At 43.2% G+C, this 142,139-nt stretch overlaps 5 protein-coding genes and 1 pseudogene across 8 annotated transcripts; 3 read left to right on the top strand and 3 right to left on the bottom strand.

Annotated features, from left to right (window-relative positions):
• Window positions 1-9,380: 9,380 nt before the first annotated feature.
• TMEM86A (transmembrane protein 86A) lies at window positions 9,381-35,825 on the bottom strand. The gene is made up of 3 exons (XM_082283789.1): window positions 35,715-35,825; window positions 19,733-19,997; window positions 9,381-15,629 (listed from the first exon to the last, which is right to left on the bottom strand). Exons 1-3 carry the CDS (start codon window positions 35,733-35,735, stop codon window positions 15,202-15,204), a joined length of 714 nt encoding a protein of 237 aa, XP_082139915.1. The 5' UTR covers window positions 35,736-35,825; the 3' UTR covers window positions 9,381-15,201.
• Window positions 35,826-65,834: 30,009 nt separating this feature from the next.
• Window positions 65,835-81,164, top strand: SPTY2D1 (SPT2 chromatin protein domain containing 1). The gene is made up of 6 exons (XM_082283316.1): window positions 65,835-65,968; window positions 74,690-74,804; window positions 76,239-77,834; window positions 78,604-78,760; window positions 78,891-78,968; window positions 80,202-81,164. Exons 1-6 carry the CDS (start codon window positions 65,909-65,911, stop codon window positions 80,296-80,298), a joined length of 2,103 nt encoding a protein of 700 aa, XP_082139442.1. The 5' UTR covers window positions 65,835-65,908; the 3' UTR covers window positions 80,299-81,164.
• Window positions 81,165-88,708: 7,544 nt separating this feature from the next.
• UEVLD (UEV and lactate/malate dehyrogenase domains) lies at window positions 88,709-101,941 on the top strand. The gene is made up of 12 exons (XM_082282722.1): window positions 88,709-88,798; window positions 90,970-91,054; window positions 91,690-91,752; window positions 92,487-92,650; window positions 93,502-93,637; window positions 94,068-94,189; window positions 94,804-94,909; window positions 96,646-96,816; window positions 97,595-97,768; window positions 98,054-98,138; window positions 98,757-98,880; window positions 100,196-101,941. The coding sequence occupies exons 1-12, from the start codon at window positions 88,757-88,759 to the stop codon at window positions 100,358-100,360; spliced, it is 1,437 nt and encodes a 478-aa protein (XP_082138848.1). The 5' UTR covers window positions 88,709-88,756; the 3' UTR covers window positions 100,361-101,941.
• Window positions 101,942-102,192: 251 nt separating this feature from the next.
• TSG101 (tumor susceptibility 101) lies at window positions 102,193-120,944 on the top strand. 2 transcript variants are annotated; one of them, XM_082282724.1, is made up of 10 exons: window positions 102,193-102,292; window positions 105,697-105,781; window positions 107,640-107,705; window positions 108,290-108,453; window positions 109,799-109,925; window positions 112,105-112,171; window positions 113,791-113,882; window positions 118,617-118,819; window positions 119,770-120,009; window positions 120,622-120,944. In XM_082282724.1, the coding sequence occupies exons 1-10, from the start codon at window positions 102,251-102,253 to the stop codon at window positions 120,709-120,711; spliced, it is 1,176 nt and encodes a 391-aa protein (XP_082138850.1). In that variant the 5' UTR covers window positions 102,193-102,250; the 3' UTR covers window positions 120,712-120,944. The 2 variants fall into 2 exon arrangements, with proteins under 2 accessions (XP_082138850.1, XP_082138849.1); XM_082282723.1 differs by having other exon boundaries at window positions 113,788-113,882.
• A 453-nt stretch (window positions 120,945-121,397) lies between these two features.
• LOC309573641 (L-lactate dehydrogenase A chain) lies at window positions 121,398-128,234 on the bottom strand. 2 transcript variants are annotated; one of them, XM_082282736.1, is made up of 8 exons: window positions 128,195-128,234; window positions 126,581-126,712; window positions 125,736-125,853; window positions 124,850-125,023; window positions 123,888-124,061; window positions 122,947-123,064; window positions 122,397-122,520; window positions 121,398-122,217 (listed from the first exon to the last, which is right to left on the bottom strand). In XM_082282736.1, exons 2-8 carry the CDS (start codon window positions 126,704-126,706, stop codon window positions 122,053-122,055), a joined length of 999 nt encoding a protein of 332 aa, XP_082138862.1. In that variant the 5' UTR covers window positions 126,707-126,712; window positions 128,195-128,234; the 3' UTR covers window positions 121,398-122,052. The 2 variants fall into 2 exon arrangements, with proteins under 2 accessions (XP_082138862.1, XP_082138861.1); XM_082282735.1 differs by having other exon boundaries at window positions 126,581-126,715; window positions 128,195-128,227.
• Window positions 128,235-139,919: 11,685 nt separating this feature from the next.
• Window positions 139,920-141,434, bottom strand: LOC309574091 (myotubularin-related protein 9-like; annotated as a pseudogene). The gene has a single exon. The product of its transcript is annotated as a myotubularin-related protein 9-like (transcript).
• Between the last annotated feature and the right edge of the window lie 705 nt (window positions 141,435-142,139).

Raw genomic sequence — 142,139 nt, 5'->3', positions numbered from 1 at the left:
TGGTGAAATACACCTGCAGGGTTTTAGAGCCTGGAGTCATCCTTTGGCCTTTATCACAAGCTGTCACTTTGGTTTCAAAGTTGACTATTGGAGAAAACTCATGCAGAACTTCAGGTTCACAAAGTCCTGCATAACTGCTCACTGTTTTTATGGCAAGCCTTTTTATAGGCCTCCCTGTGGTGGTAGAGGCCTATGTGGGACTTCTGTGCACACAAGTTTCAGCTGCACAACCCAGCCCTTCACACGGGGAGCATCAGTGCTCAACAAACCATAAAACATTGGGGAAGCTCTGTGATTCACCATGAGAAGCAGAATTTTTCAAGCATGCAACTACAGTTCATGTAAGGTGAAGATAAATCATTCTTCATTAAACCTTGAGTGACCTAGGGTTGTAAAGACAATGCTTGAGGTCCCAACACTGTCCTGTCTGAGGTACAATTTATATTGACATGGATGTTGAGCTCATTTCTGTAGATACTAACAGCAATTTATGTGCTTTCCTTTTTTTTAAGCCTGGACTACTACATGAGCTCAGGCTCCACATGACCTTGCAGAATGAGCCCTGCTGTAAGAAGGTACTTCTCAGTTTAAATTGTATAAGTTGATCTGTATCACACCAGCTGTTTTCCCTCAGCTTTCAAGATGATCAAACTAATGAACTGTAGCATGGGGTTATGTGGAATCTCCCAGGCCATGACAGATGTGTGCACTTTGCTGGGGACAAAGCCTGCCATTGCCTTTGCAGCTTGAAGAAATCTCCAGGACTGGTGTCCTTGAAACATTTTTCTCACGGGCTGATCACGCTCAAGTAGCTCCTGTAGCCACAGACATCCCTATTGTGCTCAAAGATGGGGTTTGTTTCTGACGCTGCCCAAGGCAGGAAGCAGAACTTTATAGTTGCAGTTGTTTTGGCCAGTGCTCACCACCAGTGGTGTGGCAAAAAGAGGGAGGACAAGAACTATTCCCAGTCCTGATCCACAGCCCCGAGTGATTTGTTTCTGACCTGTACCACAATATCCTCAAGAAGGGTTGTAGAGACATCGTTTACAACATCCACCTGCAAGCTGCAGGTACAGCATAGAGAAAACTTGAGCACCTCCATCACCTTGGGGTACTGACAGGAGGCTCTCTTCTGATGATGGAAATTAGACACAACTTCTACATCAATACTAGGGTGAGGAAGGCTGGGGTTTTTTTCTTAAAAATGAAACAAAACAAAAAGAACAAAAAGTTGCCAATGATACAACCCTTTATCCAAAAAACACCCCAGGAGCAATCCAAAATGTTTCCACTCAAGAGGAGAAAGACTCCCTGGTCAGAAAGGACTTTCCTACTTCTTGTCATTGTGTTTCCCAACTCCCTCCTTCATGTTAGCTAAGCCAAGCCTGGAAGCAGCATGGCTCAGAGTCAAGGAATAAGGATGGTACTGCTGGGGCTTTGTTTACTCTGTCCAATATGGAGGGAAAGGGTGAAGCAGTTATTGCTCCAGACACTCCCAGTGCTACCTTGTTTTTCATGCCATAATTTGAGCAGGAAAATCCCCATAACAGTACTGATACAACAGTGTCTGTCCCCTCAGCAGTCTGGTGACACCATTCCCATTGCCAGTGGGTCTGTGCCAGCCAAGTGGAGGCAGGCTGGCTTGGCTCCTTAGAGAAACTCCTATTACTGTAATGGTCTGCTGAGGTTACAGACCTATGTACTTGTCATCCTTTCAGAGAATGCTTTTCAAAACTAACAGCCTTGTTTTTTCATCAGACGGTAATTACACAGTACAAATTGGCCCTCGGGTTGCTCAGGGTAGAAGAAATCAAGGAAAGAAGTACTTTCCTAGATACACAGTGATTTTGGAAGTGAAACATTTTTGCCCTAGAAAAGGACAGAGGGAGGGAGCCAAACAGAATAAACTAGTACTTAAATGGGTTCATTAATTCTTAGCTTTCCCTGACCACCCAGTAATCTGCAGCTGGCTGAAGGAGTCCCAGACACCATGACCCTAAACCACAGCTCAGATGCAGAAGACAACTAGGAGACTTATTATGGTGTCCTACAATGTGATGTCAGTACTGACATGTGGTTCACAGGCACAGAGAAGGTCTACAGCAATAAATACACTGTCACAGGCCTGCTCCCAGGGAGGAAATACTTCTTCTGAGTCATTGTCTGCAATGACAGTGGAGACACTCACCCTCTGGATTCTCAGGAGCAATGGAACATCTCCGGACACAGAGGTAAGCACAAGACTCAGGGTTGAGCTCAGGCTCCCTGTGTGGCCTTGGGTATGTCACTAATCTGCTTTGCACCTCAGGTGCCCACGTGGGGATTAGATACAAGAATGCCTCCTGTTCTATCCTGTCCATTTGTTGGCAATCTCTTCAGGACCAGGCTTCCTTTAACTACATGTGTATGTATCCCATTATATAGCAGTTTATGCAGATGCTGTTTAAATCAAAATTCAGGACATCCGTGTGCACAAAGTTGATATTATCATGTCTTCACATAACAGAAGATTGGTGTTACAAGTCATTTGTCTTGTAGCACATTTCCAGTCTAACTGGGATTTGTTCCCTAAATGAGAAGCAAAGAAATCTGTGACACATAGGAGACTGTGTGACAGTCTTTCTGGACCAGAAGTCCCTGAAAGCACATTAAATTAAACATTTAGAGGTCATCCTGTCAGGTAAATGTCACCTTCCTTGTGCAGTTGCTTCCTACACATGCCTAATCATAACATGGATGTCTAATCACCAGTGCTCCCAAACATAACTGAACATGGGTCATCAAGTCAAAATGCTAAGTGATCCTTCTGCCCAGTCTGGGGAATTGCAGAATGCAGTGATTCTAAATGGTGGGATCAAAGACACATTTTTGGCTTGGCCTATGCCTGGTGTAGTAATAGAAAAGAAATTATATATTAATACATATTGCTAGATTAGGCATGTATTTCTTCAGAAGCCTTTCCACGTGCTGCTATGAGTCTTCTAAGCCCATTAAGAGTAATGGGCTACACATTAAATGGACAGAATGAGTGGTACACTAAAAGGAGTAATGAGATGTCACATGGTGTATTGGTATTTACCAAACAGCCTTTCCTGATTGATTAGACCATAGGTATGTTACTTTGGCTATGTGTGCAGCTGAGAAAGAGCACTTCCAGTTATGTGGCTGTAGTGGTGTTCTGGTGTGGAAGTGCTCTAGGCCTGGATTTTACAGAGTCTGAACTGGCTTCCCTAACTTCTGTGCATGTAGGCAAGCATAGGAGAGTAGTAAATGGAGGAAAGTTAGGTTGGCTGTGCCTTGCACTATGTTCCCTGAACATTCCTTTGATAACAGCCTACCTGTCTTCAGGCAGGACCAGCAAGACACAGATGTGAACTGATTTCTTGTCCTCCATTATAAATGGCAAGCCACAGGGTTTATTTGCATAAACCTGAGAGATGGTAGAAAAACTCTGAAGAAGAATGAGGAGATAAGCTCTTATCTAAGAATGAAGTTTCATGAATGAATTTTGCCACACAGTGCTACATTTAGAATCCAGGGGATTTACCTGATGGGATCCCATGCCAATGCAACAAGCAGTATTAAATACTTGAAGAAATATGTTTAAATACAGGCTGAAAATGGAAGATTTGCAGTGGACACTGGAAATTAAATTGTACACGCAGTTCTCCTTGATTTCCCCCTAGCATTTTGTGGACTATTAATGCCTCAGAGCAACAGCAGCAGAGCAATATCCCTTCCTCTACAAGATCACCTGCTTTGGTTTATAATTGGGTGTAATTTAATCATGCGTTTCTAAAGTGCTTCGGGAGCCAAATATCCGAAAGCAATTTACAGTTTAGTGGCATTAGTGAGAGAAGGCATTGATACATCCCTGTGGAGCAAAAGTCTGACACCTTAGTTACAGACCAAGAAACAGAGAAATTAATTGCTTGCTTACAGTTGCATAGCAGATTAATGGGAGAATGAGATTTCCAGTTCCTTCCCCTCTTGCTTTTCAGTTTGCATTTGTTTGCATGTTGAGATATGTATGCTGGTCAGATGCCAAGAGAAATGTGGTGTATTGCTCATTTTTCCTACTCCCTGGGTTTTCCCTGATGGGAAGTAAGGTCCAGGTCATGAGATGTCATACCCAAGCTCTTTAAGATTTGTACTCATGCATGAGAAGACTCTCTGTGTTGGTGATGCTGGCTCTGTGTTTGCATGTTTGTGTGTGCAATGGGAAGCAGCCCATAGCGACTGTCCTCAGCTGCATTTTGACTTCAAGATGGAGTGTCCCAGGAAGGACTGTGCTTCCTACTTCATGGCCCCACTGAGGAACCACAGCATGTCTTAGCAATGGTGCCCTGAGCTGGGCTTTCATCAGCAACCCCCACCACCAGTGACCACAGTACAGGGGCACTGTTAGCATCACATCCAAGCCTAAGTCGTGGCCTCAACAAGAAGCACCTGCCTGCTTATGACCTCTACTACTTGCAGCTGCAAGCTGATCATCTGTGGTAGGTCAGATGTGCAGCCACTGGGATTTGTTGGGGGTGATTCACTCTAGGCTGAGTAACCACGGGTTTCATGTCTGAGTGTAGTTCACACCCTGCTATTTTCCAGGGCAAGCGCATTTGCTGGGACTGGCACTGTGGATCACACTCCTCTGGGCCGGTCTGGCTCTCACCCTTGTCCACAGAGGAGAAGATTGCTCAGTGTGTAGGGGCTGGAGCTGCAAGGGCCACTTTGTAAGAGCTTACCTTCATATCCAAAAAACCAGCCTGCATCTGTCTTCCTTCAAAGTCACTGAGATTTATCTTCAGTTGCTTTAAAGTAGTCTTGCATCCCTTAAAAATGGCTTATTTTGGCCAGCAGGCCTCATGAGTTCCCTAAATGGCTCAGAAGCAAACATGGCCATTTCTTAGTCCCTAACCAGGCTTGCTCTGCATCCATGGCATACTTAGCACTTCCAAGCAGTCCATGGGTGCACTCTGAAAATAACCTTGTGGGGTTTTTTTTTGTACAGACACTGCACTGGGTACATCTGTTCTCTTCTTTTGTAAAATAGAAGGGTTTTGCCAGCATTGTATGACAGCTAGTAAGGTTTCCAAGACAAAAAAAGCAAGAAAATCAGACATTTCATCTCTCCCTTCCCTGTTTTGTTAAACCAAATGAAGCTTTAAATCAGGTTGTAGCACAGAGCTTGGTTCCAGCTGGCTCGAATTGGTGGTGTGAGCATGGACACTTCCAGGTGCATAGGGTGAGGTTTTACTAACACTTTTTAGAGACAGGCCCTGATGCCTCAGGCTTGTTAGTGTCCTCTTAAAGACGACAAGAGAGAGAGGCTGCCAGGCACAGCTTGAAATGAAACTGATACAGCACCAATAATGAGGGACTATATCTGGAAAGATCTTTCAGGGTTATTTTTGTCTGAGTTCATTACTTCTGGACAGCCTGCTGACAACTGCTGAGCACACAAACACATCCCACCCAGGGTTTGGTTCTCTCTGCTAAGGTGGAAGTAGCTCACAGGGGGTCAGCAGAGGGAAAGTATGCACACACTGGGTTTCCTGCTCTGACTTTCAAACTGCTCTGTCTTTGTGTGTACAATCCATACACTTCTTCACTGAAGTCAGCAACTGCCCACCCAAAAGACTGAAAGCAATTCTTTACCATTTTTCTAATAATTCATCTCGTTACCATGTGCCCCACTTCCCATGCACTGATACACTCCTCCCTGAAGCCACAGCTGGAATGCAGCTTCCTTGTCCCTAAAATCAGTGGGAGCCTTTTCTTTTCGCCAGCCAGGCTGACACAAGGAATTCTGCCAGCACTGCTCACCCAGTTCAGGGAAGGCAGACAGGCCTAAGGGGGGCACAGGAACAGCTTTCCATCCCCTTCAGGATCTGATTGCTGGATAGCCCTTACCTTCTGCCTTCCCACACAGAGCTTGTTGAGGTGAGCGCAGTTACAGCAGGAACACACCTCTTCAAAGGTACTCAAAGTGGCCTGTTTACAGCAGACCTGGCTGAAGAATGAGGCTTGCAAAAGCACTGTATGGGTGAGGTGCTGATTTATACCCAGATTCCTCAGTGGGAGCCTATGTCTGAGGGCTCCTGGGGCTCCTCCCTGTCTTGACCCAAGCAGTTTCTGGGTAAGGTCTCTCTGCTGTCTGCTGTTTGCAGCTGAGTGAGGTGGGAAAGCAGGAGTCAGAATAAGAGACTGTAAAACTGACTTTAGTAGATAAGGTATTCATGTCAAATAGATATTAACTGCAGGTTTATTTTTATTATTTTAGGAATCCTATTCTTGATAATTTTAGTTCTGGAAGAGGGGTAGTTACTGCCTGGAGTGAGGCACTGTAGGCTGGAGGGCACCATGCCTCATGTGAAAACAAGCACTCTTGTTAGGCCAGGAGCCCCTCAGACGAGGACTTAAAAGATTTTCTTTAGGGACAATTTTCAGAGACTTTCAGTGGTCTTTACCTGGTGACAGGCTGTCCTAGGGGAAAGGAGTAAGGACGGATCTAAGGGCTTAGCAAATCTGCTGATTGGAATAGCTGTGCAGCAGTAGCTGATTTCTGTGATGATTCCCCAAGAACTAAACCTCTGTCTCAATTCCTCTTAATATATTGCAGTGGGTTTACCCCAGCTGGACATCTGGTGCAGACCAAAGCCATTTTATCACTACTCTCCATAGCTGGACAGGAGAGGGAAAATTTAACCAAAGGCTTATAAAGCAAGGTAAGGACAGGGAGATCACTCACCAAGTCACAGGCAAAACACACTCAACTTTGGGAATTTAATTTATTACCAATCAAATCAGAGTAGGGTAAGGAGAAGTAAATTCCCAAATTTTAAAACATCTTTCCCCTACTTCTCCCTTCTTCCTGGGCTTAACTTTACTCCAGAATTCTTTACCTCCTTTGCCCACTGGTGCAGGTGGATGGGGAATGGGGGCTGTGGTCAGTTCATCACACTTTCTCTTTGCCCCTCCTTCCTCTGCTCTCACATGCTCTCAACTCCTCTCTTAGGTTGCAATTGCTGTTGCAGTTTTTTTCCCCTTTAAAAAGTGTTGACACAGAAGCACTTGGACCTGTTGGTTCTGTTAGACACAGGGGAAGCTTCCAGCAGCTTCTCAAAGAAGCCACCCCTGCAGTCCCCCCCCGGCCACCACAGCCGTGCCATGCAAACCCAATACTTACATGCTCTTCTATTTCTCTTCTTTAATTGCATTCCTGCTTAGCCATGTATTTCAGTTTTAGCCCTTTTGTTAATATTTGCAAAAACAAATAAGACATTTCACCAGCTCAGTGAAACACAGCAGCAGCTTTGCTGCTGTTGTAGCTCAGAGGGGGTGAATGTAATTTTCTTTAGGCTGGGAGTGGGCAGGTTTCAGAGAACACAAAGACTATTAGACCCAAAGCGAATTATTCAGAATAGTGCTGAAGTGAACAAGGGGAAATGGGAGTGAAAATGAGAACTCCCTAAATCTTAACTGTCACTTCCTACAAAAACTGCGACCAGACAACCTTTTCCTTTATACAGTAGAAAGCCTTATAGAGCTTTAAAAGCTTTAAAATTTTTATAAAGCTTTTTATCCATAACTTTGTGAGACTTGCACTGAAAACATAGGGTTGACTACACTAATTATGGCTCTTAGTCCTCTTCTTTTCCTTAAGAAAAAGATGGACACAAGGACAGGAAGTTTGCAGAAGTTGAAACACAAGATATAATTAGTGGAACTAGCTGTGCCTGGTCTGGCATGCAGAAGAGCATTGTTGTGGCTGTGTAGTTTGTCTTCATGTGACTCAAAATGCAGCTGCCCTTGGCTTCTGTGAAGGTCAGTTAGACCAGGTGGTAGAGTGGGGCTTCTGCTCAGCAGGGGCACTTCCAGTGTTTCCATCTTCCTTCCCTCTAAATGATTTTTTACAGTAGGGTGTTACAGGTGATATTTCTAATATCCTCTGCTAATGTATCTTAATGGCAATAACAGCAGCCAAAGACTGCAGACAATCCTGCTTCCAAGCTCAAGAAGAGACTTGGATTCTGCCTCCTTGTGTCCAGATAGCCCAGCAAGAGCTCTGAGATATTTTAGGCTTCCTTATGTCAGATTGTATATAAACACAAAGTAAGTCATAAATCTGAAATACTTAAATCCTCACAATACCAAGAAAAGTAAATACAGCTTTGCAAATGAGGGAGTCACTTTGTGAAAGAGCGGGCCACAGGAAGTGCAGGAATTTCACTGCTGGTGGCCAAGCCTAGATAAGGGATTACAGAGTATCTGAAACACTTAACAGGCTGACAAGTAGATCAATACAAATATACATGCATTGGTGCTGGGTCTTTTAATGTAGACTGAAATCTTCCCGGAGCTAGTTGTGGAATAAAAATACAGCAGTGGCCAGCCACTCAGACACATTCACTTTGAGAATATTGTGTCACTTTTGTTCCATCTGGAGCTAGGAAGGAGGTATGAGGAAACAGGATGCTCCTCCCAGCAGGCCTCTAAGTTTTTAAAAGGAATTGTAAAAGACCAAATAAAAGGAAGAGGAGAGAATCACCCGCTTTTGCCTCCTGTTAACCCCTTTAGGCTGCCTTGAAAATAATTTGGTTGTATTTCTGCCTGGTACTGATTAATTCTCACATCAGGAACCACTTCAGAAGGGGAGTATGAAGGAATTTCCATTAAGCCTGCAAGCAGATCCATTTAACTGACTGGGAGCACTTACACACACTGTGTTTCTATGCTATAAATCCTTAAAACCTGTTCCACTGGTGACAGATGGCCTGGTTCAGGATTAATAAAACAAAATATCTGTGCCACTGCATCAAACAGCTGAAGAAGCTGGCATTGGATCCCCAACCAGAGAAAAATGTGCAGACTACTCTACTTCTTTCCTCCTGGAAATTTTTCCTGGGGTGAGGGGGGAGAGAGAGATTTGGCCATTTGTCTGGGACTTCCTGGCAGTGAGCAGTCTTCCTGGAGCAGTCCTGTGCAGCAAGCTGCCTTCTCCCTGGAAGTGTGGACAAATGGCCATTGTATGTGGGACTGGCTTGGAGCAGCAAGGGGCAAGCTTGCTCCAGAGACTGACATCCCAGGGCACCCGGGAGCTGGTGTAACACCAGCCAGGTGTCTGGTTGGTTTGTGTTGGATGTGCTCTGTGGGGTGCATGTGGGTGTTTTTCAGGGTTCCCCAGGTAGGAATGCTGTGGCTGACTGTGACAATCAGGCTGTGTGGGCACTGAGCACTTCCAGCATAAATCATGCTGGAGAGTGTAACAGTGGCACAAAGCTGCCCACCACAGAGAGGCCTCATATTCCGTGCTGAAGCAGTCAAAGAAACAGAAAATGAGCAAGGAGACATTGTATTTGCACAGTAAAAATGCCCAGTAAATTAATATTTTTAATTGCTGTTACACATAGAAGAAATGAGAAAAAAAAAATACATTCCGAACAAAGAATTAAAATAGTAAAATCGGCATAAAAATGTGTTAAGAAAAGATCCCAGATCAACTGGCTGTACTGTATGTGGTGACCTTTACAATCACAGTAAAGAAAGTAAGTGCTAGAGACTTTCAGACATGGCAAAGTGCTTGACTCCCCAGAGGAGAGCAGCTGCTTCAGTCACATCTTTCAGTGCACTCTGCCTGGAATGTGTGGGAGAGGGGCTGGAGCAAGAGACTCACATGGGTCCAAGACATAGAGATTAGCGTTCAGGACAGACCAGCCACTCTGCATTCTCAGGCAGGCAGAACTGCCACTTACCCAGTGGCATTTGCTTTTTCCTTCCTTGTTTTTTTGTGGTTTTGGGGTTAGGTTCTTGTTTTTGTTGTTGCTTTCTGATTTTTGAGTTTTATTTAACAAAGCTTCAGGTTCTGCTGGCCTGACCCTGCTAGCACCATAGGCTTGGAGCAAGCCTCCCCAGCTGAATTAGGAGCAAGGCTTGGTCCAGCAGGAACCTGCACTAGCAGGGTCTAGATAAATATGTTTGTAGTGATTCAGCACCATCGCCCAACGGGCTGGTTTTGGTTTCTTGCTTTTCTTCGCTCAGGAAAAGGTGTCTTTTATTTCCTGATGCCCTGTCTTTTGACTGATCCAAATTGGCCCAGTCGTGCTCCCACTGAAGTCTTGGTGGCTCAACCCCTGCATCCTGTGCTTCAGCCTCTCTTTTGAGCCATCACACTACTTCAGTAGCTCACCTGACAGCAGCATAGTGTCACCACAGAAACAATACAAGCCACAGAAGTTTTGGCATTCCTGCCAACTGGCCACCTTTTTTTCATTTGTAGTCTGTCTCGAGTTGTACATTTTTATTCTTTACACTAAGAGCAAAAATAAAATAATATTAAGAAAATTTTCTCCAAACTAAGAAAATGAAAACCCATCAAATATTTTAAAGAAACCATAAAAATTTGCATTGTGTTTGCTTCTGAGTTCATATTAAGATTTTACTGCAGCTGCTTCAAAATTATGGTCCATTTCACATGTACACAGCTCACATTCCTTGGTGTGTAATTCCTTACCTTCATTTGTGTTTGTACAGCAGCTAGTGCTACAAGAACTAGGTAGTTTCTAGCTGTGGTCCAGATTTAGATCAGTGAACAGTGGCATTTTTATCCTAGTTGAGAACATGGTGATGATTGAGTGCTATATTTCTGGATCAACTTTTGTTCTGGGCTGTAGGATTGGTGGTACAAGCACTTCCTTTGCTACAAAACCCACTGTTTCCTTAATTCGGGTGAAAAGAAAGGAATTCAAGAAGGATGTGCCAACCTTATTGATTCTATCAAGGCTTTCCCTCTCTGCTGATTTTAAAGCCAGTAAAACTTACAGAGAAATTACACATCCCTTTGAAAGTTGTCTCACGAAACCCATCTGACCTTCTGCAGACTGAAGGATGAACAGAATGACTTCATTTTCTGTTCCAGTTTTTTCAACAGCCACTGCAGACTGTGAGGTACTCTGTTTTGCCTGGATTATATTTACTCTTGCTAACAGTCAGGGACAAGACCAGACTGCAAAATTTGGATGCAAGGTTCACATCTAAGAATTTGGTCAAGGCTTTTAGAAGACCTAAAAACCATTTGCGAAACTGAAATTAGAGAGTTCTGATTTTTAAGCTAAACCTTCCTTAGAGTTCAAGTGTAGCTGAGCCCATCCTGTTAACCAGCATGAATAAATATTTTGCATTTTCTTTCTATCTGATGCAAATTTAAAGGGCAGTCACATATTCCACGCTTTAAGAGAAGTCCTGCAGATCCCTAAAAGCAATTTTAACATTAAAGTTGGATAATACTTAGGATTTACATAGCATTTTACATCTTCAAAATGCTGCATGAGCATCAATCCTCACAATATCCTTGTGAGGCAGGTAAGGGCTAATATATCCATTTTAAAATGGGGTGAGGGCCTGGTCCCCTGCTGTGATAAGTTGGCATAGCACTGGCCCTCATACACCAGATATGGACCTGGACCCAGAAAATTTAAGTGACTTACCAAAGGCCACAAAAGGAGTGAGTACGGATAAAAGGCAGGAGAATTACCCAGGAGGATTTCTGTCATGAGAAGTCAGCAACTTCCCATCCTCTTCCAAGAACATAGTTATGATGCCTCTGCTTAAAAGACCCCCTGTCTGTATCCAGAAACCAAGCAAAGAGGCACCTGCCCACTGAGCTCTACAGTTGCTGTTTGCTTTGATCTGCTTCTTCCAGATCAGCTCCCAGAAATACCACAATAACAAGCTGAAAATACAGGTGTTAGTGTCAAACTACGGGACTGGAAAACTTTCAAGAGCCACTATAAACCCTGCAAAGTTCCTCCTGGGAATTTTATAAACTTGTGTAAAAATATATAAATTACCTCCACTGAATACAATATGAAACCCTCAGCAATCTACTCAAAAGCCATGTTAGAGTAATTCTTAAACCAATCAGTCTTACAGTTGCTTCACTATGGAGGAGTAAGAAGCCAGGTATTCAGCACAAACAGAGTAAGAGTAAAGCTGTGAAAATCCCCTGGCTTTGTTCTTCTTGACCTGCCATTTCTTCATGAGCATCACCCTGTGACTCAGCCCAGAAGCATTACTAGCATTTAAAAGTAAGCTGCAATTAGCACTGCTTCTTTGACTTCCCTGGGAATTCTGTGCAAGGAGGATCTGCCTAGGGAAAGAGGCTGAAGTAAACGTGCTGCATCTTTTATAAGTCCAAATAAAGAGCCAAAGGATCTCCAAGTGGGTGATAACTACAGAAAGTAACCAGACCACGTGTGTAAGCTCAAGTGACCACAGACAGGGATTGCAGAAGGATGTGTGGATATAGCAGTGTGGAAAAGAAAGCCTCTGGGCTTAGCAACAAAAGGAGCTGCCTGCTGGGGCCAGGAACACTACACCACCTGGGAGGCTTCGTTCCCTCTGTAATGTTGCTGAGCCAAAGACTGGGGGCTTCTTAAGGACTGTACTCCTGAAAAGGAGAAGAATTGATCAAACCTCCCAGTTTTACAGTGCAAAGACGCAACAGGAAGGTCCACAAAGGCAGTGCCACTGACAGCAACACCATTTGTTACATATGAACACCACTCCTTGTTTGCTCTATTTCATAGTGAAGATTACCCTTGCTGGGGTTGAGGGAACGGTTTTAATCCCAAGAAAAATTATTTGACAGACTGCCAGCAACTGCTTAGTGCTTCTCGGGATTTAGGCATCTCAAAATTGTGTCAGATCACTGTCCACAGCAGCTGGTCTCTTCCCAGCAGGAAAGAGCCTCCAGGAAAATGGTCTCGTTCAAGTAATATGAATTAGAAAGAGGAATGCAGAGCCAGAGGGAGATTTTGAAGATTAAGAGCCTTTGCTGGCAAACCTCCAAGCCAGTCAGGACCCTCTTCATATGCTGAGGGCTCTGCCTCATTCCCAGGAAGGCTGAAGCTGTTGCAGCACCTTGGATGGAGCAGAGATGGAGCCAGTGTGACTGGCCAGTAAGTCCCAGCCAGGTCACTCCAGGTGACCTGTTACAGGATCGCAAGGGAACAACAGCCCATTTGGGCGCACAAGTTTCTGCTGTCCCAGCCAGAGACCTCTGCCACCAGAAACTGCACCTCTGGTGGCCAGTGGAGAGGAGCGGCCTCCTAATAACACATCAAGACTCTATTCTGCAAGTATCCAGTGCCTGATGGTAGAGCAGGACAGAAAGCAAGCCAAGAAGAAAAAGCAGACAAAAAAGCAACTCAGCTATTTTCAGGAAGTTGAAGACTACTCGTTTCTAGAGAGAAAACAAAGAGAATCAAAACTCAAGACTGTTAAATAAAGCTTACTTTATCACACAAGCATTTCCCTCAAAGCAAAGGGAAGCTCAGGATGTGGGGGGTTCCTCTGAAGAACTGCCAGCTAAGGACTGAGTGTGCAGGACTGACCCATGCCAAGGAGCTGTGACTCAAAGACTTCAGTGTGCCGTTTGCTCACGTGCGGGGAGGATGGTGGGGTTCACCCCAAATGCTTGGAGTTCCTCTTAGCTGGGTTAGTCTGTTGCAGGAGGAGATTTGCAAACAGCTGAGCTGAGTAACAGCAGGTGACATCTGCAAAGAGCTACACTGCAGGGTTCAATCTGTGGCCACGAGATAAGCAATGCTGATGAATGAAGATGGTTTATGGCTCTAAATTCCCTTAGCTGTTTACTCCAGGCAGGCCCCGATGTGCCAGTGAATGAATACTGACAGTATTACATAACAGCATTAAAGGCAAGGGATTACACGGGGCTGTGCTACCTACAGTGCTTTCCCTCTCCATAATGCAGCTGACCTTTCTGATCCCTGTCTGAAAAGCAGCAGATGCCTCCACGGGGTCAGGGGGGTTAACCTCGATTTCTGTAATACTGGCTGCATTTGCACTGATGGAGAACTCATGGGGAGGCAATGCCTGTTCCCTGCCAGGCACTCCAGGTGAGGCTGGAGAGGAGCAGGAGACCCACTCAGCACCTCTCAACACAAGGGAAAAGCTACCAGGGTTCTATGTGAGTCCATGTGAGTTTGAGAAGGAAGTGGCAGGCGTTTTGAACACAAAGGACAGTGCTTTTCAGGAAGCTCTGCTGAAAAGGGGCTTTCTAAAAAAGAAGTGGTGAAAGGAGGATCGTCTACCACAGCTGGCAAAACAAGGCAAACTACATCCAAAATCAGGGCCTTGATCACAGGAAATGCTCACACAAAGATCTGAGATACTGCAGGCAGCAGTACTAAAAAGTACTAGTGAAAGTGCTACTAAAACTTAATGGGTACATGGAATATTACTTGTTAGGACATTGGGGAAAAAAGGCATAAAGATTAGATGCCTGTCTGCCACACTAAGGATAATTAGGGCATACATTAAGACAATGAGTAAGTTCTGCTGTAAAAATCAAAGTTCCTCGTGTGCCCATTACATCTCACTGGTGGCTGCAGACACCGTGTAACTGTGTGCATGTGGCGAGGGGGAACACGCTGGCCTGGCTACCACGATGTCCCTGAAATCCCACCAAACTCCTGCTCTCAACAGTTCTGCCACCTGCAGCAATGCTGACTTGCACCTAGAGACCTGCCCTGGAGCAGTGATCACTGCAGTCAAAGCACACAGCACTGCCAGCACACCTCTTGCTCTGTACCCTCAGCTTGGGGTTCTACTTTCATGCTGGTTCTGCTGGGTACTGCCCCACACACTGTCATTGACTCCAGAGCTCAGCTCCCAGCTGGATATGCTGGTTTTACTCTCCCTCCATAGCTCCAGTTTGCATACTAAGTTTGTAATGCACAAAAAGAGACAAACATCGGTTAAATTAATTTTTACCTATGACTTTAGCAGAGATCTGTGCCTGTCTGCCTACACTCAAGAGCAAGCCTTTTAGCACCATGCATGGCCAAACCTCCTTTCCACCAGCCCTCCTCTTCCCAGATATTCGGCATCAATTTCAAGACTAACACGTAAAATGCAGTAGTACAGCACTTCCAAGGAGGAAAATTTGAATGAGTAACTACTGCAGGGGCAGTCTAAGCTTTCTGATGTGGACTCCATACTGAAGTAAGCTGTATTCAGAGAAAGCCATTGAAAAAAAAAGTAATTCCCAAAGGTAATGCTTCAAAGAAGCAAAATCAACATCACCAGTGTGCCTAGAGAAATGGAGATCTCTCTCAGGGGTGAATGCAGCTACAGCACCTGAGATATAACCCATGTGTTCACAGCCTATTGGCACTCTGCCTAGCTCCTCTTCCTGAAGTCCTCTTCATCTCTGGTCTCCACAGCCGACAGCGCGATCAGCATTTGGGCTGCGTAGTACGTGGCCATGATGATGAAGCGCGAGTAGGGCACGGGGAAGCAGAACTCGTTGAGCGCGATGGTGAGGTCGGACACCATGAAGAGCATGGCGCCGACGCAGGCCGACAGCTTGGTCCACGTCCACAGGTCGTTGCACAGCTGCACGCCCGCCATCGCCCGCCAGCCCATGAAGCCGATCAGGGCGATGTAGACGGCCACCAGGTAGGTGAACGGGCCCGAGAGGTAGGAGTACAGGAAAGCATAGCAGGAGCTGGAAACGACGCCCATCAGCAAGCCGGCTTTGAGGTCCAAAGGCTTCATGCCAAAGGCTGAAGAGTACAGGATGTGTGTGATGGCGAACATCAGCAGACCTGGAGAGAGGCAGTGACACAGAAAGTGTGACCTTTCAACAGTGACTGGCGGTCAGTAGCAGAAGAAAATATTCCTTGCAGTGTTACCCCGTTAACACTACCAGTGAGAAGCACACTGACCACTCAGGACCATTTTATTACGAAAATCTGTAAGTGGAGATAGCACCAAGCCCCCATCATAAATAAAAGCCCCAGCACAACAGCCAGGTACAGCTCTGCTGTGATAAAAGCCTTTCTGCTGAGAGGCCGGGTGAACTAAACTGCTGCAGAAGGAATTGAGCTTGTTTTTCAGGTAGTTCCTCTTCCCCTGCTTTGGGCAGAAGGTTGGGAGCAAGGCAAACCAAAAATCACCCCCTCTAACTATCCATAGTGTTTTGCTCATAGGTCATGAGTGGAACAGGAAGACTGGAATCAGAGCAGTGTAGGAACAAAACATGACAAAAGACACTAATGCCTCCAAACCCAGACACAAAGCCTGCCCGTATTTAGCCACAAACCCAAAGGCACTCAAGGACTAAATCTGGCTTCTACTCCATCTCTGCCCATAGCTGGGAGAAACCTAAGCTGGAAAGAAGCAGCTGGCATACTTCAGAGACCGCACCAATGTGATCTGCCAACAATTTTATGGCTATTTGCAAGATTCAGATGAACCTTACCAGGAATCAAACAGGGAAAATAAAATGCCGGCTTCCCTTTGAAGTGCAACACCCCTGAGAAATGCCAGATGTGGGTGTTGGAAGGTGCTGCCCATATATTATGCACTTGCCACTAATCCATTTGACAAAAATATGTCCCAATGTGTTGGTACAGCTGCTGCCTCCAAACTGTCATGACAACTGTAGATAATGGGCCACAAACAGAGCTCAGCTCCTTGGGTCTTCTGGTTCCCAGACCCACACATGGTGCAGCTGCAGGCTCTCCAGCTTTATCCTGTCAGGGTTATTAGAGGAGCTGGAAGTTTTCATGCAGCTCAAAAGCATGAAATGGAGAAAAGGATCTGGGAAGCTGAGTCCTTCAGCAGTACATTTGCTCACTTTTAACACATGATGCACTGGTGTAAAGGGCAGTCACAAAAACCTGCAGCTGGAAGACGTTGCTTCATCCAACTGCTCTTGTGTTGAGGCAGCTCAAGGAAGTGGAAGTGTCTCCCTGCCTTTGGGGAGGACCAGACCAGACACCCACTGAGAGCTCAGCCATGGTGGGATGCAAAGGAAATCCACAGGAGGGAGGGGGCTGGTGGGGATCTGTTTTGCAGGGTGAGGCTGGAGAAAATGGACAGCGTGAAGGGGAAAGAAGAGAAGCACAAAAGAGGGCAACGAGAAGCTGATGTTTCACAGAGCTATTGCACTTCATGGGCACAGCACTGAAGAAACTGAGATGGGATTTAGGACAAGAGCTTTTTATAGGGTTATAGTGCGAGAAAGGTTAGAGCCCAAGGGAGGTGGTAAGGATAGGAAAGGTATGACGCCCTAGCACTAAGGAATGTTTTTTCCTTCAATGGCATTATATGGAGCATTCTGCAACAGGGAACTGAAGAATGTGTTATCCTTCATGCAGGTATCTGGCAGCAAGGAGGAGGAGGAGGAGAGGACAGGATGCAGCAGGCAAACAAAACCTGTTTGGAGGAGTTTCATGGTATGTGGTGAAGCTGGTCACAAAAAAGGGAGTCAGCTCCCAGGTTTACTCATTCAACACCCACAAATCAAGACAGGAACTGGGAAACCTGTGATGGCTGCACGGGGAAGGGGGTGTGTTTCTCTTGCATTTCTCAGACTTTAGCTTGGTCCTCTCAACCACATCACGGAGATCAGCCCTTCTCTCTGTCCACTTTTCTTCCCCTGGGTTTCCTCAGGCTGGCAATAAGGCCTTTTTGCTAGTCCCTGCCTTCTTCACCAAATGCATAAATTGTTTCTAAGTGCCTGCTATCAAAGGAGGTGGATATTAACACTGTAAAGTATCTTCTACATGCAGTAAGACACTAGTCAGGAAATAGCATGTTACTAATGGACTGGAACAGCAAAAATGAAAAAAAGTCAAGTGTGCCAGGAGTAGGTTCCCAGGCTCTCGCTTCCCTATAAAGTAATGAACAAACGTCCTTTTATAAACTCATTGTCTCAAAAGCTTTTCAAATGAGCCCAGTTTCCAACCCTTTTCAGTCCAAAAACTGCAGAAATTGAACAGAATGTACATTTTTATCCAGTATTTCCTCTTCTCTCCTGAAACTTCAAATTCTCACAACTGACAACGTCAAAAATATTGTCAGTTGTCAGCAACAGCAACCTGATGAGTTTTAAATAGGAGAAAATACATTTTGCAGGCAAGGTGATGGATGAAGTGGAGCAGTGCACTTTATCTGCTTATATCTGAAATACAAATTTTAACACTTCCCTACAGAAGGCAGTAGCTCAGTGGGCTGATTTTTTCAAAATGCTCCAACAGAGCTTCTCTTCTCCTTAGGAAGAAAAAATGTGTCTAAACCCACAAAGCAAAACTTCTCAGTTGTGAGGTTAGGGTTGAAAATCTGACTCATTTGCAGATTAAAACACATCAAACAGATGCTGAATTGCTGTGACTGGTTAACCTTCCTCTAGCACTAAACTGGAGATGGAACTTGGAGATATATCAGCTACACGGGAATGGAGAAGCGCAGAACAGTCCATATATGAAAATGGTCATGGGGAGATCTGGGCCTTGAATGTTTTCCAAGCCATAGCTTAAGGAGCAACTCCAGGAGGCAAAACCAGTTGGTCTGAGGCAACTGAGCCAGGTACTCCTGTTGGGAGGAGGCCCATCAGTGGGAATGTGAGCACTCAGCACAAAAGGGATGGCACCTTGAGAAAGCTGGCGCTCCTCAGCAACATGGCTGAGGTTCAGCCAGATAGGTCCAATCCTCAGTGTCTAATCCAAACCCCAGCAAAATCAGTAAACATTTTTACATAAACTTTTAATGGGATGGGGATAAGCCTTTAGGAAGAATTAAAACCACATTCAGAGCATTTGGCCTTTCATATCTGGCACTGCACACACTTCCTTCTCATAAAGAAAGAGCTTGTGGGAATCCCAGAATAAAACTAAATACTAACCTCATGAGAGAGGGGAAAAAATAAGCCTTTGACTTTCAGAGCTGACAACAGCACAAGTCAGAAAAAGTCCCTCGTCTCATCACATTTTCCAGTGGGACAGTCACAGCAGTCAGTTCATGGTGGGTGTTATGTGAGATCCCTGTGCTGGTTAAATTAACTTTAGGAACCCCACCAGTCAGTTCAGTGAAGGACTCAACTGCTGCTGATTTCTTGTGACAGTCCAAGGCCAGGGAGAGCATTGCTGCAGGCAGGTTCAACGTGGCTTTAAATGATTAATCTGAATCATTATGTTCCAGTCTGCAAACTAGCAAAATAAACCAAGCTCGTTTTGCTCTGAGAGATGTGGATCTTTCTGTAGAGAAGACAGACCACTGTGGTAAGGTTTGTCCTTGACTGACCATCATTTAAATGTTTTGCAAAACAGACATGTCTTGTACAACAGGCTGCATAATTCACACTGATGAACATGCAAGTAGGACAAGATTTCTTCTGCTTTGGTTTCTGTCATCCACTTAATGCCTCCCTCAGGCTATAGGCTTGTCTATCAAAACATAAATGTCCTCTCCACCTGTTCTCCACTGAGGACCTTTGCACAAGGTGTCCCATTCCCAATCCTTACAGCAAAGGGCTGACAGATCTCCCTGCAGAGAGATAGGAGGTAAATACTTCCTGTAGCTTCATGGGAGCAGACAAGTGACATGAGCATTTCCTTCTCTTCCCCAGGGATTCTGCCATGCCACCTTCTCAACTCCAGCCAGCCCAGATGCTGTGACACATGCCAGGAAACCAAACCTGACCCAATTACCTCTCTAACCTCAAGAGAAGCTCAAGAGAAAGACTCATCCATTATGTGATTCCTCTAACCACGATGGATTTTAGTCAAGGGGTGAGTGCTTCCCAGCGCCCGGGGCTTAAGCTGTACATGAATAAACAAAACATGTGGCCCAGCAACTCATTACTAAATAAAGAGGGTAACAGCTGGGCTCCATGGCATCCCCTTAGGACTGACACTGTACTCACCATGAATGAAGTAGCCTTGCTCCTGCCAGATGAGAAAGGCGTCTCCTACTGCCGAGAATATGAGTCCCGCTAGGATGCGGCTGGCACTCCGGTGTGACACTAAGAAGTTAATTCCATGAGCCAGAAGGAAAACCCACAGGCAAAAGATGGGCAGACATTTAATGAGGGCACTGAACCAGGAGGGGCTGGAAGTTGGCAGCCAGAGGACAAAATAGACACAAGTGGCTTTAAAGAAGGGGACCAGTTTGGGGCCTTCGCTCTTCACCTAAAGAAAACAAACATTGAAAAAAGATAAATTAATAGGATCATCAGAAGCATCAGTGGAATAAACTTCATAACAGAACTGTCTCCTTCCTTTTGAAAGTTGCTCTTCCATATACTGTCAGCTGGCAATGTTCCTACCCCAAGAAATGCTGGTTGAACTTGACCATGATCCTCTGCCTAGACCTTTGTGACTCTCTCTGCTAAAAACACTTCTTGGTTGGCAGGATGGGCTTTAGATGGTGGATTTGGAAGAAGTTTTAGATACCTTTTCTCTTTATTTGTTCCACTGAAAATATTTAGGCCATCAGTCAAACTGCTCCGGTGCTCCGTGTCACCTATCATGTGTTTAGACTAACCCTTTTTATACACCTTTCCTGGAGCTGTGGAAATACTGCATGCCCAGATATATCCCAGCAGCAAACAAGCCAGCAAAGGCACAAATCTTCTCTCCCATTTTCACAAATCCACCTGCTTAGCCGGCTGCAGATCACCCTGAGGATACAACCTCTCTCCTAACCCATTCTTTCTCCTGCCCTGTAGCCTCATGCCTGGGGCTTGCTGTTGGCATCACGAGCTTCAAAACCCAACACATCAACCTCCCAGGTGAGGATGTAACTTCCTCGGCTGACTAATACCAACATCGACCACATGTAGCTTTGTTCTATCATTACACTAATAATACAGTACCCATATTGCAGGAAATGTTTTGACTCAGGGCTCTACTGTGTAAATACAGACACAAAAAAGCAGCACAAGCACTTGGCTACTCATAACAAAGCCACGAAGCAGGGGCAGGGCACAGAGCTACAGACTCCACAAGCTGGGTCTGCTCTTGACAAACACTGAGCTGAGACTACTCTGCACAGTGATACGTATTGTGTTCACTTGCCCGCCTCACATTTCTGCATTTCAGTGCAGGTGGGGAAAATGCCACGTGAGAAACAAAGCTATGATTTTATTTGCTCCCTGGAGAAGAGCTGAGGGCCAAAACAAGGAGCAAAGGAAAAGATTGTAACTGTTTCCATGCCTGCCTGAGCTGTGTCCTGGAGTCTTACAGGCGGCCTGTTTCCTCTTGCACCTAAGGCAGTGCAACCCCCAGAGCTCCCCTGCAAGCAGGGGTTCACTCTCAGTCCTCTCATTTCTTTGGTCAAGCAAGATTTATTTGCTTCATATCACAATGACTTCCTACTACTCATGGCCAGAGCCCACAGAGGCCTCCTGCCTCCGTGGAGGAGGACACGGGAAAATTTATTGGCATCCAAAGTGATTTCACACTGTGAAGTCCAAACTGGTCTTTTGGGTTTTTTTCCCAAATAACTTGATCCTTTTTTTGCTTCCTGCATCATGGGACATTGCCATGACCAGAGTCCATCTTCCTTTGATGCAGGGTGCCTTGATGCAGATACCTAGAACAGGTGGAGATTGCACAGGAAACATTCCATGCTTACAGTGCTCAGGTGATAATCTCATAAAAATTCCAGAGCTTTTACGGGCACAAGCACACAGAGTCAGGTGGAGTTGGAAGACAGAGGCAGAGGCAGTGGAGGGCATCTTCACATGCAGTATTTACAAAGGGAATGCAATCTCTGAAGCAGTGAGGCTATATAATAAAGGGCATCCCAAGAAGACAGTGCCTTCAAAATTTTTCTCACATCTGATGGAAATTTCCCCAGCATATCAGCAGTTTCTTGGCAGTAAGGTATTTCATCATACATTATTCATAGGCTATTGCCAACACAATTTTTAAACACTCCATTAAACAACCAGGCTACACAATTCCCTAACAAAAGGACATCAGCAAGCCGTTAACTTTCTTGTATTACATGGGGAGCTGTCATGAGTCCTCTACTTAGGCTGTCTAAATTAATCACCATTTACTACTCCTTGTCTGCGTTCCTTGGGAAAATTCTGGCAGCAAATAACAAATGAACTTGAAATAAAAGTCATAGAAGCACATCTAGTCTCACAGTACTGGGGTTGCCTGCGAACTATCAAGTATTGTAGGGGAGAGAGTGTGTAGAAGCATACAGGAGGGTATTTGGGTTAATAAACATGGGAAGCTTTATTTAATACCTCATATTAACAGAAAAACATCTGCTAGGAGCACTTACCATTACCATCACAGCTTGCCCTCCCCTGTGTGCACACATGATGAGGCTTGGTTTTAATGGTTTTAATTACACTTGTCATTTCCCCAGGAACCTTGCCTTACTGAAGCTAAGGTACACACTTGTGCAGAATTATTATATTTGCTTGGTAAGCTTAAAATTACCTTTTCTCACTATCTGAATGTGAATTTTGCAAGCCCAGAAGCTTTATTTTAGAATAATGGTTTGTATTATTTCCATCCTAATGAAAATTGAGGAATTTTTCATGCATAAGAATTATAGAACCCTCGTGTAAGAATGACCTCATACTTCTATAAGGGCTACAGGTCTCTAATCATTGACACTTTATTTCTTTACACTTTTTTCTCCAAGTATACTTCACATGAGTTATTCCCAGCCATGCCCTTGCCCATCATTGAATGCTGCAGCTCACTGGAGCCTCTTCTATGGCTCTGACCAAGATGAGAGCCTCATGAGTGGCACTGGAAATACTTTGGAAAAATCCTCCAAGAAAAACTGAGGCAACCAGAGGGTGAGGCTGGAGATTGTCCTCCGTTTGGTCATGTGGCTGAGGCTTGGAAAGAGGTGATGTGGCAATTTGCCACCTGAAGGACAAGTCAAGACTGGTATTGGAAAACCATGTACCAACATGACTGGAAGCTGTGGCTTGAGGAAAGCCAAGCATATAATCCATGACGGGATTGGCCTGTACCACAGGGAAGGGAACATTATTTCTTGGCTGCGTGGATAAATTGGATTAAACCACCCATTTCCTTTGTCCCTGTGTCTCAGAGTTAGAATGTGAGATGGGGCTGGAAAAGGAAGCACTTGATGGAGGTGACAAGATCCTTTTTGCTGATGTGTGTGATTGTCATGGCTTTAGGCTGGGTTTCGCCATTTTGTCACAAATTCTATTGCATTTTTCTTCCCAATTCTTTTCTCCTGCCACTGCTAATTTACTCTGTGCTGAAATGCAGTACAGAAAGTATCTTGAGTGCAATAACAAGGCAGTATTTCCAAGTTTTGAATTTCTAAACTGAGCAAAATTCAGGGCTTTTTCTTAACTGCTATGACTACTAAGTTACTTAGAGTCTTTTAAAGTTAGTTTAAACTGCTGTAAAGCCACTATCTCTGTATTTGTAGAATTACAGTAGAAGTATTATTTATTAAATTATCTGTATCTAACCAAATCCAATTAAACCCTCCAAGACTTGGGCAGACTAGGAGGAAGTTGTGTCTTGGCTCTCACCAAGATGCCAGATGATCTCCAGAGGACCCTTCCAATCTCAACCATTCTGTGATTCTGTGATCTTCAAACAGAACATGGTACTGGCACATGGAGCTCTCTGGAGGCTCAGGGCTTGGATATCCACCTTCCTAGGTGTTCGTAGGTTTACAGCACCCCTTCTTGTTTTGTCTGTACTCATTCTGCTCCAGTTTGAAATACTGCTGTATACAGCCTGCGCTGACTGCTGCAGGTACATAACCAAGCCAAAAATTTACACCTGGCTCCTCTACTCCAGAATAAGCCCCATCCACTGAGACATTTATAAGACAGTGCCCTGATTTTCTTTAACATTTTGGAGACAATTGTCTGTATCTATGTCACAAGTGGGAAAGCAAATCCAGCTGCCACAGGGAGGGAGACATCTTCCTCCTGAGGCACAGAAGAACATCAGAAGCTTGTTGCATTAAAATGCTTAAGTTGGACAGAGTTCACTGTTCCTAAGCCTTGCACTGATCCCAGGAAACAATGTGGAATATCAACTAATGCTCTTCTCTCTGCAAAGTCCCCTAAATCAGCCTGCACAGAAGATGAGTATACAGACACCAGCTGTGTGCCAACCTGCTGTGGGGATATGGCTCACACCCACTGGGCTGCAAAATGCTGCTTTCCAGAAAAAGTGCTGTAAAAATAATACCCCAGCTACTCCACTGAGCAACACTCGAGCACAACTGTGTGTGCTGGCCAAAAAAAGCTGGGCTGTTGTCCTCCACCCAGCCCTCCCATCAGCCTTGCACCATTTTGTGTCTGAGCTGCTCCTCCTGGCTTTTGGCATCCAGCATCATGGATCCTGCCTTGGTTCTACCCTACTGTGACAACAGCTCTCACCCCCAGCTGTGTGCCAATAAATATTTATTTGGCTTTGTTGCCATGTTTGCTGCCACTGCAATCCCATGGCCCCTGTTCCTCAATGACCAGAATACGTGGCTCCCTGCAAGCTCCTCCAGCTCTGCTCTCCTGCAGGAGCAAACATGCCCCAGGGGGACAACCGATTGCCTATTGCCATTTGTCAAGGAAGGTACTGGCTTGTACATGTCCCATGTTGCTCCTCAATAAAATACTGAAAATAAGTGCTTGTTATGAAGGGTGGCGAAGAGTTACTGAACCAGCCAGTCAACCTGCCTGAAATACTGTGTTAGTGCAATGTATCTTTGCAATTAATAAGAGGGTTTATGTTCGTGCTGGAGATGCCAAGGGCCAAGCATCCAAGGCAGATGGCTCCTGAACAGGCTCCACATGCTGCAGGAAATTCAGGGTGATAGATGAACCCTCCTCCCCATAAGTGGAGACAAGATTATAGAGGCTACATCTAAAATGGATTTGTAAAACAGCAAATAAATCACCCAGAAGATGGTACATGATTTGCCTTTGGGAGAATTTGTGTGCTGATAATCCTGTCTTCATCGTGCTTATGCCATGCAATGAGTTTTGCCAGGTCTTTATTGCAGCTTCTGGCACTCCCCAGCACAACTCAAGGCCTCTGTTTCTCCCACAGGGGTAATGCAGTGAAACTCAGCTCATGCTCAACTGTTCAGTCAGACCTGTTTGCAAGGGGTCAAAAAATCATGGTTTTGTCTGACAGGAGCCTCTGTTGTTCAGCACAAGCCAAAATAACAGGACTCTGTCTGAATACTTCCAGCCTGCAAAAGGACCATTCTCTCCTCCCAGCTCAGACACATGAGTGTCCAAGGCAGCTCTTCCACCCCCAGGGTTTCTTCAACTCCTGCAAAATAGGGCTGATTTGTTGGCTTTTGTCATTCCTCCCTCTACTCCAGCAGCCTGGGTACTCTCTTCCCCACCTCAGTTAAGCAAAATAAGGTCCAGCTGTACTTCCAAGCTTTGCTCCACAACAGACTAACACAGGGTTGAGAGCTAGAAATACCTGACTTCTTTTTCTTAAGACCAAGCAATGGCTATTTGCCAGAAAAATACAATTAAAAAACTGGCACAGGCCCTCACAGTTCTTGGATTGTGAACTCAGCTATATTGCTGCACAAATTCTTGGCACCAGAAAAGTCACCCTTTGGTGGAAGCACAGAGGAGCAGGCAGTGGGTGAGGATCAATCAAATTGGCATCTAACAAGGGCCCCTGTGCACAGCCCTGGGCTGCTCCAGACACAGCTGCATGCAGGAACAAGAACCACAACAAAACTTATTTTCACCACCAAGCCAAAATGCTACCCAACTAGCATTTACATTAACACTCAACCTAATCTCCAGTTTAACAATGGAGGGGATGAAAAGCTGTCAGCACCGAGGTTAAAACCTTCCAGACGAGCGACTTCCCCCCACATGCAGACAGAAGCACGAGTTTCCCTGCAGATGCCTGGCAGCAGGGCAGTGTTTGCCTGTGCCAGCCTCTCCCAGGTGGAATGGCAGCTTGACTCCCCGCAGCGAGGCAGCACGCCCGGGCACCGCGGGGCACGGCACGGCCACCCAGCTGAGCATCAAAAATGGGGTGGTTTGTGCCAGGAGAGCCGGGGAGCACATGAACGAGGCTCCTCGTGCTGTGACAGCGCCGGCAACACGAGATTGCAGACACCACTCTTGCAGTGTAAGTACAACAACAGCCCCGTCTTGTCTTCAGGTGCTTAAGGCAGAAGAATGCAAAACACGCTGGGTGCTGAGCAGTCACACTGACCACACTCACAGGGCAGCTGATGAGGCCAGGCTGGCTCAGCAGCCGCTGTGACCTGGGAGCTCTCGGACATTGCAGCTCTCTGCTGCTACACCCGTAAGATAAAAAACATGCATCTGCAGACACCCTGTATGTAAAAAGTCACAAATGGGAAACTGGGGTCTCGCCCTCAAAAGACTCCTTGCAGGAGGCTTTAGAAATGTAGGGAACAGTCCCCTCGGGAGCCTGAAGTAGATTCAGGCGGTTCTGGAGCCAAGGAAATCACCCCACTGCACCAGGGCACAGCTTGTGCCACGTATTGCAAGAGAAGCCCACTCCTACTTCTTGCCTTTTAAACCGTGACATTGCGCAAAGCTCTCTTGAGACACTGGACCACGGTGTTCCCTCCAGCAGTTAAGGAAGTTACAGTATCCATAAAGTTATCTCCTGTACGGAATAGAAGACAAAATCCTGTTAGCTCAGCTAATGAGCTACGCAACAGTGTCTCTGGGACCTTCCTGCACTACCCAGGACCTACTGCTATCAGGCCAGGCAAAGATACCAGATACTGCTACACCCACCAATACTTTACAAACTCACTGGGGTACCTGCCCTTGGCTTTCTGGGACCGCAGGGAAGCCTTCAAGGTGGTGAAGCCTTTCTTTAGCTGATGTTAACTCACAAAAAATTGCAGACAAATACATTTCACCCTGAACTCAAGACTCAGCTTGGAAGTACATATTTTTGCTGGGGTTTGGTTTTGGGGGGTGGTTTTTCTTTTTTCCATTACCAGTCATCTGTCCTGTCTACCAAACTGGCACACGACCACAAGCAGGGCTATTTTAAAAACCTCTTCTTGACCTGCAGTACTAATGACTGACTCCGCATCTGTAGCAATCCTATAGCTGTCAGCAGTTTCAGAGAGTATGGTCAATAACATGCCACTGCCAAGGACTAACAATATTCAACTAGTCAAGAGTTCAAAAGTCTCTTCAGGCCTGCAGGGGCTGTCAGAGACTAGTGCTTTCAGGGTAGCTCAATGGCTCTCAGAAATGAAAGCAAAAATATAGTATTTGCCTGCCAGCATCTTATCTCAGAGCAAAGACTGCTTTTCTCTCCTGAGATTCCAGATCTTCCCTTTTGTATAGCAGAAAGCAAGCCTCTCCAAACATTTCCTTTGCTGTAACACTCACAAAAGAACCTCTTGCAAATGCTTAAAAACCTGAACCACAATGGGTCTGTCTTTTCATTTTGTCAGAGCTGCAGTGCTGCCACAGCAAGGGCACACACCCTTCCTCAGTGAGGTCAGGTGGAGCCACATCCCTACTGCTACCCTGGACATCAGGAGCAGGCTGCGAAGCCACAGGGAATTTCAGAAGCCAGTCAGCCAGCACCCTGAAATGCACAGTTGGTACCTCTCCTAGGCAATTCCTCTCAGGATGGGAAGGGGCAATTATTTAGCCTGTCACACTAGAATCCAGATAAAAAAATTCTACAGCTTACAGAAAAGTCTGCACAACTTATCCTGGGGAGGGCTTCCAGACCACAAGCACACATTCTCAGGAGACTCATCGTTATTTATATCACACTTTTCTGTGAAAGGAGTGCAGACTTCTGTTGCCCAGGAAGAAGCAGTGTTAGGTGAGCCCAACATGCGAGCTGCAAGGCACAGAGCCAGAGCAAAAAGCAGCACCCCCGTACAATGCCCATTGCTACAGACAAGTGCCACCCACTGACATCTGCCCCAGAGCTGTGTGGCAAAACTGGAGCCTCTCTCCAGTCTCTGGTGCAGCCCCAAAATAAAATACCCCAGGGAGTGCTGTCAGTTCTTTCCTTGCCAGCACCAAGGGCAGGCTGAATCTCCAGGTAATAGCAGAGAGGGATCTGCATAGAGAGTGCTTTGTTCCCAGGGCTGAAGTCCATCTTTTGCCTGCATCTCCCATCTCCAGCCCTATTTGCACCCCACAACCCACTGCAACATTTATGTACTTGTTGGAGGGCCCCAGCCACTGTCATTTCGCTGTGGCAGGGGGGATGCATGGAAGAATGTCTACCCAGGGAAAATGGGCACTCGGCAAAGCTCTACCCTGCCCCATGCTGCTTTGCCACCAGAGATTGGTATTTGTGAGGGAAGGGAGGCCCCTCCATCCAGAACCAACCTCTTCAGCAGAGAAATGTCCTTTTACCTACAATCTGTGGGGAATAATGTGGGTCTAAATGAAGGGCATTGCAGGAGCTGGTGCTGCCACAGTCCTTTGCAGGAACAGCTAAAGAGCCATTAGTGTAGCCCAGAAGGCAGGTGGCACACGACAGGCTGTACCAGCCCTGTCAGCCATTGCCAAAGACATGCCAAGGGTGAAACCACGTCAGGCATTCAAAAGGCACTTTTGCAGCTCACCTTTCTGGCTCACACAACAGACTGCTGCACACCTGCCAGAGGTGAGGCTTTTGCAAAAAGAACAGGAAGGAAGAGCTGAAACAGGAGGGGAAGGCAGCTGCCAGTGGCTGGGAAAGCTGGTGGCTCTGCACAAGAGACTTTCACTGTGTGAATCCTCACAAGGGGCTGCAATAATACCAGCAAAAGCAAGTGGGGCTGTGCTGGGAAGCCCAGGAGGGACTGCTCAACTTGTCTTATGCCTATCAGGAAACTGAATGAAAAGCTCTACTCTACCTGTGTATCATGTCCTGCAGCTTGAAAGCTTGTGAAATACTGATATTAACGAAAATCAGAAGGGAAAAATAGCAATGCATCCCAATAAAGATGTGTATTTAGAGAGGTGCTGCTCTGGTACCTTACAAAAGAGCAGCAGTCCTCCTCATGTTATCATGGGATTGATATGCTTATGAGACAGGAAGGTGTTAAGGTCAAAGGATGACAGCAGAGCCACAGATTTTATTTCCAATATCTATTCTTGTGTCAAGATTCTGTGACCTGGATAAGTCAGTATCACACACAACTTACCTAAAGACAAATTGGATCTTCCCAGCCAGTCTCAACAGATGTGGAATGGGCAGGAGCAAACACTAACCCGCACAAACACTAACCCGTGCACTCCCAGGACTCACACTGAGACACCAAGGCTTTCACTTGCAAAACCCCTGCTGTAATCAGGCTGCATAAACAAATGCAGACCACACTCACATATGAGTGTGCAGCTGCTTACCAGGGTTATGCCCTTTATATTGAGGGTGCAAATCCAGAGGTGCAACCAAGTGATGTGGAAACTTCATAAATATCAATTAAGTGATAACCTTGTCATCACACTCCTTTTATATCAGGGTTGTAGGGAAAAGCCACGAAACTTGCTAAGTTCCTCCTGCAAAGGAGCACAGGTCAGCACTAATTATCCATGCCCTAAAAAAACCAAAAGACACAAGCAAATAAGGATACAGTAGCCAAGCCATGGCCTCAGCCCAGTTCTGCTGGAGCCATGGGAGGCACGTAAATCTGAGGATCTGTCTGGTGTGCGTAGAGTGTCCTGAAAAATGAGCAGCTGGCTTAATGTCAAACTTCTCTCAATCTCAAGCAATGATTCAATCAGAGGCTACTTGCAACCAGCAGAAATGCACTCATTTTGATACATAACAGGAAATTTAATGCCTGATGCCAAATGATGCCATATCTGCCTCCAAAATTGGTATCTGGTGAGAAGCAAGACATGAAACTTTACCATTCATTCAAATTTAACAAAAGCCTCAAGGACAATTTGGTAACACAGGTTGTCTCATCTTCCCTCAGTTTTGGCAAGAACGTCTTGCAGTAATCTACAGGAATTAGTGTTTGGGAGAAGACTAGCCTGCTGGTAGAAACACGGCATTTCCATAGGATCACAGCAAGGTGAATCAAAAGAACCACCATCCTCACTAACAGGCAGATTTGCAATACAAGAGTCAGCCTTGCAACACTGACTAAACACAAGAAGAGATGCAAGTTGCATTTATCCAGAGCGAAACTGGATCTGTGCAACTCTTGAGTCACAGGCTGCGGTGTCAGCCCCTGGGCTCTGCTGGTGTCTAAAATCCTTCCCACCCCAGCACACTTGAAATCTTCAGGAAAGCTCTTGCCCAGCCCATCTACTGCCTTTCAGCTCTGGTGGTGTGTAAATTCCTAGACACAGTTTTCTGTGCCGTGTCACCTGGATACTTGTTCACATCCAGCATTACATGGAGTGATGCTCTGGACTGACACATTTGTCACACAGAAACCTGTCATTAGCTGAAATGCTATTTAGATTATGGCAGTATAAGAAATGGATATAGGAAGGGCACAAGCAGGCTAGAAGAAGGAATAACCATCACCCTAATTTTGTGTATGTTGCAGTAAGCAAAATCTACATCTCTGTTGTAATGACAAATCTGCTGGGCTTTGTGTGACATGAAGGACAGTAGAAAAATTAAGTGTTGATATAATAACCACTTAGGCCTCCAGGAGGGGAGTTATGTAACTAATAATCTTTTTGCTGTTCAAGAGTTTCCATATGCTAGCAGAAGATGGGTTCCTGATGCCATCTTTTTCTAAGAGTCTAATTCCACTGGAGTTATTATTTCCTCAGCACTATGAAGTTACCCACAGAGAAGATAACTTTGGCTGTTCTGCCGCACGCAGTGTATTTGGATAGAGATACTTGGACAGGAAAAGAGAACGGAAGAAATGCATCTCTGTCCTTTCAGAGGAGTTATGTGTAAGTACAGACTTCTGAGCTGGACCCACAGTCTTAACGCACAAAGCACGCTTTGAACAACAGGCGCGTGTGCCTTGAGTGATATACTTGGGTTAATGAAGCCTTTAATCCACAGCAGTGCCTGCAGCAGTGATCAGCACTGCCTGCTTAATGCTCCCTCCCTGGCACTGGGAAGAGCGTGAGAGAAGCCCGCACTCTCCAGGCTCCACTAGCCCACCCTCCCCTAGCAACAGCTACAGCAAAGAATGTCAATGTCACAGCAAGAATGCACAAGTTCAGTCTGAGAAAATAAATCGTGGCATGTAACACTATGCCTGGGCTTTAGCTGGCATAAATAAGCACAGCTTTTTGCTCAGTAGGACCAAAGTTTTTAGACTTCTCCCAAAAGGTGGGACTGACATAAATGTTACTAAGATCCAGCTAAGCTTTCCTAAGGTGATGATTCCCTCCCTTTCTTCAGTGAGCTCACATGTTTGGAAATATTTTCTATCACTCATTTACATTGGCTTGTTTTTTACAGTAGTGCCGTACTTCCATAATTGTCTATGCAGTATATAAATCTGCATGTCTACAAGCCTCCTGCATAATAAAATCCCAGTTTATGATGCATTTAAGTAATGGGGGAAATTTCAATGAAAGCAACAACGTTGCATATAAACAGAGAACAAGTTAAATTAACCATAAGAGTTACTTCTAACTTAGGTGGTTGCTAACATTTCATTCATTAATGCACAAACAATACATCCTCTCTTGAAGAAGCAAAGGCTGAAATAGTTCCAATGTGATCTGGCTTTCTTGTTTTCAGCAGAAGTTTGAGGATTATGGAGCACCCTTTCTAATAATAAATGTTTAAAACTATGCTTAGACCTACTACTGCTACAATTGCCCATAGTGCAGTCTCTAAGCAACATGATGTACATCAGCTTTCCATACCATCTGGATCAGTGTGGTTTGAACCCTGTTCAGAAACACAAATGATACCCACCCAGTTCTCCAACCCTATTCCATATTTCTTGCTGGTGAGTATCTTTCCAGACCACACCTTTCAGGTATTTTGCCCAGTTTTTGCAAGTCACCTTTATACTCTGTCCCAGTGACGTCCTGCATCTACCCCGAGGGCTGACAAAGGCTGCTCTCAGGAGGGTGCTGCTGCTTCCCACTCAGAAGGGACAGGGTCAAGGGTTCCACTTCCTTCATGCAGTCAAAACATCGTATCCTTTCCCAACCCAGCTATCTCTGTTTAAAGATGCAAATACACCAGAGAAGGAAAGGGAAGGGATAGGGGTTGTTAAGATATGGATTCTGGGCAATAATCTGTCCCAAAGAGTGTTTCACCTGTCTCCCCCATATAGGGCTGTGCTAGGTCAAGTACAAGTCGGGTGCAGAGGGAATGTTGTAGGGATGAGAGCCCCTAGTTCATCTTGCTCTAAAAGACACACCAATAACATCTATAACTGCCCCCCCAGGAGACCTACCCTCAGCCAATTAATATCTGTATTTCCCATGCCCTGTTTTCCTCAAAGTGGAGCCCTACACTAAGTTTAGCCCTAACTTTAGGGACAAAATAGGGTCCCTTTGAGCAGGGAGCGTTACGTAAACGTCAGAATGACTGCATGTCTCCAGGCTCATCTCCCACACACTTGTGGCTCCTGCAATCATGGTACCTGCTGGGCAGAAAGGTCCTTAGGGCAAGAGCTATCTCCAACAAGCTCACACTAAAAACTGCTTAGACAACAGTGTTGGGTGTGGGGGGAGCTGGACAAAAATCACTAACAAGTGCTCTTTTATTACAGTGGGAGCAGTGATGACTGAACAAAAATGGAATTAAACCTCACATATCCATGAAGCAAATGTGCTGTTTATCAATACTGTGCTCCAACTGCAGGCTCTCAGCCCACATGGCTTTATGCAGAAAAAACAGCTCTTAATGAGAGCAGTATCAAGAAGAACAATTTTAAAACAGGATGCTCCTGCTTGCCTCGCAGAGTAAGCAGTGAAAGCTTCCCTCCAAGGTGACTTCCAACCGGAGTGAGCATCGCTCACCAGATGCAACAGGATGGCAGACAAATGCATCTTCCCTGCCACAGCCCAGCGCCATGCAAGTCTAGACTAACATCAGCAGGACTCCAGGGCTTTATCCCAGCTGAGGACCTGGCACAATACGTTAAAAGGTATTTTGGCACCAGGCTTTTTTATTTGTAGGCACGGTCCCCGCTCAGCACGTATGAATTGTGCAGCATCAGAGACCACAGCTTGACAAGCTCTGCACAATGCCGTGGTCTCGCCGTGTGCACCAGGCAGACATTCCAAGCCCTCCAGGCAATGATGCACACCTGGCAGCCGGCACAAACAAGCAGTCATAGGTGTGATCTCTCCCACGTTCCTCTCCATGGACCGTGCCTCCTTGCGTGGTTCCCTCCAGCTATCAGTTGTACAGCAGATTTGGAGCTCAGGGGTTTTTACTCTTGTTACAAGAGTGTCCTAAGGAAGGAAAGAGGGGGAGATGCAGGAGAGCAGGCTGTGTGTAAGCAGCCAGGGCTACCTGCTGCAGTACTGTACAAAGGCCATCGCTTTGAGAACAGGAAGAAAAATCCTGTCACTCTCAGACATGCTCTTCTGGTGTTCTCCCCATTGAGGCTGATGCTGCAGTGTGCTCGGAGAGGACATACACTACAGACAAATCAATTCCTCTGGCTAATTTGATTATGCCTCAGGTGCTGCCCCTCCAGAGAGTCTTCCCATCATGTCATGGCAGCAATATCCATGCTGGCTCCAAAGACCTGGACTATCTATGCAGCAAAGGCAGGGCAGCACAGAGATAAGGGCTGGGCCCCAGGGTGAGCACCCGGCTGTGGCCAGACCGATGGCCACTGCCCTTCCCTTCAGCAAGGACTTGCTGGAGGGAGCCCACCAGCTGTAGAGCCACCCTGCTCCTCACCCCCATCTGTGCAAGGGCCACACCACGCTCACAAGCAGCAAAGGTTGCCACACAACACCGATTCCAGCCACCGTTCCCAGGCCATGGGACAGCCGGCGTGGAGCAGCACGGTGCCCTCCTTCAGAGGAACAGCGACATGACAGCCACTGACAGAGATGTGTGAAAAAATGCTCCTCAGAACACTGAAGGCTTCCAGATCTTTTTTTGTGAGCTGTGTGCAGGATCATTCACCCTCCCCTCTCACCTCCACAGCAGCGGCAAACAGCTGCAGCTCTGATCATAGCTCCCAGTCTCCTTGTCCCTCCAGCTCCCCACAGCTTCCCACCTGCATTAGTTGCCTTCAGTGAAGTAAATTGTTCACATGTCAGGGATGCAGGCAGAGCAGAAATGTGCTTTGTTACGTGTCAAAAGGGCAAGTGAGTAAAGAAGAGGTTTTTTCATTTTCCTTCCCAAGTTACCTTCCTAAAGCCTTCCGGTCTGAACTCTGTACACCCTTCCCAACACGTACTCATGCTTTAGTAATTTGCCTCAAAGCTTGGTTGAAATAACACTCTGCAAGACCACCTTGATGCACTATCTCAACAGCCAAGCACTGCCTCCTGCAAGCTGTGAAACAAATCCTGTCGATTTTTGAGTCATTCCAGTACTGTCCCAACATGAGATTTTACTTCCAAGATACACATACACAATTCACTATAGCCAAAAGCATTACTGAAGGACAAACTTAGCTTATGGCACAGAAGCACAAAGATACCAAACCTTTTAAACTATTTTGGAAAAGCATCAAAAAAAATGTTTGGCACTACAGTGTTATAATTTCCAAGCTACTTCCCTCTGTCTCTAGAGATAAAAGTCATCCCCAGGCCGCTGATGAACTTACCAGGTACATGTTAATAACTGGGGGAAAATTGATCCGAACTATCAGACAACACAGCCTGCCGTGCAGAACTGGCAAAGCAATTCAAAAGTTTTGAATGCCGGCTTTGTGAGTTATAATCAGGACAAGATTTCCACCTGCCAGAGAGTATGCAATTGCCTGGCCCTTAACCAAAGTATTTCAAAACAAGATGAGAATGGATCAACAGGGAACCAGGATACCAGCAGTAGGTGTTCAGTGCTGCAGCGAAGCACCAGGAAACTTTCCCACCAACAGTTATCCTTACAGCATGTGTTAGGCTGCTGGGGTATTCCAACAAATCGCTCACTTTCTAGAAAGGGGAAGTGCAAAGCAGCATATCTAACAGTGCAGCTTCTCTGCTGTTCTGGCAGTTCTTTCAGCATTGAAACAGCCCCTGTTCACCTGCAGGGGCAGTTCCTTGTATTACTGGCACAAGCCACAGCTCCTTCAGTTACCAGCTTGGTTCCATCAATCCAAGAGTTCTGCTGTACACATCACCTACTGACAGGAAAACAGTGAGTTGCTACCTTATTGCTGGTTATGTTAATTAAGCATCGTGACTCCCCATGAGACAGGCAGGTGACATCAATCCCAATTTCATGTCCTTACGTGGTGGAAGTGCCAGACTGACTTGCAGACAAGACGAGGTCTCAGCGAGAGGTCACCCAACCTATGGAAAGGTCTGCCCCATACGGGGATCAACACATGCCTCAACCCAAACCAGGACCTGGACAGCAAAGCCACCTCCGGATGGCGAGGCAGAGGTGCCCGGAGGGCAAGGGAAGCCGCGGGGACAGGAGGATGCTGCCGCGGCGCAAGCCCAGGGCAGCTGGGGCAGCGCCGCTCTGAGCAGATGCAGTGCACGTAGAACAGATGTACTGTGGATGTTTTTGAAAACACACATGACAAGAGGAGGACGCAGCGGAGAACCGCCCGGGCAGGCGCACCGCTGGAGCAACAGCTGCCGAGGGAGGCCGGGGTGAGCATCGCGAGGGGCGGGGGTACCCGCCAGCGGTCGCGCTCCCGACGGCGGCAGGAGAGGAGCGCCCGCCGCACTCGGGGACAGCACCGCGGAACAGCGCCCGGGCACCGGCCGGGAGGGCTCCGGCCGGGAGCGGGGACACCGACCGAGTGCCCGTGGGAGGGGGCGCGGGCCCCGCCGCCCCGCCCGCCGCGCGGCCCGCACTCACCACGGTGACGGGGGACACCATGTCGGCGGCGGGGCGCGCTGCTGCTGCTGTCGCCGCTGTGGCCGTCGCCGCTGTGGCCGCTGCCCAGCCCGCTGCCCTGCCTGCCTGCCGGGGCGCTTTTTTAGGCAGAGCTGACGTCACTGGAGCGGGGCCCCCGCGGCGAATGCGCTGCGGGGAGAGGGAGGGGGCGGCCCCGGGCCCGCCCCGGGCGGGCGGTGGGGAGCGGAGCGGGCGGTCCCGGCGGTCCCGGCGGTCCCGGGCCCGCTGTCGGGAGGATGCGCCCCTCGCTCGGCCCCGGCCCCGGCGGCGTCAGCGGCGCCTCCGCCTCCTGGCCGAGCGCCCTTCGCAGCCGGCAGCGGCCGGGCCGGGCCGCGTCCCCTCCCCGGGGGCGGCCGCAGCGGGGCCGTGCCGAGCCCTGGGAGCTCCGGGGCCGCTCCGCGCCAGCGCTGCCCGAAGGCACCGGCGGCCCCTTCAGCAGCGCGGGTTCCCCCGCGGCCGAGGGGCGCTAGGGCCGGTCCAGCGCCCGCCGCCGGGGGCTCCCGCCCCGCAGCGCCTCGCGGGCGCGGAGCCCCGGGCCGGGCACACGGGGCGGGACCGCGTCCTTCGCTCCCGCGCTTCACCGGTACCAGGCGCTGCGCCAGAGGCAGCGCAGCCCCTCGCTCTCTCCCAGGCCCCGCCCGTCTCGGCTCCCCGCTCCGCATACCTGGTCGCCTGCCTCTGGCCGCACGCCCCAGTCCCGGCCTCTGTCTTCCCTTCCAGTGGCTTCACGCCTGCCGCTCCTGCTCCTGCCCTTCCTTTCACGTCCCTATTTCTGTTACAGTCCTCTGCGGCCTTCCACTCTTTCTCCTCCACCTTCACTCTCCACCACTCCATGATTCCATATATTTTGCTTTTCAGGGCCTTCTCTCATTTCACAATTGTCCCCTTAACGCTTTCCATCATCTCCATTCTAAGACCACAGGTCCTTAGCAAACCCTCTCCAGGGCTGGCTGTATTTTCCAGCCCTGTTCCTGCTGCCAGTGGCTGGTAACGGCCCCTGTGCCCTCCCAGGACTGGGTCCCTCCCACCTTACATCCCCATCCCCAGCCTTCTGCCAAGGTCGTTCAGAGGCTGCAAAAATGTTGGTGTTGGCACAAAGACAAGGCAAGGAACATTTAATGTGGGATACGAGAGAGTGGGGTGCATCAGTTCAGACTTACTAAAGTGACCCTGGGACTACCTTCAGTTTGTTTTTACTTGAGGATTAATATTTAAGGATGCAGGAAGCCACTTTACATGTAATACGATCTTGCTCACAGGTTTCACTTCATGACAAAACAAACAGGTACTTAAATAGTAGATGATTAAGTAATTTGCTATTTGCAGCCTGAGCAAAAGTCACATTCAGTATTTATCACATTGAGGGAACACCTTCTTCTATAAAGTAAAAAAAAAAATCAGTGCAGTTCTTTTGCAGTCTTTGTGCAATAGATTGGTGTTTCTGAGGACAAAATGCATATGAACAGCAGTCCTGAGGTCCCACACAGGCAGCACGCTTCCTGTCAGTAGAGATGTGTAAATAGAAAGGGCAGCGTTTGGCCCACCACCATCTGATGGCACCAAGATGGATGCTGCAGCCTCTGCATCACTTACCAACCCAAGAGGGATTTCTGCCCAAAAAAAAGACCCTGCAACTCTGCACTATCAGATCAGAGAGGCATTGCAGTGAAATCTGTGGCAGGTAAACCTCAATCAAATGAAAGCAAATTGTTCTCTGTAAAGCAAAGGTCTGGGTGGCCACAGCCAATGGATTGAGTGCTGATCTTACAATTTCAGTTAAAATAGTTCATAGGGCAGTAACAATTTCAGTAAGCAAGAGGAGGGTAAGCTTTCCCATTTTGGGGGAAGCTAGGCGAACTAGAGGGGAAGAAATTTCTAACCTTTTCATGATAAAGACTTTGTCCTTCTGAAATCAAGGTCCCTAGCAGAAGCAGCACGAGCACAGAGGTATTTTGATGTTCAGTGATGCAGTTCATTTGCTACTATACAGGATTTCCAGAAGGACCAATGAACTCACAGAACTTGGGCTCCTAATTGCTTTTGGAAATCCTTCTGGGACCTTGATTGTGTCTTGGCTTTTCAATATCTAAAAAAAAAAAATCTGCTCTGTGGTCCCTAGCCAAACTGTTCATCTGCTTATCCTGGCCTGTCTGTGATGATCCAGGGCTGTGCAGTGGGCAGAGGCATGTTTGCATTTGGTATTGTCTCTTCTGCTCCCAAGTGTGAGAGGATATTGGGAAGAATGCAGCTTTAGATAAATGCTTTTTATTTCTAATGCAGTTTCTGTCTCTAATGGCTGCCAGCTGAAGCTTTGCCTGGTCTCACATGTAAGGTATTTCTCTGTGTCATTGACACAAACATTCAAAATACATTAACAGCTCAGGGTGGGTTTTCGTGCGATGTTATTATCTCAGAGAAGCCTGTCAGAAATGAAGGGGAAACTGTGTGCATGTCCTGACTTCCCCACCTCAAACAGGCACTGGGAAACTCAGTCTCATTAGTTTTGCTTGGGAAGGGGTTGGCCTTATGGGATTTCCAGACAGTTCCTTCCACAAAAAATAGAGACTCAGAAGCTTAAATGGCAAATAGGGTACTTGTATGTAATAAAGAGATGGCTCATATGACAAAGATTTTACAAACTGGATATAAGCTGAAAATTTGTTGTTGTTTATTTAAAATTAATTTCATGTGACGTGCAAGATTATTCATGGACTATGTCCATATTTCTACTACAGAAATAAGTGCTACATCAATGGTAAGTAGTTCCATGTAAGTGAGAGACACCTCGGAGTATAAATTAGGAATTTGGATAGAACAGAAATGGTTTGCATATCATTTTACATTTTGTCTAAATAACAGAAATATTTTACATGTAGTCTAAGTTAGGAGTACCTTTGAATAGAAACTAGGAATTTGGATATTGCAGAAAGATTTTACAATCTGTTTAAATGCAGGCTCTGATAGAAAAGATCCCAGCTCAAATCCATTTCTGCTGTAGAAACACCTAGCATCAGATGAGGAAAGGAGAAGGGATACAGGATTGATGCCATCGTAACACAGTCAAATTTGTCTTGGTCTGTGCATGCCATGCTTTTGGTGAGGTTTTTCTATTGATAGTGTTGCTGTCTCCTGTCCTGACTAGTGCAGGCAAGAGGGATCTCATGTGGCTCATCACAACATTTTCTTCTGTATCAACTTCAGGAATTGAACAAAAAATAGAAACCAGTTCTAATTTGGGGTGTGTGTGGTATTTTTAACTCACTGTCAGTAGGCAAACAGAGAGCAGTAATTACATGAGCATAAATTTATGGGGGTTGGGTATAGCAACACAAAGCATTAAGTATTTCTGTGCATGTTTGTGCTTGAAAATACTTCTGCTGGGCCATGTTTGTGGTGTGCAGGGGGAGAAAAGACAGCAATAGAAGTGTGTTTATTATGCAGGGAGGTTGTCATACCTCCAGCAATGGCTGGAAAAGCTGCAAAATGTTTCTCACATTCAGGTGCCTCTGGAATGAGGGCTCGCATCTTCTCTCCCTCTAAGGGAATGGGCTCTGTCAGTGGGTCATGGAGACATGTGCTTTGTTTTGCACTTTCAGATTTACTATTAATACAAAAGTGACTGGGAATTAAACTACTGAAGAACCAGAAACAAGTGTACTATTAAGGGCTGGAGAAGTTTTATTTGAATTCATCTCTGTGAGATGCTCCTGAGCCAGTTTCTTGCTGGCTGCTCTAAACACAGCATCCCAGTTCCCAGGGCAGCAGTGTCCATGTCAGCTGCTGCAGGATACATCCAGTGTGGCTTTCTATTTTGTCATATCAAACTTGTCTGGACCTGTTTGTGGTTTGTGTACTAGTCACTGCACAAGTTCCTGATGCTTTTCATGTCGAGTAACATGGTGCTTTCTTCTTCACGTGAGGAGATACTGGGCTGTTTTCTTTCTGTACAGATTTATTTCCTGGTCTCTAAAGAAATGCAGAAAGTGCCTTTGCTTCCCTCGTGATGGCAATTCCCATACTGACAATAAAGTATTAAATTTAGACAGCAGAATTAACATCTCAGTGAAATAAAGGGGGGACACTGCAAATTCATGTCTCCTGAGAGCACTTTTTCAGGCTATTTACTGAACCAGAAAGGCAACATATCTATTTATAGGCTTTGTATTTGAAAGTTTTCTTCTCGGGCTTAAAACCACTTTGCTGTTTGGGCTTAATAAATGCTCTCTGTGTGTGTCCATGCTTATGGAAAAGTTAGTATTTCTAGGGATGAGTATGTGTATAGCTAAGAAGGATCCAGAGTGCAGGTCCATTATGAGAGTTCGCTTGTTTGTGACTGGTTTATATCCTAGTCACCATCAAAACAAGTACATTATAATCTTATAAAAAAACGTTAATAGAGAAGGAAAAACAGTCTCCATTTTTAAAAAAATATTATATTCTACAACATGGAAGTAAATCACAAAATCTAAAATGTTTACAGTTTATCATAGAGCCATAGAATGATTTGGGTCGGGAGGGACCTTTAAAGATCATCTAATCCAAAGCCCCTGCCATGGGCAGGGAACTTCCCACTATATGAGGTTGCTCAAAGGCCCATCCTTCCTGACTTCAAACACTTCCCATCTTGGGGCATCCACAACTTCTCTGGACCTGTTCAAAACCATTCTATTCAAGAAAAAAAAAATCTTCTGTATATTCAATTTAAGTCCACTCTGTTTCAGTTTAAAACCACTGCCCTTTCTCTTATCACTATAGGCCTCAGTAAAAAGTCTTTCTCCAGATTTCTTATGAACTAAGGGGCAGCAGTAATGTCTCCCTAGAGCCTTCTCTTCTGCAGGCTGAAAAAACCCAACTTTCTCAGCTTTTTTCACAGGAGAGGTGTTCAAGACTGTGAATTCCACCAGGGCAGGATCGCTGCAGTCTGATCTATCACCAGTTTTGTCATCTCTAATTAGCTGATCCCTGTTGATAAGCAACAGGACTGGTGATGATTCTCCTCTGGTCAAACTGTTTGTCACCTGGATTAAGAAATCATCCTCAACACCCTCCAAGAGTCTGCTGGATTGCTTACAGCTTACTGTGCTGCTTTTCCAAGAGATACCAAGGAGTGCCCCAGCAGGATCAGAGCATGGGAGCACAGTATTTCCTGGGGTCAAAGTAAAAATCTTCATCAACAGCTTCCCTTGCGCTGGTGCCCTGCAGGAAGACCAAACATGAGGTTTCCTTTGTTGGCTTGCCCCTAAATTTTACTTATAAGCTCTCAACCTCTTGATCACTGGTTTTTAAAGATAGTTCTGTGTGTTTGATCTATTTTTTCACATGTCGGGCAAACACCCTGCACTCTGTCCTTGCCTGTGCCTTTTGGACAGTCTGTAGGCATTGACTGCAGAGTTCTGATGTGGTTACAGTTTCTGTTTCTTACTCAGGTACCGGGTTAGAAACTCACCCAAAAGAGCTCTGATTTATCTGGTGACCAATCCCCTTGTGATTTAGTGATATCTACAAGCAGGAGGTAGTAATAGCTGAAGTATTAAAACATGCAGGAAAAGAGGTAAAGACTTGTCCTGGGAATCATCATCAGATGATTTGTAGGAAAAAGCATGATGCAATTAAATTATTAGGTTACAAAACAGAATGTAGGCAGGGCAAATGCTTTCATGCCTGTTTTCATTAAAGCAATCAACTCATGGTGGGGGAGAAGGTTTAAGGAAGAAGAGGGAGAGGATCCCAACTCGGGCCAAAGCTGCTTGCTGGTGGCTGGAGGATGAGACCAACTTGTGGTGGCACTTTAGGTTTTGGTAGGTTTATTTCCATCATGAATGCATGGTGTCACATGGGATGAAGGCCAGCCAGAAGCTGGGAGGGGAACAAGGAATTGGCCTGGAAAAGGTGGATGGTGGTCATTAGAGCCATAGTAACCTGATGCTGTTCATGTCATGTTTTCAAAAGTGACTGGTGGCTTTCAGAGACCATGGTCTAGGTACCCTAAGTATCTAATTTTCAGAGAGCATTTTCAGAAGTTCTTCTCTGTTCCAGGATGCTTTCCAGTGGCCCACCATAAATGGCAGTCTCCAAAGTCACTCATCCCTTCCAAGTCTTGTCTGTGGGCAACAGGCATTTTCTGGATTACTCTAAAATCAGTCTGAGTCACTAATGAGTTCAGATAAAGTTTTTTACCACTGTGTTTATTTAAAGCCAATTGCTGTTACATTTCCCAGAGGAAAACACTGCCAGCACCATCAGCAAGCAATACATTGATTTTAAATCAGCAAGACTGCCATTGATCTTAGCAGCTATTTATTGCACATGTTCCCAGCAGCCACTTTCTAATGGAATTTTAACAATTTAGTGGGGTCAATTGAAGGTCTTGAGGAAGCAAGGGAAAAATTTGTCTCCTGCAGGAAGTACCTTCCTAAAACAGTACCTTCACTCGCAATCACAAGTCAGACTGGCGCGCTTCTCAAGTTTTGGTGAATCCTGATGATTAATTTTCAAGACATACACAGTTCTTATTTTATTCAGCTTGCCCTGCCAATATAGACACAGTTTCACCTCTGTCTGATGAATTTCCTGAGCTGCTGGTTGCTGGAAGCTGGGAAATACAAAGCAAATATGTCTGGCCTCTTTGCCTCTTCTGGGGCTGCACTGGCAGTCTTAGGATAGACAAACCCTTAGCTTGGTGCAGTACATCTACCCTTACACTGAAAATACTGGCATAAGAGCTGGTCCAAACATGCCTCTCTTTTTTCTTTTCTATGGAACTTGGTCTTTTTCATCTGAATTAAGGTCTTGCACCAGGACAATTTATTGTTTGGGTATGCCATTTCCAATGGTTTAACAGGAAGCCAAACATCTTCTCTCTCAAAAACTACGTTAGTTGCCATTTCCACTCTGTTTTCTTGCGTGTGATCTCAGCTCCAAAAGTGTCGCATGGATACACAGGCAAAAATAGGAGGAGTAGGAAGGGAACAATGATTGTTAAATGTTTAAGAAAAATTATAGTTTATCATAAAACTGAAAGGGATAATAGTGCTTGGTTTGGGGTGGGAGGAGGTGGCTGGTGCATGCTTTGAGTCAGGCTGGTGCCCTGCCTTCAGTGCCAGGGTTCTGTTCTGGAATTGCCACATGCACAGTGGCTCCTGCCGGGGCTGTTACATCCCTGTGTCACTCGGGCAGGCGTCCTCACCCCGCCTGGCAGGCTGGCTCTGCACTCTGCATGGCACACAGGCCACAGACACCCTCACTGAAGCCCACGGTCCCAGCTATTCCTGAGGAAAGACGTTAAGTTCAGACCTCCTGAAAGGCTTCCTGAGATCTGTACAAATAGCACAACCACACTTTTCTCTGCCTCCTACACATGCATGATGCACGTTACCTAAAAGCCACAGGTAACACAAGCACTTGGCAGGTGCCTGTAACTTTACCTGAGACTTAACTTGTAAGAGTGCTGTGGTTGTATTTCTTTGCATACCACAGACTGCAATATAATCCAGCAGATAACGAAGGATGAGGGCCACAGAGCACTGTGAGGAAGTGGTGGTGTCCGTCACCTCCACCACCTGGCACTGAGCCTAGCAGCGAGGATGTTCTCTCTGTAACACTTCTTGCGTGTTGTGGTGAGGACCAGGACAACAATATGGTTGTGAGAGAGTTCCTAGGCCCTTTTGGGAAGTCTGGATTATAGCATGGGTGGAAGTATCCCATAAGACAGATAGCAAAAGGGAAGGTGAGAGGCAGCATGTTCCAATAAAGAAGCATTAAACAGGACCTGAGCTTTCAGCTGGGCTCCTCTGCTGACTTGATGGATGATCATGAGCACATTTCATGGTTTCTGCACCATTCTGCACCATTCACAATGGTTGAAAGCTGTCTTCAAATCTGGCTTTTCCCATTAGAGGAAAGGGCTAAACACAACCAAAGCATATTCCTTTTTTGGACAAACATCATTTCACCTATGATTAAGCCCTAGTGCTCAGGAGTAGCACAGCCCACAGGCAGCTAAAAGTGTGGCTGGTGGGCAGGAAGGTGTTTGAAGCAGAGCCCTGCTGTGAGCACAGCAGGGGCTAGGGAAGGCTGCTCCAGAGCTGGCCGCACTACTGAATTTCTGGCTAATACCCAGCCAGGGCTTTTTGGACCTTCACAATGGTGCCACAGTTCCCTGTCACTATGGCAACTTGTTTTTGAAAAGGCACTAGTTTTAAAAAGAAAATTGAAACCAAAACTTGTGCTCTGTCTTCATTCCTGGCTCTGGGGTTCCCCTGGGAACAGGCAAAGGCTCCTGGAGGCTGGCCTGCCTCCTCAAAACCAAAACTCAGGTTCCTCTTCCTGAGAGAGCCACAGCTGAATCAGCGACTGGTTTTTCCTCAGATACAGGCAGGAATCCCAAGAGCTGTTGAGTCAGCAGGAAAGACCCCCAGAATAGCTTGAGAGGAACCAAAACCAGTGTCAAAGTAACACAGAGTGGTCTGTCCCTCCTGCATTCTGTGGCCCACTGGAGACAGCCACAGGCTGTGCCATAAAATTGTGTATGGCTCAGACAGGTTCTCCTGAGAGCATTAAATACTTAAGAGACATTCTTTGAATTGCTGTGTTCTCTACAGTCTTGCCAAAGCTTAGATACAGGAGCCCAGGAGACAGCACTGGAACCTAAAAGTCCTTTGCAGAGGCTCAATGAGGACAGACACTTGTCTCCTTGCTGTTCCTGCTTCTTTCCTTGATTTCATAATTGTGCCCATGTAAGTCTCTGTGGAGCTCTGCTATGCTAAACAGAAAACCTTTGGGGCTGGAGAGGTCCAGGAGCAGGGCAATGAGTAGCTTGAGGTAGAGAAATGAGGGAGGGAAGTTTTTGAGTGAACTTTGGCACTGAAGAAAATCCTCACTTTACATTTCTGGGATGAGTTCTGGAAGTCCTATGTAAGACATACCCACTTGTGGCCCATATGGACACCTAATTAGCAGGTGCCAGGGTCCAGGATATGAATCAGAGTAATTAATTTCTGCATACAATTGGCAGAAGGAAGTGAAGAGTCCCCCAGGGAAGACCCAGAAAGCCAAGTAATTATGAAGAACTGGAAAGACAAGGCACTGTGTTTCGTTCTTTCTGAAATTTCAGCACCCAAACCCCACTCCCTTTTCATGTCCTGAAACAAAATGTTCATGTTTAAGACAAGGAAATGGAGGAGCAGAATGTTACAAACTCATCCAGATCTGACTCAGTAAAACCAGTAGAAGTAAGCAGCTGGGCTTGATTTTTCCAACAAACTTACTGCTGGTCCATTATCCTGTGGCCATGCTGGGTTCCTTAGACCTCTCAAGCCTTTCCACCATCCCTTCCAACTTGATGTGTCAGCCCACAGCTCTGCTAAGAACCTGCAAGAAGCCCAGGGAGAACTGTGAGTGAGTCCCCATGGGAAGGTGCCACTGCAGTGGGGAGGCGCCTGCTCATGTGCAGAGTTACAGTGCAGACCCTACTCTGGAGCACAGGGATGATCCCCAGCCCAAATGTCAGAGGCTGCCCCTTGTCCAAGACCAACACACTGTCTCCATGGCAGGCAGGAATCTGTATGACACAGTCAGGGGCTGCTGGAAAGGACAAAATCAGTGGTGGAAAGGACTTTCTGAGCCCCAGGTGCCCTTGGATGAAGGCATGAGGCAGCAGCTACCAGCCCACGTAAGGAAGCTTTTGCACACCCCTTCCACTTGCGGTGATTTTTGTTCTGTTTTGCTTTCTCTCCCCTCGGGTTTTCTCTCCTCCTGGGCTGTCAGGCTCTGTGAACTTTGCCAGCAGTGCAGTTCAGCACTGCTGGTCACACCATGGCCCAGCCTGGGAACTCCTGCTCCCAACGTGGTGACTCCGGTCTCCTCCTGCCAGAACCGCATGGTGGCTGTTTTCAGCAGGTGAGTGCAGACAGACACACACCCATCCAGCCATTTGGGGTGACACTCGTTGCTCATTCTGATGAGAAGGATGTTCAGAAAGGAGAAGTGAGGCAGGATCCATGTTTGGTTCCTTTCAGACACTGCCAGTATGCCAACACACCAGGAAAGGAGAGACTGGAGAGGTGCTTAGGAAATTTATTAGCATTGCCCCCTTACCTGTAATAGCATTTTTTTCAGTCTTTGAATGTTCTGGGTGCTGCAGTACAAAGCTTGGGAAGAGCTCCTGGTCAGCCACGCTGCCCCTCTGCTTCACCTGTTTTCAGCTGCCAATCTGGAAGACATAGCCTTGAATTCGGGCCAGCATTTCTTTACCATAAATGCCTGTGATAGCAGCCTCAAAGACAAGGATTTTCCCGACAGACTCAGTGGGCTTTTTAACATGTCACTGTGCTACCAAGCCATTAGACTTCAAAGCGCTGTAGAGTTTGTGGTCCCCACATCTGCACAAGGGCTGCAAATAGAGGGCATGAGCGTCCTGATGGGAAGGGGAGATGCTGGTGCTGGCACCTGCCCTTTCCATCTGCACCAGGGCTTTAGCACAGGTGCCAAGAGCAGAGAGTGAAGGCAAGAAGAGGTTTTAGGTTGAGCAGCAGGGTGGTAGCACCAGGCTAGCACCAGGCTTGCTGGACTGCATCCCAACACACCTCACACTCCCACAACAGCAGGCAGAGAAATGTTTGCCCCATAAAGGTCATGTTTGCCCCATAAAGGCTCTGTTCTAGGAACTTGGGGATGTGAGGTAATTCAACCATTAATTTTGTTCTGTCAAGTATGGAAATATTTTAAACTCATTTGGGATTTTTTCCAGCTCCTCTAGAGCTATCCCTTAAAAATGTCCAAGCTTCAAACATTTGTCTGTGGGCAAAATACAGAGGAATGTTAGGAACAAGATCAGAAGTAGACAAAGCTGACATTAAGTGCTGTCTTTGAAAAACAATTTCAGGCCCTGAGAAACATAAAAATCTGGTTACTGGTGGTTCCCTTCTTGGCCTGACTGTCTCTGACTGCCTTACCAGAGGATTGCTTTCTAGCAAGCACTTTTCATTTTAGGAAACAATACAACAGTAGTACCTCACACAATCTGTGTGATCTCCATCATCCTTTTGCTTGTCCTGTGTCTCACCTTCTGCAAAACTGAGGTGCCTACACTGGGATTTTTATTTAGACAATTGAAGATTTTTAGTGAAAGAAGGAAAAATATTTCACAAAGGAAAATCTGGATGTTGCCTACAAATTTCTGTCCCTATTACTAATCAGCTGTAGGAGGCAAGTAATTTAAAAATCCTTATTTGGACAATTGAGAGTTAGGCAGCATTTGGGAACTGAAGTCTAAGACGATTATTCAGAAAAGCAAGTTAGACTGCATTCCAAAGTCACTCTTATTGATCAAGTAAGTAATGTATCCTTGCAGTTATCATCTTCTGTATTCTTGCGGAACACCAAGCTGAGCTGGCTGTCTCCTAATCTTTCTTCCATGGAGCAAAAACAAATGCAAACAGAAGATAATGAAGATCAGTCTGCCCTTTAGGAGAAGTCCAAAGTGCTTCTCTGTGCTATTATCAATACTGTCATATCAGATAAATAGTTTGAAATTTTTCCTGTTTGGCACAGAGGAAGCTCTGTTTGTCACCAAAGTTCATGTAGTCTCTGAGAGAGAGTCAGCAAGTGGCCAGAGCATAATGCACAATAAATCCAGCATAAGTAACTGAATCTGCATTTAGATCAATGGGTGAATTACAAATGTTTGAGAAACTTAAAGAAGAGATTTGAGACATCTTAATTTCTAAAAATAGGGTTTGGGGGGGGTTTAAGCTTTTAGTTTTTAAAGCTTCTGGATGGTTAATGTTATTTTTTTTTTATGAGGTGGAAACAGTCAGAAGACGACAATGTAGTTTTGCTGAGGTCAGCTCAGATGTCTGTCTAGAACTGCTGACTTCAGGGTCTGCTGCTGAGTGCCTGTTTTTCACCTCATGATAACTCATGTGTGTTCATGATGCTGCTGTGAAAAAAATACAACTCTTTTAGCAGTTAAACTAACTCTGTAGTTAATTCTTGTAACGTGAGAGTGTGGTATATTTTCCAGCAGGGACAGTACACTAGCACTCATGTTTTAAGTAATTAGTGGGAACAAGGATTCGCTCCAACTTGAGCTGGAATTTTTTATGTTTTTACTACCCCTGGTCACAGGTGGCTACTTTCAAGCAGGATCTGTAAACTGGGCAGCAAAAGTCCCTTCAGCTCAAGCCATTCCTCCAAGGCTGGGTATTGCAGTGCATCTGATAATGCTGAAAAGTGGAATGGCAAAAGGATTAGGAAACTTTGAGTTCTGTGAGACATGCACATGATCTCTTCCAGTGTCTTCTTATCAAGGAGACACTAGAAAGACTCATTCATGCTGTCTGTGACAGAGTCCATAATTACTGCTGTGCAAGCAAAGGGCATCAGGGTTGATGGAAACACCCAAGAGTCTGCCCTTCTTTTCGGATTCATATTCTGCCTCCTGTGTCCTGTATCAGGCAGACAGGATTCGAGAATATTGCACCTGCGCAGGTACATGTGCTGTTGTGCCTCAGCAGAACGAGAGGCCTAACTGGGAGCAGGGAGGAGAACAGACATTAAACTTGCAGCTAACATTACCTGGATTTAAGCCTCAGTTCTGCCACAAACCTGTTTGTCTCTCTCCATCTGTCTTTTGCTGGGTGCTTGAGTGAGGCACAGGGCAACCTGTGCTGTGCTTGGCATTTCTAAGTACTGCTGTAATAAATGTAGTGTAGACTTCTAATTCCCAGTGTTGTGCCTAGGAGAGTTTGCATTTCTGCATAAATACCTGATGGAGCAAGCTGAAACAGCAATAGAAACACAGATTAAAACAGGTGTTCTGCATTTCAAGTCATTGACCTGTGCCTATTAAAGCATTTACAGGAGGTCTTATCTGCAGCCTGTTCAGGTTAATGACAGTCTGTGCATTCACCTCCATGGGCTTCAGATCAAGCCCAATGAAATTAATTACAGAAACAATTGGCAGGAAAGAAATAGTGAAAAGAAAAGAGTAGTATTGGAGGATGCAAAAGAGAGTAGTGGTAACAATGTGTAATCACTCAGAACTGCTTAAAGGCTCTTCTAGGTAAATGATTAAGAGTGTTATGTAATTATTGTGAATATGCAGGATGACAGGAAAATAAGATTTCATATAGAAAATAGATTACATTGGACCACTACACACTGACTTCTGAGTAACTGCATATAATTGACTATATTATTGCTATAAATAGCAATAAACTGCCAAGAAAATTACCAGCCTGTTGATTAGAATAAGCAAAGATGTAACCACAGGCCAGCCTTGCTAAGGTACAGGCTACAGGCACCAATGTGACTGCTCTGGTCTAAGGCAGTGACCTCAGAAGATACAATATTTGGCAGCAATATCAGTCAGAGAAATTTTTCTCCCCTGGGGTTGCTCCGTTTCCCCCTTGCTCCTGCCTGCCCTCCTGCCAGCACAGACCTTGGTACAGCCTTTCCATGAATCGCACAGGGAAATGGAGCCTCTCAAACACTCACACGCAGAAACAAGCAAACACACTTTGCGGGGTTATTTTTTAACCCAAATCACCCCCAGATCTGGCTCGGAGAATTGGCTTTGGAGTGCTGGTGTTGACACTAGCACAAGGTGAGTAGTGACAGGATGAATGGGGCAAGCACAGGGCAGAGGCTGGTGGGCAGCCCTGAGGCACCAGCCAGCTGCATTTCAAGTCAGCTTCTCCTTTGCCAAACGATCCACAAAGCTCTCACGTGATCTAAAGATCACCAGGAATATCCATACTTGGGTTTCTGTTTGTTTGTTTGTTTTAGTGCAGTCAAATGGTGTTTTTACAGTAACCATTTGTTTTTTAAAAAATTTGTTTAACCTTGTAGAAAGTAATGGAGTGTTGATTACTCATTCACTGAAATTCAGGAGCCTGAATGTAAATTCTCCTCAGACTCCCATTCCTAGCAAGTCATTATTCCAATTAGGAGAGTGTTTAAGATATTTAAATAATCTCCCATTCAGCTACATGTATGAGAAAATGCATTCACTCAGTACAATAATGCAATTGTGCCTTTCATCTGAGATGGCAAAAGAGAGGGGTTGGAACCATTCTGAGAAACAGAAACTGAAAATCAAAGGCAGTCAGACTGGGCAGGAGAAAACATAAAATCAAACAGCAAACATGGGGAAAAGCCTCTCTGCATGCACAGACAGCAAAGAACAAAAGGAACAGAGCAACCTGTAAGATGAGATACTGCATTGCTTCACCAGCTACAGAAGTGTGTTGGTTTGGGTTGACTCTCTTTCAAGCTGGCCAAGAAAACAGAGCACAAGTGGACTGATGCTCTTCTGACTTTCACTGATGCAAATCACAAGCAACTATGCTCAAGCAACTAATTTCAGCACAGGTACACTGACATAACAAAGATTTAAGTGAAAAAAGAGTTCAAGCACAAAAGAAGAGGTGCAAAGCCTGGCAGTCAGCCCTAGCACTTTGTAACAGCCTTAACATTTTTGTGGGGCTGACCTAAAAAGCCTTGAAGTCCCAGCAACAACCCCTCACAGCACAGATGCTGGGATGTTTTACTGTACAGTCAAAGGATCAGCAGCAGATGAGGCCTGTGTTTAGCCACAGAGAACAAAAAGACATGTTTACAGTTGTTTATGTTTGTTTAGTCCATAAATATTGAGAGAGGATTCCTTTCTGGCTAGTCTGTGGATCCAATTAATTTGTTTTTCGGTTTCATATTTGTGACTGTAAGTTCAGAGGTGGCTTAGGGCTGCAATACACAGCAACCACAGCTGCTAAAAATAGACCACACAAATGTAAAACACACAGCAGCCTTTAACCACCACATTCCCCTGTACCTCAGCTCTTTGAAGCCCCTGTACTTCATCACACTCCTGGAGGCATGGAAGGCTATTGTTGTGAATTACCATGTCCAGAGCAACATAGGGAAGGAGACAAGATGAAGCATCTCCAAGAATCATCCGGAGCTGCTGGACACATGGCTGAACTCTGATCTCTCCCATAGGGATGTGTGGGGAAATATTTTCCCTCAGGAAAGCCAGGATTTCAGCCTTTTCAGTGTTGCATGGCATTGATTTCAATGCAAACAGTTATTAAAATAGCAGCCTCTAAAGTCAAGAGGGAAAAGAACAGAAAGGATGTGATGGGAATCAGAATGATGTGATTTCGATCGATTTTTTTTCTTGCAAAGTCACGAGCCTAGAAATAAATCCTGCAAAGCAAAGTAAAAATTCTCTCCTTTCCAAGAGTGGGGAAATAGCCATTTTTATCCCTAAAACTTTCTGACCATCAGGTATAAAACCGCATTGGAGAAGATCTATTAACTCCATGATGGTGGAAGTAACCTCACCTAAGCCCTTGAAGCCAGGGCTGTGTTGTACAGGGTTTGTCCCACCTTGCTGGGTCAGAGGAGCTCCAGGTGGGGTCTGCAAACCCTGAGCAGAGGTCACTGCCCTGGGGGCAGCTCAGGGAGCAGCCAGGATCTTTCCAGTTGGACTGGCTGTGGCAGGGACAGTGTTTTCCTGACTCCCTCCTTGCTCTCCTCTGGATAGCTGAGCTGAAGAGATGGCCTGGAAGAGGCAGGAGAGCAGCTACTGAGCAAGGGTGTTGGGACAAGAGGGACAGGACAGCTTTAAGAGGTGGGGTAAAGGCTGAAGGAGTGAAGGGCTAAAATAGTGGCAGTGGAGGTGTTTGATCTTGGACATGTGTCAAAGCAGATGCAGGAGAGACCAGAGCAAGGTCAATTAATGACCTGCTGCTTCAGGAGCTACTTTCTAATCCTGTAACTAGGAGCAGTTTCCTGACTGGCAGGTCTGGGAGATGCTATCCCACCTAGTAATGCAATTTATACTGTTCTGCTTGGCATATTCTCTTTCTCAGACCAGGAAAAGGAGAAGCTTTCATATGAAAAGCATGAAGGGTTTGGATTTGGCAAGAAAAGGCAACATTTACTGTTGATTTACTGGCCGGAAGGATGCCAGGCAGTAGGGAGGGGATGCAGCAGAGACCTCTGCCATTAATGGGCTTCTCTGAATTTTTTCAAGTGATGTTGAGCTAAAGTTACTTGTCCAAGAAGCTTCATCAGTAAAATCAATAGTGGTGCAGAAGGTAGCCTGTGTTTCCTCACTCTCTGACAGTCCCCATCTCCCTCATCACTGAGGGGAGGCAGAAGGTTTTGGCTACTGTAGGGGAGCCCAACAGTACAGCAGAGAAGGGCCAGGCTCTGCAGCTCCAGTTGTGAACAATGCAATATCTGTCATGATCCACCACAGCAGGGCTTTAAGGTTTTTAGCTGCCTATATTTAGGGTCTTAATTTTGTGCTTAGGGCCCCTAATTTTGTGCTTATGGCACAAATTTGGCATTTATGCAATACTCCAGGTGATCAGCTGAAGTCCTGTCTTCAGCACCTCTTTCCTGGCACTTTTCTCATCTCTCTCTTCATCCAGCTCTGACCTGGGTCTGCCAGTGCTCTGCTGATACCACAGGATCTCAGAGCAGCTGCTGACAGGTGGATGGAGATCCCTTACACGTGGGGAAATGTAGCCCTACCTAGAATTGATCTGTGTCTCATAATGTCCCAGTCCTCCTAGGCAGTCCTTCGTTCCCATCTGTGTGTCTCCAGTGACTGTCACCTAATCTGTTCCTGCTGTATCACTTCCTGCATGCAGGGGTATTGCAGGAGGTGTGTTTGGAAGACCACATTGTGTGATGTGTTTGTGCTCTGGATTGGTTTCATGGAACTGCAGTATATCCTGCAAGATGGTTTCCCAGCTGGTAAATCATATTTAAACAGTGAAAAACAAATATGCTTTCTTATTGCTCCAGTCTTTTTATATCTGGTTGCTTAGCATTGTTCATATCTTGTGTCCACTTTGCAGTGCTTCAGCACGATTGCCAAACAAACTGGCTAAAAATCAATTTAACAGAGATCAGAGGGAAAAAACCACCCAAACTCAAATGAGATACAGCAGCCACTGATGGGATACACAGACATATCAATTTGGCAGCCAGTCAAACTTCTTAGAGCCATCGGCTGTGATCATTAAATGTCAGAGTTGTGAATTTCCCCCAGGCATTATCAGCAAATGCTTGAACATGGCCCAGCTTGGTTGTAAGTGATTTTCTCCCTCAAGTTTCAGGTAAAAAGATGAATGAGAAGAGATGACAACAGCAAGTCCATAGCACAGTTTTAGTTCCAGAAACAAATTTCTCTGTAACAAAGCCAGGTCATAAAATTTTCCTTTTATTCCAAATAAAAATAAATATTTTCCCTAAGTACTTACAGGTATTCCTCAAGCCGAGTCTCCCACATGACACAGACTTGAATTCCAATACCAGTAGAACTAGTACCAAGTTTTTATTTGATAATGTTCATTTATACAGCAATGTAAGACCTCAAATCTTTTTCTCTACAAGCAAAAGTGATAGGGCTTCTAAGTGGATTTTGGTGAGGGTTTTTTGACATGGAAAATTCAAGAAGAAGCAAACCTTCTTTAACACTCAAGCTTGGAAAGAAAGAGGTTGTCACTGGAGTGTGTTTTCTTTAACATCACAGCAGCTCACAACTGCCAGGAGGTGACATAAAATTGAAGTCAGCTAGGGTGAGGTAGAGAAAACTGAATTCTTCTAGAAACCAGCAAAGAAAGACCAACAGCTCCCTTCCCCTGAGCAGTGCAGGAGAAGGCATGGCCAGACCCAGAGAGCTCCCCAGCCCTGTGAGGACCCTCTGCTCTGCACATCAGGAACTCTCATTGGTTTAGATTCAAAAAGCATAAATTAGAAGATCCAGTGGCTTGATCTTTTGTGGGAGCTTTGGGAAAACTTTGGGACAAGAGTTTATACCGAGCAGGCATCAGGAAGGTCATCTTTTTGCATCTGACAGGACCCTCTACAGTGACAGAATTTAAGTCAGGTGTTGTTCAGGTAACTGCAGAAGTCCGGGAGGTTTCCCACTACAAACTGGTTACCCAGTGTGGCCTAGGTTGTGAAACACACACCTGGCCAAGAGCTTTACCTCACTAAGGACCTTGGGATTTGACCTTTAATTCTGAACATGTTGACCGTATAAACAAGCCATCACAATTCGTCTGCACTACGCTCATCACTGAACGCATTCAAGAAAGGACCTGGGGGCGAGGAGCAGGGAGAGGCCATTCTGACAACACCCAGGCCTGGTGATTTCTCTGGGGGAAAGACCTTCTTATCCTACTACACAGGGGGATGGGGAGCTGCCCAGCTTTATGGCCCGGGCCCCAAGCACTCCGCAGGTCCCTCCGGAGGACAGCCTTTGCCTGGACTCTTCATGTACCTGAGCGTTTGGAAAAATGTCCAAGAGTCACTCGTTCCCCTGTTTAAGAAAGAGATAGTAGTGCTCCTGGCGTGCAGTGTCACTACTGCATTATGTAAGAACCGCCATCAGTGTTTGGATTAATGCTGCTGCCTGTATCATATTTCAAAACATGCCAGCAGCTCTGTGGCCTTTGCTCCCAGGCTCAGGTTGCGTGGATCCGAAGGGAGGCAGGGAGAGAGGGCACCTGCAGCCCGGCTGAGCCCTGCGCTAACAACCGCACTGGGAGCTGCTTTAAGAGTGAAAAGTCAATGTCAGACACCGCATTTCTCTAGCATTCGACCCAAAAGGGATCCGTTCCTTTGCCCCACTGCTCAAACACTTCAGGAGCACTTCGGTAGAAAGCTGCATTTATCCATTTGAGTGCTAAGTAGTATTTGCAATGTATAGGAGAGATTGTTACCTCAGCTGTTACTTACCAGGAAGGACGGTATGCATTCCCCACCTCTGGCATGCTAATTCTCAGGAAAGAGTTAAGATTGTGACTGCAGCTTCAAAATCTGCAGCTATTTGCACCTTGTTGTTGGGTCAGCAGTTTGCCTGATAAAGGAGACCTGACCTCCTCACCTGTAGAGGAAAGTCCAAAGATCTTCAGAAGGCTTTGGAGTTGTTTATCAAAAAGCAGAGGTCCAGAAACCCATATAGGGAGGCAGCCTGGGAATACAGGCCAAAATAGATGATGTAACATGGTGGAGGCTTCCAACTTCCAAGAGAGAGTACAAATATTGACTCATAACTTTGCAATGTCCCTCAGCCATTTGAAACCCCCCCCATCATCCCAAAGGATGTCTTCTTTCAGTGACATAAACTGGTTCTCGCTGAATCTACAATTCAGTGCCATAGTTACACTGCTTCCTGTAATCCCTTTGATGCTGAAGAGAATGACTTCTCTATTATCTTTACTTTTAAAACTTGGATTTCCTGTGTGGGGAAGTCCTCATGTTAAAAACAAGCAGAGAAAATGCTTTAAAGAAGGAGGTGAATGTGCTCAGATTGTGAAGCAGCTGATCTAAAGGCAGTGAGACCCTTAGGGAACCCTGGGCCACAATAGTTGACATTTCAGGCAGGAAATTATGGTTTATTTAACTAACTGAACTGAAAACTGCCAGGGAATTTATACAAGTGAAACAGAATTAGTAAGAGTATTTAGCTAAGACAGACATGAAGACTAAAACCCCTATGGTTGTGGGAGAGATTTTACATCTGGAAGTGGAAGTGGCCTCTGCTATTTGATTCATCTAAAAGATCAGGCAGGCAAGGGATGCCATGAGGGAGTTCCTGCTTGCTTATCAACACCGCTTGTTGCAGTGGCTGCTGCTTCTCCACACAGTTTCCCTTCCAGCCACAGATCTGCCTTTATGTTTCTGAGATAAAATAGCACAATCCTGCAACTAGGCTATTCTGCTCCTAAATACGCATGTTCTTGCAAATGCTTCAATAAAAATACTTTTGAGCATTTTTGCAAGTTTAAAAGGACCTTTTTGATCAATAATGCTGTTTCTTTTCAGAGGTTTTCTTCACTTTTAGCAATATGCAATAAACACTGTGATTTTTCACTTCCTGTGGCAGTGAATGATATCCAAGAGTTTGACTTTCCTAGAGGATCTGCCTACAGACACCAAGGTGACAGAACAAAACCCGTCTAAGTCAGACAACTTTAGTAAATCAACGGAAATTGAGAGAATGGCACAGCACAAAAGCATTCATTATTCATCAGGTGATACCCTGGGGAAAAAACCTGTGAGCAGTTTTTGGGTTTCGCAAACCAAATTCGACTTTGCCAGGGCCTGGCAAAGATCTCAAAGGTGAAGTGCTTGATCTATGATCTCCTCTGTCTTCGATCAGCAGAGATTCCCTATGGCCCAGGTTTCTCTCCTGCGTGTCCCTCTCCCTCCTCCCTCACGCCCTACTGTGGGCCAAGGAAGTGTTCCAGGCCTGGAATGTATTGTCCCAGCTGCACTTGAGCCCGTCTGACAGGGAAAATGGCAGGTAGGTGTCCTTCTGCAAAGCAGTGACCTTAACCTCCTTCTCCAGCCCGCTGGGAGAGCAGAGCTCAATGAACAAGTCTGACTGCACTGCTGAAAGCCGTGGCCTCAGGGGAACGAACTTGTTGGGTTTGTTTCCAGCTGGATGGTTCCCAGTCAGCTTTATTGCGCAATTCTACAAATCCTGATGCCAGCACAAATAAGCCAGAGATACAGGCTGAGCAGAGGTTTCTTCTCCCGGCAGCTGTGCTGGCTTAGGCCATCCACAAATGCTTGTAGGATGCCTGCTCCAAGAAAAGCTTGGCACAGCTATGTCGGATGTAAAACCCTCTGAGATGATTTTTCGGTCTCCTGCAATTCTGCACAAATCCTAGCATAGGCTTGCTCCTCCCTGTACTCCTCTGCCCAATTCCCGTGTGCTGCAGCTCTTTAAACATTCACAGAGCACTATGTGGAGTAGAGTGCTTCAAAGGGGAGTGAGTCTGCAACACCAAATCATCTCCTGCTGAGCATCGCCAAGTCATCGCAACCTTGGACAATCAATCAACTGGTTTTGCGTTATTTAAGTTGCCCTAAAGGCTACATTTCAAAATCTGAAATGTATGGATTGGAAAAGCTGACAACAATTCATTCTGCTCAAGCTGTTTAGAAGCACTGCACAGACCTTGCTTGAAAAGAGGGCTTTCAAGAGAGGGAATTTAACCAAATTCCACACTAGCTTGCTCCTCAGCTACAGTGAACAAAAAGTCTTCAGAATATTTAGAATCTGATTTAAGCTAACAAGTCAAGGAAATAGGTGTTAAGACTCAAACTCCTGCTTGATGCTCTATTCGTAATTCATCCAGTCATTAATGAGCCAGATTCTTGACTAGTATATATGGGCATAAATCACTAAAGCCATGCAAGAATGTTGATTTATGCTCGCTGCAAATCTGACCTTTCGTTCAGTGTTTCCTGGTAAGTTCCAATCCTCTTTGCACTGTTCATTTATTGGAATGGAATTAGATTTACCAAGGTAGGCTCTGACAAGATGGATTGCTTTTCCCTTGAATTTTTGTGCCAGGGATAAGATGGTGGTCTATTTCAATGTAGTACTGTTAATAAGATAGGTTTTTAGAAGGAAAGTCAGAAATTATAATATTATTCATTACAATGCCACATGTTTTTTATTTCTCAAAGTTATACCAAATTAGTACAATATGCTCCACAAATTACAACCTCCTTCTAGGAAATCTGAGATATATCTGCCGAATAGAGGTTAAATAAGTTTAGCTAACAAGAAATTTCATAAAAGCTTAAATATATTAAGCCAAATTATTTGCTGAGAGTGTATTGGAATGAAAATACCCTTATTTGCTTAACTGAACCTATTTTGCTCCCAGTGACCTTATGCTCCTTATTTCTAAGTCCACAACCCCTGCACTGAGACTCAGCACACTGCACAAAGCCAGACTTACCAGGAGATGAGAATCAGGAATCTATTTTATTGGTTTAAATATAACGCTCTCGATCTTTGACTATGCTAACTGCACGGTAAATACAGCTCAGGCCTGCAGAGAACCTTGCTGAGAAAACTGTGTGAGATTACGCTACTGTGAAGCGCTCGATATGGGGGCTACGCTCAAAACACAGAGCTCACGTAGGAGGCAGCAGCCTGTTTGCTACAGTCTGCCTCACACAGGTAGCGTCTTACACTGCTGCTTTCAGTCTGCACCAGCTTTTGATGACCTTCCCGATGACGACTGAAGCAGTTTGCATTGAATTGTTTACAACCCGAGCAGGTAAAGAGTCCTCCTCTGGCGTGGCATCACAGCCGTAGGGATTTGACACTGAAATATTAAATTGGTATGAATGGGGTGTGAATGGCGGTGTAGTGAAATCATCGGGAAACGCCATGAATGGGCAAAGGAATGGCATGTGGAGCTTCTGAAGGCAGCGGGGCCTGGAAAACCAAGTGCTGTCTCCTGGGTGGATTGTAGACCTGTGTTGGAGGCAGTTTTTTCCCAGTCCTGACTCCTACATCCATACTGGAGCTAGCATGTGTCCAGTCCAGCCATGACTCCCAGGGGAACCCTGGACTTAGGCTGCAGCTTTGTCCTCAGCCCCGTCTCCTGGGTGGACAAAGGACCTACGCTGCAGCTTTGTGTCAAGCTCGTCTCTGGTGCCCTCGTTCTCCTGCTACTCCTGAATGCCCCCTGGACCTGATTCATTAACTTTGTCTGGTTCGGGGCTATTGACTCTGTTATCAGTATCCAGGTCTGTGTGCCATGTTCAGGAGCTGGACCCGGTCACTGAAGGCACTGCCCGTGCTGGAACTCCCTTGGCTCCTGACTTGCACCACAGAGGCTGCACGGCCACAACCATCTCCATCCTCATACACAAGAAAGAAGGAGTGAAAACAGTCTGTGAGAGACAGTATGTGTGAAATCAGATTAAAATAAAATAAACTTCTCCTTCTATCTGGTTTTGCATTGAACACTGCTACATTTGCCAAATATAAGCAAAGAAAACACTCATGATAACACTGATTGCTAGGGAGGTGCAGGGTTAATCTTGGAGGGTATTTGGTGATCAGGGCATGAGTTTCTTCAAGGCACAGAGAGGATGAGATGAAGGGGTGCAATACGTAGAGGGGCACAGTTTCAAGAAACAGCTCATTTTAGGTTGCTTTCATCCGGCAGCTTTGTATAATTTTTTTATTTACATGTGTAATATAGTAGAGATCTGTAAAAACATTTAGGAGCCTAACTTTCAGAAATTACATAGCCCTTCTCCAAAAACAAAGTAGATTTTCAAATCAGGCTCTCAGCTGGGAAATAAATCCAAATAATTCTCTGTGCGTTTGGAAAAGAAGATATTTTGGCTTCCGAGCAATATGAGAAAATGTACAATCCATTTGATCTGCTTCGGATGCCACAACCATCTGCAACTGCATGTTGACACATTTCTCAGCTTCGCAGGCATGTATGATTATGAAGAGCTTCGAATAAAATAGACAAACCTTTGGGATGCTCTTTTTGTTGTTTACTTATCTCTCAGCAGCGTTCTGTGGGAAGCTCTCCTCCTGGAAGGCTGCGGGGGAGGGCTCTGCTGAGCCTTTCAGCGGTTCGGAAGTGCCTGAGAGGCAGCCAACGTGAGTAACCACGGCTGGCACCAGCAGAGGGTCACAGATGCTGCTCTGAACACGCCATTGTGCAGCATCCCCGCGCAGTGTGGGCTCCAGCTGCCGCTGTACCAGGGACGCGACCGCCACCTGCTGTCCCCAACCCAGCCCAGCCAGGGAGCGCCAGGAAGGGGCAGCAGCTCCCCCGCCCTCCCAACAGCGGCTCCCACGGGACGGGGCCTTCACTTCCCAGCTGCAACGGCGTCACTTCTAGCCTTGTTTTCAGTTCTTACCTCTGATTTATTCCTCCGCTCCCCAGCCGAGGGAACCAACTCCTGTTGCCGCTTATATGAGCTGGCGAGTGGATGAGCAGCCGGCGGTGACTCTGCACGACATCCTTCAGGGAATGCTGCCTGCCATGTGAGATGGGGACAGAGGGGGACACCTTGCCAAAGCAGCTGCGCAGCCAGCCTATATACACATCTCTGTATGGACATGTGGCACTCGCAGCTGCTCAGTAGTGCTGACGATGGCTTTCCGTGCTCTTGTAATACCCACTTCTCAGAGATTACATTCCAGTTGGTCTCTTAGCTGGGAGCTCGGATGAAATGCACGCAGGGGGGTTGGTTCAGGGTAGTTTCCAGGGCAGAGAGCTTGCCAGCACTGAATGATGGACCTGCTGGAAACGGCTTCTGAACGGAGGCAGTTGTCTCTCAGTACCTGTTTGCTCATCTGGGATGCTCTTCCCAATGTCTCATGTTTCTCCAGCAATCTAAAATCAGCCTAATCCTGTCACAGAGGAAAGCCCTTACTGCTCTGCAGGTTGTCTTACATGTGTTGTTTGCTTTCCTATTAACTCTATATCTGGGCATGTGACTGCTGTTCAATATTTAAATACTGTTTTTTCCACATTTACTGCAATGGTGATTTTTTTTCATTGACTTCTTTTTAGCATCTCTGGAAAGGAGGTTATTCTCATAAAACAGCATGGCTACATATTACAGAGGGGTTATTTTTGTCTATTTCCCATACACTTATCGTTTGGGATTTTTGGCAATAAGCCAAAAAGATAAAGATACTTTGGTTAACTTAAATACTGAATAGGCTAAACAGGTTTGGGGTTTTTTTTTCCATTCTTAACCTTCTTTCTTCTCTGACTGGGAGAATACTTGGCAAATACAGCTATTCCACCAGCTGATGTTATTCAGTATCATTATCCTCACTTTCTGCCAGACCTCCTTTTTTTTGTGTGGGGATTTTTTCAGGAAGATGTCAGTACTTTCATCGGTAGAGTTCTGATTTGATGGGTGGTCCACAGGGCCTGTTTCTTCACTCTCATGGTACAGTTTATCCTTGGGGCATGCTGAGTGTTCACAGGCAGGCACAGTGTAACACAGGTAACTGCTTGGTGGGGTGCAGCTGTGTTTGTTTGCACTTATGTCTGGACTAAAAAGTTTCATTGCCTTTGTTTAAAGCACAAAGCTGAAAATTGTCCTAAAAGAATCCAAGACAGCTACTTGAAATCACTTTTAATGACTAGGGAAGTTTGTTTCTTGACAGTTTGTTTCTGTCCCCAGTGCAGAGCAATGTAAAAGTGATATTTTGTGACTGTTCTGGATTTGTCATTTTAGATGACAACAATTTTCGATACATACAGAGGAATTCAAGTTCTCTCTTGCTTGCACTCCTGTGCTAGGAAGCTGTATCTGTTTTGTGACCTGCTGAGTCATTAAACAATGAGGTGCTGGAGTTAAACCTCTCCCTCCACTGACACATTTAAGTACCTAGAAAAGAAATTTATGTCACAGAGATTACTTTGCCTAGAATAAATTATGTCAAGCAGGCTCATTTCCAGCTCTTGGTTTTAGAAAGGCTCCTAACACTGTCTTACATGGCCATCCATCTCACAAGCAAGTCCAGAAAAACACAAATGGATGAGTACAGAACTGGCTGTAAACTGGACTGGAATATTTAACAAGAGCATGTTGTTAACTTGGTTGGACACAGCAAGCAGAATTCTGCAGGAGTATCATGAATCTGATATTTTCATTAAATAATTTGGATGGCAGAACAGACAACTTTCTTGGCAGCCCCACTGGCTGGGAGGGGCAGGAAGTGTTAGAGCACAGGGCTAGGATCTCAACACACTTGGCAAATTACAGTTGGGGGAAAGGAAGTAAAAAGGATGGGCTTTCACTCTCTGCAGAATTACCAACATCACAAATGCAGGTTGTGGAATTACTGGTCTGATAGCATCACTCTACAAACTCTCTTGGTGGTTAGCATGGATTACAAACCAAACAGGAATCAGCCATGCCAGTGCAAAAAGGGCAAATAGCACTGGGAGCTACATAAAAAGGAATATTGTTTGCCAGGCAAATGAAGCCATTCTTCTGTCATGCTTGGGGCTAGAAAACCTTCAGTTGGGGTATTGTATTCTGCTTGGGATAGAATACAGAATTAGAGGTTTTATGAAGAAGCATTGGAGGAATTGGAGTGGTTTATCCCAGAGAAAGGGGAGACCTAGTAGGAGAGCCCTAAATATGTGTGCTGTATGTCTGAAGGAGAGGACAGTAAAGTCTTCTCATCAGCTGAAAAGGCTCAGTCAGCAACAGAGATCTGGGTTAGATCTTAGGAACAGCTTTCTCAAGGTGTAGATGAAAAAAGAGTGAGAGAGTAATATAGGGAATGACAGCCTTGGTTTCTCAGTTTCAAATGCAGATTGAACAAGTGTCTGTCAGAAATTACCTAATGGAATTGATTCCACTTTTTGGGTGGGAGAAAGAAAGCAATTTCCATCCCTGTTTTTCTGGTATTCCTGTTTGGAGCCAAAGACCATAATTTAAACATCTAAGTTAGATGTCTAAGTTATACATTGTCAATACCAGCTAATTATCATCCCAAGGCTCTTCCTTTCCATTTCTGTTTAATAGATCATAAGGAAAAAAATCTTTGTGATTAATAATTCAAATTGGAAACAGCCATAAAGTAGGCTGGCACCATGTTATGCAAACTTGATTTGTGCAAATTCATGTTTTGCAGGTCCTAAACTTCTTTAGAGCATATATGGCAGCCCTGCTAGTGTCTGAACAGCTGATGATCTGGAGACCTGACTGCTGGACATCAGGATGATTCAGCCCAGTTAATAAAGACCATATTGGAACACCCATTTAACTCTACTGCAGAAAGGCTGCTGCATGAAAAGGGGAAAACACAAATATTACTCATTCACTCATTCAGAAAATGCTAAAACTCAGGCTCTGAACAGCCTTTGATATTTGACCTCTGCAGATGGCCTGTAATTAAGAGTCTAATCCTTTAAACACTTTAATACACTTCACTTCCAGTTAATAGGATTAGTCACATGCCTGAAGTGTGCATGGCTGGGGCCAAGCTATTGTTGAGCATAGCTGATTAAAAACTTGCAGACACTTTCTAATGGAATGTTGTCTTATATTGTCTAAGTCTTTTCTAAACAGTTCTAGTCCCAAATAGTATCCTAAAGTGAAGATATTTCATAAAAATAAAACTTAGCCAAGTTCTTGCTTAAAAATGTACACACAAAAAGAACAAATCCGTCTGAACTTTTTCAGCAGCACAAATTAGAGGTTTGAGAGGAGAGATGGGAGATTTGAGAGGTGTTGCATTGGTTTTCTGGAAGATGTAGGTTTAAATTCTCAGACTTCTACAATGCTTTCAAAGCTAGGGTAATGTTAAACACGCACAGAATCAGACAGATCAGAGAGTTCTATCCTGGTTTGTATTTTATAGGAACATTAATTTGGCTTAAAAGCACTAAGTTGTTTCCTCCCTCGCTGCTGACAGACTAGCTGGACTTGGGTGTCCTGGCAAGCCTAGTCTGGATCAGTTCCTCACACTGTAAATGCGTGCAGAGGTTGTGAAGAGTGAACACAATTTGGGAAGCGATTGAAGACACAGGGAGGACAGAGGTGCAGGCACACACAGCACGGAGGTTCCCATTTGTTGTTGCATGTCTGCCAGAAGAGGCCGGGCCACATCAAGGCACTGTGCTGACGTGTAACTTGTGCTCGATCCGGGTTTAAACACCACGGGGGCAGTCTGGGAATCCCGGCACGGCTCAGCGTCACTTGCCACTGCCCCATAAAATGCTCACAGCACACATTTACACAGTGCTATTATTTCTCCCACTGGAGAAATACAGAGGTAATTCCCCTCTGCTGAGGGACGTGATGTCACAGTATTGTCACTTACAGGAAAAGGCAACAACTGTGGTTAAGGGTTTCCAAAGGGTGACAAGCAACAGACAGCTGCAATGCCATTCCCTGGCCTGCTTGTAACGCCTCTTGTAGACGCAGCGAGAGATTTTTCCTCCACTCATCTTGAGGGTTGCAGTCAGCACAATGAAGACTGCTTTTAGCCCAGTATTCCTGCCAACTCTTAGCATGGACCAAAGCAAGCAAACACAAAAGTCAAAGAGCAACAATCACTGCTCTGTCAGAGCTGTCGTCATACAGGTACCTGAGTCACACTAAAAGCCTCTCAAGGAAGGGCACAGTGGAGATACCAGAAATTCAAGCTGGAGCAGGGAAATTCTGATGAAAGCACCGCAGCAGAGATGAGGTAGCAGATAAGACTGCAAAAAATGGCATCACAACCTTATAGACAGTAGCACAGAAGGAAACACAATGCCAAAAATGGGAAGAAAATTGATGAACCACTAACTGCCTGTGAAGAGAGACAACTATGAAGCCTTAAAATTAAGAAAGTCATAATACAAAGAGGGCAGGAACCAGAAGTGATCAGGTCTGAGTCAGAAGTAAAAAGTCAGTGAATGGAGATGAGAATAAAAAAGGGGAAAGGGAGAAGGGTTAAGTTCTTACAGGATAAGGGGTTAAATCAGGACTGTCCCAAGAAAAAGCAGTGGTAGGTCAGGAGGACTGTCCACCCTGCACAGTGATGCCATGCAGAGATACCAGAGCAAGCATTACAGGAACAACTTGAATCTCCTGTAGCTCAAGAGCTACAAAGGCCCTGCAAATTAACTGGTGCAGTGCTTGGCTCAGATAAATTCTCCTGTCTCTCCCCTCAGCTAAAGCCTCACTGGGCATCTTTACACCAGGTGGCAATGTGACTTATAACTATGCCCAGAAGGGAATACCAGATATCAAAAAAGCGAGGGCACTAGAGAGGAAAAGAGAAACTGGAAAAGGCAGGAAGGAACTGGAAGAACTGAAAGTGAAGAGTTGTCAAGTACTAGCAGTGTTAAAGAATTTATGCTAAAGGAGGATAAAATGAGGGGAGAAAACTTCAGAAAACCACAAAGCCCAGAGCTCCAGAGACACTGACCATGCGAAAGGCATGCCAAGGAGAGCACGACACTGCCCCAGCCTTGAGGCCTTCTTGGCTCCCTGATTAGCGCTCGCCTCAGCCCAATGCTGTTTCTTAGGCTCCACCTCGGGTTAGGGTTTCTATGTCCAGGTTTCTGTGAGAAGCAGTGTGGAATAGAGGAATTTTTGTCAGATGGATCTCAGATAACAGATCCAGGAAATGAGCTGGTAACCAATGCAAGGGAATAGTCTTCAGTCAGCTGGTGTTCTTGCACAATTTTGTTTGTCAGACTTAGAAAAATATTTGAACATACACACACAGAGAGCATTTTGTTTGGCCACTCTGCTGGTCAGCATTACTCCTGGGAGCCCTGTTTATCAGGAAGTATTCCTGCAGCTGGGAGCGCACTTCTGAAGTAACTGTGACACCCCTACAAGCCAAGCACCATATCTGAAGCCTTGATAAGCCAAGAAAGATTGCTGAGGAAACTTAATCCATATTGCTCCTTTGTTACAGGATTTCTGCCTGGCAGGGACGAGTTGGCAGCTGGGAATGCAGGAGGGATGGGGGCAGGTGTCAGGGTGCACTTGGAGCTACTGGCCATTGCCCCAAAAAGGCTTTTTCCCTTCAAAACCCCACAGTTCTCAGGGTCACTGAAAAATGAGGAGCTGCTATTGGAAAAAAGAAAAAAGTAGGAGTTTTTGCTGTTTTATTGACGTCCCTATGCCAAGGTCGGGGGTGATAATCACAGACTCATCTTTAAAGATTATCTAGTTCTGACCCCCCTGCCATGGGCAGGGACACCTTTCACTAGACCAGGTTGCTCGCAGCCCCATCCAACCCGGCCTTGACCACTCCAGGGATGGGGCATCCACAGCTTCTCTCGGCAAGCTGTTCCAGTGCCTCACCACCGTCCCAGTAAAGAATTTCTCCGTGGCACTACTCTCTATCAGTCTGACGCCGTCACCCCCGTCCCATCACTCCATGCCCTCGAAAACAGCCTCTCGCCAAGGCGTTTCAGGGGCGAACCCGAGGTGGGTGGAGGGACAATCCCCGGCATCGGCGCCAGCTGTGAGCGGGGGGCGGCGAGAAGGGCCGGGCCGGGCCGGGCCGGGCCGGGCAGGGCGGGGCGGGGGCTGCCCCGGTGGTCTCATAAGGCCGACCCCGCCGCAGCTCCAGGCCCTGCCGTTCCGCGGGGCTCCGAGAGGCATCTTGCCCGTTCCCTCCCCCTTCCCAGCCCCGTTTCCCGTGGAGAGGCTCCGCCACAAGGGAAGTGACGCCGGCGCCAGGCGAGGTTATATAAAGGGTAGGCGGCAGCGGGCGGAAGCGAGCGGGGCCGAGCGGGCGGCGGGCGGGGGACCGCGGGCGGTGCGAGCGGGGAGGCTGCCGCAGCCCCCCGTATTCCGGCCCGGCCATGGATTTCCGCAACATTCTTGTGATGGCCTCGGAGCAGCAGGGGCTGAACGCGGTGCCGGTGAGCTCGGGGGCGGCTGGGGCTGCCGGGGGGCGCGGAGCCGGGGCGCGGTGGCGGTCGGGCCCGGGGAGGGCCCCGCGGCCGTGGGAGCCCTGCCCGCCTCTGCCTCGGCCCCCGCCCGGGCAGCGGCCTCGGCCGGGCCTTTCGCCTCGCCAGCCGGGGCTGCTCGCTTCTGGGGGCTGGAGAAGCGTCTGTGTGTGGGGAGGGGGCGAGCGGGGCCCCTTCCGTCAACAAGTGCCGGCACCCCCGGGCTGGGAGCGGGCAGCCGCGGCTTGCGCCTCCCGGTCTGGAAGTGCCGAGATCCCGGGAGCAGAGCGGTGGTGCGGGGGAAGGCAGTGGCTAAAAGTCGGCTAAGTCCTTTTGTTTGCGCTGAAAACACAAGTCTGCCACGTCTCAAGTGCGGGTCGGAGACAAAGTGACAAGTTTTGCGTGAATGGTCTGCGTTGTCTGAGGTGTCTGTGTGCACCGCGAAGGAATAACGTGTACCGGCGCTGCGGCGAGGATTGGTGGAAGGCATTTGCAGTATTGTTCTGAAGTCTGTATCTCAGCAGTTTGTGGTTTAGTTCAAGCTATCAGTAACATGTGGATCCCATATGAAATAACCCACTGACTTGCCTGGATGAAGTCTGGCAGTAGGAAGGGCACGTGGCCTTTTCGTACATTAATATCCTGGGTTTGATTCCTTTGGGAGGACCCAAATTAAAAGTCATGCGTGCTTATTTGGATAAAAAATATTTTCTCTTTGGTAGCCAGCAGCTAGGGAGACACTTCTTCTATTTGTTCTTCAGTAGAGTGCTAGAGGTCTACTCCTACGATTACTTTGCTTAAACCCAGTGTAAATGAGGGGTAGTTGTTTTTTTAACAAAAATTGGGAAAACCAGAAGAAAACGACTTTCAATTGTACAGTGTCTTCATTTTGGTGGTGTAAGACCTAGTGAGTTTGTCAGTGTCTCTGTATCTATCATTAGTAAAACTTTGGTAATATTCACTAATAGCGTGACCAGTTGATAACATGTACCAACCATATGGGAGATGTGAAATTAATCAGATTCCATTGTGGGTTTAAAATCTTATAAAATATATTTTTTAATATTTAGGCACATTTAATTCGTTTCTGACTCTACATAGGAATCTGGTTTGTAACATAAATAATACAACAACAAATGTAGAAATACTTTAGGATATTTAAATGCCCATTTTGTCAGTCTTCACTATATCAGCTGTTCCACTAAGTTGTCACTGGGCTATTGTAATTCTTATTTTAGATGTTTAAAGCTTCTCTTTACAGTCTGTTTTCCCATGCAGCTTTACTGTGTGTGCCACTACTTTTTTTTTTGCAGGTAGTTTCAAATCATGATGATGCCATGTTCTCCATTGCAGATGTGGTGGTGGGGGGAGGGGATCCTACTTGTTGTGCAATGGATGAGGGTTTAGCTCCTCTTTTTTAGAAAAGGCAGCATTAGGATTTGCTAATTCCTGATTAACTCATGGAGTGAGAGTGCAGTTGAATCCATAGCTGAAACAGTTTGGTTTAGCACATTAGTGGTGCAGCTTTTAACTCTGAAGTTGGCCCCAGTCTCTGAGCAAAAGCAGAGCTGCACTTGGCACTTCTTGAGGTTATTTGCAGCTGCTGGACTTTAAAAGAGAGCCCATGGAGATTTTACTATCACTGGACATCTAAACAACTCCACTACGTTAAAGCTAATACAGTAAATGTGTTCATATAAGAAAAATAGAATTAATTTTAAATAGTTTTATTAAAAACACCATATAGACTAATTACACAATTTACTGGTATGTAAAATTACCAGGTTTTCAGAAATGTTAATTCTTGCATTAATGAGCATATCCCCTGAATTTCTCTCTGAGAAGTTTATTTTAAACTTCACAGTGCATTAAACTAAATACTCCATGCCCTTTGTAATGAAAAATAGTGGCATAAACAAGTAGTGTATATTCAAAGTGTATATAAATATACATACACACTATACAGGTAGTGTTTAGTCCAAAGTGGAAACTATATAAAAGCTTTAATAAATAAAGTGGTGTTGTATTGTAAAAGAGGGGCTTGGATAAAGCAGATATTACATCATGTCCCTGTCAAAATGAATCTGCTTGTTCATCTCCCTATGGAAATCCAGATTCAAAAGGAACGTTGCTGAAATCAGCCTTTTGGTGCCCTGTTAGTTGCATCAGGTTTTGTTTCTAAATAAAACAGTACATATATGAACTACTGTCTAAGCTGTTAATGATGTGCTGCTAATCATGTTCGTAGCAGTTGCTGAGTAGAGCCCCAGGTTTTATCATCTAATATTCCATAGGGGTTTCACTGTTGTATCTTGTTACCTGTGCTCATGTTAGCAGTTCATTAGATTTTCAGTGTGGTCTTGCTCTGACTAGACATGATAATAGTTATGAGATTTAATGTTGACTTTAGAAAGGTTTCAATTCATTCTGTCACTCTTTTTGGTAAAGTTGGTATACTCTGTTATGCCATGTGTTTCACATGACATGGTGAAGCACTTTCAGATATTTTTATTGTAGCTATTCTTTAAAATACGAAATTTTATTGCAGCTTAAAAAAAAAAAACCCTTGAGGACAGTTGGAACCAAGTCATTCTTGTATTTCACCATAATTTCTAATAAATTATTAATGACAATATAGACATCTCATATTGCTCCCAGTTCCTTTCAGCTGAGGGTGAAACTTCGATGTACGGAATTTACAGAAATCTGAGACAATTTAACCACAAAGAGGTGATGCAAAACTGAAAGAGCTTGTCATCCACGTCAGCACTTGCTGCGGTCTCACTTCAAGTTAGACTAATATGAGGCAGCCTCCAGTGAAGCTGACAGATCCAAATAGCCACGAGGAATTAAGTATTTGTGAAGTGAAACACTAACAGAATCCCAAGAGTTTGTTCAGAGGGCCTTGGGTTACAGAGCCTGCCCATCGAATTCTAATCTGCAAATTATCGAGCGTTTGCCCACAGGCAAGAGAAGCCCTGCATGTGAAATAATGGGAATGGCTGTGAAGTGCAGATTGCTGCTGTAGGACCAGACTCCCATTGACTGATGTGTGTGCATTTATTGTGTGCTCAAATGTGCCTCTGAACAGGGCCTAAAATGTTTTGGATTGCGTCAGCCTCCACAGGAGGAACTGCAAGATACACAATATGAAATGTTGGCAGGGACGAGGAGGACTTCTACTCTCAACTTGACTGACTTGATAGTAAAGTTCCAGACTGTCGAGGTTTAAATGCTGACTAGTAGAATTTTCAGCTTTTCTTATTCCTGGTCTCTTTTTTGCAAAAGCAGATGAAAATGGGGACCACAATATCACTTCAAAAAGGAAAGCATAAAGTATCTGTTCAGGGTTTTTTTCCTGTATGAAACAACATTTAATAGAAGAAATCTTTGCTTTTTTTACAGCCAGTGGTTCTGCTGGAGTGTTGTGGCAGCAGTTGCAAAATTGGAGGAAAATAATTTTTGCTTCTTTTAGGAATAAAATGTATGAACCCGTTGAATTGGTTTGGGGAGAGGAGAATGGTATGAGCTGATAGGCTTTACCAATAAGAGTATTTTAACTTTCTCTTGGTAGGGATTGTTAGAACCTGAAGGGAGGCAAATTTAAACATACTTTTTACTATTTACTTTGTCACAACCAGATATTGAAAGCAGCAGTTGAGAAGTCATCCTGTGTGTATTCTAAGACAGTCTCTCTGCAGAGTCAGCTGCTGGGAACTCGGTGGTGAATCTGTAGCAGAAGCTTTGGAAATACCAGCTCAGGATGAACAGCAGAGGCCCCTGGGCAGTGAACACAAATGGCCACTTCAAATGTGGAAAGCTGCCTTCTGAGGAACTGGCATTGTGAGAGGAGTGACACAAACAAGGGTGTATGTGGTGGATGAACCATTCCTGATGTTCCTAGAAAGTTACACACTGAAGAATATTTAGGGGGAAACAGGGACTTCCCATTGGAAGTTACATGTCTTGGCAAATGATAAGGAAGAACAGGGAAAGTGTTGTAACATCATACAGGGGTCACTACTTGGTAGTGAAAAACAGTAAATAAAAGAATCTGCAGCCTGTGAGAGCCTCTGCAAGTTGCCTGTAGTGGATAACACAGGTGGAATTGTCTTTGCATTGCATGTGCAAGCCCATTGCAGTAACTGAGCTGCCCAGGTGCTCTCCTTGAGAATCAGGCTTGGCAGAATTGATCTCTTGCATTGCCACTTGTGTAAATACTGACCATTGTTAAAGGCAATACTACTACTGTTACTTCTCTTTGGGGCTGGTATTTGGTCTAGGCACTTTTTGAGTGCCAAAAAGTTTACAATTATTTTATAAATTCTGTTTTACAGTCCAAGATTTGGTACTTGAGTGCTGACATCAAAGCAGCTACAACTCTATCAGGATCAAGTGCCGCATTTTGTAGGAAGTCAGTGACTTCAGAGCAAGTAGTCACTGTTTACAACTTGAATAGTGAAGTGTTCTGGGAACAGCTTGACCCGCTCTTTCCTAAAGGCTATATATTTCTATTCCTCTTTTGATTTAACCAACTTTGCAATAGTAATTAAAAGCCAGAGTAGTGCAGCTGGTACAGTGACATGTGCTGGCTTATTTTGCCTGGTTTACGTGCAATCTGATGCATATTCATTTGCACTGTATGTAAAACACTTTATTAGTATTTGTGGAAAGTGTATGGTTCAGTGCTTTTAAAAAGACTACACTTAAGCTATTGCTAAATGAATGTGAACAAAACTTATATTAGCAACAGTACAGAAAAAGGGTATTCATTTATGAATTGTTTTGCTGTGTTTTCAGCTGTTAGTCAATATTAAGAAATGCTACTGATGGGAAAATGTAACTTATTTTGTGTGATTTGTCATGTTAGGGCCAGTCAGAAAAGAGCTTGTCTGTCAAGCTGCTTTACAAACCTGCTCCTGGATGGGACACTGTTGGTCACAGTGCAGCAAAACAAAGCCTGAAAACTGCTTCCCCATCACTTTAATTCTTTATTAGGCTTCCTAACAGAATAGATCAATCTACATTTGTCCCTGCTGTTAAGCAGTTTTCAAAGGTGCTCCTTAGGCACAAAATCATTTAGGTTGGAAAAGATGCTTGAGTCCTACACAGTTTTTTAAACAGAATTTTCAAAACGATGGATACAGTTGAAATGGAATAATTAAATGAAGCTTTGCCAAATTAGGTTACCAATGTCAAAACATAATGTGTTTAACTTTGTAGGATAATTTACACAGACATCATTATACTAAGATGAGTATACTACAAAGTACTGCAAATAATTTCTAATGTACTAATTAGCTTCAACCTGTTTGACAAGATTTTGACTGATAATGTGTGGATTGCTTTGCTTCTCTGTCTGTTCCAGTTAAAATGGAGTAAGCCAGATTTCTTTGGGACACAGAGCCATGGGCCACATTTGAGCAAAAGCTGAGAGACAATGCTGCACCACAGTTCAGGTGTCCTGAGCAGTCAAGTCTTGGAATGCTTTTGGTGCAAACAACAAAATCGGTTCTCAGATTGTGGTGAACTTCTTGCAGAGAGGTGAAGCTCAGTAAATGAGCTTGGCTGTAGTAGGTCTTTAATGTGATGAGGTGTCATGGCAGGTTTTAATATGCAATGTATGTGGGTAGTGCATCTTTGTAATTCTATTCTGGTCATTTCAGAAACTGCTCAAGAAGGCTACAGGGCAGCTACAATACCAGCCACTTTCTTGGAGTCAGTTTTGGGTGCAGTTTAGAAATGAGCCTCCAAACCTTGCTTCTTAGTGCATGTATATTCAAGCTAATTTATGGGTTTGCATGTTAGTAATTAAAGTAATCCAAGGATCTATTCATGTGTTGCTGATCAATTAATGAGAAATGAGAATGAAGGATTCCATTGTGTGATATGGACATTTATAGGGTATATGCTGCCAGCCTGCCTGATTATTGCTTCTAAAACATTTGGATGTAGGTCTCCTTACCAGATACTTTATTTAATTATTTTAGTTAAGTTTCATAAGGCTTTATGAGGGTAGGAAGATATTTATAGAAATGCTGACTTGTGTGGCTCTTCAGTGATACTTTTTTTGTTTGGGTCTGTTTTTCACATCTCTTTCATTTGGTGAGAATCTTAATGTCTCATGTGGGAGATCTTGGTTTAGATTTTAATCTGTTGGCTTACTTCTGAAATAAAACAAACAAAACCCCCACCCTCTCAAACCTCAGGTTTGGGTTTCTTTTGTTCCTAAATATATTCTGCTTTCCATCTGCTTCTGGGTTTAACTGCCTTCTATTGTATTTATCTTTGCAACTGTCTCTTTCTCATTGCTTTGTTTTTTCTTCTGTATTCTGTTTGTGAGAAGAAGTTCAAAAAAATTTATCTTTTTCCCCATTTCAGGCACAATCTGGTACATTTGTGAAAGGCAGTGTCTGAACATGTGTAGCACATTAGTGCAAGTGGTTGTTACAGAACCCAGTAAGAGGCAATTGGGCACTTAACATTGATTTAAGTAATGTTTATTGGATACGAGAGAAGCAAAAAGGGGGTAGTGTAGATAACTTTACATCTGTTCAGTTGCTGGAACCCCAGGCTGAACAGCAGTGGACAGACCTCAGGCCATGCAAATCCTGTCTGTGTTGCAGATGAGAAGTATTGTAGTCTTTAGAGCTTTTGCAGTATGTCCTGGGCAGTTAAAGCTCAATTTATCATTTCCTCTGCCAAGGAAAAGGATGTTAACACGAAAACATGCAGCTTTACCTCAGGATATAATGAGATACAGAATAGGAACCATTAAAGGTGATCTAGTCCAACTCCCCTGCAATGAGCAGGGATAGTCTTAAACAGATCAGGTCACCCAGAGCCCTGTCCAACCTGGCCTTGAATGTTTCCAGGGATGGGGAATCTACACCCTCTCTTGGCAATCTGTGCCAATGTTTCACCATGCTCATCAAACAATTCCTGGTCAGAATCTACCCTGTTTTAGTTTAAAGCCAATATCCCCTGTCCTATTGCTACTGCCTCTGCTGAAAAGTGTCCCCATCTTTCTTACAAGCTCCCTTTCAGTACTGAAAGGCTGCAACAAGATCTCCCTGGAGTTCTCCTGGCAAATTACACCACGTGCAAGTGCTGTAAGTGCCAGGTGCCGTTGGGGGCTGTGTATTCTGTCACAGTTAGTGCTGAGGTCACACTGATCTCAGGTGATAAGCGGAGTGCAGGCCTGCACCGCTTCAGGTCAGCTTGTGTGTGGATCACTAACTCCTTGATGTACAACAGTATTGTGTTTAAGATCACTGCCAGCAGGAACTTAAATCAGTATTGTTGGTTATACATCAACCTATTAATTATGCTGGTGAAGTCAATTCCAACTTTTGGAGTAATTAAATTTTTTGAGTTGATTTATTTATTTTTGCTGAATTAGGTAACCTGAAACTGAAATGAGTATCCACAAGCAAGCTGAAAATGGAGCTGTAAACCTGCAGTCTGGAATTCAATTGACTGGCAGCTTGGGCTGTAGTTTGCTTTTAGGTCCTCTTGGTCAAAGACTAGGGCTAAACTGAAGTACTTTTATTCCATTACTAATGCAGCCATTGCATTCCTTAATAGTCTAATGCATTTCACTCATTTTGTTTCCCTACCTGGCTTCTGGTTTCCTATTCATTCCCTCCAAAAGCTGAGTGAGCCCCTGTTGTGGATGAGTAGAATGTACCTCACTCAAAAGACAGGCAGCAATGTATTTTGAGATGAAATAATGATTTGACAATTCACTGGAATTTAACAAAGTTTAACAGTGGTTTGATGAGGTTTAATAAGTTTATTGCAAGGTTCATCTTATCAATTAATGGAAGAAACATACAAAAAAGAAGGTTGAGTTCAAATTCATTCATTAATGAGTTCATTTAGAGTGATTCTCAGATACTGGCAATGGAAAAAGTATAGTCCTGTTGAGTCACAAGGTTGAGTGGATTCCTTGCTTTCTAAACTCCATTTGGAGCTAGGAGTGGCTGGATCCATTCTTAGTCTCAGGCTTGGTCAGTAGTATATGTCTAATGGAATTATCCATACTGTTTGTAATAATTTGAAGTGGATGGATTAGTAAGATTTCATAATACTGATGCAACAGCCTCTGTCACCTACTGAGCATCTGTCATGAGTAAGGAGTCTTTCCACCTTGGGTAAGGAAGGATCCCTTACCTTCAGGTAAGGGCCAAGCACCAAGTTTCTAACCCTGAGAGGCATCCCTGCTCTAGGTGGTCACCTGGCATCCAGTTAAGCTGCAGCTCAGGCAGAAATCAGGCCCATCCTGATGGCAGTATTTGTAGGGTGAAGTAGTTGGCTGCTGGCCAATGGTATAGACAAGAGATGTCCTTATCTTAGTGCTGATATCTTCTTCTGGACTTTGGTTATCTTGCTCTTTTGATGGTTATAAAACAGCCTTTCAAAATATTTTTCAAGATACCTGTACTCCCTTGGACCAGACACTTTCTAGCTTGCAAGTTTATCCCGAGGACTTGGGGCTGGTTGCTCCTTAGTCAGCCTGAAAGTACAGCTGTGAGTCAAATGTATCCAGCATGACCCTCAGCTTCAGTGGCAATTCATTGTTTACTCTGTATCATCTCTGGGCTTAAGCCAAGTACAGGACTGTTATGCAACTCCTCAGTTTTAAACTCTTAATTTCTTAACTCTTCTGACATATTTCTTTGTTCTTTGCAGAAAAGGTACAGTTTAGCTGTTGGTCCTCCCAAAAAAGTTCCCAAAGTCAAGGGTGTAGAGTCTGCAGCAGTGCAAGCCTTTCTCAGACGGCAAGAAGAAGAAAAGAGGAAAAAAGGTAAAAGTACAAAATATCTCCTATGGGAGACTTTCATGGATTCTTTGGTACTTGTCACCTTATTCAAAGTTCTTGGAAATATAGCTGCACATGTGTTTCTGGAATTTATGCATAGAACTGATTCTGAGGGAAAGCCAGAACTAAGGACCAGGGATGTTTACTTGCTTTCCTAAGGAGTTAAACATTAATCAGCTACATTAGCATTTATGGTTAGAGATTCAGAAGCAGTTAGGGTGAAGAGCAAAAAACTCTCTGAACTTTTGTCAGCTTAACTTTGAAAAGCTTCATCTGTGTGAAAAATGGAAAGAGTTGCTGTTGTTTTGTCTTAGTCTAGTGTATCAGTACAGTCTGAATTTTAAAGAGTCTGAGCCACAATTTTTCCGCTTCTGTATTGCCTTTAAATAGTCTATGGAATAAACTAGTACTGCATTGCTTCTGATGTTAATGTTGTGTTAAAGGTAACCAAATCCAATGGACTGGATGGCCCAGGTTATTCCTCCTCTCCTGGGCCAGTCATGAGTCTGTTCCTTATCCCTACTGCCAGGTCCAGCCAGAAGCAAGACTAGGCATGAATTCCGCATGGGCATGCTGGCACACTCTGTGCTGTCACAGCATTTGATGATAGAATAATACAAGGCGTGGTACCTTTACAGGCACCCAAAATATGAGTAGTCCAATCCATTTTCTAGGAATTTTTACTTTTTCTGAATCTTTCTGGTATTTGGCCCCCACTCCTTCATCTGTCCAGTATTTGGTATTTAGATGTCTCATTCACCAGGTAGTTCAGTCTGACTCTTGTCAGCAGCTCACAGGCACATGGTAGAGAGCATTACTTATGCAGAAAACAGCTAAGCCAGAACAGTAAGGATGTAGTACAGACTGTGGAGATAGACCCCTGTGCCCTATCAAACATGTGTAATGACCAGCTGCTTGCTTATCTGTGTTCAGCTGCTTCTCTCTCCCCTATATCCCTCTACACACACACAGACTATTTTCTGATTCTTATCTCCCAATACTTATTCCCTCCCCTTCTTCAACCTCCCTTCAACATTTGATAGTAAGTTCTGTACAGTCTCAAGGTTCTCTTGCTCAGTCTCAGAACTCTCTCTGCTACCCAGAGATCCCATAAATTCTGTACCTTCTTATACAGTGATTGTCCATATTTTTCATAGCATCCTGGAAAGCTGCTTCCCTCAAAAAGCCTTAGTGGGTTTTGTTATAGCAGCATTTGACTTAATTGCTTGCCTTTGTTGGAGCAGCTGATACAGGTGGGTTAGCCTGCCCTGTTGGCAGACCTGTAGTCACTTTCTGGACTATTTTGGATAGCTGTTAGCCAGTTATCTTTAAGTTACTGTCCTAAGTGGTTTTTTAGTTTGGAAAACATTGAAATAAAAAGTAGTGCTTTTGCATAACTTTCTCCTGATTTTCTTGCAGCGCTGGAAGAAAGAAGGAAGAAAGAGCAGCTCTTGGCAAGGCGCATTGAACTGAAACATGACAGAAAGGCAAGAGCCATGGCCTCACGAACAAAGGATAATTTTTATGGTTATAATGGCATTCCTGTTGAAGAGAAGCCTAAAAAGAGGAGGACTTGTGAGAATGTTGCTCAAGCCCCAGAGGCTGAGTATGCAACAGAAGATGAAGCTGAGCAACTTGAATATAGTCAGACAGAATCTGAGCATGAGCAAGAAGAATATGAAGAGAAACCATCCAAAGCTGCAGTGAAACCAAAGGCACCTCCCAAAAGTGCACCAGCACCTCTGAACTTTGCAGAGCTATTGAGGCTTGCTGAAAAGAAACAATATGAACCAGTGGAAATAAAACCAGTGAAAAAGGTGGAAGAGAGGCCCAGAACTGCAGAAGAACTGAGAGAGAGGGAGTTCTTGGGACGCAAAAACAAAAAAGTAGAAATGCATAAGAAAAGTGAGAAGGAGATTAAGCCTGCAGGGATATCCAGTTCTTCAAAAAAACTGTCTTCTCAAAAAGCATCTGTAAATGCAAAACTTAATAAAAGTTCAGTAGATAAACATTCCACATCTAAGAACAGTCTGTCACTTTCTATGGGTGGTATTGATAAGAAATCCAAAGCACCAGCATTGACTGAAAAACACCCACGGTCATCATCTTCTTCCAGACTTGATCAAATGGAAAGAAACTCACAAAATGGTTCCTTAAAAAGCTCTACTGGTAGCAGTCATAGTAAATTACCTGTCAATGGTATTAGAAAGTCTGGCTCAAGCTCTCACGTGCCACCCTCAAAACCCATGGCCAATGGGGCTCAGAGGCTGCCATCTGCTAAAGAATCCAGCCTGAAAAAGCCTGCTCATGCAAAACCAGGAAAACCTGCAGCCCTTCAACATGGAATCAACTCCAATGCAAAGCGATCAGGCAGCAGCTTAGGAAAAGGAGGACCTGGACATCCCGGGGGCGGTTCAAGTGCAGGACCGGGGCGATCAAGCAGCAATTCTGGCGTGGGACCTGGGAGGCCAGGAAGTGGTTTAAGCTCAGGACCTGGGCGACTGGGCAGCAGCTCAGTCCCAGGACCTGGGAGGCCAGGCAGCAGCTCAAGCACAGGACCTGGGCGACCGGGGGGTGGCTCAGGCGTGGGACCAGGAAGGCCGACGGGCAGCTCAAGCACAGGACCTGGGCGACCAGGCAGCAGCTCAGGCATGGGACTGAAGCGACCGGGCAGCAGCTTGGGCACTGGATCAGGAAGGCCAGGCAGCAGCACAAACATAGGACCAGGGCGACCAGGCAGCAGCTTGGGAACAGGACCAGGAAGGCCAGGAGTCAGTCCAAGCACAGGAGCCAAGCGACCAGGCAGCAGCTTGGGCACTGGACCAGGGAGGCCGGGCATCAGCACAAGCACAGGACCTGCGCGACCAGGCAGTGGCCCGGGCACAGCTGTAAAACCCAAGTGTACTGTCGTGTCAGAAACCATTTCTTCTAAAAACCTTGTCACAAGACCTAGCAATGGACAGATGAATGGAATGAGACCTTTTCCAGGGCATAGACCTGTGCTTCATCCTCAAGGTATGCATTTCTAGAACAAAGAATTTTTTCACTGTTGTGGTTTAACTCCAGCTGGCAACTAAGAACCATGCAGCTGCGCACTTGCCCTGTCCTCCTGTAGGGAGAAGAATTGGAAAAAAAGTGAAACTCAGATAAGAACAGTCTAATAATTGAAACAAAATTAAATATAGCAACTTCTTATTTATTTTTACCTATGTTCATAATTCTTGAAATACAGGTGGTGTGAAGTATCACATGAAAGGAAACTAAGCAGCCTGTGATGGATATTGGTATATGAATGCTGTTGAAAGGAGCAGAATTGAAGGATTTGCTTCCAGCGTTGCTTGATAGTTGGTCTGTAAAACTTTGTAGCGTCTAAAATAACAGATGCTTGAAGGGCTACATGAAAAATCAGTCACAGGTTTTACATTTCAGTGTTTTTGCAAATTTATTTTATCAGTGACAAGCAGTTCTAAAAATTTATTTCTGATCAGGAGCAAGCAGTGTGGAGTGTAATAAGTGACTAGAAAACCCTGAAAAAAGAACAGGTATCTGTCGAGTGGTTTCCTCAGGATGCTATTGCTAATACTGATATGTTATCTCCTCTAGCATAACTCAGAGGAAGTATTTCCTCTTGCTGAATTTCTGAGAAATGCTGGTTAACTTGAGCCAGAAGCTTTCCACCTTGAAGCCCAGAAAATGGCTGTGCCTAAGGTATAGCAAGGAGAAGTACTGTTAAATTAATGTAGTGTTCATGTTACTAACGATTGTCTTCTCTCCCATCATTTAGGTCTTGGAAGACCACCTATTAGTTACAAGAGACAAATAGATGATGATGATGATGATGAATATGACTCTGAAATGGATGACTTCATTGAAGATGAAGGGGAACCTCAAGAAGAAATATCAAAACATATTCGGGAAATATTTGGCTATGACCGGAAAAGGTAAGAAAAGTGACAATTTTAAGATACTGCAGAACAAGCAGTAGAACAAGTAATTATTCTTCCTAAGAAGGGATATGAATTCGTTAGCTGGGTTTTTTTTAAGTGTTAATAACTGATATTTTATTTTCAGGTACAAAGATGAAAGTGATTATGCCTTACGTTATATGGAGAGCAGCTGGAGAGAGCAACAGAAAGAAGAAGCTAGGAGGTATGCATGGATTTAAACTTGGATACAAATTGGGAAGTTTGTTTGTTGCTGAAGTCATAGGGCTAAGCTAGCAAATATCCAATCTGCTTTTTATAGCAGAGGTGTATAAGCCTTACAATTTTTTGTAAGAAAGCTTAAGTAAAGATGAAACTCATACAGTCAGTGGTGGATACACTAAATAAGTCATGTATGTTCTTATCTATCACAAACCTGGCTTGTTAAGAACCAATAAAAACCAAAGCTAATTAATTTCAAAAAATCTTTTTAAAAATACAAATTTCAGTTGAAATTCCAAATCCTTTAACTTGTCCCAAACATTACAATATTCTGCTAGTTTGAGGTCTGGAAATTTTGTTTTTCTCTATACACGTGTGTCTGTATTTCTGTAGAAGTATAAAAAGTATGCTGACAAGATTTTGTAGTCACTGATTTAAAATATGAAGATGATATTTTCATATTGGTTTTGGCCTTTGGGCCTGGGCAATTCTTGTGTCATAAACTGATTTTCTTTTTGTTTTTTAATGAGTGGTGGGACAAGTTTTGTGAAAGCTGTGTAAGGTTTTTTATAGAAAGTTAAAATACTGGAATGCATGGAGTTACCAAATTCTTTTGTTCAACTTAAATTCCTATTTGGTTATTTAGAAGGTGCCTTGAGCGTTAGAAACTTGCATCTTTGAAGTTATAATCAGTGTCCTTATTCCTCCTGGCTCCTGAGGAATAGCTGCAGCCCATGGAAAGATATAGTCTGTTAAGTGGAGTTAGGGGAAATAACTGGAATTTTAAAGTGATACTGCTTTTAACCAAACTCTGTTGACATCTTAGAGTGAGCTTTTGCAGGGTTGAATTCCTGACTCACTTTAACTACACGTGCACCATAAAGGAAGTGGAGATAAGAAACTTGAGTTAAATTCAGTTTTACCTTTTCAATGGATGTGTTTCAGTTGCTGCATTTTGGGAGAAAAAAAGACCTTATGTATTAAATTTAGTAAATATTTTTACACAATTTTTATTTTTGAACAGAAGTCTTGAATTTTTTTCTCTTGAAATATTTGATTCTAGTCTTATGATAAAAAAATCGTGATTTCTTAAAGCTATATTCATTCTGTAATTAAAGAACATCTGATATGAAATTATTCTTCAAATCAGCTGTAGTACTTTTAGCATTGCTTTTTGTAGAAGTAAAACCTCAAGTGTCCTGAGTAGCAGTGTAAAGGATTTAATCTTGTTTGGCAGCTTGAGACTCGGTGTTCAGGAAGACTTGGAAGAATTGAGACGGGAAGAAGAAGAATTGAAACGCAAGAGACAGTCAAAGAAGCTGAGGACACGTTAACTGACTTACGATGTTGACTTTGTTCATGTTTCTGCTCCCCTCTGCCTTCATACATCTCTTATTCTACTTCAGTTTCCATTTGCTTGTTAGAGGGCAAAAGAATATTTAAAGGGATTAAAGTACTGAAAAGCAAGGCTTTAGTTTGACCTAAATAAGATATTTATTTTTAATACTTGCCAGGGTTGTTTTTTTATGAAGAAATTAATGCACTAATGCATATTAAATGGAATAAAATTAATAGATGTTTCCATTGATTAAACCAGTTCAAGATGCCAGCAGAAATATTGACTAGCTATGCACTGACTTGGAACTGTGTGGGCCATGTACCAGTAAACCAATTTTGCATTCACTTGAAAGAAAGGAATAGCATTCTTGTTCCCTGATATTTCTTGAGACTTGGAAAGAGTGCTCTGTATCCTGCCCTGTCTCTCAACATGAGCCTCAAAGTGTTAAAATGTCATCTTCTGTACAACAGCAGCTTGGGTGTAAATTCATCCACAGCCCACAGGTGTTTAAGGCAATAAAGTGCTGCAGATCTTTTGAGGACCCATAAAATAACTTGAACCTCTTTATTACTAAACAGAAAAGTGCATGTCATTTGCAAACTGTGCAGTTATGGATATGGCCAAAAGAGTATGTTGGCTTTTGCTGTGTCTGGAATTCCAGTGCCAGTCTAATTCAGTATGAGAAACACACACCCTGAAACCAGGAATTTCTAGTGTTTGTATGTAACCGGTGCTTTTGGGCTCAAGCATATACTTGGGAATTCTTTTCCTGCCCTGTAAATCTTCAGATTTGTTTAACAGCTTCTGCTGCTTTTACAAATTGTGTTTTTTCTTGCATTAAACATCTGATGTGTTCAATTATTTAAAATGTGAAGCAGTCATTTATCTACTTAGTTTTACTGTTCAGAAGGAACATTAGAATTAAGTTTTGTTAGAATGTATTTGCAGCTTTTTCGTATTATCATGTTAACTAGTTAATATTTGTGATTGATTTCAGCATGCTGAAAACCTAAAATAATATGTATTAGCAGGAGCGTTAGTTCAGTTACTTTCCTTAATGCCCGTATTTGCACATTATTTCTAACTATGCACTTAAAGACTGTTTGTTTCAGTAACTGAATTTGTTTACAATCAGCACAGGGTTCATGTAAGTCTACAGGAGCTGCACTGAGACCTGAAGCTCAAATCTGGTGTTGCACCTACTTGGATTTCCCCAAGTTGCCCTTCAAAGCTCACCAGTGTCATTACTCAGCTTTGCCTCAAGCTCCAGGACTCCATTGGTAGCATCTGCCTTCAGCTGCTTCAGGCCATTATGTTTTAATGCTAGAAATACTTTTAAAAGTACAAAAAGGGCTTTGGGTGTTGGTTGGGGGGGAAAAGGAAAAATTACCTTTTGGAAAAACAACAAAGGAATCTTTCCTATTGGGGCTATTTTTAACAGTGCTGTTTCTAGGAAGCAGTTCAGATAGCAACCTGTAAGGAATAGTCTTGGAAGCTGCTCAAGTTTAAACATCTGATTTTTAATGTAAGAAAAAACAGATTTGCCTTTTTAAGATGTTTTCTGTCAATGGTGTAGCATTTCACTGCCTCAGCAAAACACTGATGTAAGTTATGGCATAGTTTACATAAACTATCTCAGTATTAGCTAACATGGAGCCCAGGTGAAGATGCCATTGTTGCTCCTCTGTAGTTTTAACTTTCTCTATTAACTAACAAAAACTGCTTCTCAGTGTGTGCACTTGAGACCATGCAAGATAGTGTAACCTCACTGTCTAGAAGTGTGTTGTATTCTCTGCTGCATTGGGGCCATCTAAAATTTCCTGTTGGAGATTTCCTGGTTTCTAGAATTACCCATTCAGGACAGTGAACTTTGGGACCATGATCAAGTTCTGGGTTTGTACTTTTTAGTTCTTTTTAGCTGGAGAAAGACTCAAGGTCCATCAACCCAGACAGCTATATCATCTGTGAACAACTTCCTGCCTGACTGGGGAGAAAAAAGTATCTTATGAAGCAAAAGAAATATATGAATTTCAAATTGGTTCAGTTGGGAAAGAAATCTGCATTTCAGACAAATACAGGTTAAGTAAAACCTAATTATTTCACCACTTTCTGATTATTTAACCATGCAAGATCAGTTAAACTTCTTAATCTGTAAAGCACTTTGTCATTTAGATGGTGACTGGAATGTACTCTGCTAGCCTCCCTAAGACACTGTATAACTCTTTTCATGCAGTTGATCGTTGCTTAAATTGTCTCTTTCATATGAAAAATTATTCAAGGACACATTTGTAATTTTACAGTCAAGAAGTACTTTCTCATAATTGGCATGGGATGCTGATGGGTTTCCTATTTTGTACAAATGTTTGGCTTTTAATGTGCTTGCATATTTGTTGCATATTTGTATGTCAGCTAGGAAGCAACTAAACTAATTTTTTAATTCCTGACCTTGTATCCAAAAACCTGTTTACTGTTTGCCAGATTAATAGTATTCGTCTAATGACAGTATTTCAGTACTTGTCCAAAGTGCATCTGAATTTGAGGTGAAGAAAAACTGGAAGAATGCTTACATTGGTTTATCAGGATTGGCTGTTCAGCTAATGATTTAATTGTATTTAAGGAAATTCTGGTTTGGTCTTTAGATTTTTAATTCACTGTTTGACAATGTGCCTTTTTTACTAAATTGTGTCAAAAAATAATGAATGTAGGAGTATAAAAAGGTTGGTTTCTCTGCTATCTCAGATTCTATATCCTTAAACTTGAGAGTGTGAAATGATGTACTTTTCATAAAACCCTTCCAGGTCTGGCTTTGATTGCACAATTAAGGTAGCTACTTCTTTACTGCTAATGCTAAATCAAATGAAGGGCACTTTCTATTGATGACTACTTTTTGAAAATGTCTTGTATTTACACTTCAGCTGTATTTCACTTTACAGCAATGTCTTTTGGAGGCCAGGGTTTTGCATATCACAGGAAGCCTTAGTGTGCAACTCTGTGCTGTGCTTTAAAATAAAAATCTTTCAAGAAGTATATGAGATCTCTATGGAAATCTGGATTTATTTTTGTGTAAAGCCCAAAATATTGTCCAGGAAAACTAATTTTCTATTTTTTTTTTGCATTTTGTAACATAATCTAGTAGCTGATGCATATTTCTAGATAGAGCATATTTCTGGAGACCAAAACATGTCAGAAAGAAAATAAATATATGGAGAGACTGGTGTTTAAATTGTGATGAATGTACTTCTATTTATTTTGGTGAGTGGGTGTGATGCAATATTAAAGTATTAGTGTGTAAATAAGGGTGCTTCTAGTTTTAGCTGATGGTTTTTTTTTTTCTTTGGGGATATCATGTGTGCACAGTGTCTTTTTACACAATGTGACAAATCAGGTTAAAACCTCGTACATAGCTTAACTGCTCTCTGGTGCTGTCAAGAAGTGTATACTTTAGCACACACCAAATGCATATAAGTTTTTCAGAGTATGTATACAATAAATTAACAGGCATTAAACATTTTACTGCTATTTCTCATTGGTTTACTTCATGGAAGATTTATCAGAATTACTTTCTGCTGTTTCTTCTGAGCTCTCACATGGCAGTGTCAGCCTGAGTGTTCTCCAAGAATGGTTCTCATGCAGTCAGCAAGAAGGTATGAAAAATTTAGTGGAGTCACTTAAGCCTTCAGAAAAGATCTGAAAGTTCCTGGTGTCTCCTGCAGTTTAGACTGTGACATAGTGTATTTGGAGGAACGTGTATTTAGAAGGATACCCAAGTGTGCCCATTGCCTTCAATCTTTTGCATCTGAAGTGTTCATCCTGCAGTTTCATAAGGAGCACCCTTCTTGGGCTCCCTTATTCCCATATAAGGAGTCTGAACTACCTTGATGGCTGTCTCCTGTGGAAGGGTTTTCTGCTTTGATGGTGGAAGTAAGTGACTGTTTTGATCAGCTGGTGCTGTGACCCACTTCCAAATGGATGACTGGATACACATCAGTGAGCCCACCTGCCTTTACAAGGAACAGCAATGCTTGCATACTCTTGTGCTTAAAAAAATACTCTTTTAAAATATTCCAAATCTGCCTTTAATGTGTCCTTATGAGTACCTTGTTTTGAAGGCATGAAATCTTACCTTCTTTGGAGCTACCTTGTATGGAATTCCCTTAAGATTTTTAATGTATGTTAATAACTGTGATCAGTCAATCTCAGCCACTGTTTCAAGGCAAAGATGTTCTGTTCAGGTGGAGGGTGGTTCTGCATTGAGTCATTAACCCAGCCCCTAAAGCTACTTCTGGAAACAAAATTATTTTATTCAGACTGGGGTGAAAAAAAGAAATTACAGGTTTCCCTTGTTTGAGGACAGCTTTTAGTTGTAGTTTATTTGAAGTAACATTTCAGTTCCACAAGACAGAATTGCAATTTATTTATCCCATAGATTGCCTTTCTTACCCCTGGAAATGCATATGGAAACATTTATTTTTCCATGAGCCAGGGAATCTAAACAGCCTTTAATACACTATGCTTACCCTACTCTGTGGCATGAAATTAAGGACAGAGGCCATTCCTGAAGTCACCAGTTTCGTCCTGACTTTTCTGTCCACAACTGATACTTCTGTTTTTCCACATCACCTGGTGTTTAATTTGCTTTAAGGGTTCCTCTGTTTGGTTCTTCATGGGAGTCAATCTTGGGTCTTGCCTACATCCTTCTCCCTCCACTGGCAAATTCAGTAATTTTTTGTATCCTGGATGTAACTTTCTCAACATTCCTTGCTTGAGAACAGGCAGTGTCTGATGCCATCTCTCATACTGTGTGTCTGAAAGTTAATGGCAATCAACAATTTAAAGAATCAAGAGGTTCAGTGGGTTTTTTTTGGTTGAAGATGTTGGTTTGATTCTGATTTGAAAAACACTTGACTGTAGAGTTCCAGGTTTTGTAGTGCATGGCAATAACTGAACACATACTCTGTGCACACACTGAGGACAAAAGGCTGTTTGAGTGCCTTACATGCACTTCATGCATTAAACCTCTTCTCTGGATTTCCTCAGGAGGTGAGAAGCTTCCTTGAATGATGCAACTAAGGACACATGATGTTTGTCGTGGGTCTGTCCTCACCTTCCTATCATGATGATAATTCTCCCTGCCACCTGCTTCCAGCTCTTGTATTGTATGAATGCCTTGTGCTCCTTCAACATGTCCAGTATGTCACGATTTGCCCAAAGAAAGACACGGGTATGGTAGAGCAGAGCACCTGCTGCTCTGCAATTGATGAACAATACTGAATGTGGTTATTTTGAACAGGAGGGGCACTGGTGTGACTCAATCCACTTGCTCTGGTTTTTGACTCTAACAGAGTGTGCAGGAAGGGTTTCTGAGACCTCTACAGTGCTGTCAAATGTGACTGTAGATGATGCAGAGACAGGCACCCGCTCATGCAAGGTGAACGTTCAGAGTTCAGGCAGAGAGGGATGTGCTGCTCTTACCAGCCTCTTCCCCAGCCAAAAGGAGTGAGCCAGCAAACCCTTTATGAGCTTGGCTTCTGATGCCAGCTGTGTATAAAGGGAATGTGGCAATGGCAGTGCATGATGTGGCCTAGGGCTATGGGGACCCCCTGTTTGCAAGCAGTGTGAGATGCTGAAACTGGCAAGAAAATGTAACTATTTTGTGGAAAGTCTCTTCACTGTCTTTACACTTGGCAAGGAGGGCTGATGTACTCATAGTTGCTGGCTTAAATCCAGCCTTGGTTGGTTGGGGCTTTGAAAGTGATTGTTATGACATAAAATAGTCCCAGTGTAGATCATGCACATGGGTGACTTGCTGCTTGTTCAGAACAAGGGGAACACTGAGATACATAATGCTTCTAGTCATGATATTTCCAGAGCTGAAGGTGGCTTGGGTTTTGTTAGGAAGCATGCTCCTGCCACTTGTGTTGTGGTTGGTCTACATTTATTTCCCAGTCTTTGGTATCTGTGATGATCACTTGAGTATATTTTAGAAGTGCAACTTTTTCCCATAGCATTTAGTATTTAAAAGTTGAACTTGTAATTTCCATTCCATTACTCTTAAGTTAATTTAGGCAACTCATAGTATTGCATGATTTTCTCTACTGGAGAAAATCCTTTAAAATGCTTCCTGGATTGTAGTTTGATGTTACTGAGAGTCCTTTCTCTTGGCTTTGCTCTAAGCTAGCATCCCTATAGATAGAGGATGTTCACAGGCAAGCAGAATAATGAAACTAATATTTAGAGTACGAAAGTTTAAGGCTGTAGAAATGATGCCATTTTCCTCTTGTGTAGAGCTGAATAGAATTCCAAAGCTGTATGGTGTAAGACAAGATCCATGACACCCCAAGACTCTCATTTTGCTTTGCCCTCTCCCTTAGCACCTGAGAAATTGCAGTCTGTTTTCTATTTCATTAACCACCTTAACTTTTCTACCAAGTCTCAAAGGAAACACCTTGGTCAGGAAGAAGATCTGTCCTGCTGGCAAAATGCTGGTTTTTAATACATAGGGTGAGCTTTCATGCAGTGAGGAGTTGCAATAACGTAAGGGCTGGATGTATTGCTTGATAAATCCTAGTTTGGGAGAATTTCTATGGCTAGTTTGGTAAGAATATATGCAAAATTCTATGGCTTCATTTGGAAGTGTGTTGCCAGTGATGGGGGCAGAGGAACTACTAGACAGTATATGGGGTAGCAAGGCTGTGTGTTAGCCTGCTAGCAAGATACTTCATTCCCTAGAGATTAGTTGGTCAGAATCTGTTGATGATTGCAAAAGATGTTTGGAAAAGATTTTGAGTCAGAGGGCACAGACCCAGCTTGGAATTTAAATAAGTCTGAACAGTGAGTACTAAGAAATTTGAGTCTGTAGTTTGGGTGCAAGCTTAGTCAAGGGTGACTTCTAAGCCTTAAATAGAAACACTACTACCAGCAGCAGTGTGTCACTGCCCTGGGGATGTGGTCACTGTCCTCATTGCCATGATTGTTTTGGTTATGTATGAACACAGAGAATTTAAAAAACATTTCCAAACATCAAACTTACTAATAACCGTAATTATCTATCAGACCTTCCCAGTTGTTTTTACCATGAAATAATGAGAAATAAAAAATTCAGATTCTTGAGATTAACAATTTTAAAGGAATGTTTTATCCTCAAACATTAGTCTGTGCTAGGATCTTTGTGAAATAAAATTATTTTCAAGTTATCTCTTAAAAGATTTAGATAAATGTTCATGCCAATCGTTCTGTAACAGTTTAACCAAAGAGGTACTATGCTTGCTGGGCAAATGATGGTTTTGAAGGGCTGATGAAGTTCCTGAAAGACTGATCTTGTGCTACTTTCCAAACTGAACATCCTTCATTACATCACACACAACAGTTTCAGCACAGAAGCAGACTCAGCAGCAGTAAACAGTATGTATGATGGAGAAGCCTGATGAAGGTTGTTCTAAACCTAATTATTTTCTGCAATTGCTGTGTCAACAATCTGTGTCCTTAGTTACTGTCTGCTTCAGGCCTTGTATCAGTGAGGGAGAAAAAAATTGTATGAGCTTTCTCAAGATCTTACTCCTTGTAAAAATGTGCTACTGTCATGCTTGGTCTGTCCTGTTCTGTCCTGTCAGTTTTCTGGTCAGTCAGGGGGCATTTGTCAGAACTGGCATTTGTCACCATTTACCTTGCTGAAACGACTGTGTTTTCCACTGAATTGGCCATCAGACTTGCATGGCCCACTTTCCAGAAGGCAGTTTTCTGGTGTCTCTGCTGTGTGGCAGGGAGGCTTAAAAAAGAAGAGATTAAGGTAGGGAAACAAATTCATGTCAGGTTTGTATTTACATACTTTTAACTCCATAAAGCTGCAAATCAGTTTCGATACTGTCAACATAGAGGGAAGAAATCGCCACATGCCTCTAATATCTGTGTATGGTCACAAGGATGGTGACGGGTCTGGAGGGAAAGCCACAGGAGAGGTGGATGAGGTCACTTGATTTGCTCAGCCTGGAGGAGACGGAGACCTCACTGCAGTTACAACTTCCTCATGAGGGGAAGCAGAGGGGCAGACACTGCTCCCCTTCTGTGGTGACCAGTGACAGGATGCAAGGAAATGGCCTGAAGTTGTCAGGGGAGGATTAGGCTGGATATCAGGAAAAGGTTCTTCACCCAGAAGGTGGCTGGGTGCCGGAACAGGCTCCCCACGGCAGTGGTCACAGCACCAAGCCTCGCAGAGCTCAACAAGCATTTGGACAATGCTCTCAGGCACATGGTGCGACTTTTGGGGTGTCTTCTGCAGGGCCAGGAGTGGCACTCCATGATCCTGGTGTCTAAGTACCCTCCCGCCCGCAGATCCATCACAAGGATCATTAAACCCTCCGTGCTTTCCCACGTCTGCCGGGACGAGCCCAGCCCAGCGCCCTGAGGGGCGGCGCTGCCCCGCGCGGGGGCCGCCGGGAAGGCGGCGCGCGCCCGCCATGGCGCTGGCGGAGGAGGCGCTCCGGAGGCAGCTGGGCAAGGTGCGCGCGCGGGGAGGGGGCGCGCGGGGAGGGGGCGCGCGGGCGGCGCTGAGGGAAGGGAAGGGAAGGGAAGGGAAGGGAAGGGAAGGGAAGGGAAGGGAAGGGAAGGGAAGGGAAGGGAAGGGAAGGGAAGGGAAGGGAAGGGAAGGGAAGGGAAGGGCCGCGGGAGCGCGCGGGAGCGGGAGCGCGCGTGCCGGACGGGCCGGGAAGGGCGGCGGTGTCCTGGTGCCGAGGGACTCCCGTCCCGTCCCGTCCCGTCCCGTCGCATCCCGGTGTCCGAGCTGTCCTAACACAGCTGAACTTTTAAGTTGCACCACGCATCAGTGGTTTCACGCCGTGCCTCACAACTGAAACTTTACTCTTCCCTCAAAAATTTTTTTTTTTTTTTTTTTTTTTTTTTTTTTTTTTTTTTTTGGTGTCATTCCCCTCGTTAGCGCCTCCACGCCTTAGGAGCACGGACGCGTTGTTGTAGCATCTTCTCTGAGCCTTTTAATTTCCATGCGAGAAACTGAGGTGGGCGTATTGAAGCTTTGGGCATGCCAAATAATTTTGGGTGCGAAATGAGGAAGGTCTGTATCTGAGCCGCCTCGTAAATCCTGTGATCTTTAGAAGAGGACAAACTTTTTGATAGGAATGCCTCCTTTTGTATTACGAATAGAAGGAGGCCAGCTAGGGAAAGATGACTGGTTTCACAACCAGATGTATCAATGCTTCTAAAAAATGTTGTAAGTGTAAGTTGTATTGATGCTTTTTTCTGGTCTTAAAATCAAGAGTCAAACACGGTTAGAAGGGAAAAAAGGATTTTACCTTGGTGTTTATTTTAAGGATCCTTAGGTGCACACGTCCAGGTCGAGTGCACCGAAAATGCACATCACAATGCACCCCCCAATAGATCTGGTCTAACATTATAGGTTTTACTAATTAGCATATCTATCAAAGATTTCCCCAATGAGAGGCTCGAGTGAGCCCCCCTCCCTAAGGAGCCTTCCCCTGGGTGGTTCTATCTTAGTTTACAGAATGTGTTCTGGAGAGGAAGCTTCTAAAATGTTGAGTCTCCTAGCCTGACAAACAGGTCCAACAATGTAGGTGAAAAGCACTAATACAGAAGTTGTAAAAAACTTATAACGGGGGTATAAAAGAAAAGGCAAAAAATCTTCATGGCATCAGTACAGGCATTCATAATTAGGGAACTTTCTTTTTTTTTTTTTTCTGCATGACTTTGCAGAATCTTGTGATGGGGAGAAGCCGACTAAAAGGTGTTTCTTGTCATCAGCTCTGTGTTTTCCTGTAGAAAGTAGAAAATAACTGTGCCATGCTCATAGCTGTCCTATTGCTGCTGGGGTGACAGACTGAAGAGAAATTCGATTTTAGCTGCTACTTTGTGACAATTATTCCAGGGCACTGAGCAGCTCTTTAAGCCACTGTCAGACAGCAGTTTTGTTTGCTTAGGCAAGGGTTCCAAAAAAACAGCAGCAGGTTTCCTGAATGAGAAATAGAGGCTCTAATCTAGGAAATGGAAAGCAGTCTTTATAACTTTGGGATGTGGGAGGATGCAAATCTCTTGGAAGTTCACATGTCGGACTGGCTGGGGACAGTCTCAATGAAGCCGCAGTGATTCGTTTTCTCAGCTCTCAAGGACAGCTTAAAAATGAAAAAAAAAAATTCCCAGAGGCTAATTACTTATACATTTAACATGTTTGTGGAAAGGGACATCTTAGGAAACTGTTCTAAAATGTGTGCAGGTGGATCTGAGTTTAACTGTGTCAGTAAGAAAATAAACCCCTTCTAAGAGGTTCATATTTTTATATTCTTTTTAATTATTGTGTAATTGTAATTATTGTGTAATAATTGTGTATTGTGCAGAAGAGACTAAATTTTCCTAAACCCCTGTTCACACAGCTGTAAAGGGGAAGAAATAGTGTATAGGGAGTGATGTTCAGAATTTCAGAATTCTTATGCAGCAACAGCAGACCTGCAATAGCTTCAAAGCTTTTTTGTAATCAGTTCTTTCTGATAATTTATTTCACATCAAAACTATTAATAATACAAGTAATTATGACCTTCCCGTTCTTGTGTTTCTGCCTTCTCTAGTGGCCTTTCCCCTATCTCTTGTAATGAAAGAATCCTTTGAAGTGAATCTTTTTTCCTTATTTTTTTCTCCCCCTTCCCAGTATAAATTCAGAGACCTGACCATAGAAGAGCTGAAGAATGTTAGCAAGACCTACCCCAACTTCACTTTCTCCATGAACACATACAGTAAGAAGTGATACAGTTACTTTGAACTATTTGTGGGGATTCTTACTTGCCATAAATGCAGACTGTGTGTAATAGAATGTGAATATGTTTCAGTTATGTTCCTATCTTTATGTTGACTTGCAGTAAAACTTCTCATGCTGCGTTACTGTTCCTGAATGCTCTTCCAAGAGTGCATACATATAAAAACCTCAGCAACTCATTTACTTCATCTTACTTCAACTTGTCAGTAATTATAGAATACTGATGCTTTAAATTCTTTATATGCAACACCATTTTCCCTATATGTTATTTTTATATTGAAGGTATTTTGATGGCTTTAGCTTATAGAGTGTGACTTCCAGAATCCATCAGCCTGACTGGAAATTCCTACAACATCAGAATTACCCAGGACAAGGGGTTTTCAGACTAATGATGAGCTTAGTTGTACCAATGCAATTTTTGTTAAAATTTCATTAAGGAAATATTTAAAAGGATAGGGGGGACCTTAGTAACATTCTAGTCTTGGTTCCTTCAGGAGCAGTATATTTGATTTCTAAAGAAAAATCACCATTGTATATTTGTAGCTATGGATGGGATTGCTATGCCAGGTTTGAAAGGAGTTATTATTTTCTTTTAAATTACATTTTTAATTTCAGCCTTCAAGGATGGATCCCAGAAGGACCTCCTGAATTTTAGTGGTACTGTTCCAGTGAAATATGGTAAGATAAATCAATGGTAATTTTCTTGCCAGTTATGAATCAAAATGTAAAATGTGTTGGGTGCTGCATCTTAACAGTTCACTGTGCAGTGTCTTCAAAGTGGGCTGGAAAGGATTTTGCATGAATTGGCAGAAGCCACTTCTACTGCATAAACAAGTGCACAGGTGCTGAAATGAGGTGGTATTAATTAAATAAGTAAATTAACTATTAAAAAAAAGGTGTTGTTTGAGACCGTGTAGGCAAACTCTTTGGTGCTAATGGAGCTTGTGTGAACTGAGACCTACACTTGTATAGACAGTGTCCAAAAATAACTAGTAGGCAGCTTTTTATTTTCAACCTAAAGCCTTTGAAGTCTGGTGCAAAGCTCTTTATAGATGCCTTTTTGTACTAGGTGTGTTAAATCTTAAAATAAGTATGAAATGTATGTATGAAACCTTTCTTTGCTGGGAAGAGGGGACAGGTTGGCTGAGAGAGGACCCTGGGAAGCAAAACAGCAACAAAGCTTTATATTAAGAAAGGCACAATCAGTAGCACTTCAAGTTGATCCAGCCAAGTCTGGTTTTATTAATTAGCCTAAGTAATATAAATGCTTTCCAGTGTGAATCTGGAAAGTGATCTGTCAGGCTTTTTGCCTTTGTTATTACTAAGTGTGAATCATATCACACACACAACTGGTCTTCAGCGCCTCTTCCCGATGCAGATGTTAGTAATGGCTTTTATTTTGTGTTGAACAGGTAATTCCTATAACATACCTATTCATCTGTGGATCCTGGATTCTCATCCTTTTGCTCCCCCCATTTGCTTCCTGAAGCCGACTGCAAACATGGGCATTTCAGTGGGAAAACATGTTGATGCACGTGGCAGGATTTATTTGCCCTACCTGCAAAACTGGAGCCATGTAAGAGGTGGAGTGGCTGGCAGGGGAAGGAAGTGTTTGGGAATACTGCATGATATCATTTGGAGCTTTCAGGCAGTCTGAGGCTTGTAAAGGAAGTTGGAAGTGATTTTAACAAAAAAAAGGGACTGATTCTTTACAAAGCAATGTAAGCCTCATGATACTTTGTTGCTATGAATAGTGAGACCAGTTGAGTGTCCCTCAGGAAAGTTCAATGAAAGTGTCTACCTTTTGGGTGTTTCTCTTTTGGCAGAACTCTGAAACAGCACAGAGATTCAAAAATCAATTCTGTTGCTAAATGATTTTATGCACTGTATTAAATTACTCACTTCACTATAACTGCCAGGCCAGTAAAAATGATTCAATGAAAGCCAGCTTTTTGAAATGAATGGGCTGTATTTTACATTATTCATACAGAAATTCCTATGGGAGCTTCTGCTGACTTCACAGTGTGTTTTGCCTGAAGGAGGACTGAATTGCCAGAATTCTGGACAGTTGAGCTCATCTAAGAAGACTGAATTATCTTTTCTTTAGCTAGGACTTCTCCCTTTTATAATACTGGATGTGGTTATATCAAAGGTTTCCATATGTTCATGGATGACTTCAAAAATTAATAGCACTGGTACTTTCAATTTTAGAATTCCTTTTTGTTAAATTCCTTTTAATCCATACTCCTGTTTGGAAAGCAGCTTCTCAAAGTGATGCTTTTCTTTCCCTTAGGTGTTTGTGTAAATGTTAAGAGTGTCAGTATTTATAATTTGATTAAATTTTGTATGGCTCTGGCAGCTCACAGCTGATACCACTATATGAAATAGCTATTCAGCTGTTTTGTCTTCTGTATTGCTGTATTTCAGCCTAAATCAACTCTCATTGGATTAATCAAGGAAATGATTGCAAAGTTTGAGGAAGAGCTCCCTTTGTACTCACTGTCATCTTCTGATGCAGCCAGGCAATCAGAACTTCTCTCCTATATTGCAAAGATTACTGAAGGTGGGGATGTTTTTGTGGACTTGTTTCTAATGTTCTTATAAAATATATTCACTTATTGTCATTATTTGATGTCACAAAGAAGACTCCATGGTTTATATTTTACAAGTTTTATGCTCATGGGATGTATTTACACCTGTAACAGCAGCAAAGGGGGTGCTGTTTTTGTGGTATTAGTGTCTAGCTTCCTGCTATTATCATGCTCATCTATTTCTATTTAGTGAAAAAACATGCCTATCTGGAGAGGAATATTTGTGTTTTACACCTTGCAAGTTGTGGTGAATTTTCTGTGGTCAGGCTTGACTGCTGTTTTGAAAAAGTTCATGTAACTTGATTTAACTCTGGCATAACCATGATCCTTTATGAAGCAGCAATAGTTGTATTGATACAGTGTGGACCAGCACCTAATTTTGTGGTTTTCTTTTAATTGTAGGAGAGACTGACATGAAATCAAGGAGTAAAATTGGAGGCAAAAATGAAGGATGTTCTAACAAAATTACTGTTGTTGGAGCTGGAGATCTTGGCATTGCCTGTGTACTAGCAGTTGTAGCAAAGGTACATAATTATGAAAAATAGCAACAGACCTGATTAATAGAGAGGATTCCAATCTAGTTCTTAATATCTCACACTAAGGAATACCTCATCAGTTTTAACAACTGTCACTGTGTAGGTCATTTGTCTCTTCAGTTTACTTATGGACATGCAGAGGTGTTCGTTTTCTGCCCTGGTTTCTCAGTCAGCTCTTTTAATTATAAGAGTTGAATACTGAATTCACTTACTTTGAAAAATCCTTAAAGGACTCTTGCCTGAGTGGTAGCCTGTCACAATGGGGATCTCCTAGTTCCCTGGAAAAGAATAGTCCATAGATGGTCTGTACTTCATCACAGCTGCATGTTAGATGCAACAGTAGTGTCAACATTTTTGACTTCCCAGAGATAGTTCTGTAAGTTTTTTGTTTGTTTTGTAATGTGTTTTTTTCCAGTTAGACTTCTTAAACTAAATCCTTTCTCTTGTGATTTGGCTGTAATTTTCACCAGTAATTTTGTTTGATTTGTACATAGTACAGCAAACAATGAAATGGGAGGAATTTGGGGTTTTATTCTTCACTCCCACAAGAACAAGTTTTCTTTTGGTTTATTATTGACCTGTATTTTTTTTTATTCATACAGGATGTTGCAGACAAGGTGGTTCTTTTGGATCTTTCTGAAGGTGCAGCAAAAGGAGGGACCATGGATTTGGAGATTTTTGCTGTGCCAAATGTGGAGATCAGCAAAGGTATGAGATGTTGTTTCTGGAACAGGAGTGAGTGCTGTACTGTGTGTGCTTGTGCTCATTTTAACGAGAGCAAGACACCTGGGAAGATACAGAAGCACACAGGCTCTCTTTTTTTAAAAGTCTGTATGTGCAGATAAGAGGCTAATGCTGAAACTGGGCTCATGCAGAAATACAGAGAAGCCAAGCTAAAACTTCGGTGTCATGGGCAGAGAAGAGGGAAGGGAGGGGAAAAATATGTGCATAGGGATTAGTGAAGGCTGTGAAAGCAGTGTTCAAAAGGCTGACAAATAAAGGTGTGTTTCAAAGTGCTGCTTTCCTAGATTGATGTTCATTAAACATGCACATGGCCAATAATCACTTAATTACTATCACTTAGTCCTTAATCACTATCACTGCATATTCAAACAATGAATTCTTAATAACTTTGTCCTCAGTCAGCTGTGAGCATACAATTCAACAGTCAATGCCATGTCTCTGTAATTAGTGATTAGTTATAGTCTTTGATGGTTGCAGAGGTTGAGGCCATGCAGCTCAGAAGTTTTTCCACAGGGAAAGCTGGAACTGAATTAAACAACATTCTTCCTTGCTTATGTGTCATGTTTCCATGTTCCTTGCACCCTTTGCAAGATGAAATGAGGGGTTTTCTTGTGCTTCTCTTTTAATTTATCTTGTTTTGGGGACAGAGACTTGTTCTGGTTCCCCCAGACATTTTTGTGGCTTATTCTGCACCTGGCATTGCCTGCTGTACATTCTTTGATCTTAACTTGCAGGTTTTACTGCTAGCACACCTTTTTTTCCTGAACCCTGGTTGTGCAGCTGTACCACAAATCTGTTTGTGCCTCTGTGGTTGCCTGTTGTATGTGTGCACTTAGCTGTGGTATAAAAAGCTTGTGTGTTGTTGCTGGCTGTGCTGTTGGTAGTGTTACAATACTATAAAATGCTTATACACTGTCACCTGCTATTTCAGTATGTTTATATCTAGGTTTGGGGCAAGCAGGTATTAATTATATCCTGCTTAGTATGGTTTTAATTTGTCAGTGCATGAGGCCTCTGCTTTGGCTTCAGCTGGTTCCGAAAGTGGTGCAACAGTCAGATCACTTTGCTTCTGTGTCCAGGCTGATCACCTGTGTGGCACTCAGATATTCAGAGATACTTGCTCCAGGCAGCTTTGACCTACAGATTCCTGCAGCAAGCGTGGTTGTGTGTTTCTTTGGGCTAATAAATACAATTTGTCTTTTATTTGAGTTAATAAATAGATTTTTGGGGTGCTTTTCATGGTTGTCTACATGTCCTTGATTGAGGTATAAGATCAAAAATTACAGAAGAAGCCTCAGATAAGGAGTAAAAGTCTTTCCTCTTCTTTAACAATTGGTATAGAATAAAAGGAGCCTTTTCATGGTTTTTTTCTTTTTTGCCAAGAAAATTTGGAAAAGTTTATCTGTCAAAGCTGTCTAGATGTTTTCTGGTCTCTGCTCTGTAACCTTGGACAAATTGTAGTCTGGCTTTTGTGATTGGCAACTATAAAACAGGAAAGTAGTTCTGTGGGAGAGCTGTGTTTTATAGGTGCTGTGGAAGTACCCCAAATTCCACACTGGAGGATGGGGAGGGACAGGAGGCGAAGAATCCCTAATTAAGTTGGATGTTGTAGTTCAGCCTTTAGAATAGCTCTTGGTTTTGCATCCAAAACTCTGTAGAATAACATAAATTTCAAAAATACATTTTCTTTATATTTTCAGATTTTTCTTCTTCAGCTGATTCCAAAGTTGTGGTGCTTACAGTCAATTCTCTGGGTAATGCTCAGACTTACCTTGATGTCATACAAAGCAATGTGGATTTGTTCAGAGGAATTATCCCAGCAGTATCACACTACAGTCAGAATGCTGTTCTCCTTGTTGCTTCTCATCCAGGTATGCTGGTACTTTGCATAATGTTCTGTCCCTCACCTGGCTTTTTCTTTGCCCTGTTTTAAAAGTATGTTACTGCTGAATTACACCCAGTTAGTCAAAAGTTCTTGCTACTCTGAAAGATGTTTTCCTTTTCAGCTTTGAGCAGGACACTGTCTTTGAGGGTTTTTTCTTTACTGTTACCAAGATAAAAGAAAGTAGTGTACTTTGTTTAGTGTAACAGGTATGTATTTCTGTGTGTTTCTGTGCATAGTTTCAACCTGGCTGTATCTACATGATTAGCATCCATTGGCTGTTGTCTTGTCAGTTGTGAGTTTTATGTGCACATTTTTCCTGTGCAGGAAGGATAGATCCCTGTATGTTATGTCCCATATGATCACACTCACAGGCTACTCATATACAAAGTACAGTGTTGATATTAAATATTGCAGCTAGATTTTGGTGGAAGGTTTAAATCATCCAGGTCAGTGATACTGTGAACTAAGACAAAGAAAAATCACTACTTAAAAAGGAAGGATGTGAGTGTGAGCCTCTATCCTGTAATGCATTGGAAGACAGCCCCTTCTTACTCTCTTACTCATTATTGTTGTTATTTTTTCACTTCTTCCCCACCTGACTTGGTGTTTTAGGTTGAAATAAACTACCAATATGTTCTTACATGCTTGTGCCATTTCTAAAGTAAAGAAGTCCAGAGTATTTTGTAATGATGATTCATAATTTGCAGTTGTGTGGAATTTTGAGTGGTCCTTCATTGGCAACATATTTTTTCTTTCACATTTAGTTGAAGTAATGACATTTGTGTCGTGGAAGCTGAGCTCATTTCCTAAAAGCAGAGTAATTGGAGTAGGTGCCAACCTTGATTCTGAGAGATTTCAGTACATCCTGACAAACCTTTTGAATGCAGAGGTGCTGGCAAAAGATGCCTGGGTTATTGGTGAACAAGGGGAAGACAAAGGTAAAGTGGTACTTTATGATGACTATGAGCATATAATGTCCTGGCAGTGCTTAAATAATTGAATAATGAAAGAATAATTGAGAAAAGTAATGAAGGTAATGAGAAAAGTAATAAGAAGAGTGGTAAATTTTCATAATAATGGTTTTAAGTAATACAGTTCTGGGGTACCAAAGTCTGTAGACTTGGAGTGGTAGCAAAAGTGTTTGACATTTGTCACAGGAAGAAAAAAAAACAAGACAAACCACGACCTCAGATGCTTTTTTTTTGTTGTTTTTTTCTATCTAGTATCATCATGGACCAGCTGTAATGTAGCTGCAAATCAAACAGAAGCAATGGCTGCTCGTAACTCAAGGGAAAAGGTGGCTAACAGGTAACACCATTATAACCTTATTTTTTCCTTCATGTTTAGGCACTTGATGTTCATATGTTCTTCAGCTCTTTATGAAGGGGGGGAAGCTTGCTCTAAAATGTTCATATGTTGAGTTTATAGGAAATTGTAGGTCAGGTTTTCACTTTTATGGATGTGTATATGGCCACTGTTTCTCTGAAATTCTTGCTAACACCGTGCCTGGTGTGATGTAAGAAGACACCACAATATACACCGGAATATCAGAGCTGTTTGCTTGTGTATTTAAAACTAATTCTAGACAAGCCTTCTGGCCCACTTTTCTCAGAGCTTCTGTTGGAAGCATTTGCTTCAAAGCAAAGCACCAGTTTGGATGAATTTACGTGATTTAATTATCAGTTACACCTCTTGACAGAAAAGAGAATGGTTATTAATGTAGATAAAAGGTATTGGAAGGAAATTATTTTCAGCAATTCTTTATTCCACTGTGTTGTTTTCCAAAACAGAGAATCATATTTTTATAGTACACTTTACCTGATATGGTACACTTCAGCCTGTCTTTTGGGTTTTACATAAAAACCAAAATAAGAATAATTGAAATCTAAACATCATGTTTTTCTCCTTTTCTTGGTTTACATATAGAGCTATGGAAGTTCTAAAGGGAAAAGGTCAGAGATCCTGGTCTGTGGGGCTCTCAGTTGCTGATTTGACTGACAGCATTCTGAAGGATAAAAGAAAGGTTCATTCTGTATCCACTCTGGCAAAGGTAAATGTGTTATTAATACCTTTTGGTAGGCACTGTAATTATATTATTTATTATGGATATGACCATTAACTTTAGCAGCAGAGACATCTCAGTCTTCTGAAGTAGTGCTACTGCCATTACTTTCTTCCAACAACAGCTCTCCATTCTAGTCCGAAAATGAGTAAAAATCACTTACTGTTTTAATCCAAACCAATATTAAGAGTGGATTATTCTCCCAAAAATAATAGTCCAGAGAGACAGTACATTCAAGGTTGCTGCCCAGCACCCCTGGAATAGCTGGATTTGGCAAATGAAACGGGAGTTTTAGTTCCCAAGTGCTCAGTATTGAATGTACATTTTTTTTAGGGGCCAAAAGAATTCTGTATCTTTTCTGAAAGTACAAAATGCATTTTCTGCCAGTATTTTATTTGATCTGGTTGAAACAGTGCTTTTTTACTCCTTAGTACTTTACTTATGAGGAGAATTATGAAGCAATAGTTAACTTAAAATTGTAGACTGCACTTTGTTTAAAGTTTCTCCTAAGAGGCTTCATTAAAGCATTAGGTCATTCCATATGACAAGAAAATCCATGTAGAAATGTTTACTTGTCACTTCAATTTAGAGCCTTCAGAAGGACAATTTGCATGTCCCTGTGCAGGGAAGTTGAGCTGGCTGCTTATTTTATTGAGTACAAGCACACACCTAATTAAATCATTATGTTTCAAGTGAGGTTTTTAATCATTCCTGAACTAAATGTAGATACAGAGGAGTGACAAGTCTCTTAAAATGAAGAGTAACTACAGAATGTAAAATTTCCCAGACAGATCCCAAAAATGAACACCATCTACAGTGTAAACTTGAATTATAGGGATATAAGTTCAATGAATTCTTTCACAGAATCTATATGGGATCAATATGTGAAAAATATCTTCCCCAGTTCTTAGGCTGCATTATTTATTTTTTCAGTCCTAAAAGAACAAAGGATACTGCACTGTTAAGTGTCCCTGCTTGTTCTACCTAAGAAATGGTGTTTAGTGGTATAAACTTTGCTTGCATTATAGAGATCTCATATATCTATATTGGAAAAATTGCCCAACTGTGGCAATTTTGTGGTTCACAAATTTTTATCTGCACAGTAATATTTTACAGTTTCTATTCAGTAACCAATTGCCCAGTATCTAAAGTAAATGGAATTTGACTTATCCAAACATGCCAGATGTTGGAATATCCTCGTTAATTAAAATAATGAAGTAATTTTGTGTAGTTGTATGCTTTTGTGGAGTTGCAGCAGAAATAAGTAACTCTGTGTGTGACTGTTCTTTGTGTGTTGTTTCAGGGATGTTGCAATATAAACAGTGAAGTATTCTTAAGTCTTCCATGTATTCTTGGAGCCAGTGGAGTGATTGAAATAGTCAGACTGGAGGAAGACCCACTGGTGCAAGAGAAACTGCAAAGCAGCGCAGGCTCAATTCATGACCTCCAGCAGCAGCTGAGACTGTAAGGAAGCACAAGGGAAGCCTCTGTGTCTGCTCACTGAAGTCAGAGATTTGCAAGGCAGAAGAGGTTGCTTCATATATGTGGATTTCTGTAGAAAACAGGAAGCTTTGTTACTTTACTTTCCAAAAGTGCTTTCTCAGTTTAGGTTTAAATAATTTAATACTGCACCGTACAGCAGTTTTTCCTTGAAAAGTGCACTTTCAGTAGCCAAAATGAGGCAGGTAACATGCAAGAATGTTTTACCTAAATTCAGGTGGTACTTGCCTGTGGCTTTTGGCAGCCAATTATAGCCTGATTCTTGGGTTATTGCACCTCTTTAGGAGGCAGTCCTGGAGCGTGGCTTACCCAGCTCTGCAGAAACTCCAGTGTGCAGAGCCCACTTGAGCCCTTCCTCATGGCTTTTAAATGCTGCATCTGAGGCTTGTTTAGGGAACGGTCACACTCCAGCTCCTCAGGGCACTGGGCATGCAATTCCATAGCTCCATCTTTCATGGCTGGAGATGCTCATATGTCAATGGACTCCTGCCATTTACTAAGGGGAGCATGATGTTCGCAGTATCCTTCAAACCTGAACTATTGGGTATGGATTTCTGTTCACACTTAATGATGTCTGAAATACTCTGGTCATGACTTGCTTGCTTTTATTTTGTAAGGACATTCAGAGCACTAAAGCATCTGCAGTTCTCACTACACACATGCAGCACTGGAAGAGGGGCTCTTCCTGAACGGGAGGAGCGGTGGCTGGGCTTCAAAGAAAGGGTAAAATCCAGTAGTTAAACAATGCAGGAGTATCTGCTCATTCAAACCTCAATCCAAAGCCAGCTGAGGCAAGAGAGCTTTACATCAGCCTCAGGAGAAGGCAACAGAACCTGTAACCCTCTTCCTTGGAGGCTGAGGATGTGATGAAAAAGCAGAATGTGGATTTTTCGGTAAAAAACAGATGTTTTAGAGCTCAAGGGGTTTTTTGGGTTCTAACCTCTTGAATCACTGCACTGGTAAAAGACTGTATTCTTCCTGATGATACCTCAGCATCACATGGCAGGCACAGGGGATGTGGGCTGCACTCCTGCAGTGTGCAGCTCAGGAATGACATTCCACGTTTATGCTTTGAGGGGGAACTGGTTAAATATTGTTGAAGCTTTCTAAGCAAAAGTAGGATCTGTGACAGAGCAAAAGATCTGATCCTTTGTGCCTTCCAGTTACATCTCACAAAGAGCCAGACATGCAGGGAGTTCTGAGTGTATACTGATCTCAGAACTGGGATAAAAATTGAAAGAAAAAAAACCTTCAGTACTTCATACCTTTTTTTAATTGAATACCCAAATTTCTTTCATTGTAGTGGTAAATGATGGGGCAAAATTAGTGATGGGTGCAGGTAACCAAGTTTGCTGCTATGTTTTTTTAAAGCTGCACTTTGGGGGTTGGTTTTTTTCACTTACTTTGGAAAGAAAACAGTATGAATTTAAGGTTTTACATTGTTTATCATGGTGTTGTTTCTCATCTCTTGAGCATTTCTTTTCATGCGAATAGTCAAGCTGTTTATTTAGTTTGGTGCTTTTGTAATAATCTTAAAATGCTGCCAACACTCACAGGTGTGTTTCATAGATTAATGCTCCTGATCTTGCGTTTGTGTCATATTCCTTGGAACAACAGCCAGAGGGCCGCGGTGGGAAATGGCGCTTTGCTTTAGCACGGGCGATGAACTCCCAGAAAGGCCTTTTAACAATAAACTGCGCTGCAAAGCCACTCTCAGGGGCTGCCTGGCATTCCTGACCCGCGGCGGCGGCGCTCGGTGCCCGCCCCGTGACGCGCGGAAGCGGCGCCGGAAGCGGGCGCGGGGCCGCTTCCTGTGTTTATGTAGGGCCGGGCAGGCGGCACCGGCGGCGGCGGCACCATGGCGGTGTCCGAGAGCCAGCTCAAGAAGATGCTCGCTAAGGTACGGGCGCGGTCGGCCGGGCTGGGCAGGTGGCAGCGGGCCCCCCAGCGCCGGGAGGCTCCGGCGGGTTGGGCCGGGAAGGGAGGAACGGCGCTCCGAGCCTAAAATGGTCGTGCCAGACTGCGGGGCTGGGCTGGGACGGTGCCAGGCACCGGCGGGGCCGGAGCCGCCGTGAGGGGCACACGGCTCTTGTGCTCCCCGGTTACAGGAGGGGGAAGGCGAGCTCAGCATCGCTGACCGGGGTGGGGTGGGTTTTGTTACCGTGCCTGTGTAAGGAAACGAGAAAATCTCTTGGAAGGCAAATCATTAACCACCGAATCATGCAGAGCCGTGCGTGCCGCTCTTCAGGTGAAAACTGGGCTTTGCCCAGCAGCTTGGAATGAAAACCCCTAAGGCTGACACTTAGGGGGAGCTACGGGTTTGTCTGAGGGGGAGGATTCTGGATTTTTTGGGCAGCATCTAGTCATATTTGCAGCGTTTTGAAATGAAATACAACAGTTCCAATCAACATCCGATCAACACCGAAGGCACACTCACCTGCATGGAGTCATAAAGCACATTTTTTTAATCAGTTTGAAAATGAGTGTTGAATACTTAGTCAGTGTCAGCAAATGAGGTCATCTATGTATACACCTGTCTTTGCTAGATTAGTTATTGCTGTGCCATAGGAGAAATAGAATTTAAGGTAGTCCAATGTTCTTGTTCCCCTATACTTATTCATTTCATCCTCCCATCTGACTTTCTGTAGCTGATGAAAAATAAAGATGCTGTTTCATTATATTTATTTTTCAAAAATAGTTATACTTTCTGTTCTAGAGAAGGAAGTTTAGTGACATTTCCCATATTGAATAGTTCAGTGTATCAGATAACAAAATCTTGACCCTAGTTTGGGGGAACCTAGGTGCTTAATTTAACTTCAGGTATTTACCTGCTGTCAGATCTTGAAAAGCTTCATCTTTCTGTGATCTGTTTCCTGATATGTATAATGAGAGGGATGCATTTGCATCTGGGAACGGAGAAGGGAAAAAAAAGTCTAGAAATTAAAAAATCAAATTAATCAGTCTTACTTACCTTCGTAGAAATTACTAGGATCTTATATTTTCCAAAGAGATTTTGACACTTCTTGGAAATTGATCCAACTACAGAAATTAACAGCTGAATTTAACATTTAATTTTGTTTGTGGTAGCAGCTGAAATCATTCAACCGTTTCTCTACTAAGTAATCATTACTCAGTGTAAAAACAGTTGGCAAGAATATTATTTTTCTTTGTTTTAATAGAGATATGAAAATGTTTGCCTAATGTTCAGGTGTTGTGCCTAATTTTTGAAAGCACCCCAGATAACCAGATTTGTGGTTTATCAGCCCTACCAACCACCATGTACCAGATTCGCAGTGTGCCTGCTGAGCAGGCAGGCATTGTTTTATCAGTTCCTTGACTCAACTGACTTGAGATTCTTGTGCCAAAAGTGGAATTAAAGCCTGACTCCGCTTACTTCTTTAGTGTGAGGGTGGTGAGGTTGGCCAGGTTGCTCAGAGAAGCTGTGGCTGCCCCATCCCTGACAGTGCTCAAAAGCCAGGCTGGATGGGGCTCTGAGCAACCTGGTCTAGTGGAAGGTTCCCTACCTTGGGCTTGGAGCAGGATGATCTTTAAGGATGCCTCCAACCCAAACCATTTTGTGATCCTTGTGCTTTTTAGGAGCTTCTGTTAGCAGAATCCAGTTTTCTGTTTAATAGTGATTATGCCAATCTTGTTGAGGCTATATCCTGCACCATAAGGTTTGTTCCTATGAAAAGGCCTCGCCTTTTAAAAGTAGCTGGTGACCAGCTGTCATTTGTCCTGCAATGACACATGCAGTGGTGTGGCTATGTGCTGCCAGTCTCTGGCTGGTGTACATGCAAATTCCTCCATGTTCCAGCAATGCCTGTTCCTGCTTCTGGCAAGTTTTGGGAAGGGAGGGAGGAATATACTCAAATGTTAACAAGGTTGTCTCTCTGTCAAGCCCCTGATGCACACTCACAATCCCTCACCCACTTTCCAAAGGAGGCTGAGATGCTTTTCTGCAGCCCTGCCACCAAAACAGCATCCAGGGGCTGATTGACCTCTGTGCTGGTGCTTCCCTGCACACACAGGAATCCCCGGGGGAGGGGTTGCTTTCTGTCCCACAGACCAGCGTTTTGCAGACAGACCACATGGCTGTTTTGTCCTTGGTCATTTGAGGAAGATCAGTCACAGCATCACCCAAGATGCTGGTGCTTTCTGTAGGCTGAGGTGGCATTGTGGGAAGTGGCATGGTGAGTTCGTCTCTGCTCAGTAGATCTGAGTTGTCATGCCCAGGAGGAGCATCCTTGTCAGTCTCTGGAGGTGACAGGAAGAAGAGTTAATTTCTAAGCTTCACAGCTCCTGAGTGTTTGTCAGAGCAAAGGTGACCTTTAGCTGTGGCACCACGGTTTGCTCTTGGATAATGTCTGAATTAATTTGTTCAGATGTTGTTAACATTTGCATTCTTTGGATATTAGACATTTCATTTTGCTGGGCCCTTTGTCTTCCTGCCATGGTTCAGTGAAAGGTTGTTGTCTATGTTCCTTAAGACATCTGAAGACTGCAATTTTTTTAAATTGTATTAGATGAAAAAATTGTCAAGGGACCACACTGCTGGCTTTTCTTTTTAACGGTAATTATCAGGAGGAATGCCCACAAGGCTAAAGAGCTGCACTCTGTGGTGAGCCAACTCTCTGTTGCCCGGGAGCCTCTTTGCTGTCAGTGGGTTATAGTTCTAAAACTGGTGAATTCTGTGGTGGTGTATCTGTGGTTTACAGGTCATCTGTGCTGTTATTCCCTGCTCCTGACAAAAGGAAAGGGGTAAAACCAGTATTATTACTGGTAATATTGTGTCTTGATATGTGTGCTTTCTAGTTGATAAAATACATGTAAATGCTAATCAGCGATTGATAAATATGGTGTTGCTTTGAAAAGTGCTATGAAGTGTATCTGTGTGATTCAGATTCTAGATAGCTGTTTCTCAGGAATGTTCAAAACATCACCATATTTCTTTGGAGAGGCTTTTTTTTTTTTTTTTTTAAGATTCACACATCTAAGATATATTTGGTTATGGTAGAACGTGAAAGAACATGTAATAGCTTTTCCCGAATCACTTGATGCATAGACCCTTGTTAAGACTAAAAACATCCTAACACCTTGTTAAAGTTCAGTAAGTTATATAGGCAGTGGTCAGTTAAGTAATATGGACAAATAAATTCTTATTCCAAACTAAAAGTGGAGAAGAATGTCCATATATAGATATAAACTTCCATAAATGCTGCCTATCGGGTAAAATAAAAAACTGAATTAAATTACACTAAAAATTCAGCTTCTGAAGTAATTCCTTTCTCTTTTGTTTTCCAGTATAAGTATAGAGACCTAACTATACAGGAGACAACCAGTGTTATTACTCAGTACAAGGACCTCAAACCTGTCATGGATTCATATGGTTAGTCTGTGCATGAGAAAATTTTTGTTTGTGAATTATTCATGTTTCAGATGTATTGTGGAGTTTTTGTGGGGGGAAAAAGATTAAAACCAGAAAACATAACGTGAGTTTCTCTTTTTTGTCTTTGACATTGATAATTCTTTAGAAACACAGACTCAGTAACATAGTAAGGTTACTTTAGAAAATAACTATCTAATGTGCCAAGAAGTGTCACATTTTTCACAGCTTAACTTTTAGTTAATCACTCACTGCTGCCGTCAGTTGGTGTCCTGAGATTGCTGGTAGCTCATGAATTCAGCTTTGCTGCCATATAAAGACGTTTTTAAAATTCTATGTAGGAAGAACTGTAAATCAATGAAGAAATGCTTCATTTAAAATAATTGTGGTAGTCCTTAAGAGTATGAAGAAAACAGAGTCAAGTATGTAGAAAATTGTCATGAGGGTTTTGTAATGTGAATTATTGATGATAATCACTGTTTGTTAGCTGTTGAAAAGTCTGTAAGTTAATTTAAATTTAAGTGTGTTAAATGAAGATGATATCTAGGGTTTCACAGCATATCATGAGCCAGCATAGCTGCTGAGGTCAGTCTTCTTATGGTCACCTTTTTTTAGCTGTCACCTGTGGGATTCCTCTGTGATCTAACTTATATTATTAACACATCATCAAAAAATTTAAAGTCTTCTGCTTTTTAAATTGTATATCTGGATTAAAAAATATTAAGAAGGGACATGGCTAGGTAAAAGATGAATTAGTTTTAACCTGAGTAGCTGCAAGCCAGCAGCTGTCCCAGAAATTAAAATTCATTCAGTGACTGGAGAAACAAAACAGGAGTGAAAGGACTGTGGCTGGAATAGCTGCACAAGTTTGCATAAGGATGGTGATCACAATTCCAGATATCCTTGAGCTGTAGCCATTTGTGTTCCCTAATGCTCTTTAAGCTGCCTGGGAGAGGCTAAGCACAGAATCACTTACAGATAATCGACATTATTTGTAGCAGTGACATCAGCTGCAAGAAAATGGCTACATTGCTGATGAGATAGTTTTCAAGTTCATATTCATAATGAAATATATACCCCCATTGAAATCCCAACACATTCTACCTGCCTTTGCAGAACATCAGCACCACAATAATTGTGCACAGTAACCTACATTTGAATTATGGCTAGATGCTTTCAGGTGGAATTAGGAAGATAAAAGCCTCCTCAACAGAAGCTGATTTATTCGGGCAAGAATAAGGAACTGGATTAAAAGTATGAGAAAACTAAATACAGTGGCTCAGTAAATTTAGGTTGGAGTTCTTGTGCAGTTTGTGACTAAGACTAAGATTTGGCAAAGAGTCAAGCACTCTTTCTTCCTCTTCAGTGTGTCACTGTTTGGTTAAATTACCTTTACTGATTCTGTAGTAAATGCCTGTGGCCCAGTAATTGTCAGTATTGTTGCTCACCTGTTTTTTTAAACAAAGCATAAGAAATTATAAACCTCCAATGACAGTTGTTTTTTTAAATCAAGTTTGAGTTCAGATTATCTTTGCAGCAATTTGCATTACTTGAAGTTTGCAAGCTTCCAACGTTTTACTTGGTCACTGAATGAGGAAACAGTTTTATTTATGGAGAAGGTAGTTCAGCAATGATTAGTCATTCATTTCTCAGAAGTGTGTTATTCATAAGGAGTCACCTGACTGTGAACAGTCATTTACTAATCCATAAATGTGCAAGAGCTGAACCTTTTGGGCTGAGTTTATATTTATATGTGTGTAGCTTGTGAAAACTTATGCCAATAAATAGGTGGAGTATAACCTGAACAGAGATTAATGTAACCAATATGTTTGTTTTAAAAATACTGTTTGTTCCCTTTCAGTTTTTAATGATGGTTCATCTAGGGAGTTGATGAGCCTCAGTGGAACCATTCCTGTGCCTTACAGAGGTATGCATTTATTACAATTTTCATTATCCCCATTATTTTCCCAAATTACATGAAAAAATTACTTAGAGTTGTCCTGATTCAACTTCACCACTTCAGTGATCACTCTTTTCTTGAAATCCTTTACTTTTCCAAAGTAAAATATTTTAAAGAAATTGTTCTCTGCGGGATAAAATTTGAATGCTGAGCATCACTTCTTCAGTCTTTTACAGCTTTGTAGCATCTGTTTTCTTACAGTATTGCACATTTTTTCAAGCTTGTCAGTTGAATGAGGGTTGAAAACCATTTATTGCTGCAGCTAACAATATTTCAGATTAGAGTCTTGTAATGTTGCATTGCAGAACAAATGAGATTGTGTATTAGTGATGAATAATAATTGTAAATCAAAGTTAAATTGTTCAGAAAAATGTTGAGTTTGTGTCCATAGTGTTACCTATTCATTGAATGTTATTAGTAGATTTTGGCTTCAGCTTCTAACTTTGTACATTTGAGTTTACTGGGTTTAGGAGTTTTTTATGACTATGAATACAGGAGGACAGTTGAAGAATTGAAATAACTTTGAAAATCTTTCAAAATATCTTTCCTAGGTAACACATATAATATCCCAATTTGCTTGTGGCTGCTGGACACCTACCCTTTCAACCCCCCAATTTGTTTTGTTAAACCCACTAGCTCTATGACAATAAAAACTGGGAAGCATGTTGATGCAAATGGAAAGATATACCTTCCCTACCTGCATGAGTGGAAATATGTAAGTATAGGGAACTTGAGATTCCCAAACTGCTCATTCTGCATTCTTTGAGATAGCTGTATCACTTTTAGTAAAAACCATAGTTTTTATTGGAGATATGAAACCATTTTTAAAATAAAATAAATTGTTTATTTTTTGGAATGTCTTAAAATTCAGGATGTTGCATTCTGTGTTCTGGTTATTTAATGTAATTGCATCTTTAGTTACTACTTGTCTGATTAAACAGTGCAGTGTAAGGTGTCCTCTCCCCTGGCAGGACATTGATGTGACGATTTGTGAGATAAGAATATTTACAGAAGGAAAATTATAAATTTATTTAAAACATCTGTGAGTTAAACAGACATGTGCAAGCACTTGTACTTCTTTATGTAGACACTCCTGGACCCTCATGTATATGGATATATTTGCTTTACCAACAAGTAGAGGCATTGAGCAGTGCAGGCCTCATAGAAGTTTTGGCCAAAACATGGACTTGTAAAGAAGATAAACTGTCTTGACAAGAATAGAAAAATGATACAAGATGCATAGTTCTGTAAGAAGGGATTAACAGGAATACATTATTAAGGATGGGTGGTAGTTCTGTACTTGCATGGCAATAGTGGAAAAAGACTGCCCAGGTCAGGATGCAGGTCTTGCACAAAGCAAGATGATCACCTAAGGTACAGGCAATACAGAACTCTTTCAGTTTGAGAGGTTGGTAAAAATAAGTAAGTGGATTATAGAGCTAAGTAAACTTGGAATTGGGATATTTAATCTGATACTGCGTTCATGATGCTTGTTCTTATTTTGGCAAAATGAAATTATGCCTATATTAAGTAGTTATAAACAGAGCAGCTTGGTTTAACTGTATTTAAAGGAGGTTTGTGCCACTCCTTAGTGGGTTAGAATATTTTTTTTTTTATTGAGACAGTCTGAATTGGAGCACAAAAAAAGCTGTGCTGTATGAAATTGAAATGTCTAAAAAACTTGGTGATCTGTGTGTTCTTTCATGTTGGGGGCTGAATTTAATTTTTTAAAATATTATTAGAATCCATCATTGGGTATTTGTACCCAGTCATTTATTGTCCTGCAGTTGTTATGGAAATCTGTATTACCCAGTTTATTCTGGGTGTAAACGTGGCTGCTGGTGTGTTGTGCTATATGGTTTTGAGTACAAGCTGGCTGGGTTTGGTATCTGTAAGAGAATCCACAAAGTTAATTATGCACATATGTATACAGATAGAGAGATAGACGTTTTAAGAAAATTTAAACCCACAAATAAAAGGAATGGTATCCTTTTGTTGCTACAGTCAGTTAAACTCTCTGTTAGCAAAATGAAAAACTTGTGATTTGCTTTCCCTCCCAGCCCCAGTCAGACTTGTTGGAGCTGATCCAGGTCATGATTGTTGTGTTTGGAGAGGAACCTCCAGTCTTTTCCCGGCCTACTGCTTCCTCTAGCTACCCACCCTACCAGGCAACAGGCCCACCAACCAGTAAGTGCTCATCTCTACTGATTTCTGCAAATAATCATATTAGTATTTCAAGGGGATTGTTGCCCTGCACAGTCTGCCCACAAATAATGCATTTTACTTCTTATATTGCTGGCTAATGAATTCACCCGGGCTGTACCTTGTTGGACTCAATGATCTTAAAGATCTTTTCCAATCTAAAAGGTTCTGTGAGTCTAAGAATTTGGGGGGGGCTTTTGGGTTTTGGAGGGGAGAAATCAAGTTTGTATTATGACAAAGCAAAACCCAGACAAAACCAGAACACACTCAATCACCCCCAAGCTCCTCAATAAACCAGTGTCCTGTCAGCATTTCAAGATTAGACTTAAAAAGAGATTATTCAAATAACTTGGTATCTCAGTTTTTTTCATTCTAATTATACAAACCCATCTTTTAAGTATCCAGTAACCATTGATTTCATAAGCACAAGCATGCTTACTGCTTGTGTTTCCTAGGCCCATGCTCCTGTTTGTGTGGTTTATTTACTTATTTTTTTCAAATTGCTGTCTGAATATTAAAAAAACCCTGCATTGTGACTTTTTTTATTCTTTATTCTCTGTTCATTTGGTGTTCTGACTTGGTACCCATTCTTATTTTCTTGCAAAATTCCTCAAGACTTTTAAAATCATTTCTTTATTTAAAGTACTGGAGGCATCTTACTTTAAAGACTGGGGATGATATGTAGGTAGGGGAAAAAGAGGAAGTGAGAAACAGAAAATCCTAGAAATTCTTCCAGGAGGAGACTCTATATTGGGTGGAAAAAACCCAAAAAAACCAGTAGCATAGACCTCCTCAAGCCAAAGACTGGGACAGTAGGGGAGGGGGAGAAGGTTAGGTGGGGATCTTTTAATGATGTTGCAACAGTTCCACATGAATTTAATGGCAGAGTAGCTGTATTTGGTGTTAATTATTTTTGTTGGATTTTTAAGGCTGTGTCCATTTTCTCTTGAAATAATGGCTTTTACTTGGTCACAGTGTTACATTTGAAAAGCTGAAGTGCTATTCATTGCCATTTACAGCAGAACCCATTTTTAGCAAGGTCTTAGGCTCTTAACCTGTGAGAAAATGGGTAGCAAACATAAATGGGACCATTAGGAATAATTGACTAAAGGCAGGTGTTGTTTGGGACTTTTCAGCCTGTCTGTGGCTACCCTGCCTGTGAGAGCACCAGGTGACTGGATTGTCCTGATTTTCCAGGAGCAGTGGGGGTCAGTATAAGTGTAGTTTTAGCCGAGGCTGTGACTTGTGCCTTAAGGACAAACTTTCAATGAACCACACTTGATTACTCTTGTAGTCACTCAAAGCTGAAGTGCTTTGAATTACTATTTTGAAGTGAATTGAAGTACTGTGAATTACTTCACAGATTAAGTAATTTTAGTGAAAATGTTTTGGGGTTTTGAAATTATTAATAGCTCCTTAGTTTTACTAGTGTGATCAGACTTTCCTTATTTTACAGACATTTACGTGTGGGTTTTTTTCAAGTTCTAGATAGATTGTTTAAGAAGAAATGAAGTTCTTTGACAAAAATTTTAATCATTTGAAAGCACTGAAGGGTGGAAATAGCTCAGCTCTTAAAAAAAAAAAGCTATTTGATGTAATATTCCGAAAATTGCTAGAAATGTGGAATAAGTATGTCCTAAACATAATCTTTGTCAGCTTTTCAAGAAAAATCTTAGAATTGCCAAGACTGTTAAAGCTTTAGATGTTTATATGTGCTGATAACAAATGTTTAAATGTAACTTCTAAATAGCAGAAATTACTGGATAAGGACATGGTTGGATTATTAAACAGATAATAAACTACTCTGAAAGTACTTAAATTATGCACTTCTTATTTAATGAGTAAAATCATTGGCTAGAAAGGTTAAATTCTTTTTTCAGCTATTGTATAAAGCATGGAGACAGCTCTTCAGCTGGGTCATCTTTAATAACATGCTGCTTCTTTGTTTTCTGAACCTTGCTGCAGGCTCTTTTTTTTTCTTGGTACACATACTTGTGCATTTTCAAATCAAACCTATTTTTATCCATGCAGTGATTAGTTTAATGATTAAGAAAAAAAATCAGTGTAACAATAAGATTATTTTTATATGTGAGGAAGAACTTCTTTACATTGAGGGTTTTAACTTCTGAAATGTAAAAATACACAAAATCCTTGTTTTATTTAGCTTCCTATGTGCCAGGAATTCCAGGTGGAATATCTCCCTATCCACCATCGAGCACTCCAAACCCAAGGTAAGAGCTCCTTTAAACCATCATCATTTACCTGAGAGAGCGTTTCACTGAAGAGTGTCTAATCATAGTTGTATTTTCTTATGGTGCATTTGTTGTATAATTATTCATGTTAGCAGGGTTTGTTAAAAGTGAGGGCTGAATTCTTGTCAGTAGCCAGAAGAAAGTTGGATGAAGGTTTAGCTTGCTTAGTGTTGCTTCAAATAAAATATGTATATGGGTGATAAATAGATTTTGAAATTACCTGACTCCTAGCTGTTATCTTCCTTCACTCATACATTTTTATGAGGTTGATATATTAACATGACATACAAAGAAATGTACCTCTGGAAGTCAAGATTTAATTAGGAACTCAAAAATTGAAAAAAAACACTGCTGAGTTAATACAAACCTTGACTCCAGTGTAAATGTGGACTTAATTCAGAGCACTCTAAGGGAATTTGAAGGACACAAAGTTACTTTAAAAGCTTTTTATCAATATTAGCCAAGATTTTTTTCTATATAATAGTTCAGAATAAAGCATTTCCAGAAGACTTGCAGATCTGAGTAAATAGTGAGATGTTGACTACTGCCTCCTAGTGTGTACTTATATTTTTTACATCATAATTAATTGTTTTTGTTATTAATATCCTTATGTCCTGATTTTGTGGTAGGAGCATATGAGATGTTGCTCTAATATGGAGCATTTTGGTTAAAAAAAAAATTCAAATGTAAACACCTGTGAAGATTGGGAAGAGGGGGAGTGTTATGTTTTAAGAGGTGAAAAATTGGGATTTTTATAAGTTCTTACAGCATGATTTTACCTCTAAATATGTTTATTTAAAGTGCTCTGTTTGTACAAAAGTAATAGAAGAACTGTTTTTAAAATATATAATTTATGAATTAATGGGAAGGTTTTAAGAACTATTAAATTTGCAGTTACCTGAAGAGAGACAGAATATGCTTTTTTTTATATTTTGCATGGGTTTGTGGACCACTTTGTTTAATTACAGCCATAGTTAATACTCTGCTGCATGCAGGTGTTTGTCAGTCTAGTACTGACTAATTTGTGTCCTTGTTTTAGTTGATAGCAAATGTATTTTAGAAAGGTGTTGTAGATTGTCATATGTCATCTCATAGTTGTTTCAGTGAGCAAATGAATACTTTTGCCTTCTTCGTCCTTCAGAGCAGGACTGAGAATTTCTGGGGGAGTTTGTTTCACCTTGCAACCATATTTTGCACAGGATTTTTAGGTTTACATGAAGCAGCTCATTAGTCATGATTTTAATTCTTCTCATATTAAAAATTACTCATCTAAGATTGCTGTTTGGGAGTTTGTAGCTAGAATAATTTCTTTTGGATACTTGTGAGGTTTCCTATAGCAAGACTGAGAGACTTAGGAGAATTTGTTATCCAAATGTTGACCAGGCAGTAATGAGATAGAGTTTCAGATTAAGAGGTATCTTAAATAATACCAGAAATACCAGTTGTGTAGGATGTTAATGTGAACAGGAAGAAGGCCTGCAATTTTAACATTTTGTTATGTAAATGAATGTTTAGCATGGTGGCAACAAAGATAATACAGGTGGATGATATTTTACTAATAGTTGCATAACATTACATGTCTTTCTTTGTCAAAGCAGCTACCCAAACTATCCTTATCCAGCTGGTGTTCCATTTCCAGCAACCACTAGTGTTCAGTACTACCCTTCTCAGCCTCCTGTCACCACTGTTGGTGAGTACCTTGGAAAGGATTTCTCTGAAGTAAAGCTTCTCCATATGACTGATATATAAAGAAATAAAATGGAAAAAGGAATATGTTGTTCTTACTCTGAACTTCCAAAGTATTGATCTCTAGTTAAAATTTATTCAAAGGAAGAAAAAAATACATTTTATGTCCTTCATCTTAAATTTTATTCAGTCGGAAATTCAGTAAATTCCTGGGTTTACACAATACATTGTGTGTGCTCTGTGAATATTTTGAAGAGCACTGCATGTAACTACATGGTTTTTTCCTCACCCTTTAACTGTAGGTAACTTTTGATTGTCTGTATTGCTCTGTTCATGGTTTAGAAAAATACTTTTGTTGTCGTTTTAGCATCTACTGGACTCTCTTTAGTTACACTTTCTTTCTTCCAAAAATAGTAACTTTCTAAAGTAGCAGTTTGGAATGAGCTTCATTTTTCCTGAGTTTCTTCTCCAACCTCTTCCCTGTTGCTTCTTACTGATCTCTACTTGTCACTTCCTCCATTGTTCCCTTCAGCATCAGGATTTAGGGTATTCACATGCGTCTTTTCCCAGTCTGCTGCTCTATGGCCCTTTGCTGACGCAGGGCACGAGCTTGCTTTCCACCCTGCCCCTCACTTTCAGTGTATGTGTAGAAGACTGGGAACCAGTGATAAGTATCATCCAGTTAAGTGGGAAGCTGGTGCAGTAACTCTCCAGCTGTTGATGGTCCTTTTGGCACAGTTGTATGGTGAGGCTGTAGATTGTTTTGTGACATTGTTCACGATATCAATCCGTTGTAGTGTCTTGCACCATAATTTAAAAGTGCTTCCATGGATTCTTCATTTAATGTGTGAACTCCCAGTTATTTATGGAATGGCCTGGGTTAGAGTCATAGAATGTCTTTTCTTTCCAGAACTGTGTGTATTTTGTGATTTTGCTTCACATACATGGGGACAAGGCAAGGGAAGAGAGATGCTTCTACTTTACTCTTACTAAAATATCTGAGGAGTTCTGTTACTACAGAATTTGAAAGCAGCAGTAAGTTGTATGTTGTATTTTTCTTGTGCCTGATCCTGTCCTTTGTGTCCAAGTTCTTTCAGCCTTTTCAATTAGGAAAGTCTTTCCTGAAAGTTCTTGGCTGCTTCAGTGGTCCCCTCCACTCTGAGGTGATGTGGGTCTGCCACGCACAGTGCAAGGAAGCTGCTGTCCCCAAGTACCTCAAATAGTGCTCAGTGTTGTGGGGCTGCACTTGTGTCCTGGAGAATTAATGCTCTCCACTGGCTCTCCTGTAGGGAGCTGATAACATTTCTAGGGAATGTTGGCTTTCTGCTCAAACAAATTTTTTCTCAATTTTTTTTTCCCCAAACAAATCCAGTTTTGCCTTTATGTAGCAGAGAGTTAATTTAAAATACAGATACGTTCTGTTTCATTTCTTTCCCTTGTTTTCACCCCCACTGAAGATGAATGGAGGTGCAATATCTGCCAAAGATAGAAGGCTCTTCCAGTCCCGAGTTAGATCATCTGTGATACCGTGTTGTAGTGCCAGGTTTCTTAGTGACCATTTAACATTACACTGACTCATTTGCTGCAGCTACATAAAATTCCTACACCTGTTTTACATGGCTTATCTCTTGTGCCAGATGAAATGCAAACACATCCCTTTAATCATCCCTTATATTTGCAATATTGTGAGTTGTTTTTGTTGTTGTGTTCGTTTTGTTGGGTGTTTTTTACAGTAGAGTATTGTTTTTCCTTTCAACTGAAAATTTTTCTTTCCTTTACAGTTTGTTTGCTTGTTTGTTTGTTTGGCTGTGTTTTATTGTAGTAGTTTATTTAGGAGGATATCAGTTGCTACAACTTCAGAGTTTGGTGTGGGTGGTGGTGGTGTTTCCTATAGTGAGCCTAGTTGGAACTGAACGAAAATGTTCGTGCAAAGTAGCTCAAGTTTTTAACAATCACTGCTTTTTCAAATAGTCCTTCAGGCATTTTCTTTCTGTTCAGTCATATGCCATTAATTACCTTTCTGATGCAGTTACTGGTTTGATGATTCTGTAAGGTCACTTCTGAAACCAGACTCTGCCTAGTAAAGGTTAAAGGTTTCAGAGTTCTATGGATTTAATGACCATGTGCCATAAAATCTTCCCCAAGCTGGGCTAATTATGGAAGTGACAGAAGATGGTACGGGTTCATGCTCTTTAAGAAGATACATTGATGCAGCTGTATTAAAATGATGCTTTTTATGTTCAAAGACCTCTTCCCTACCTGATGGCATTTCTGTGTGAACTTTCATTGTATTAAGTGTATTGTGATTTTTTTTTTTTCCTCTGTCCTACTTTACTGTTAAAGTGAGCCTTGCATAAAAACTCCCTGAGTGAGGGATGTCAGTGAAACATAAGAAAAGGAAGTAAACATAAGTTCTGCTGATACTGGTTCTGGCTGATTCTGACTTTGTGTTAGAGAATAATTCATTGTGTAAAGTAAACAGTAAATAAAATCGTGCTAATGCTGTTTTTTGAAGGGAAATCAGGCCTTTTTGATTGGGAACAATTGTCTGCCTTAAACAGGAAGTCCTAAACAGTGAATAAACTCTTTGTCCCAGATAGTTTGACTGACTTGGTTCAAGTTTTACTTCTCCATGTAGAAAATGCTGTTCTTTTCTCCTTTTCATATGAAGCAGATTGATGGATTCCTGTTTTGTGTGTATGGTGCTATTTGACAACTTCTGTTGCTGGCTCTAACAGTTAACCAAATTTTGTAAATTGTCTTGTTGACTGGCAAAAGGGTGAATTTTTTAGGCCAGAACTGTAAATCTGATGAAGTATTGGGACACTCATATTTCCCCTAAGGCTGTCTTTGCACCAGTTGTTTAATAATTCAATCTCTTTATTTTTCAGTGGTAATTTGCTTTTTTTTTTTTTTTTAAATATTCTGATGCAATTTATATGTATGTAAAGTGCTCGCATTAGTAATGATTAAAATTTATGGTTTTTGTATTTTAGAAGGCTTTGGTGGAGTAGTAAGCATGATGTGCTTCTTCCTGTAGTTCCTGTCATTCATTTGCATAGCTTTATTTTTTCACCCATATAGCTTGGTGTAGGTTGTGTGGACAAGAACAGAGTAAAAAACATAGGGAAGAGACACAAATTTATGCAGTCCTGTTTTGTTAGCAGAAGTCAAAAAAAACCCTCTTCAACTATAGAAGAGTCACATGAGCAGTGATGAATATCTTTTCACTTTGTTGTTTTTTGAAATCTAGGGCGCTGGGAGATGTGATGTACATAATGCTGTAACAGCTTCAGGGTTTTGGTAGCTGTGTCTCTGTATAAAAAGATACTCTGCTAAAAATTATTTTTGCATAATTTCTTTGTGGTTACAGAGCTTCAAATCACTCTGCGTTTCATTCATAGGAGTTGTAAAGTTTAGACACAAAAGGTGCTGTAATTCTTGCTTTGTCAGTAGTTGTTACAATCCAGTTGAAATTTCAGTGATCTACAAGGTGTGAGGCACAAGCCTGGGGAAACTGTGACCCTCCAGTTATTCCCACAAAATAACTGAAGTGGTTTGTGATAAATATCACCAGTAGCCACTTCACATTCTCTGGAGCACTCCAAGTTCCCTGGTCTGGAGACACGTCGCACTTCCTGTGACAGACACTAAGTACTTACCTTTCTATTTAAAAGTGTGTTAGTGACAGACTCTTGAAATTATCCTTGAAAGGCTGGTTTGCAAAAGCATATTTGGGTCTCCTGATCCTTTTGCTCACTTCCCCCTAGGAATGCACTGTTCTTGAGCCTGGAGGAAGTGATCCTTGAATATCCACATACTCTCTTGGACCCCTCTTCCCTCTATGGTAAATTCCCATGGAATTCTTCCAAGAATGTCTGTGAAGAGGCCAGAGGTAGCTCTCCTGAGTTCCAGGGTTGCAATCTTATTCATTGCCCTGCTTTCTCCTTGTGGGATATGGAACTCCATGATCTCATGGACGCTGTAGCCAAGGCTGTCCCAACCTTCACATCTCCAGTGAGACATTCCTGATCAGTTGTATAAGGTCCAGCAGCACATCTTTCCTCGTTAGCTGCATCTGTATCAGAAAGGTATTCTCAGTACTTTCCAGGAATCTTCTGGACTGTGTGTTCCTGGTGGTGTTGTCCCTCCAGCAGGTGTCAGGGTGGTTCCCCATGAGATCCTGGGCTGCATGCCCTTCCTGGAAGTATCCCCACTTGAGCTGCATGGGTTGTCTCTGTAACTCTCCCTTTGTCTTTCCTAGTTTAGAACTTTCCTTACCAAGCCAGGCAATTCCAAAAACGAAACCAAAAAAACCCAAAGTAATACCTGTAGTAGGCAAATTCATTGTCTCAAGCCACCTGTTATATTAACTGTGGTTGAATACATCCAGCCATTAACTCTTACTCTTCTTTAAAAGGTCTCAGACTAATAACATTTATAGACTTCAGAGGAAATGGCCAGCCCATTTTTAAATTAAGAAAGAGTGTGTATATGGGAATGAATAAAGTGAATGAATGGGTGCATACTCTTAAATATACTTGTGTCCATACTAATTTATGATTTCTCACTGTGGTCTCTTTGCTGTTTCTGGAAATTATTATGGAGCAGTTTATTTTACTGTCTCACATTGCTGAAGTACACGCAGCAACTTGGCCACTTGCAATTCCAACTGGCTTTATACTGCAGCCAGTGCAGGGCAGCATTAACCTTATGCTTGTGAAACCTTCTTGTGCAGGACCCAGCAGAGATGGCACCATCAGCGAGGACACCATCCGCGCTTCCCTCATCTCGGCGGTCAGTGACAAGCTGAGATGGCGCATGAAGGAGGAGATGGATCGCGCACAAGCTGAGCTCAACGCCTTGAAACGCACAGAAGAGGACCTGAAGAAAGGACACCAGAAGCTGGAAGAGATGGTAACTCGCCTGGATCAGGAAGTGGTAAGCTGAGCCACTGTGCCTACCTCTTCCTAGCAGTGAACAGAAGCTTGTAATTAATTAATTATTAAGCATGATAGAAAAAAACGAAGCTTCCAGTGCAGTTTGTCTTTTGCAGTTGGGTGCATGTGCTCAGACTGAAACAAGTCAGAAATAGCAGTGACCATGAGATGCAGTGTCCTGCATGTGTCTTACAAATGTCATTGCTCGGTAGTAGAGGCACAGTATTATTTTTCCCCATCCTTCCTGTGAAAGTTGTTAGTGGTGTGAGAGTATTTCATAATTATTTCTCAGTTTCTTGATAATAATGTGTAACAGCAGCACTGGAGAACACTTCAGTGTCTTAGTGCAGAGAACACTGATTTTGGTCACAGCCTCCTTGTATAACCTGTCTTGTATAACTTCTCCTTTCCCAGAAGTCTCTCCCTACTCACAGTATGCTCAGAAATTCCTGCAGTTTTTCATTAAGGCATCTTCCGCTTAGTCCATCTGCTCCTTGCGCTGCTGCTCAGGAGTAAGATTTTGGGATTGATGAAGAGTTTCTGAAACCAGCTCAGTGTTCAGATGTGGTTTAAAAAAATTATTAGAAATTATTAATTGGACTAGAGAACTGGGGGATACCACACTCCAAAGAAAATAATTACTTTGGCTTTGCTTTTATTATCTTTAGCTAGCTTAAAGGATTATTTTTCCTAATGTAGCAACTTGGAAATACTTGGAATGTTGGCATGCCTTCTCTACAGTTTAAATGGGTAATGGATTGGCATTATCTAAAGCAGATGTTACTTTTTCAAAAGGAAAGAATCTGAAATCTACAGATTGGTAGCTCTTTCTTTTGTTAAAATCATCATCGAAGTAAGCAAAGAAGTACGGAATGAACTGGTATGTCCAGAAATCTTTCATCTAGACAATTGTATCACAAGAAGATAAATAAACATCTTAATTGTTTTTAGGCTGAAGTTGACAAGAACATTGAACTTCTCAAAAAGAAGGATGAGGAGCTCAGTTCTGCCTTAGAGAAAATGGAAAGTCAGTCAGAAAATAATGACATAGATGAAGTTATTATTCCTACGGCACCGCTTTACAAGCAGATCCTGAACTTATATGCAGAGGAAAATGCAATTGAAGACACCATCTTCTACCTTGGGGAAGCATTGAGACGTGGAGTGATAGATTTAGATGTCTTTTTAAAGGTAGGTTTCATGGGATGTTTCTAAGATGTGCATTTTAAATGTGTTTACTTTGGACTCTTTGGTTCAGCTTACTAATGTTCACGGTCTCCTCACAGAAAAGGATCCTTTAGGAACAGAAGTATTTATATGTTCAAGCCTAAATTTTAGAAAGTAATTTCAGAATTAAAAGACCAATTTTAAAAGCATTATAGATAGAAAGTCACATTGTTTCCTTCTTGTGTACCTTGCTAGTTCTGTTTATCTTCTGTTAGAAGAACAATTCTCTGGCTCATGGGAAGTGCATTAGTCTGATTTCACCTTGGAGTGCATATTATTACTTTGATAAGAATGTGTGGAGTTAACTAATTCATTAAATTGTAATAATAAATAACTAATTATTAATAATTTAAAAATCACAAAAAATAAACTGTAGTGATTGCATTTGGTAGGCACCTGCCAGTCATTTTAAGCCAAGAAAATGCCATTTAGTAGAATAGTGAATTTAGTGTTTCCAAAAAACTGACATCCCATTTGGGTCATAGAACATGCCATGCTTTGAACATTTGGATTGCAGCATTATGAAGTTTTTATCAGAACTTTGCCAACAGGCAGCTGTTGTTTTTCTTTCTGCAGCATGTACGTCTTCTGTCTCGCAAGCAGTTCCAGCTGAGGGCACTGATGCAGAAAGCAAGGAAGACTGCTGGACTCAGTGATCTCTACTAAATTCCTGGACTTTACCTGGGAAGTTAGATTTCCTTTTGAAGCAGCCACTCTCTTGATCTTTCTCTTAATCAGTAGGTGCCCAGAGTAAGTTATTACATCATTCAAGTGTAAGATATTTTGAATCAATAATATATTTTCTTTTTGGTAAAGACTAGCTTTTATTAATGCACTTTCTATCTCCTGTAATCTTTGTGCTGGTGGACTTAACGCTGAATAAAACTTGTTGCATATTTTCTTCCTCTACAGAACTGTGTATGATGTGCTTTCTTTTCAAACAGGGCCTGCTTTATGTAGTGTCAGCTTAACCATACTTTCACTTTACTTGTGAGATTTGGAAGATGTTGTACCAAACTGGAAAAATTCACATTTATTATGACCAGTGAAAACTGAAAACTCAAACGGTTCTTGGTCTCAGCACCATAAACCAGCATGGCTGAAGATTGAACCTTTGCCTTAAGGTTTTTCTTGTTACTGTTGGCGCTGAAGAAGTTCATTTCAAAAAACTGGGTGAGAATTCCATAATTACATAACTGCCTGAAGCCTCCAGCACAGCTGCACACATAACATTATTCACACAGGTGATGCTGGAGTTAGTGGGACTTGAAAAATAGAATTGATTCAGGTGTGTGGAAGCAGAGTTATGTGGGGGAGACAAAGCCCTATTAAGAAAAACAAGGAGACAGAAATAACAGTTTGTGGTTTATTTGGTGTTGTAGTTGGTACTACAGTTGGACAGTCACTGTCTTGTTGCACATAGAAGTCTTACCATTTTTTAAACATGCTCAGGAGACAGAACTTACAACTAGACTGATAAAGTACACAAAAATAAGGTTCTCTAAGAAGAAAATATCCACAAAAATTCCAAAGCAGTGTTAGGAAAATACACTTGGACCTATCAACAGTGAAATATTGAAGCTATTCAGCTGGCAGAGAAGGTTGGTCAATTGGCTTGACAATCCTTTAACTTCAAGAAAAGTCTTTGGTTTCACATTGTGTAGCAATTACTTACTCCTTATTCCTTTGAACCAACATGAGGAAAAGGCAAAGGGTTTTTTAGGCAGTGCTGCTTTGATTGCTGGATTTCTGTCATACCACTTCACTGAACAAGACTGACTAAGGTTATCTAGCTCTGGCTAAGAACATGGGTGTCTGTGAGCAGGGAAAACCCCAGATTAGTTTCCTAATGCTATCTTCAGGAAACTCCATTGTTCAGATTTGAGCTTTTTGTGTGTTCTAGTTGAGATAATACATTGAAAGATTTGACTTACTTGGAAAGTGCAACGTAAGACAAACCACTAAACCCATTAAACTGCTAAGAGCCAAAAACTGCTTGGGGCAGGTTTAAAACTGTAGTTCCTTCTGGATTGCCCACAGTGTGTCTGCACTCTTCCTTAATTTGTCCTCTTCCTCAGGTTTTAGGATCATCTTTACTACATCAGTGATGCCATTATTGCCCAGTACGCAAGGAACACTTAGGAAGACATCTTCTTTTATTCCATGCAAGCCCTGAAAAGTACATAAGGATTGTTAGGCTGGAATTTATCTATGTCTGTATATTTCATAGAATATCCTATCAGGAAACTAAATTTAGTTGAAATTAAACTAGAAAGTGATCACTGTTTTTCAGAATTCCAGAGATGCTTAATTCTCAGTAAAACAGAAATTAGCAAAAAGGGGCTGCTCACCTTAACAATTGTAGAGATGGGGTGCACTCTTCTCAAATTCTTCATAATACTTTCAGCTAGGTCTCCCACAGAAAGACCAATAGCCCAGGATGTGTACCCCTTCAGTTTGATCACCTCATAGGCACTGCAGACACAGGCACTCATTAAAGAACAAGTACCATCAACCAAACTACTTCAAGTTTGTAAGAAAGGCTTTTGGAGGTGTCCTGATCAATTTGGAGGCATCAGAAGGCTTAACTGATTTGCTGGCAGGACCAAAATGAACTCAGCAGTGAATAATTCTATTTGCATTTTACACTACTCCACACAATTATACTGGAAACCTAGTTGTTTAAGCTCTTCCCTAATTTAAAGTTTATTAATCCTGAAAATTTAACTGCCAAATCTACATTGCTCCTTAAAATATTATTTCATGTTCTGTTATGTTTGCGTCCTGACATTTGGGGCTGCTGAGGGATTCTGGATCTGGGTACTGCAGTTCAGAGATTTTTCAGCTCTTCATGATTTGTTCTTGTGTTGAAATTTATAAAAAAGCCAAGCCAGTATTTACCTGTCCACGACCTGCTTATGGACCTCTTTCCAGTGTTCCTTGTCTCCATCAGTTCCCAAGTCTGGATGAAGAGCCTTCAGGGAGACACCAGCAACATTCACTCCACTCCAGACAGGTACTGAAAGTTGCACGTAGATTAATTTTCTCAAAACACTTAGTCCTTCTCAAATTAACAGCTCACATAAGATCTACCTGGATTAATCTGCAACACATCACTTAGGATTTAGCTGTGACTTTAAATATAGTATGACCTATAAGGCAAATCTAAATTGCAGGCTGAGAACCTAGGAGCACATCAACACTTATACAGGGCGTCACAAAGTTTCAATACACCTTTTTAAAAGTGAAATACCTGGGCAACGTGAACTACAGTGATAGTCACTATATATTTTGCAAAGTTTTCTCAAAACAAGAATTGATTCCAAGTGCATTCTGGTGGGTGTCAGGAAGCAGACAGTACTGCTCTGGTGCTGCTTGGAAAAGTACAGGTTAAATGAGGAGAAAGTTGTGCTTTCTCCTGTCCTCCAGACTTGCCTCTGCACTTCAGTTCCTATGTACAGTAATTAAGAGATGCCAGTAATGGCAGCTGAGTGAGTGACTGCCACTAGGTCTGGTGCAGATCTTTGAGAGGCCCTTGCAGAGAACTTTATCATCTTCCTGCTTCAGTTTGGGGTTTTTTTGGGAGTTACGGGAACAATTTAGCCTAGAAATGTTTAGCCACCTCAGGTTACAGTAATGACCTTTTCAAGCAGTCACTCAGGTCAAATATAGATCATCTAGGGTTACTCTGTGCAGCAAAAGACTTAAATCCGGACTGGCCTTTTTAAGGTGCTGCAGTGCAGAGGTTTTGGAGCAATGTTTTGCTGTAGCTTTTCAAGGTGTTTCTGGCAAACGAAGCATCAGGGAGTTCTGTGTAACAGCCAGCCCAGTTTCACCCTTACCACTGGAATCTCCGTGCTCTCCAACAATCCATCCATGGCAGCTCAGAGGGTGGATGCCCAGCCTTTCTCCCATGAGGTGGCGGAAACGGGCAGAGTCCAGATTGCAGCCACTACCGATCACGCGGTGTTTGGGAAAGCCACTGATCTTCCAGGCCACATAGGTCAAAATATCCACTGGAGGGAGAACAGGGGGTAACAAGTGCCGCTCATGAGCAAATTAATAATGGGGATGGTACCTTCCATTCATCTGTAAGCATTTTACCTGCATGCTAGTTGCATGGAACAGAGCACAGAGCAGTGCTCGTGGCCAGGCACTGCAGTGGACTAACATAATGTCTGTTTTACACAACCTAATAACTGCTTTTAAACAGTCTCTCAGCTCTGCCTTTATGCTATGCATGCAATTATCAGTGAACCTTACTGAGCTCAAGGTCATTTGGATTGAAGACCTAAGTTTATTCCTCAGAACACCAAACTGCTGAGCCTGGAGAGGGAAGATGACAGTTGTTGCTATATGGATATCATAGAATGGTTTGGGTTGAAAGGGACCTTAAAGATCATTTCATTCCAACACCCTGCCATGGGCAGGGACACCTTCTACTAGACCAGGTTGCTCAAAACTCCATCCAACCTGGCTGTGACCACTTCCAGGAAAGGGGCATCCAGAACTTCCTTGGGCCAACTGCTCCAGTATCTTACCACCTTCATAATAAAAAATTTCTTCCTTACAGCTAACCTAGATATACCTCTTTCAATTAAAGCAGTTACCCCTTGTCCTATCACTACATGCCTTGTAAATAGTCTCTTTTAGGCCCCTTTAGGTACTGGAAGGTTCTCCAAGGTCTCCCTGGAGACATCTCTTCCCCAGCACAAGTATTTTCTAAAAGCCTGTGCACTAATGTCACCTTACTGAAAAACACTATTCTCTAAGCCAAATCCTCTTATGGCAACACAAGACAAACCTGGGTTTGAGACAATAAGCAGCTTGCAGTCAGGACTGTATTTAACAACATTGGGAATGATGAATTTGAAGATATTCACGTTGCGCTGGACCAAGTTAAGGCGGCTCTCTCCTTCTTGCTGCCGGGCACCAGCAGTGACAATGACCAGCTTGGAGTGTGCAGTCACACTGTAATCTGCAGACAAAAGCCTGTGTCAAACATGACCTCTTACTACACATGGCTCAGAACAGGAGTTCTCACTTCCTTTCTGTACTGAGATCTCAAATTCTCAACTTTGAGGGTGCAGCAATTCCCTGGTAATTGTTACCCGAGACTTAGCCTCTATAGAAAGTTAAATTTTATTTTAAGACTGTGGCTCATTGCCACAAATGGCAACATTGTACCATGTATCGCTGCAGGCAGTGATACTCCATGCTTCTCAGCCACAAATGGGACTAGGGGTAGCTGTTGAGGTATCACTCAGGGCAAGTGCTGTGTAGAAGAGGAAGAAGGTTCTGCCCTCATAACCTACTACCTGTGGGCACTGTAATTAAGGTATGAGCTGGTTAAGCCTTTGCCCTACTCAAGGCTGCCACTAAAAGTTATCAGAAGTAAGCAGTAATGAGTTCAGGGGTTAACTGGTTGTGAAATAAAGTTCTCTAAGGTGCACAAGTACTTAAGAAATTCATCTTTCTGTAATGAGTAGTGAACCCTGGAAGAAAACTCCTAGCTGGACTGGCTATAAGAAGGTATATTAAAAAAAAATGCCAGCTGAGTACTATATCCATGAGCTTTTGCCCCAACAATTAGGGTGACAGGCTAAGTGCTAGACTTGGCTGTCCAGTGTGAGACCTGAAGTGGCTATCTCCATTTCAAAATAACGAGCACATGAGAGCCAACTACTTGCCTTTGCCAGAGACAATCTTTGGAGTTTTAAGGAAGAGGCTGCCATGCTGGAGATCCAGCATCTCTCCTCTGAGCTTGTCCTCCACAACATCAACAAGGGCGAGTTCATCGGCCAAGTCCTACAAGAGACCAAGAGTAATGGTAAGTTTACTGCCTCTTGGAGCAAAGCCCCCAGTTTTTAAACTGTGAAGTTACAATTACTTTAAAACCTACTTAAACAATTTTGCTCATCTCTAACACTTCACTTCTTCCCAGAGTCCTTCACTAAGTCCCCTGGGATATACACTTTCTGGAGTTCACTTTGTACTTTTCATAACCACATTCTGCATGAAACAGTACAATTTAGCAGGACAATAATGAAGAATAATTTAATAGCAGTTCATCCATAACCTAACTGCCAGTTAAGAAATGCAAGCCTGGTGTTAAACACAGCATTTTCAATATGGTAGCTGAATGCAGAGGACAAGTCATTCAGAGTGTCAAGGACCAATTTTTCCAGACCACACTGCTCAAGACGAAAAAGAATTCCTCGGTTCTCCATCTTTTTGTATATTTAGGGTATTAGACAATTCCTACTTAAAAAGGAGTCTGCAAGTCCCACAAAGGTAAGTACGGCTCATAAAATGATACATAAAGAGCATACTATCTGATCCTGAGGCAACCTTGGTTTACAAGAACTGCGGCTATTTGTTCTCTGTCAATAGCTTCAAGACTGTTGCTTCATTTCAGGCCCAAACAAAGGATCGTATAACCAGAAGTTCATCTAATAAGGTAGATTTTTTTTTTTTTTGCCCCTCTTTTAGGTTTCAGGTTCTTCAGCTGCTTCCTCCCAAGCTTGCCATTTACCTTCATGAGGATGCTGATGGCACAGGCCATTCCGACTGCACCCACACCAACCACGCTAATCTTATTTTCGGCATGACTGTGCTCCTGTTTGTGGAGAGTGTGGATGAGCTGATCCTTGAGAGACATGGTGCACTGCTGAAAGGAAAGCAACAGATTATTTCTCCAAGCTTTGGAGCTTTTACTGACACCAGAATATTTGTATCCAGCAAGATAGACTTTATTGCAGGATGATACAAAAATGGATACAAAACACATGAATAAAACATCTGGCAATACTGCCTGTATGCCACAAAATGATTGCAAAACTGAATTATTGATGACAATCCTCTGATCAAGCTCACCACAGCTTTGCCTCAAATGCAGCCTGAGAGCAATTGATTATATTATATAGCTGGTGGCACTCCAGCAGCAGCAGTAGGATGTTCTAAATGACCATCCATATTACATTTAGGTACAGGAAGCCATTTTAGTACTTCTAAGCACAGCACAATCTGGCAAACTCTCTTCTCTCACCCTGAAAAACTGGTATTCTGTGCCCTGAAGCCTTTCCAGAGCTGAAGTTGTGCAACACTTAGGCAAGCCCTTTTTAGGCACAGCATGAGTCTCCACATCATGAATTTGTTTTGAAATGAAACTGCACAATTTTGAATTAAGATGGCTGCAGTCTGGTGCTACCATCTCTCCCACCCTCACATTTTAGCTGCCAGCTGCACAGCATCCTGGTTAGATGGGTTCTGACAGCCCACGGGTGCCGAAATGGCACAATGATGACGAAGGATTGTGCATTCATCCCCATTTCTGCATAGACGCCAACACCACGCTTTCCCAGGAAATGGTGCTGCACTGGGAGCAGCCTGAAGAGCCCAGGGCAGGAGCTGCTGCACAGACGGATGCAAGTACAGACACAACACGACTCTCCAGTGCTGAACAGGCGGCGACTCGTTCAGAGCACGAAAAGCCATGCAGAGCAGCAGTTAAGGACTGTAAGTTTTGGGGCTGAGGGGAGGGGCAGGAAGCTAGGAGTGCCCTTACTTAGGAAAAATCAGCCAAGTACGTCAGTCTTCATTTGCAGAAGCCTCCAGCAGCGTGGCCATGTAGTGCACTCTCCACGTGCCAAGTCCTCCCTTTGCACTATAAGCACTTCAATGCGCAAGGCTGATGAGAGCACGTCTGTTACACTTAAAAACTCAAAAACTTTTTGCTTTTGGAGTGCCATATCCCTTAAAGAAACAAGTCAGGGGAGTAGTAGGTGGTCCACTAATGCTGTATTTCAAACGCAGCCCTACGCCCATCCTCAAGTCCGTTTGCAGGATCGCTCCCTAGGGCCACACGCACCGATTAAGGGAAGCAAGTTAATCCACGGAGGCTCAAGGGGATGAAGGGAGGGGACGATGGCGGGGTTGTGAGTGGAAATCGCGCCGGCTGGACTCAAGCCCAGGGCTGTGCCCGCTACCACCACGGCCGGGGGGGAGTCGGCGGAGCGGAGCAGACTTTGTCCATTCGGCGCCGCCTGCTCCACCGAGTCCCCCCGAGGTTTGCGGGACAGCACCTCCTGCAAACCCCGTTCTTGCATCCCCCTGCACCCCCCCAGCCCGCCACGGCGATCGCACCTACCGAGCGTCCTCACCCAAGCGCGGCTGTGGTGGCAGAGCGGGGGAGGTGGCGGCCGCCGCCTTAAATACGGGCCGGGCGGCTGACGTGGGGCGGGCGGGCTGCGATGCTGGGGACGTGCCCGCCGACACGTCGGGGTGGAGAGAGAGGGAGAGGGAGGAGGGGGAAGGAGGAAGGAGCAGGGGGAAGGAGCGGGAGCAGGGCAGGAGAGGGTGAAGAGAGGCGAGCGGCCGGCGCCGTGGTGGGAGCTGAGGCGGGGCTGAGGAGCTCAGCCGCGCGCCCCCTCAGGGCTCGTCTCAGGGCTGTCGTCGGGGCAGATTCCACTCTCTCTGTTATTAGCCGCGATGAGTGAAAGCAAACTCTTCGGCTCGGGAGTTTGTGGGGAATTCAAGGCGTAGTCCTGCCCTCGTTTCTCGCCCGGGCAGTGCCAGACAGCCTTGTGCTCCTTCTCAGGGGTTTATGGCGGTAGTTCCGGATGGGGGCTCTTGTCGGGTGGCTGGAAACCAGCTTCTAATTTCCATCTAAATCAATAGATGTTTGATGGGTTTTTTTGTTTACTTCCCCTTTCCGTGTATTTACGTATCCAATTCCCACTCATTTGTTGTGTTAGGTTATATAACCCAAACCTTTTCAGCCCTGCATGGTCACGCAAGCAGTTCCCTGGTCATTGGGATGTATGTTCTGTGGAGCTCTCCCAGTTTAACTGGTTTTTAACTGCTTTTTCTCCTGAGAAGGCTTGCTGCATGGAGTGTTTCAGACAGCGATGCCTCAAACACAGCACTAATGTTTTCCTGAAGTTACTGGAAATTCCATGACTGGACTCACACTGGTGTTTTTCAGTCACACCATGCTGTCAGTTTCCTGTCACTCTGCAGCTGGTTAGTAAAGCCAAATCCTTCTCCTATTCACTTATTTCTTGCTAGGACTCCCAATAAAAAGCAAAAACATTTTTTTATATATATTTCCTGAATGCCTGCAGTTTCAATTTCATAATATACTATAGTATTTTGTGGGTCATCCCACAAAACTGGCTTTTAGTAGATGCACACTACTTTTTATCCCTTTATTATTCATTGAATATCATGTTTTTAGTTAGATTTTGCTTTGGAAGTTTTTCTGAAAAGCTGCACAGATACCAAAAGCACAGGCCCAAACTACTTCTGCCATGGCTTATTTCTTAGAACTTGCTGTTCTCTGGTCCTGTGGTAATGCCTTCAAGTAGGCAAATTTACTTAAAATCTTTTGGATTTGGGCACGTCAGAGTTCTGGAATTGAGAATGCCTGCTTCCTCCAGCTGGAAGACAGCAGACTCGGTGAGTTTTGCTCTCCATCTGTGAGTTGTGTTCATTTATTATAATTTACCCATTTCTGCTTTCTACCTCCTCTCTTAGGCACCCCTGTCTCTACCTCATGGATTAGCATGTTCATCCTTACTGAAAATCAGGTAAGTATGCATTTAATCTTGTGTGAGTAGATGTGTTACCTTTATTTTCTCACTCTTGTTTTTACAGTGATCATTTTTTCTTCCTTTTCTTTTTTTCATTTCTTGTAGTTGCAGTACCTTTACAATCTTAGTCTTAGTTTCCTTTCAGTATTCTGACTTTAACTGATTTTTGGCCATACCTGTCCTCAGCTCCTTATCTTGCTGTGGCACATGTGGTCACACACCATCCCAGTGACAATTCCCTTCTGCTGGGGTGATCTGACAATAGTAGCCCAAAGCCTCATCATTTATTTGACAGTCCATTGGCAAAACAAAAGAAACAAAAAATACAGGGGAGAAAACATCTAAAAATGCTTGACACATAGAATTTGCCTAGATTTGCATGAAACAAGACAGAAAAGCACAAAATTCTGCTTATTATAAAGACCAGCACTTCCAGCAAAGGAGGTTAAATATAACAGGCTGTTGGTTACAGGACTAGATGTGCTTTGTTCCTTGCTTCTGCTGGAAGAAGGAGCGATGCTTGTGGGATGTGCCATGTCAGAGAAGACTGGTCACTAAGGAAGGGAAGCGTGGGTAGATGCTGAGCTGGCATGAATGCAGGATAAAAAGGAAACATAGTTCTGTCATTCTGCATTATTCTGGGTTCACTGACCATCTTGTTCTGTCAGAAGCCTCAAGGATGGATTAGGACGTTTAGTTCTGCATCCCAGGAATCTGTATTTACAGTGGCTCTATATGAATGGGACTGAACATCTCATCCAGATTTGGGTTACAGACATCTGGCAGAACAGAAAAGGAACATTTGACAGGAATGAAGACCAATGAGAAATATTTTTGACCACAAAAACTTTTATTTCTAAGGAGTTGAAATGCAAGATATGAAGCTTCTATGGCAACACTGGCTGAATAGACTTAATAGGACTTAAAAATATGTAACTAATATAGAGCAAGTGGTATTTTACTACTCACAATGAGACCAAGGCTCCTAAGAAGAGTATTGTAAGATTCTTCTTAGCCTGTGGCTCAGGCAAAATAAACTTGGACATGATTTTCAGGGTGTAAGTTCCAAAAACGTCTTCCCTTGCTTGTGTTTGCGTTGCTTGTTACTGAGAACAGAACCAAGACTGAATCTTTGTTATCTATAAGGCACCAAGTTGTCCTTATCTCTCTGGTCCCTATTCAGATACCAGGGGTCCTACTTTTAGTAGAGCAGGCCAAAGCAAGCCAACTGGGATGTTTCAAGACTATCCTGGTCCCAGTATGTCCGCAGTGATGATGATAAGCAGATCAGAACCCTTTTTTTTTGTAAAAAAATAGAGTCAGCTTTTAATATGCCAGTGTTAATTCACCTGTTAATTTATCTCAGTTACAGAACTGAGAAGGCAGCTGTGATGGCCAAGTTTTTCCTTTTATGTGGCCTTTGTGATCTTATTATGAGCAGTAGATGCTGAGGAGGAAAGCAGTCATCTGGCATGATTGACACTGATTTTCTGCCTCAGAGAGCTTCAATGAGAGAAGGCTCAGAACAGCACAAACAGAACGGGGTGAGCAAATTACAGGCATTTTTCTTGCACTTGGAAGATGGAGGCCAGGTCTGTTTTGATTTCCTGTAAGTGACTGATTGTAGGGATGGGCTGACTTATCTCTGTAGATAAGGAGTTTTACTCTTCCTGTTCTTTTTCCACTGCTGCCTTTTATCGTGGTAGCAGGAGGTGTTGTTGATAGAGTGATGGGAATGCCAGAAATGTGACAGTCTCTCTCCAGGGAAGCTTGACCCTTCCTCAGCCTGCTTGTCCTCATATTAGTTTTCACAGATTAGACATGAATAATAAAGCAACAGAAGTTGCTGAATGTAGAAACATTTCTATTTTTATTCTAGGATTTAGAAGCAGGACCTTTCCAGGTGGCATTTGATCAGGATCTGAGTGATAACAGATGGAAACAATGCCACATTGTTATTAAACAACATGCTTGCCTTTAACCTACAAGAGACCATTAGACCATTGTCACAAAAATAAAGTCCAGAGACAGTTACACAAGGTGAGTTTAATGTGTACATTTTACTATTTTCAGTAAAACACAAAATGTTAGTAAATTTCTCTCCACTTTGCTAATATGTAAGAGGTTTTACATGGTGACATTTAATTTCTACTCTCTCCATTTGCTCAGGTCCTGGCTCATGACAGACTGAGTCAAATCTGATGGTGCTGCAGGAGTGAATAAGGACACCAAACCAGGACCTGCAGGTTTGCTGTGTGACCTACAGCTCAGCTGGGAGGTTATCAGTAACACAAAGCTACTGGGGATGTTGACCAGCCCTGGAAAGGTCAGTGGCATTTCTCCACTCTACCTGAGACTTGAGGTTTAATTTGCCCTTAAAAATCCTCGGGGTTATTCCATGCATGATCAGTCCTGCTCCTACTCTGACATCATCAAGGGCTTTGCTTTCCCATGCTGTCAGTGTGTGAGAAAAAGACCTGGCACTACACATAGCTACATCATGTTCCAGTCCTGTCTTTCCCTTTGATTTATTCTGAGATCTGAACAATTTCTTCTGGCTTTAATGGCTTCATTTCTCCTTTGTGAAACGTGAAGGTGTTTTTATATACTGACCTGATGGTGGTACTGGAGAGATTTGTTAATTGTGAAACATTTCAGCTTTGTAAAGCGGCATGAAAATGATGGAGGGTCTTTTCCTGAACCAGAGAGGCCCAGACTCCAAAGTGGAACTTGACACCAAAAGTTCATGGAGCCAGAATTCTTGCCTTATTCCTTTGAAATACTTATCAGGGTAAGACACAGGGAGCTGAGTTGTTTTTACTCCATAAAAAGCCGTATTTTGTGTTCTCCAATTTGGTCCATATAGCCAAATATCAAACCATTTGAACCGATCTCGTAAGAAAACTGAAAGCTGAAAGGTGAGTTTCATCCTGGCTTGCACTAACAAGTATCTCTGCACATAACTGATTAGCCATGATCCATACACCTCTGGGTCCCTCTCCTTGGCTGCTTCCATGCACCGGTGAGGATGCTGGTGTTACAGAGACCCAGAGCTTTTGCTGCTTCACGCCCTCATTTTCTCTGCACTGTCATTGTGGGGAAGGGGAGGGGCTAGCTGATGCAATTCTCATTTCCTACTGTTTACGGGTCTGTGTTTCTACAACCTATTTTTAAATGTGCAGGAGGGGAATAAATATGGAGACCTGTGTAAATAGCAGTCAATTTCTGGAACACCCAGACTTCCACAATGTTTTTCTGTCAGTTGTCTGGTTTTGATTGCAAACTGGTTTCTAGCTGACATCTTTCAATACCCAGAACTTCCAAGTTACACCAGTTTTTCTTTTCCCCTTAAAAAGCTAGTTATATTTGCAAGTACAGCTGCAGTGGATTATGCCTTCAGTATAAAGCTAGATAAAACTCTATTTTTTTGCAATAGCTTCCTAAATCAACACTCTAGGTAGCTGGACTAAGCAGAACATGTGATTTTGCCTTGCTTCTCTAAGGAAATGAATTTATTCATGAAAGCATGAGTCACTGTGCAGGATTCCAAGCCAAACCCATTCCCTTGATGCAACTCTGGAATCTTACTCATTTACTTAGGAACTGCAGGAAATTGGATGCTCTGATAAATTGCATGCACTTAACTACACAATACTGCCTCCCTTTTGGGGGGAGAGACTTTTCTAGCATTTCAGACCTTGTATATCTGGTTGATGCTCTGCATCTGTGCAGATTATCCATTCTCTCCCATCTGAAAATCACTGTGTCCAAACTTTTATTTCTGTGAATCAGAATTCCAAGTTACATTGCTGGAAAGTCAGCATGCTATGATGAAGAAGTTGCTGGGCCATACCAACCACTGCAGAAAGCCAAGAGTACTTCTCAACATTACAGACGCACAGACTTGGTGGAGGATCCTACAGATGATTATATAATAAATCCCTTCCTTGGAGAAGGAAGACGAAGTTTAACTTGGCAGTTCAACAAATGCAGCAATAGAATGGAGATAGGCAACCAGTTGCTTTCATTTCAGTTCCCACACTTGTGCCACCCCTGAGACTCCTTTAAAAGCTGCAGCTGGGCTAGCTGAGGCCTAAGGTAGCAGGCCTGAGGTGATTTTGGCTTGTGTTGCAGACCTCAACTCTTCTGCTCTTCTCAGAGGGGAAAAATAACTTCACTGTTTCTGCACAAGGTACTCTTTTAAATATTTGCTTTGGTGGTGATAGTGGTTGTTAGCAGCTCTGTAGATGGATACAGAGCCCTTGGCAAAAGACATGATTGTGAAAGGCAGCTACTGTCCTGAGAGGTTACCAGGCAGAGTTTTAAATGCCGTTTATATCCTGTGTACTGCCAGCAGAGTGTAGTGCTGGAGTGGACAGGGAGCTTCCCCCAGTAGAAAGCTCTTGCCTTAACTCTTCAGGTGTTCTGCTACCCAGGGTTTTTAGTTTTGTTCTCTTCAGCTTTATTTTATAAACACAAGGTAACCAAGACAAAGACACACACCATTTTCTCAATGACAAGTTCTCTAGCTTGTACTGTTGGAGATTTACACCATCACCTGGGTGTTCTGTAGCTGTGTGGTAGCTGGCCACTCTTGACACTATGGTAGTTGGGCGTTCAGTGACCTGTGCTTTTCCCTGGATTGTGGATTGGTGCCTGTCACCTCATCTTACTCACAGCAAAGCTCATGTGAGCCCTGTCGTCATCTGTATGTTCAAAGTGTGACTTGTCAGGAAGAGAAGAGTGATTTCTTGTCCTTTACAAGAAAGAATTCCTTTGTAGTCTTAATTTCCTTACACACTTTTTAAATTTTATGTGCCTGTGTTTCTTAATTGAAACCTGATACGTTGTGCCATGACTCAGTACCAAAGGTCTGAACTGTGGCAGTGATTCCAAAGAAAAATAAAGGTGGGGAGAGAGAGGTGCAGCCTCAGTTGCTGTCTTTTGACCCAGCTTCGTTGTGCAGCTGTAGTGAGATCATTAATACACTTCAGGCAGGCACCGAGCTGAACGTTGCTGTCGGGAGCACAGCTTTGCAGCACAGGCGTTGTAAAGGCACACAGCAGGAAGAGCTCATCGGCTAAAGAGGCAGAATGAACCAGGGAAGTGAAAGTGGACACAGAGTAAAGCAGAATAATTGCCAAATATGGTGCTTGGCTTGGCATGCTGTGTTTTCCAAGAACATTACACAAATACCAACCCCTACCTCTATTGATTAATTCATGTTTTTTATTTATACGCAGGTTTTAAATAGAAAATGGAAGGTCAATGCTTTCCTATGGAGTGCCAATGAGTCGTTCTCTCAGTGCTATGCTAAGTGTGGAGCTTCTGACTTGTGTTCCCTCTGTTCCTGTATTTGGATCAAATTGCACAAATGTTTAGCAAACATGTGCAGGGCATGGCCTTATTGTTTTGCAAACTGTGGTGAGTCTTGTTTAAGGAGGTGGATATTACCACAGGGAGGAAGCATATGACTTCTGGCTGCTGTGGGGGAAATCCTGATACTTACAGACCCTGGTGGTTCTTTAACTTGGGCACTGTAATAAGAGGAGCAGCATGCCTGTGTCCTGGGTACTAAATGCAAGGTACACCATTTCTCACTGGCCACCTCAATGCTGTGTTGTTTTTCTCATGGCTCTATGCAAAATCAGTTGTATCCCTAAACCTTATGCAGTTCCGGCCTTAAGAGGCAGTATCTCAGTTCATGAACCCTTTAAAAGATGCCAATGTGATGGAAATGTGAGATGCTGGGACATAGTGCCATGTGTTCTCTGTGTGTGTGTATGCACATATGCACAGAGCTCGATTTCTGGTGGCTGGGTCTCCTGAGCAGTTCACTCCCCATATATTCTCCACATCCTTTTTGCCAGTTGTACAGCATTTCTGCTTTATCCATTCTGCAGGCTGTGTGTTTGTGTGGTGTTTAATGCTGTGATGTCAGAAGGGAAAAGATACCTGCATGCTTTATCTTTTGCTCACTGTGTGAGGGCGAACAGTGTTTGAAGTGCCAATAGGGCCAGGCAGTCCCCTAGATCAGTATTAACTCCCTGCCACATGAGGAGCCTTTGGGCAGCTGATGGGGCACTGGGGCTCACCCGCTGCTTCACTCTTGGCCTCTGGACTGAAGTGTTTGCAGTCTGGGCAGTGCCAGTTTGGAAAAATGTCAGCATTAGAATTTGAGAGACACAGGACAGACCAGAGCCCAGGTTTCTGACTGCTGGGATGTGATGTGGTGTATTCATGTGCTCTGACAGATGGAGCTAGGACTGTTGCTTTTTTTATGGAGTATCCTTCTGTGCACGTGTTTGGCTGCTAACCCAGTGTTCCTTAATTTTTAATATCATAAACTCGTTGGGGGCACATATTTTGAAAAGAAATCTGTTTCACTCTGAATCTTTTGGAGCTTGTTCTTCTCCAGGTTTGGGCTTGAAAAATGAAGTCAGTTGAAGGCTGAGGGTACTCAATAACTTTTGGGAAATTCTGCATTAAGGGTATGTCTTTATTATTCTGTTTGTATGTTTAGGTGTAATGTTGAGCATAAATTCCTTGGGCAATAATCTCGGGCTCACAGCCCCTTTTAAAATGTGTTCCTTTGCAAACAGCACCTGGAGATTTGGAGTCAGTAGTGTGTTAGGTTATGGAGAGAATAAAAATTTTCTAAAAAATAATCTCTGCAACATTTCATATCTCTTAGGCAAAAGTTACTGAGGGCCAAGTTAGTTCAGTGCATGACCCCTGTAAGAGTTCTTAGGCATATAAGAGCAGCCAAAAATAGCTCCTTGGAAGGTCAGGGAAGGCATCTTTTCTGTGTGTGGGTAGCTTTACATTTCCATCCTGAAACATCTATATGCCTTAAGGTAAGCAAGAAAGAATGGATGGAAAGAAAATGGAACATCAGAATAGGCTTGGAGGGCAGCCAGAGCCTGTGTAATGTGTTCCTGTGTTCATGAGGCACTGCCAGCCTTGGAGGTTGTTTTGTGCATGAAATGGAGAAAGCCTGCATTAACTTTGAAACTGTGTTTCAGATAAGAGTGGCCAAATAAAGGTTGGATTCAGTCTGTTCAATAGGTGAACAACAGCAAGAGGGATCCTTATGTTTTAAAATGGAGTCATAGGCTCACATCCAAGTGGTTTTAAGCTTCTGACTGTCTGGAGCCTGAAAGAAATTTCAGCTTGTCAGACTGAGTGCTCTCTTTGGTCTGACGTCTGCATGCTGAGACAGAGTTTACGAGAAGCTTTTATAGCAAATCCCAAAGTCAGAGTCACCGCAGAACACTTTAATTATTGAATAGGCAAGGACTAATGTGAGAGGGAAAGGTTCTGTGGGTCTCTGCATAGTAATCTCCTCCCCCGCCCCTTCCTGCCCAAATCCTCTTGGTTAATCAGGTTATGTTTGCCCTATTTCTCTCGGGGAGCATGCAGAATGCAGTGTTGCTACAAATGGAGGAAGGGAACGGAAGGAGAAGGGCATGCAGGAAGCAAGAGTAGGTAGAGGGTGCTTCAGAAATGAAAGCTTCACTCTGGCAGGGTTCCCGGGGTGCCAGCAGGGTGCCTTCAGGCGGTGGCATGTCTCTGTGAGCTGTCACACTTGCTGACATGCATGGTCCCACATCCCACGCCATGTGCCAAAGGACAGTGAAGGGGAACCTGTCTGCCTGCGTTCAACCTGGAGGCACTGGTGGTTTCCGTGGCCAACAGCTCCCTTCCCAAGCACCCACCACAGCCCATTTCAGCTGAGAGCCCCTGGGAGGGGGGAGTTGATGTCCCTGAAAGGGAGTAGCTGGTGTTCCTGGGGAGCTCGGGCTGCCTGCCATTAGCCTGAAGTGCAGTGGTTAATTCTGGGGGCACAGCGTGTGCTGCATGCTTCTGTGCTGTCACACAGCCTTTAATTCTTGCTGCACTCATCCCCTTGGGCATGTGGCTGCAAGCCACAAGAAAAAAGCTTAGATGAACCCACCAAAGTAAATGCAGCTATGAGAAGCAGGGAGCCAGCAAAGATACAGACAGCACTCCAGCCAACCTCCGTGCTGCTGAATCTAAGTTTCCTTTAAATCTGGTATTCCTGGAGTTTAGCTCTGAGTGTGCTATGATTAGGGTGGTTCTTCGTATGGATTCGTGCCTCAGAAATGCTCTTACCTGCAATACCTGACTGGGAGACTGAGGTCCAAAGCTCTTCTGTGACTTGTCTAAACCCAAAGCTTGCAGCTGAAACTGTTCCAAAAATATGCAGAATTGCTTGTTCTGAAGTCTGGGTCTGATCAGCCTTAGGAGAACTGGGTAAATCTTGATGGGAGAATTAATTGCAGTGACTTGTGTGATTTTGGGACTGTGGCAAATAATTTAGAAGGATGTAGATCAGCAGGTCTGTGTGTGTGTTCTGTGTCTTGAGGTGAATTTATCCAAAAGCTCAAAACCAAACCCGTCTAGACCAAATGACAAAGCTCCAGGGAGTTTATATGTAACCCTCTGATCCTGGCTCAGGATCAACTGAATGTCAGACCATGCTTGCATTTCACGTGTGTGCCAGGAAGTGCCAAGCCACGCAAACATTGCCTAATTCAGTTTTGATAAGAAAACATGTGTGCTAATGTCTTAACAAACAATTCGATGGGTGAGGGTATGGGTGTTAATGTCTTTGAAATGGGTCTTAATGTCTCTACCACCTTGAAGCCTTTGTTACAGAACCCAGACAGTTCAACTCCTGAAATAGACAAATGGGTCTGCACAAGCCTGGGTTTCTGGACTTTGGAGGGGAAATTACAGGTTCCAGGGGGATATATGGGGTTGGCGGTGGGGGAAGGCTGTACCTTCCCTGTACCTCAGCCCGTGGGGAAAGGAAGAGGGCAACATGCCCTCCAAAACCTGGAGAGAGAAAACCCTACTGAAATACGCCCCAGTGGATACTCTCTCCCTTTATTCGAATGAAGTTGCAGGACTCCTTTGTCTCCTTTATGGACTCTGGCTTTTTACAGGGTGATTATTCTGCACAGCTACAAGGAAGTTTTAACCTTCCTTTTAATAAATTCTGTCTGTAATTGGCCGAATTTTCACTTTTCTTTTATAAGAACTTCCCTACAGATGACATGGAGCTGTGTGGGAACCAACGAAAGTTTTTAAATTGCTCCCATAATTGCTTCTATTGTCAGTTTTTTCATGTTGATAATTTGTGTTTTCATTGCAAGTGATCAAATATTAGTCAAATCATTTTATATATCGTTAAGTTGGTTTTTTGCCAAGCTTGTTTTGTCTTTTTACTGAAAAGAAAAAAATGGAGCAGCCTGCAAAAGGCTTTGTGAATGTAAAATTTGTCTCAACCGATTTTTTTCTTGGAGGTTGGTACAAGAATTTATACATATTTGAAATCATGCAAGTATGTATTAAGCTTCCCAGTTCTACCTTGGAAGACTATAAAATTATTATAATTTGGCTGAAGTTTTCAGAGTTATTAATTAGTGAGCTAAAGAATCTTAAGAGAACACAAGAAACATTACATGAAAAAGGGTTGTCCCCCTTCCTAAACCAGGAGAGACAGCTATGAACTGCAAAGAGAACATGAATAAAATACAAAAGGCCTTCTACCAGCTCTCAAGCCAACCAAACACTCCAACATCTCTGATGTGCTGTTGAATTTCCTGCCGTGTGTCTTAGAAGAGTATTTTAATTTTACCTCTCTTTTTGGATAATGCTAATTAGTGTGGTAACCCTAGCATTCTCTGTACCACATATCCTTCTTAGTTATGGGTGCAGAGTGTGATGAGGGCAATTTGCTCACTAAAATTCAAAAGAAAGAAGAGCTATTTGGAATAATAAACTAAATTTGAAAAGGAATTAATTTCATTTTAAATCCTATGACTAATAAAGCCACAGTTCTTGTTTTGGGTCAAAATTAAGTTACAACAGTGCTATAAACTATTCCCTGAAAAATAGAACATAGTCCTGATGTAAAGATGTGTTTGCATGGGAGCCTTTTGTATGAAGATGTGTCTATACTTTGTAAATTCAGTATGGTAAAAAATAAATTTAATTAATAATTAATTAAAAAATAGTTATGTATAGAATTACACAGTGGAATAAGAATATTACCTATAAAATTCTTACAATTATTTGTGGGTGCAGGCAAGAGAAAAACCTATTTTAAAGCCTTTGAAGTATGTAAACACACACCCTCAACAAACCCATTCACATTTGTACCCAAGGGCTCAGCAGCCCATGTGCTTTTCATGTTTCCTCTTTAGTATAAAGGGAGGTTAAGGGAAAGACTGGAGGGAAAGTCCTGCCTGCTCATGGGTTCTGCTGTGCCAGCTCCCTCCTCAGTGCTGTAACCTTGGCCTGAATTTCCTTGTTGAATGCTACACTGTCGATCATAAGTTCTTCAGATTTTTCAAGGAACTTGGGCCTGTTCCACCAAAGGAAGACACCTTCCCAGAGCTGCAGTTCCTGGAGGGACATGCAGGGCTGGATGATGTGGCTGTCAGCTTCATAAAGATAATTCTGGAACTTGCTGAGCTTCTCAGATCTGTTCAGCCAGGACCCCAGGGACATGATCTCTGGACACAGTTCCAGTCTGGCCCTTTCATTTTCGCTGTTTCCCGGGAATGTCCCAAACTGGGGAGCATAAGCATGTTCACAGAGCATGACGAGAAACTGCTCATTGAATTTGGAAGAGCATGGGAGCTGCTGATGGGTTTGCTGCACGTGGTGTGGAAATAGGAGGAGCGCTGGGGCCTGCTGTTTCTGTTCGCCATTGGAATAGCCTGGCTGGGCACAGTGCTGCTGGAAAGCGTGACCAGCCTGCAGCCACTCGCTCACAGCAAGAGCCTCCAAGCCACGCGTGGTCCTGGACCTCGGATCCGCTTCTCCGTGCCAGAGAAGTGCCCTGGAGCATGGAATCAGTCCCTTCACTGCCATGGACTGACACTGATGTACCTTCCCTTTCAATACCCTGAGCAGCCCGACAAGCTGCAGTCAGGAGCTCCTTGATGTGAGTCTGCCCACTGGCAGCTTGCATTTTACAGAGCCAGCCATCCCTGTTGTGTAACTTGTTGCTACCAGCTTGCACCAGTTTGATGAGGCTTTCCTGAAGAATATGAAACCTCCTGCTATACTTGTGAATTCTCATCCACTGGGGGTGTTGGGCTTTTTCAAAGCCCTTTTTTTTGGCCCTGCCTGCTAGTCAGTAGTGAAGGGCCTTGTATCAATGATGCAGCCACACTTGCCATGCCAGAGCGTGGTGTTCAGAAGCTACTTGCATTCTTTGCACCATTGCCCGTTCGTGCCTATAGGAGGTTGGCTGCTCCTCATCATGACTGCCCCATTCCTCTCATGGTAATAGCTGAGCACTGGGAAGCGGCTGCTGTGGTGAAACGTCGCAGCTTTGTGAAGCACTTCATCATTGATGGCTTTGGGGACAACGACAACCCGAGGGTAGGAGGGACAGAGAGAGAAATCCTCACTGATGCAGCTTAGATGCCATTTATGAGTCATTGAACTGAGGAACTCAAACTCTTGTTCAAGCAGAAAAGAGCACCAGCCATCTTCCATGATCTCAAATGTGGGGCGCTGGAAGAAGGAATATGTGAGAGTCACTGAACCTGGGCTGGAAAGTGCCTCAGTGGAGCTCACGATGTTCAAACACTCCTCTGTCCCAGGTATGTCCAGCTGAATAATGTGCAGATCTTTGCATTTGATAACAATGGTACCTGATGAGCACATGACCCTTTTGTCGATGGAATCAATGTTGGAGTGCAGCAGTGTCAGAGACCGAAATGTTCTATTTGGTGGCTTAAACGTCGTCATAAAAGACCTTTGTCCATTTTGGCAAAAGTGTATAAAGCCAACAAAGCTGCACCAAAGCCCGCTGCACCCTGAATGGGCCCCTGGGCTGAGGCCCTGGACTGTAAGTTGGTTTGATGCAACTGACTCAGAGTCTTGTAAGAGACAGTGTCAAACTTGCCCCCCCCCTTTGGGGGAGGTACCTAGGCATTCCCACCTTGCCCGAAGAGATCCTTACCCACTGAATTCTATGCTTTTCAGCAAGGCACCCACACCACCAAGTAGCCCAAATGGAGGGGAGCAATGGGATGTCATTGGGACCCAGGGAGGGGTGATGTGTTTCCACTTAATCTGTCTCTGTCACTACCCCTGTTACCACTACCTCTTTCTTTCTCCTTGTTTCTCTTTTACTGTTACCAGATAATTGATATATTTTATTTATCAACATTTAACCTCGTTTGGTTTTAATCTTGCTTCTGGGAATAATCAAATCTTCGAGTTTGACCTGCCTTATTCACAGAGAGTTTTCTTTGCTCTTCTATGATTGGGGCAGATCATAATAAGCAGCCACATAACAAGCTCCTCATTGTTCTCCTGCTACCGGGAGAAGAAGATGAGGTGAAACAGGTGGTGCAGCACTATGTCATCAGCTCGGGGGCTCTTGATCAGTTCAGTAAATTCCATGCCAGAAGGGAAAGCGGGAAAACTCACTGGGAAAATGGGGGACCT

This window comes from Coloeus monedula, assembly GCF_965178545.1.
Source record: "Coloeus monedula genome assembly, chromosome: 6".
NCBI lineage: Eukaryota > Metazoa > Chordata > Aves > Passeriformes > Corvidae > Coloeus > Coloeus monedula.
Note: the sequence above shows the minus strand (reverse complement) of the source record. Positions and strands in the feature narration are given on the sequence as shown.

Bases quoted from the DNA above. Each gene is read 5' to 3' on its own strand.
- TMEM86A (XM_082283789.1), bottom strand. From the start codon at position 35,735: ATGGTGTCCCCCGTCACCGTG. The intron at 19,998-35,714 runs GTGAGTGCGGGC...TGTTTTCTTTAG, and splicing joins TGGTGTCCCCCGTCACCGTG to GTGAAGAGCGAAGGCCCCAA. The intron at 15,630-19,732 runs GTGAGTACAGTG...GCCTCTCTCCAG, and splicing joins GCAAGGCTACTTCATTCATG to GTCTGCTGATGTTCGCCATC.
- SPTY2D1 (XM_082283316.1), top strand. From the start codon at position 65,909: ATGGATTTCCGCAACATTCTTGTGATGGCCTCGGAGCAGCAGGGGCTG. The intron at 77,835-78,603 runs GTATGCATTTCT...CCCATCATTTAG, and splicing joins ACCTGTGCTTCATCCTCAAG to GTCTTGGAAGACCACCTATT. The intron at 78,761-78,890 runs GTAAGAAAAGTG...TTTTATTTTCAG, and splicing joins TTTGGCTATGACCGGAAAAG to GTACAAAGATGAAAGTGATT.
- UEVLD (XM_082282722.1), top strand. From the start codon at position 88,757: ATGGCGCTGGCGGAGGAGGCGCTCCGGAGGCAGCTGGGCAAG. The intron at 94,910-96,645 runs GTATGAGATGTT...TTATATTTTCAG, and splicing joins AAATGTGGAGATCAGCAAAG to ATTTTTCTTCTTCAGCTGAT. The intron at 98,139-98,756 runs GTAACACCATTA...GTTTACATATAG, and splicing joins AGGGAAAAGGTGGCTAACAG to AGCTATGGAAGTTCTAAAGG.
- TSG101 (XM_082282723.1), top strand. From the start codon at position 102,251: ATGGCGGTGTCCGAGAGCCAGCTCAAGAAGATGCTCGCTAAG. The intron at 105,782-107,639 runs GTTAGTCTGTGC...GTTCCCTTTCAG, and splicing joins ACCTGTCATGGATTCATATG to TTTTTAATGATGGTTCATCT. The intron at 107,706-108,289 runs GTATGCATTTAT...TATCTTTCCTAG, and splicing joins CATTCCTGTGCCTTACAGAG to GTAACACATATAATATCCCA.
- LOC309573641 (XM_082282736.1), bottom strand. From the start codon at position 126,706: ATGTCTCTCAAGGATCAGCTCATCCACACTCTCCACAAACAGGAGCAC. The intron at 125,854-126,580 runs GTAAATGGCAAG...GGTCTCTTGTAG, and splicing joins CCATCAGCATCCTCATGAAG to GACTTGGCCGATGAACTCGC. The intron at 122,218-122,396 runs GTGAGCAGCCCC...TGTACTTTTCAG, and splicing joins CCATCTCTACAATTGTTAAG to GGCTTGCATGGAATAAAAGA.